At 45.9% G+C, this 144,179-nt stretch overlaps 4 protein-coding genes and 1 long non-coding RNA gene across 7 annotated transcripts; 4 read left to right on the top strand and 1 right to left on the bottom strand.

The window, feature by feature from the left end:
* Positions 1-87,366: 87,366 nt before the first annotated feature.
* Positions 87,367-89,911, top strand: LOC123086591 (syntaxin-61). The gene is made up of 7 exons (XM_044508356.1): positions 87,367-87,574; positions 88,116-88,229; positions 88,456-88,569; positions 88,689-88,846; positions 89,108-89,198; positions 89,356-89,421; positions 89,584-89,911. The coding sequence occupies exons 1-7, from the start codon at positions 87,521-87,523 to the stop codon at positions 89,692-89,694; spliced, it is 708 nt and encodes a 235-aa protein (XP_044364291.1). The 5' UTR covers positions 87,367-87,520; the 3' UTR covers positions 89,695-89,911.
* Positions 89,912-93,053: 3,142 nt separating this feature from the next.
* LOC543049 (60S ribosomal protein L3) lies at positions 93,054-95,743 on the top strand. The gene is made up of 6 exons (XM_044508355.1): positions 93,054-93,176; positions 93,364-93,463; positions 94,098-94,208; positions 94,394-94,698; positions 94,782-95,191; positions 95,290-95,743. Exons 2-6 carry the CDS (start codon positions 93,379-93,381, stop codon positions 95,546-95,548), a joined length of 1,170 nt encoding a protein of 389 aa, XP_044364290.1. The 5' UTR covers positions 93,054-93,176; positions 93,364-93,378; the 3' UTR covers positions 95,549-95,743.
* A 2,087-nt stretch (positions 95,744-97,830) lies between these two features.
* LOC123086589 (heterogeneous nuclear ribonucleoproteins A1 homolog) lies at positions 97,831-102,260 on the top strand. 3 transcript variants are annotated; one of them, XM_044508352.1, is made up of 11 exons: positions 97,832-98,008; positions 98,599-98,723; positions 99,916-99,996; positions 100,088-100,176; positions 100,253-100,327; positions 100,481-100,539; positions 100,626-100,694; positions 101,261-101,512; positions 101,602-101,682; positions 101,766-101,840; positions 101,921-102,260. In XM_044508352.1, the coding sequence occupies exons 2-11, from the start codon at positions 98,601-98,603 to the stop codon at positions 101,989-101,991; spliced, it is 975 nt and encodes a 324-aa protein (XP_044364287.1). In that variant the 5' UTR covers positions 97,832-98,008; positions 98,599-98,600; the 3' UTR covers positions 101,992-102,260. The 3 variants fall into 3 exon arrangements, with proteins under 3 accessions (XP_044364289.1, XP_044364288.1, XP_044364287.1); XM_044508354.1 differs by lacking the exon at positions 101,602-101,682 and having other exon boundaries at positions 97,831-98,008; XM_044508353.1 differs by lacking the exon at positions 101,766-101,840 and having other exon boundaries at positions 97,831-98,008.
* Positions 102,261-102,821: 561 nt separating this feature from the next.
* On the top strand, positions 102,822-105,126 carry LOC123086588 (leucine-rich repeat receptor protein kinase MSL1). The gene is made up of 2 exons (XM_044508351.1): positions 102,822-103,689; positions 104,550-105,126. The coding sequence occupies exons 1-2, from the start codon at positions 102,899-102,901 to the stop codon at positions 104,884-104,886; spliced, it is 1,128 nt and encodes a 375-aa protein (XP_044364286.1). The 5' UTR covers positions 102,822-102,898; the 3' UTR covers positions 104,887-105,126.
* Positions 105,127-135,164: 30,038 nt separating this feature from the next.
* LOC123086587 (uncharacterized) lies at positions 135,165-138,120 on the bottom strand. The gene is made up of 2 exons (XR_006440948.1): positions 137,832-138,120; positions 135,165-135,421 (listed from the first exon to the last, which is right to left on the bottom strand). It is a non-coding gene; the product is annotated as an uncharacterized lncRNA (long non-coding RNA).
* Between the last annotated feature and the right edge of the window lie 6,059 nt (positions 138,121-144,179).

Raw genomic sequence — 144,179 nt, 5'->3', positions numbered from 1 at the left:
ATGAGATTATTGGTCACCTGGGCCTCCTTGAGCTTCCAATCAAAGGCAGATCCTACACATGGTCCAATATGCGGGATACCCCACTTCTTGAGCAGCTGGACTGGTTCTTTACTTCTGTGGATTGGATTTCTGATTACCCCATGACTGAAGTTCTGCCCCTGGTTGGACTGCATCGGATCATGTGCCTTGTTTAGTCTCCATCAAGACTTCCATTCCAAAATCAAATCTCTTTAGGTTTGAAAACTATTGGCTTGAACTTGAGGGTTTCATGGACTGTGTTGAATCCTCTTGGAAGCAGCCCTCTCGGAAAACACACATAACTGCTAAAATTGCAGACAAATTTAAATGTTTGAGAATGTGTCTTAAGAGGTGGCAAATGAATGTTTCCAAATTGAGGCTATTGATCAGCAAATGCAATCATGTCATTTTCCTTCTGGATGAATTGGAGGAGTGGAGGCCTCTTTTTATTCAGGAGAACAACTTCAGAAGAATTGTCAAAACCCATTTGGAAAAGCTTCTGCACTTACAGTTTCTGTACTGGAAGAAGAGATGCTCTATCCGGTACTTTAAGGTGGGGGAGAAAACACCAAATTCTTCCATGCTATGGCCACTGAGAGGCATAGGAGGAACTCTATAGCTAGTTTAAGACTACCTGATGGATCTGTAGTCTCTGATCACTCCCAAATGGCTGGAATTATCTGGAGTTGTTTTAAGAATAGAATGGGCACCTCTAGAGGGATTGTGATGGGTTTTGATTTGTCTTCACTTATCTCACCTGTGTCTGGCCTTGAGGTGCTCACTAGGCCTTTTGAAAAGGAGGAAATGGACAATGTGGTCAAGCATATGCCTGTGGATAAAGCACCTGGTCCTGATGGATTTAATGGCTTGTTTTTTAAGAAATGCTGGCACCTAATTTCTGGGGAATTTTATGAGCTAGCACAAGCTTTTTATGATGGAACTGCTGTCTTGGAAAACATCAACAGTTCTTTTATTACTCTTGTTCCCAAAAAACTTTCACCTGAGGAAGTGGGAGACTACAGGCCTATCTCTCTCACTAGTATGGGGCTTAAATTTTTGTCCAAAATGGCTGCAAATAGATTCCAAGCAATGATTATGCAGTGCATCCATAAGAACCAATATGGTTTCATTAAGACCAGAACAATACAGACTGTCTGGGTTGGACATTTGAATACTTGCACCAATGTCACCAGTCAAAGAGACCTATAGTAATCCTCAAATTGGATTTTGAAAAGGCCTTTGACTCTATTGAGCATGAAGCTATCTTTCAAATTCTCAGATATAAGGGCTTTAATGATAAGTGGATTCTTTGGATGAAACAGCTCCTTGCCACTGGTACTTCTTCTGTTCTGCTCAATGGGGTCCCTGGGAGGAAGTTTGTTTGTAAGAAAGGAGTTAGACAGGGTGACCCTGTATCTCCCCTGCTATTTGTCATAGCTGCTGACCTGCTACAAACAGTGATTAATGATATGTTCAGGAAGGGAATTCTGCATTTACCTATACCTTGCCATGATGCAGACTACCCTGTGATCCAGTATGCTGATGATACTTTGATCATCGTCCCTATAGACGGGGTTCAACTTGTGGCTCTGAAGGATATGCTAAAGGTGTTCTCTCAGTCCACTGGTCTGGATGTCAACTATCATAAGTCCTTCATTATTCCAATCAATGTTGACTCTACTGTAATGGAGGATTTGGCCACTGCTTTTGGTTGCAAAATTGGTAAAATGCCATTTACTTATCTGGGATTACCTGTGGGGACCACAAGACCCAAAATGGTAGACTTCATGCCACTGGTTGACTGTATGGAGAGAAGAATGACTGTCAGTTCTTCTCTCCTTAGCCAAGGAGAAAGGCTGCAGTTCCTTAACTCTGCTCTATCCTCATTGCCAATATTCTTTATGGGTAGTCTTGCTCTCCCAGCTGGTATTCTCAAGCAGTTGGAAAGAATCCAAAGACAGTGCTTGTGGAGAAAGCATAGAGATGAGCCTGCTCCATCTCTTGCTGCTTGGGAACTCATATGTAGGCCAAAAAACAAAGGAGGTCTTGGTATTCTTAATCTGGGGGTTCAGAATGTGGCTCTCCTTCTCAAGCATGCCAGTAACTTCCTGAACAAACGAGAAATTCCTTGGGTATCCCTAGTTTGGGATTCATATTATTTTGAAAGAATGCCCCAGGGAACAAATGATTGTGGCTCCTTCTGGTGGAGGGATATTTGTAAAGTCATGCAGCATTTTAGGGACTGCTCCTGGGTGCAGATCAATGAAGGGGAGACTGCTCTCTTTTGGTCTGATAATTGGAACCTTGGCTCTGAAACATCTAGTTTGCAGGCAAGATTCCCAAGGCTTTTCTCTTTTGCCAAGGACCCCTGGGTCTCAGTTAAGGAAATTTTCAATACCCAGGATATGCACCAACTTTTCCACCTTCCCTTATCTGCTCAGGCTTTTGATGAGTTAAATCTGATAAAGGATTTAATGGACTCACACAGCAGAGACCCCAGCTCGAAGGATTTTTGGTTCTGGCAGGGCTCTTCCAAGTCTTTCAAGCCCAAGATGTTTTACTCACACACCTTTCAGTCTGAGTCCTTCAATCCTTTGCTCTGTTGGATTTGGAAATCCTCCTGTACTCTCAAGATCAAGGTCTTTGCTTGGATGCTTATTATGGACAGGTTGAACACCAAGGATATGGTTGAGAGAAGGCACTGGCACATGGAGGATGGAGTCCACTGTAGGCTCTGCCCCTTGCAGGCTAGAGAAACCAGGGATCACTTGTTCTTCAACTGCAATTTCAGTGTAAGGGTCTGGAATTATCTGCAGATTGATTGGTCTGCTGGCACCTCCATGATTGAGCTGGTTACTCAGGCAAGGAGAAGTTTTGATAGGACTTTCTTCTCTGAAGTGGTGTTCATTGCTTGCTGGAATATTTGGATCATCAGAAATGCCAAAGTGTTCAGAAATGAGAGGGCTAGTTTCAATAAATGGAGGTTTGCTTTTAGGCATGATATTAGCCTCATGCAGCACAGAATCAGATCTGCTTACAAGGATGACCTGCTCAAGTGGATCGCTTACCTCCCCCCTTAAGCTAGTTTTGTAAGACTCTCTTTTACCTTGTACTATGGTTACTCCTTGTAATCAACTTGTTGTATCTGTTATTTAATTCAATAAAGTTTTGATCTGCTATGGGGGTTTTGCCCCACAGTTCACAGTAAAAAAAACATATGGCTCCTGCCAGTTGCAGATAACTCTGTTACAAAACATGATCATCTCATACAATAAAATTTAGCATCATGTCTTGACCATATCACATCACAACATGCCCTGCAAAAACAAGTTAGACGTCCTCTACTTTGTTGTTGCTAGTTTTATGTGGCTGCTACGGGCTGAGCAAGAACCGTTCTTACCTACGCATCAAAAACCACAACGCGGTATAGTGATTGCTTTTTGATCTTCAGAAAGAACCCTGTTCGTTGAATTCGATTCAACTAAAGTTGGAGAAACTGACACCCACTAGCCATCTGTGTGCGAAGCACGTCGGTAGAACCAGTCTCACGTAAGCGTACGTGTAATGCCGGTCTGAGCCGCTTCATCCAACAATACCGTTGAATCAAGAACCAACTAGTGACGGCAAGCAATATGTATATACCCACGCCCACAACTCCTTTGTGTTCTACTCATGCATATAACATCTACGCATAGACCTGGCTCGGATGCCACTATTGGGGAATGCGGTAATTTCAAAAAAAAAATCCTACGCACACACAAGATCCATCTAGGTGATGCATAGCAATGAGAGGGGAAGAGTGTTGTCCACGTACCCTCGTAGACCGTAAGCGGGAGCATTATGACAATGCGATTGATGTAGTTGTACGTCTTCACGACCCGACCGATCCTAGCACCGAAGGTACGGCACCACCGCGATCTGCACACGTTCAGCTTGGTGCCGTCCCACGAACTCTAGATCCAACTGAGGTCGAGGGAGAGTTTCGTCATCACGACGGTGTGATGACGGTGATGATGAAGTTACCCACGCAGGGCTTTGCCTAAGCTCAACAACGATATGACCGAGGTGGAAATCTGTGGAGGGGGCGTCGCACACGGCTAAAAACAATCAACTTGTGTGTCTATGGGGTGCCCCCTCCCCCGTATATAAAGGAGGGGAGGAGGAGGCCGGCCGGCCCTAGAGGGCGCGCCAAGGGGGAGGAATCCTCCTCCTAGTAGGAGTAGGATTCCTCCTTTCCTAGTCCTAATAGGAGGGGGAAGGAAGGAGAGGGGAAGGGAGAGGGAAAGAGGGGCCACGCCCCCCTCCCCTAGTCAAATCCGTACCCCCTTGGTGGGGCGCCACCTCCTGGCTGCTTCCCTCTCTCTCCCATAAAGCCCACTAAGGGCCCAATAACTTCCCGGGGGGTTCGGTAACCCTCCGGCACTCCGGTTTTATTCGAAACCTCCCAGAACACTTCCGGTGTCCGAACATAGCTGTCCAATATAAATCTTTATGTCTCGACCATTTCGAGACTCCTCGTCATATCCATGATCACATCCGGGACTCCGAACTACCTTCGGTACATCAAAACACATAAAATTCATAATACCGATCATCACTGAACATTAAGCGTGCGAACCCTACGGGTTCGAGAACTATGTAGACATGACCGAGACTCGTCTCCGGTCAATAACCAATAGCGGAACCTGGATGCTCATATTGGTTCCTACATATTCTACGAAGATTGAGGGAGTCCTGGATTAGGGGGTCTCTGGATAGCCAGACTATATCCTTTGGCCGGACTGTTGGACTATTAAGATACAAGATTGAAGACTTTGTCCCGTGTCCGGATGGGACTCTACTTGGCGTGGAAGGCAAGCTAGGCAATACGGATATGTATATCTCCTCCTTTGTAACCGACCTTGTGTAACCCTAGCCCCCTCCGGTGTCTATATAAACCGGAGGGTTTTAGTCCATAGGACAACATACAATCATACCATAGGGTAGCTTCTAGGGTTTAGCCTCTCTAATCTCATGGTAGATCAACTCTTGTAATACTCATATCATCAAGAACAATCAAGCAGGACGTAGGGTTTTACCTCCATCAAGAGGGCCCGAACCTGGGTAAACATCGTGTCCCCTGCCTCCTGTTACCATCCACCTTAGACGCACAGTTCGGGACCCCCTACCCGAGATCCGCAATTTTTGACACCGAGATTGGTGCTTTCATTGGGAGTTCCACTGTGTCGTCACCATAAGGCTTGATGGCTTCTTCGATCATCGCTAGCGATGCGGTCCTGGGTAAGGCTTTCCTCGCCGGACAGATCTTCATATTTGGCGGCATTGCACTGCGGGCCAATTCGCTTGGCCATCTGGATCAGATTGAGAGCTACGCCATGGCCATCAGGTCAGATTTGGAAGCTTGAACTACACGGCCGACATCTGCGGAGACTTGATCTTCGACGGATTCGGGCCCATGTCGAACATGTCGTACAGTCTTGACGAGCATGACGTAACTCTGTCGTCGGACAGTGTTTGGGAGATCGCATCCGCAGCTACTCCGTCCATCAATCCGGAGCAAGTCGCGCCATCCGAGAGCGGAGGGATGGTCCCCGCCATGGAGGGCACACACTCAGTGGCGATAGAGCCGGATACTAACTTCACCCCGTACAAGAGCCATGTCGCCAAACCAATGGATTCATCTCCGGCCATGGACTCCGAGCCGCTCATATCCATGCCCGTCGAGTCCGACTGGGCGCCGATCATGGAGTTCACCTCCGCGGACACCTTTCAGCACTCACCCTTCAGGGATGTGCTAAATTCATTAAGGTCTCTCTCCCTGTCAGGAGAACCTTGGTCGAACTATGTCCGGCTAGAATGGGATGCGGCCAACGAAGAAATTCGTTGCCCACCCACCACCCACTTAGTAGCCACTATCAACGACTTAACCGACATGCTCGACTTCGGCTCCGAAGACTTCGACGGTATGGACGACTAGGCCGGAGACGAACAGGATCCACCGCCCTCGGGGCACTGGACCGCCACCTCTTCATATGATATATACATGGTGGACACCCCCAAAGAAGCCAATGGCGACGAGAAAGCGGAGGATGACCCCTCCAAGAAGCAACCCAAGTGCCTACGTCAGCAGCGCCGCTCTAAGTCCCGCCACAGCAAGAGCAGTGATACTGGCACTGGAAATAATAACACTCTGGATAGCGCCAAAGACAACAACAATCCCCTCCAGCACGGTGCAGAGCTAGAGGACGAACAAGCTAGCCCCCCAGAGCAGGCAGCATATGGAGAACCGGAGGAGGACAATTACGTGCCTCTCTCTGAAGACGAGGCGAGCCTCGGCGACGACGAGTTTATCGTGCCTGAGGACCCCGTCGAGCAAGAGCGCTTCAAGCGCCGGCTTATGGCCACGGCAAGTATCCTAAAGAAGAAACAGCAACAGCTTCAAGCTAGTCAAGACTTGCTAGCAGACAGATGGACCGAAGTCCTTGCGGCCAAGGAGCATGAACTCGAGTGCCCGTCCAAGAGTTACCCAAAATGCAGGTTGCTACCTCACCTCGAGGAGGAAGCATTGAAACATCATTCACCAGTGTACGATGCGGCTGACCGGCCACTACGCGGCCGAGCCAGAGAGGCATTTCAGCCTAAAGTTCAGACCGCACCCCGTCGCCACTCAGTCAAAAATACTAAGGCCTAGGGCAACACAGAGGACCTGCGAGACATCTTGGACAGAAAGCCAAAAATATCAAGGTCAATATACGGGACACGAGCATGTGTGCCCACACGGGATGATGATCGTCGCGTCGGATACACCAAGAGTAAATCCGGCCGGGCCAAATACAACAGACAAGACTCATACGAACTATGTCGGGATATAGCCCAGCACAGAGGCACCGCACACCCCCTATGCTTCACTGATAAAGTTATGAATCATGAATTCCTAGAGGGTTTCAAACCCGTAAATATCGAATCATACGATGGCACAACAGATCCCGCTGTATGGATTGAGGATTTCCTCCTTCACATCCACATGGCTCGCGGTGACGATCTACATGCCATCAAGTACCTCCCACTAAAACTCAAAGGACCAGCTAGGTATTGGCTGAATAGCTTGCCAGCAGATTCCGTTGGTAGTTGGGAGGATTTGGAAGATGCATTTCTTGACAACTTCCAGGGCACTTATGTGCGGCCACCGGATGCTGATGACTTGAGCCACATACCCCAGCAGCCAGGGGAATCGGCCAGACAATTCTGGACACGGTTCCTGACTAAGAAAAATCAAATTGTAGACTGTCCGGATGCAGAAGCCCTAGCGGCATTCAAGTATAACATCCGCGATGAGTGGCTCGCCCGCCACCTCGGCTAGGAGAAGCCGAAATCTATGGCAACCCTCACAACACTCATGACCCACTTTTGCGCAGGCGAGGACAGTTGGCTGGCTCGCAGCAACAACACATCAAGGAATCCGGATACCTCGGATACCAAAGACATTAACGGTAGGCAGTGTCGTAATAGACCAAAGCACCACAATAACGGCGATAACACCGAAGATACAATAGTCAATGTCGGATTCAGAGGCTCTAAATCCGGTCGGCGGAAAAAATCATTTAAAAGAAATACTCCGGCTCCGTCCAGTCTGGATCGCATACTGGACCGCTCGTGTCAAATCCATGGCACCCCTGACAAGCCAGCCAATCACACCAACGGAGAATGATGGGTGTTCAAGTAGGCCGGCAAGTTAAATGCCGAAAGCAAGGACAAGGGGATGCATAGCGATGACGAGGAGGAGCCCCGGCCGCCGAACCCAGGAGGACAGAAGGGGTTTCCCCCACAAGTGAAGACAGTCAACATGATATACGCAACCCACATTCCCAAGAGGGAGCGGAAGCATGCACTAAGGGACGTCTACGCGATGGAGCCCGTCGCCCCGAAGTTCAACCCATGGTCTTGTCCGATCACCTTCGATCGCAGGGACCACCCCACTAGCATCCGTCATGGCGGATCCGCCGCACTGGTCCTAGACCCCATCATTGACAGATTTCACCTCACTCGAGTCCTTATGGACGGCGGCAGCAACCTGAACCTGCTTTATCAGGATATAGTGCAAAAAATGGGTATCGATCCCACAAGGATCAAACCCAGCAAAACCACCTTTAAAGGTGTCATCCCAGGTGTAGAGGCTCATTGCATAGGCTCAATCACACTGGAAGTGGTCTTCGGATCACCGGATAACTTCCAAAGTGAAGAGTTAATCTTCGACATCATCTCGTTTCGTAGTGGCTATCATGCACTGCTCGGACGGACAGCATTTGCAAAATTGAACGCAGTGCCGCATTACGCATACCTCAAGCTCAATATGCCAGGACCCCGCGGGGTCATAATAGTAAATGGAAACACAGAACGCTCGCTCCGTACAGAAGAGCACACTGCGGCCCTTGCAACAGAGGCACAAAGCAGCCTGTTCAGGCAGACCACTCATTCGGTGTTACAGCCCCCGGACACCTTCAAGCGAGTCCGGAACAATCTGCAACAGGATCGCCTGGCGCGATCAACGCTCTCCTAGCAATCCGGCCCCCGTCCCAGTCCCAGTCCAGCGACAAAATTTGTGCTGCGCGTACATAACTACACATTGAAAATACCATGGACATAGGCAGGGGCACAATCAGGACACGCCCCGCATTGTGGCTTAACCACAGCAAGGGTTGTATACCTTTGACATTCCTTTTCTCTTTCAGGGCCTAACTCTTCGGAAGCCCTTTCCGGCAGTCCGATTGCCGGACACATTCCGGAAGCAACAACCAAGGCGGCAAGAAGCGAGGATGAACACGGGAACCGCCAGGTGGTCTCTAGTAATACTCGATATACCCGCTTTTCACTATTTATGCGTAGCTTGCCTTGGGATAGGACATTTTGAATTGTCCTACTTTATGCTTATTGCACTACTTGTACCAGTACGCTTCGACATATTATTCAAATAACAATGCATATTATTAATCTGTCATTGCATTATTTAAGTTTTTCTCTTTCTCTTATATGTCCATTTACGACATTCCGCACCTGCACGCTTGGGTGCAGTCAGTACGCCAGGGGCTCTCGTTTACCCCGTAATACGGCGCAAGAAGTCCAAACACTTTCGACAGTGTGGCACCCCGAACTTATAGCATTATATGCATCAGCTCCGAATCATGTTTTGGGTCAAATGTTGGGTTGTCCGGCTCCCATGCTTTGGTACCTTATGTTCCGCTATATCGGCTAAGGTAGCGGTGGGAGAACTACTGCGATTGTGTCCTGGTTCTTCCGGACGAGCACCTCAGTAGAGAAAGCCAAAAACTGACTGTCATGATAAGGCGAGAGACTGGTCGCTGTTCGAGAGGTCTCAAGTCCTTAAAGACTTTTTCCACTTCGGGCGAGGAGTCGGCCTTGTCCGGCTTAGGCGTGTATAGCGCCCCAAATTCGGCCCTCCAAATACCAGGGGCTTCGCCAAAAATTTAAAATCATAGACTTATATGGCTAAGTGAGAGTGATAAAGCATTATAGTCCAATTGCCTGGTTCGTTGCGCTGAGCACCTCCCTTGAAGGACCCAATATTGGGGTAAAGAGTGTTCAGATTTACCCCGAACACCCCAGTACTAGTTACATGGGGGCAGAAGCCGACAACTGGCCAACTCTCAGATTTTATAAACGGTCGCACAGAAGGTAATATTTTAAATTAAGAAAGCGTTGCATGGCGCACAAGAACTCATTTCATATTACAGGATCACATGTGCATGTTCATTCAAAGATTGCATCCTTGGCACACTCATCTGCCACTAAGCGGGAACCCTTCAGGATGCTCTCATAGTAATTCTCGGGGCAGCGATGCTCCTTGCCCTCTGGCGGCCCCTCCTTGAAGGAAATATGCCCTAGACGCAATAATAAAGTTATTATTTATTTCCTTATTTCATGATAGATGTTTATTATTCATGCTAGAATTGTATTAACCGGAAACATAATACTTGTGTGAATACATAGACAAACTAAATGTCACTAGTATGCCTCTACTTGACTAGCTCGTTAATCAAAGATGGTTATGTTTCCTAACCATAGACATGTGTTGTCATTTGATTAACAGGATCACATCATTAGGAGAATGATGTGATTGACATGACCCATTCCATTAGCTTAGCACCCGATCGTTTAGTATGTTGCTATTGCTTTCTTCATGACTTATACATGTTCCTATGACTATGAGATTATGCAACTCCCGTTTGCCGGAGGAACACTTTGTGTGCTACCAAACGTCACAAGTAACTGGGTGATTATAAAGGAGCTCTACAGGTGTCTCCAAAGGTACATGTTGGGTTGGCGTATTTCGAGATTAGGATTTGTCACTCCGATTGTCGGAGAGGTATCTCTGGGCCCTCTCGGTAATGCACATCACATAAGCCTTGCAAGCATTGCAACTAATGAGTTAGTTGCGAGATGATGTATTACGGAACGAGTAAAGATACTTGCCGGTAACGAGATTGAACTAGGTATTGAGATACTGACGATCAAATCTCGGGCAAGTAACATACTGATGACAAAGGAACAACGTATGTTGTTATGCGGTCTGACCGATAAAGATCTTTGTAGAATATGTAGGAGCCAATATGAGCATCCAGGTTCCGCTATTGGTTATTGACCGAAGACGTGTCTCGGTCATGTCTACATTTTTCTCGAACCCGTAGGGTCCGCACGCTTAAGGTTTCGATGACAGTTATATTATGAGTTTATGAGTTTTGATGTACCGAAGGAGTTCGGAGTCCCGGATGAGATCGGGGACATGATGAGGAGTCTCGAAATGGTCGAGATGTAAAGATCGATATATTGGACGACTATATTCGGACATCGGAAAGGTTCCGAGTGATTCGGGTATTTTCGGAGGTACCGGGGAGTTACGGGAATACGAGGAAGAAGCAATGGGCCTTAATGGGCCTTAGTGGGAAGGACCAGGAGGTGGCGCGCGCCCCTCCCAAGCCTAGTCCGAATTGGACAAGGGGTTTGGGGCGCGGCCCCTCTCTCCCTTCCTTCCCCTCTTCCCCCCTTTCCCCCCTTCTCCTAGTTGGACTAGGAAAGAAGAAAACCTACTCCAACTAGGAGTAGGAATCCTACTCCCCTGGCGCTCCCCTCCTAGGGCCGGCCTCCTCCCTTGCTCCTTTATATACGGAGGCAGGGGCACCCCATGGACACACAAGTTGATCTTCGTGATCGTTCTCTTAGCCATGTGCGGTGCCCCCCTCCACCATAATCCTCGATAATATTGTAGCGGTGCTTAGGCAAAGCCCTGCGACGGTAGAACATCAAGATCGTCACCACGCCGTCGTGCTGACGGAACTCTTCCCCGACACTTTGCTGGATCGGAGTCCGGGGATCGTCATCGAGCTGAACATGTGCTAGAACTCGGAGGTGCCGTAGTTTCGGTGCTTGATCGGTCGGGCCGTGAAGACGTATGACTATATCAACCGCGTTGTGCCAACGCTTCCGCTGTCGGTCTACGAGGGTACGTAGACAACACTCTCCCCTCTTGTTGCTATGCATCACCATGATCTTGCGTGTGCGTAGGAAATTTTTGAAATTACTACGTTCCCCAACAGTGGCATCCGAGCCTAGGTTTTATATGTTGATGTTGTGCACGAGTAGAACACAAGTGAGTTGTGGGTGATATAAGTCATACTGCTTACCAGCATGTCATACTTTGGTTCGGCGGTATTGTTGGATGAAGCGGCCTGGACCGACATTACGCGTACGCTTACGCGAGACTGGTTCTACCGATGTGCTTTGCACACAGGTGGCTGGTGGGTGTCAGTTTCTCCAACTTTAGTTGAACCGAGTGTGGCTACGCCCGGTCCTTGCGAAGGTTAAAACAGCACCAACTTGACAAACTATCATTGTGGTTTTGATGCGTAGGTAAGAACGGTTCTTGCTAAGCCCAGTAGCAGCCATGTAAAACTTGCAACAACAAAGTAGAGAACGTCTAACTTGTTTTTGCAGGGCATGTTGTGATGTGATATGGTCAAGACGTGATGAGATATAAGTTGTTGTTTGAGATGATCATGTTTTGTTGAAGTTATCGACAACTGGCTGAAGCCTTATGGTTGTCTCTTTATTGCATAAGATGCAAGCGCCAAATAATTGCTTTACTTTATCGCTGTGCGATAGCAATAATTGCGAGAGCAATAGTTGGCGAGACGACCATGTAACGACACATTGATATAGATCAAGATGATGGAGATCATGGTGTCATGCCGGTGACGATGGAGATCATGACGATGCTTTGAAGATGGAGATCAAAGCCACAAGATGATGATGGCCATATCATGTCACATATTATGATTACATGTGATGTTTATCTTTTATACATCTTATTTTGCTTAGTTCGGCGGTAGCTTTTTAAGATGATCTCTCACTAATTATCAAGAAGTGTTCTCCCTGAGTATGCACCGTTGCGAAAGTTCTTCGTGCTGAGACACCACGTGATGATCGGGTGTGATAGGCTCTACGTTCAAATACAACGGGTGCAAAACAGTTGCACACGCGGAATACTCAGGTTAAACTTGACGAGCCTAGCATATACAGATATGGCCTCGGAACACGGAGGCCGAAAGGTCGAATGTGAATCATATAGTAGATATGATCAACATAGTGATGTTCATCATTGAAAACTACTCCATCTCACGTGATGATCGGACATGGTTTAGTTGATTTGGATCACGTGATCACTTAGATGACTAGAGAGATGTCTGTCTAAGTGGGAGTTCTTAAGTAATATGATTAATTGAACTTTAATTTATCATGAACTTAGTCCTTGTAGTATTTTGCAAATCATGTTGTAGATCAATAGCTCGCGTTGTTGCTTCCCTGTGTTTATTTTGATATGTTCCTAGAGAAAATTGTGTTGAAAGATGTTAGTAGCAAAGATGCGGATTGGATCCGTGATCTGAGGTTTATCCTCATTGCTACACAGAGGAATTATGTCCTTGATGCACCGCTAGGTGACAGACCTATTGCAGGAGCAGATGCAGACATTATGAACGTTTGGCTAGCTAAATATGATGACTACTTGATAGTTTAGTGCACCATGCTTAACGGGTTAGAATCGGGACTTCAAAGATGTTTTGAACGTCATGGACCATATGAGATGTTCCAGGAGTTGAAGTTAATATTTCAAGCAAATACCCGAGTTGAGAGATATGAAGTCTCCAACAAGTTCTATAGCTAAAAGATGGAGGAGAATCGCTCAACTAGTGAGCATGTGCTCAGATTGTCTGGGTACTACAATCGCTTGAATCAAGTGGGAGTTAATCTTCCAGATAAGATAGTGATTGACAGAATTCTCTAGTCACCATCACCAAGTTAGTAGAACTTCGTGATGAACTATAGTATGCAAGGGATGACGAAAACGAATCCCGAGCTTTTCATGATGATGAAATCGATGAAGGTAGAAATCAAGAAAGAGCATCAAGTGTTGATGGTTGACAAGATCACTAGTTTCAAGAAAAGGGCAAAGGGAAAAAAGGGTGAACTTCAAGAAAAACAGCAAGCAAGTTGCTGCTCAAGTGAAGAAGCCCAAGTCTAGTCCTAAGCCTGAGACTAAGTGCTTCTACTGCAAAGGGACTGGTCATTGGAAGCGGAACTACCCCAAGTGATTGGCGGATAAGAAGGATGGCAAAGTGAACATAAGTATATTTGATATACATGTTATTGATTTGTACTTTACTAGTGTTTATAGCAACCCCTCAGTATTTGATACTAGTTCAGTTGCTAAGAGTAGTAACTCGAAACGGGAGTTGCAGAATGAACAGAGACTAGTTAAGGGTGAAGTGACGATGTGTGTTGGAAGTGGTTCCAAGATTGATATGATCATCATCGCACACTCCCTATACTTTCGGGATTAGTGTTGAACCTAAATAAGTGTTATTTGGTGTTTGCGTTGAGCATAAATATGATTTGATCATGTCTATTGCAATACGGTTATTCATTTAAGTAAGAGAATAAATTGTTGTTCTGTTTACATGAATAAAACCTTATATGGTTACACACCCAATGAAAATGGTCCGTTGGATCTCGATCGTAGTGATACACATATTCATAATATTGAAACCAAAAGATGCAAAGTTAATAATGATAGTGCAACTCATTTGTGGCACTGCCGTTTAGGTCATATTGGTGTAAAGCGCATGAAGAAACTCCATGTTGATGGACTTTTGGAATAACTTGATTATGAATCAGTTGATGCTTACGAACCATGCCTCATGGGCAAGATGACTAAGACTCCGTTCTTCGAAACAATGCAGCAAGCAACAGATTTGTTGGAAATCATGCATACTGATGTATGTGGACCGATGAATATTGAAGCTCGCAGCAGGTATCATTATTTCCTGATCTTCACAGATGATTTGAGCAGATATGAGTATATCTACTTGATGAAACACAAGTTTGTAATATTTGAAAAGTTCAAGGAATTTCAGAATGAAGTGGAGAATCATCGTAACAAAAATAAAAGTTTCTACGATATGATCGCAGAAGTAAAATATTTGAGTTACGAGTTTGGCCTTCAGTTAAAACAATGTGAAATAGTTTCACTACTCACGCCACCTGGAACACCACAGCATAATGGTGTGATCGAACGTCATAACCGTACTTTATTGGATATAGTACAATCTATGATGTTTCTTACCGATTTACCAATATCGTTTTGGGATTATGCATTAGAGATAGCTACATTCACGTTAAATAGGGCACCATCTAAATCCATTGAGACAACACCGTATGAACTATGGTTTGGCAAGAAACCTAAGCTATCGTTTCTTAAAGTTTGAGGTAGCAATGCTTATGTGAAAAAGTTTCAACCTGATAAGCTCTAACCCAAATCGGAGAAGTGCGTCTTCATAGGATACCCAAAAGAAAATGTTGGGTACACCTTCTATCACAGATCCGAAGGCAATATATTCGTTGCTGAGAATGGATCCTTTCTAGAGAAGGAGTTTCTCTCGAAAGAAGTGAGTGGGAGGAAAGTAGAACTTGATAAGGTAATTGTACCTTCTCCCTTATTGGAAAGTAGTTCATCACAGAAATTTGTTCCTGTGACTACTACACCAATTAGTGAGGAAGCTAATGATGATGATCATGTAACTTCAGATCAAGTTACTACCGAACCTCGTAGGTAAACCAGAATGAGATCTGCACCAGAGTAGTACAGTAATCCTGTTCTGGAGGTCATGTTACTTGACCATGACGAACCTATGAACTATGAGGAAGCGATGATGAGCCCAGATTCCGCGAGATGGTTTGAGGCCATGAAATCTGAGATGGGATCCATGTATGAGAACAAAGTGTGGACTTTGGTTGACTTGCCCGATGATCGGCAAGCAGTTGAGAATAAATGGATCTTCAAGAGGAAGACAGACGTTGATAGTAGTGTTACTATCTACAAAGCTAGACTTGTCGAAAAAGGTTTTTGACAAAGTTCAAGGTGTTGACTACGATGAATTTTTCTCACTCGTAGCGATGCTTAAGTCTGTCCAAATCATGTTAGCAATTGCCACATTTTTATGAAATCTGGCAAATGGATAAACAAAACTACATTCCTTAATGGATTTAAAGAAGAGTTGTATGTGATGCAACCAGAAGGTTTTGTCAATCCTAAAAGTGCTAACAAAATATGCAAGCTCCAGCGATCCATCTATGGACTGGTGCAAGCATCTCAGAGTTGGAATATACGCTTTGATAAGTTGATCAAAGCATATAGTTTTATACAAACTCGCGATGAAGCCTATATTTACAAGAAAGTGAGTGGGAGCACTACAACATTTCTGATAAATATATGTGAATGACATATTGTTGATTGGAAATAATGTATAATTTTCTGGAAAGCATAAAGGAGTATTTGAAAGGAGTTTTTCAAAAGAAAGACCTCGGTGAAGCTGCTTACATATTGAGCATCAAGATCTATAGAGATAGATCAAGACGCTTGATAAGTTTTTTCAATGAGTACATACCTTGACAAGATTTTGAAGTAGTTCAAAATGGAACAGTCAAAGAAAGAGTTCTTGCCTGTGTTGCAAGGTGTGAAATTGAGTAAGACTCAAAGCCCGACCACGGCAGAAGATAGAAAGAGAATGAAAGTCATTCCCTATGCCTCAGCCATAGATTCTATAAAGTATGCCATGCTGTGTACCAGATCTGTTGTATACCCTACTCTGTGTTAAGCAAAGGAATACAATAGTGATATAGGAAGTAGATCACTGGACAGCGGTCAAAATTATCCTTAGTGGAATAAGGATATGTTTCTCGATTATGGAGGTGACAAAAGGTTCGTCGTAAAGGGTTATGTCGAAGCAAACTTTGACACTGATCCAGATGATTCTAAGTCTCAATCTAGATGCATATTGAAAGTGGGAGCAATTATCTAGAGTAGCTCCGTACAGAGCATTGTTGACATAGATATTTGCAAAATACTTACGGATCTGAATATAACAGACCCGTCGACTAAAATTATCTCACAAGCAAAACATGATCACACCTTAGTACTCTTTGGGTGTTAATCACATAGCGATGTGAACTAGATTACTGACTCTAGTAAACCCTTTGGGTGTTGGTCACATATCGATGTGAACTATGGGTGTTAACCACATAAAGATGTGAACTATTGATGTTAGATCACATGGCGATGTGAACTAGATTATTGACTCTAGTGCAAGTGGGAGACTGAAGGAAATATGCCCTAGAGGCAATAATAAAGTTATTATTTATTTCCTTATTTCATGATAGATGTTTATTATTCATGCTAGAATTGTATTAACCGGAAACATAATACTTGTGTGAATACATAGACAAACTAAACGTCACTAGTATGCCTCTACTTGACTAGCTCGTTAATCAAAGATGGTTATGTTTCCTAACCATAGACATGTGTTGTCATTTGATTAACGGGATCACATCATTAGGAGAATGATGTGATTGACATGACCCATTCCATTAGCTTAGCACCCGATCGTTTAGTATGTTGCTATTGCTTTCTTCATGACTTATACATGTTCCTATGACTATGAGATTATGCAACTCCCGTTTGTTGGAGGAACACTTTGTGTGCTACCAAACGTCACAACATAACTGGGTGATTATAAAGGAGCTCTACAGGTGTCTCCAAAGGTACATGTTGGGTTGGCGTATTTCGAGATTAGGATTTGTCACTCCGATTGTCGGAGAGGTATCTCTGGGCCCTCTCGGTAATGCACATCACATAAGCCTTGCATGCATTGCAACTAATGAGTTAGTTGCAAGATGATGTATTACAGAACGAGTAAAGAGACTTGCCGGTAACGAGATTGAACTAGGTATTGAGATACCGACGATTAAATCTCGGGCAAGTAACATACCGATGACAAAAGGAACAACGTATATTGTTATGCGGTCTGACCGATAAATATCTTTATAGAATATGTAGGAGCCAATATGAGCATCCAGGTTCCGCTATTGGTTATTGACCAGAGACGTGTCTCGGTCATGTCTACATTGTTCTCGAACCCGTAGGGTCCGCACGCTTAAGGTTTCGATGACAGTTATATTATGAGTTTATGAGTTTTGATGTACCAAACGAGTTCGGAGTCCCGGATGAGATCGGGGACATGACGAGGAGTCTCGAAATGGTCGAGACGTAAAGATCGATATATTGGACGATTATATTCGGACATCGGAAAGGTTCCGAGTGATTCGGGTATTTTCGGAGGTACCGGGGAGTTACGGGAATACGAGGAAGAAGCAATGGGCCTTAATGGGCCTTAGTGGGAAGGACCAGGAGGTGGCGCGCGCCCCTCCCAAGCCCAGTCCAAATTGGACAAGGGGTTTGGGGCGAGGCCCCTCTCTCCCTTCCTTCCCCTCTTCCCCCCTTTCCCCCCTTCTCCTAGTTGGACTAGGAAAGAAGGAAACCTACTCCAGCTAGGAGTAGGAATCCTACTTCCCTGGCGCGCCCCTCCTAGGGCCGGCCTCCTCCCTTGCTCCTTTATATACGGGGGCAGGGGGCACCCCATGGACACACAAGTTGATCTTCGTGATCGTTCTCTTAGCCGTGTGCGGTGCCCCCCTCCACCATAATCCTCGATAATATTGTAGCGGTGCTTAGGTGAAGACCTGCGACGGTAGAATATCAAGATCATCACCACGCCGTCGTGCTGACAGAACTCTTCCCCGAGACTTTGCTGGATCGCAGTCCGGGGATCGTCATCGAGCTGAACGTGTGCTAGAACTCGGAGGTGCCGTAGTTTCGGTGCTTGATCGGTCGGGCCATGAAGATGTACGACTACATCAACCGCGTTGTGCCAACGCTTCCGCTGTCGGTCTACGAGGGTACGTAGACAACACTCTCCCCTCTCGTTGCTATGCACCACCATGATCTTGCGTGTGTGTAGGAAATTTTTGAAATTACTACGTTCCCCAACACTCCTTCACAAGCTTCACGGCGTCCAGTTTCGCCCAGTGCACCTTCGCCCGGGCAAAAGCCCTGCGTGCACCTTCGATGCAGATGGACCGCTTGATGACCTCAAGCTGTGGGCAGGCTTCCACCAGCCGCCTCACCAGACCGAAGTAGCTGCCGGACAGGGGCTCGCCAGGCCACATTCGGACTATAAGCCCCTCATGGCCTGTTCGGTTGCCTTGTGAAGTTCGACCAACTGCTTCAGCTGGTCGCTCAAGGACACGGGGTGTTCGGTCCCGGTATACTGAGACCAGAACAACTTCTCCGTTGATCTCCCCTCCTCAGCCTGGTAAAACTCCACGGCATCAAGCACATTGCGGGGAAGATCTGCAAACGCTCCTGGAGAGCTCCGGACTCGGGTAAGAAAAAGGAAAGTCTCCTTCACATGCTTGCTTTGCATATTGAATGCCTTACCCGCTGCTATCTTCTTTGTCGCATCAATCTCCTGGAGGGCCTTGTGGGCTTTGGCCTTGGCGCTCCGAATGCTTTCAAGCGACTGCGCGAGCTCGGACTCTCGCGTCTTGGAGTCAAGCTCCAAGGACTCGTGCTTTTTGGCGAGAGCCTCGAGCTCTTGCTGCACCTCGCCCACTCGGGCTTCTTGTTTCTCCCGTTCAATGCATTCTTTGGCCGCTTTGTCTTCGGCCGCGGACAACGCCTTCCTCAGGGTCTCCACCTCGGTCATGGCCCCTGACAAATTCACGATGATCTTATTACTTTACACCGAACTTCTTTTTAACTATATAAACTGGGGTGTATCTTACCTTTGCTCTCTTTGAGCTGCCCCTTGGTAAGGACGAGCTCGTCCCCGTACCGCTTCAGGGCCTGCTTCAGCGCAAAGACCTCTGCAGTACGTGCGGCAGCAGCCAGTAGGGAAGCCTGCACATACACATAGACATACTCTAATTAGACTCCTGAGTTATCATTTGATACTCTATTCGGCTTTTCTTCGTGAACGCCGAATAGAGCATCAGGGACTACTATCTATGCGGTAATATTTTTATATTATGAATGCTTACCTCAAAGCCTGTTAGGAGGCTGGCGCAAGCTTTGGTCAGTCCGTTTTTGGCGGACTGAACCTTCTTGACCACCGCACTCATGATAGTGCGGTGTTCTTCATTGATGGAAGCGATGTGAAGCGTTTCCAGCAAGTTATCCGGTGCCTCTGATTGGACAGAGGACACCGGCATAGATGGTTAGCCCCCCCTTAATGGGGGACCACATGCCGGAGTCCGGAACCATCGAAGGTTCCGGCGCAGCGTCAGGCTGGGGCCCGAACTCGAAGCCCGTAGGAGCCTCGCTCCCTTGGTACCCAGGGTCCGGGAAGTCGCCGCCAGGCGCCCCCAGGACCACCTCCCCTTGGCTCGGTGCCTTTTGAGACAACACCTCGGTGTTGTCCGTAGGGCGAGGGGTGGAAGCCGTCGGAGGAGAACCGTTGTTCATATCCGACGAGCCCAAAGAGCCGCTCGACGAGGGTACGTCGAGATGAGCTCAGGCCAGACTGCATAATCATGTTCGGCATGAGCAAAGGAAGTACAATAAAACATACCATGAAGTACTATGGTGTTCGGACACTTACGACTTTGCCAGGGGCTTGTCCCTGGGTAGCCACTCATCGCCGCTGTCGGCGGCCATCGTGACACAGTCCGGAGGGAGGGTCTTTCCCTTCTTGGACCCTTCGGCCTCCCCGGATGGGTCGGCCTTCCTTTTCTTGTCTCCCTCGACTAGGGGGAGAACTTTTCTCCTCCTCCTCATTTCCGTGGGAGGAGTGCCCGTCGGACTCATCGGACAATGAGTCCGATAGAACCACCTTGCGCCAGAGACCCTTTCGGGTCCCTACGGCCTTCTTCTTGGCCGTCTTTTCCGGCACCTCGTAAGGTGCCGGAGTCAGCATCTTCATTAGAAGAGCGTTTGCAGGATCTTCGGGCAGGGGGCTGGGCAATCAAGTTGCTCCGTTGTCTTTATCCAGTCATGTGAATGACATGAAAGCTTAGATCCAGCACATAACCAAACCAGGGCACATAAATACCCTAAGAGATATAAAAGCCTACCGGATGGGCGCGGCGCTTTGCGCTGAGTCAGCGGTCCTTGGTGAGGGAGGGAGGCATTTTGGCGCCCTTGAACAGCACCCTCCAGACGTCCTCGTGCGTCATGTCGTAGAGCTCTCGCAGCATCTGGTGCTGGGCGGAGTTGAACTCCCACAAAACAAATGCCCGTCATTGGCACGGAAGGATCCGGCGGAAGAGCATAACCTGGACCACATTGACGAGCTTGATTTTCTTGTTTTTCTTGTTCTCGATGCAGGTCTGGAGTCCGTCCAGCTCTACCGAAGAGCCCCAGGACAGGCCCTTCTTTTTCTAGGAGGTGAGCCACGTGGGGATTCCGGATCGAAATTTGGGGGCCGCCACCCAGTGGAGTCGCGCGGCTCGGTGATGTAGAACCACCCTGATTGCCACCCCTTTATGGTATCCACATAGGTACCCTCGAGCCAGGTGACATTAGGCATCTTGCCCACCATGGCGCCTCAACACTCTGCTTGCTGGCCACCCACCACCTTCGGTTTGACATTGAAGGTTTTCAGCCATAGGCCAAAGTGGGGCCTGATGCGGAGGAAGGCCTCGCACACGATGATAAACACCGAGATTTTGAGGATGAAGTTGGGGGCCAGATCATGAAAATCCAGCCTGTAGTAGAACATGAGCCCGCAGACAAACGGGTGGAGAGGAAATCCCAGTCCGTGGACGAAATGGGTAAGAAAAACTACCTTCTCATGGGGTTCGGGCGTGGGGACAATCTGCCCCGCATTCGGCACCCGATGCACGATATTTGCAGCTAGGTATCCAGCTCCCCGTAACTTTTTGATATTTTCCTCCGTGACGGAGGAAACCATCCACTTGCCTCCTTCTCCAGACATGCTTGGAGTGGTTTGAGAAGAAGAATGTGAGCTTGGGTGCTAGAGCTCGAGTGTGCGGGAATGGGTAAGCGAGAAGGAAGAAGGCGTGGGTGTAAAAAGTAAATCTTTGTCCCTTTATAAGGGCGGAGGAGGCGATGAGTCTCCCCACTAGCCTGGCAAAACTGCGTATTCCCCAGGCGCCGCAATTGATGGCGTGGTTGGGTTACCCACGTCCGTATTGATGAGAATCCCGTAATAAGGGGAACACGTTCTCTGCTTTGACAAGACGTATCAAGAAAACCGCCTCGCGATATGTTCGGAGCTGGTTGAGAAAAGGCGGTTCGAATAATAACCGGGCCATGAAGTGATGTCATACTATCAAAATGTGCCAGCAGATTAGATTTGTGGAAGTATTATTCTCTCTACGGTGGTATGTGGAACTTATTTTGCAGGGTCGGACACTATCCTTGCATTCAAACTCTTCCATGGTGTATTCGGAGGAGGAACCCGCCTTGCAATGCCGAAGACAACACTGCGCGCCAGACTCATCGTCATTGAAGCCTGGTTTAGGGGCTACTGAGGGAGTCCTGGATTAGGGGGTCTCCGGACAGCCGGACTGTTGGACTATTAAGATACAAGATTGAAGACTTCGTCTCGTGCCCGGATGGGACTCTACTTGGCGTGGAAGGCAAGCTAGGCAATACGGATATGTATATCTCCTCCTTTGTAACCGACCTTGTGTAACCCTAACCCCCTCCGGTGTCTATATAAACCGAAGGGTTTTAGTCCGTAGGACAACATACAATCATACCATAGGCTAGCTTCTAGGGTTTAGCCTCTCTGATCTCGTGGTAGATCAACTCTTGTAATACTCATATCATCAAGAACAATCAAGCAGGACGTAGGGTTTTACCTCCGTCAAGAGGGCCCGAACCTGGGTAAACATCGTGTCCCCTGCCTCCTGTTACCATCCGCCTTAGACGCACAGTTCGGGACCCCCTACCCGAGATCCGCCAGTTTTGACACCGACAAATATCTTTATCGGTCAAACCGTATAACAACATACGTTGTTCCCTTTGTCATCAGTATGTTACTTGCCCGAGATTCGATTGTCGATATCTCAATACCTAGTTCAATCTCGTTACTGGCAAGTCTCTTTACTCGTTCTGTAATGCAACATCCCATAACTAATTATTAGTCACATTGCTTGCAAGGCTTATAGTGATGTGCATTATCGAGAGGGCCCAGAGATACCTCTCTGATACACAGAGTGACAATCCTAATCTCAATCTATGCCAACTCAACAAACACCATCGGAGACACCTGTAGAGCATCTTTATAGTCACCCAGTTATGTTGTGACGTTTGATAGCACACTAAGTGTTCCTCCGGTATTCGGGAGCTCCATAATCTCATAGTCATAGGGACATGTATAAGTTATGAAGCAATAGCAACAAACTAAACGATCATCGTGCTAAGCTAATGGATGGGTCAAGTCAATCACATCATTCTCTAATGATGTGATCCCGTTCATTAAATGAAAACTCTTTGTCCATGGCTAGGAAACTTAACCATCTTTGATTAACGAGCTAGTCAAGTAGAGGCATACTAGTGACACTCTGTTTGTCTATGTAGTCACACGTGTACTAAGTTTCCGGTTAATACAATTCTAGCATGAATAATAAACATTTATCATGATATAAGGAAATATAAATAACGACTTTATTATTGCCTCTAGGGCATATTTCGTTCACTTTTCCCCTAAAAAACAAGGCCAGAATGGGTCCTTCGTTCTTCCAAAGTTTGCTAAAACATGGCTAACATTATTCTGCTCTCGAAATATGAGTACTCCATCAGCACGAAAAGCCTTTTAATCTCTGTCAACACCATTGCATATTGGAACGATTATGTCCCTTAGCATTGATCAATTGGAAAACTAGTATGCTAATTAAGAGAATTGAATTTTTTTTTGACACAGTACAAACGCAGATGCTTATCTACACGCATATACACTCAACCATATGAAAACATACGCACACGACACAATTTCTTGGGATTGACGAAGCCGTCATAGACGTCCTCATAGTCGATGGGAACATCTTCTTCCCACTGAAAGCACATCGCCAGATGGTCTGAAATAAAACCAAAACAATGTGACCACCAATGCTAAGTCTAGGACTTGAAAAACAGAGTCTAGACGTTCAAAGTTCGCTATGATCATAGCTCTGACAAAACCGTGCATGAAGATCGATGGAGACTCGAGAGGGACAAAACACTACTCCACGGGGTGCATCGTTAAGTATCCCATACATTTTATTTCAGGACCAACTTGATCCCCATGGGGAGCAAATAATTCAACCGTGTTTCTCGCTCCTTGTAAAATATGCAGAGGGGTGCTTGCCCCTTTGATATCGCTTTTTTATTCAGGACCAACCTATTTAGTCCAGGAAGAAAGTATATTTTTCACCTCTAATGTACCCCTAGCAGGTTATATGCTGAGTATGCTATGTGCCCACTGACTTATGGTTGCTATAGGTCGAATGGGTCATTGGACTCAAGCAGTCTGGCCACCGGCATTCAAAAGATGGTATCGACAAACAATGGCGGAGCTACAGGAAAAAGGCTGGGCTGGCCGGACTAAGGACTTACACATAGCACTGGTACTTAAGGCCCAAATTTCATCTGATCCTTCCCCATTTTCCGCTGGGCTGGGCGGGCCATGGCCCATTCGGCCTTGCCTAAGCTCCGGCAGTGTTGACAAACTTATGATGGTGAGAAAATAGGTTGGTTGTCGTCACTATGGTATCTCAACTCAACTCATACTCATCAGACTAGAGTGCTTCACACGCAGTGGAGAATGTGTCGTGGAATTGTCACGGCAGATGTCCTGGTAAAAGGACGTAGTTGTGGAGCCATAGCGACTAGGAAGCTTAAAGGGGTTAATCGGGACAAAGGACACGGGAGGTTTTTACACTGGTTCGGCCCCTTGCGATGAAGGTAAAGCCTAGTCCAGTTGATGTGGTATTGCTAGGTTTGGATGACCAAGGAGCGAAATATGCTAGCTTGGATCTCGATCTATTGTTTCTTGCCCTAAGACGTCGCCGGGTCGTCCCCTTATATACACGGGTTGACGTCCTGCGGCCTACAGAGTCTCGGCCGGCTCATACAACGTGTCCGGCTCGGTGACAACTCTTACATGCCTTATCTTACAAGTCTTATTCATACATGGCGGTTTACACTTACGGGCCTTAAGCGGCCTCTAGGCTTGGGCCTACTACAAGCTTTATCATAAACCGTCACCTTGTATACTCTTCGGGCTTCCTTTGAAGTAACCCGCCATTGGGATTGACCCGGCCCCTCCTGGGCGGGTCACACCTGGTAGTCATATCCCCAAAATTAGGCCCCAGGTTGATTTAAACTTTGTTCTTGTCAATCTCTAACACTTAGAAAAAATCCATCTATCACTGCTGCGAAAGCCTTGTAACCCGCCCTGACGTCATCTCCAAATTTTTCGGAAACCCGCCACCACGTCATCTTTTAACGAATCTTTATCTTTAATGCCTTTCCAAAAATTGAGGCACCTAGGTAGCTGGATAACCATGTTTCGGTCTCCTCATTTTTCGCGCTCATTTATCAATTCTTCCTTATAAATAGCCACGACTGATCTTCTTCTTATTCTTCTCCTTCTTCCTCTCGCAACCCCTCTGACGTTCGAGCTCCGCCGCCGCCGCAGCGCTCACCGTCGTCCTCAACCTCGGCCGCTACATTACCCTGAGCTTGTCCAGAGAACGGCGGCGCTCCTCCGTAGTAGATCTGTGTTTGTAAGCTCTTGCTTTCCCATACCTTAGATCCGCATTTAGGGTTTGCGAGTTCTTTCTGTGTTCGTCGTTGTTCATTGTGGATTCTTTGTAGTTTCTCCACCGCGTCCTCCTTTGATCTAGAAGAAGTATAGACCTCATGCGGTAGTTGTTTTGCGTCCATTTCAGATGCTAACAGATCCCTTTTTCACGTACAAAGGCCTCCTTAGAACTGATGAACTCGTCAGCGCTAGTTATTAGGTCTAGATTTATTTTCCTTTTTTCAAACAATCTTGATCCAAAATGGTAGCATCGGCCTGTGAAACTTGTTTATCTCAGTACTTAGCCAATTTTTTGTCATTTGGCCTCCTTAAAATATATTTAGTCATGGCGGATTACCATGCCGGCTCATTTTTCCTTCATATATCATTAGCCCTTTATTTAAGCCGTCATTACTTCATCTGTACTATAATCACCAATTAATTTGAACCGGCAAATTACTTTCTTTTCAGCTTGTCCTTTTTCAATACGCCGTCAAAAGCGCCAACAGTCTGCAACTGGGTCCCTTCCACAGTCACTGATGACATTTTGAAGGATTTTGTCACCATCGGATACTTGCCGAAGAAGAACATTATGTCCTATCGTGCTCCTGACCCGGCCGAAGAATGACCTCAGCCCAAAGATGGTGAAGTCATCCTTTTTACTGATCACATGAACCGGGGTTTTTCACCTCCCAGCTCAAAGTTCTTCAGAGATGTTCTGCATTTTTCAAGCTTCATCCACAAGATCTAGGACCCAACTCCATATCCAACATCTTCAATTTTCAAGTTCTCTATGAGGTTTATCTTCAAGAAGAACCTACCGTTGAACTCTTCAGAGAGTATTTCTATCTGAACCGTCAGAATGAATGCACCAATGGCCCTATCTTGGAACTTGGTGGAATTACAATTCAATCCCGACAGGGCGATGTCTTTCCTTTAGTAGTCTTACCAAGCCATCCCAAGGATTGGAACCAAACTTGGTTTTATTGCCAAGACACGTCTCCAACTGATGAAAAACCAATGCCGGGTTATGATGTCTACTACATAACCTTCTTCTTGTAGACGTTGTTGGGCCTCCAAGTGCAGAGGTTTGTAGGACAGTAGCAAATTTCCCTCAAGTGGATGACCTAAGGTTTATCAATCCGTAGGAGGCGTAGGATGAAGATGGTCTCTCTCAAACAACCCTACAACCAAATAACAAAGAGTCTCTTGTGTCCCCAACACACCCAATACAATGGTAAATTGTATAGGTGCACTAGTTCGGCAAAGAGCTGGTGATACAAGTGGTATATGGATGGTAGATAAAGGTTTTTTAATCTAAAAATATAAAAACAGCAAGGTAACTAATGATAAAAGTGAGCACAAATGGTATTGCAATGCGTTGAAACATGGCCTAGGGTTCATACTTTCACTAGTGCAAGTTCCCTCAACAATAATAACATAATTGGATCATATAACTATCCCTCAACATGCAACAAAGAGTCACTCCAAAGTCACTAATAGCAGAGAACAAACGAAGAGATTATGGTAGGGTACGAAACCACCTCAAAGTTATCCTTTCTGATTGATCTATTCAAGAGTCCATAGTAAAATAACATGAAGCTATTATTTCCGTTTGATCTATCATAGAGTTCATACTAGAATAACACCTTAAGACACAAATCAACCAAAATCCTAATGTCACCTAGATACTCCAATGTCACCTCAAGTATCCGTGGGTATGATTATACGATATGCATCACACAATCTCAGATTCATCTATTAAAACCAACACAAAGTACTTCAAAGAGTGCCCCAAAGTTTCTATCAGAGAGTCAAGACGAAAACGTGTGCCAACCCCTATGCATAGGTTCATGGGCGGAACCCGCAAGTTGATCACCAAAACATACATCAAGTGGATCAATAGAATACCCCATTGTCATCACGGGTATCCCACGCAAGACATGCACCAAGTGTTCTCAAATCCATAAAGACTCAATCCGATAAGATAACTTCAAAGGGAAAACTCAATCCATTACAAGAGAGTAGAGGAGGAGAAACATCATAAGATCCAACTATAATAGCAAAGCTCGCGATACATCAAGATCGTACCACCTCAAGAACACGAGAGATAGAGAGAGATCAAACACATAGCTACTGGTACATACCCTCAGCCCCGAGGGAGAACTACTCCCTCCTCGTCATGGAGAGCACCGGGATGATGAATATGGCCATCGGAGAGGGATTCCCCCTCCGGCAGGGTGCCTAAACGGGTCTAGATTTGTTTTCGGTGGCTACGGAGGCTTCTAGCGGCGGAACTCCCAATCTATTCTCGTCCTCGAAGTTTTTAGGGTATATGGATATATATATAGGAGGAAGAAGTACGTCGGTGGATCTCTGGGCTGTCCATGATGCAGGGGGCGCGCCCAGGGGGGTGGGCGCACCCCCCACCCTCGTGGGCAGCCCGGGACTCTCCTGGTCCATCTCCGATACTCCGTGGGCTTCTTCTGGTCCAAAAATAAGTTCCATGAGGTTTCAGGTCAATTGGACTCCGTTTGATTTTCCTTTTCTGCAATACTCTAAAACAAGGAAAAAACAAAAACTGGCACTGGGCTCTAGGTTAATAGGTTAGTCCCAAAAATCATATAAAATAACATATAAATGCATATAAAACATCCAAGGTTGATAATATAATAGCATGAAACAATCAAAAATTATAGATACGTTGGATACGTATCAGCATCCCCAAGCTTAATTCCTGCTCGTCCTCGAGTAGGTAAATGATAAAAACAGAATTTTTGATGTGGAATGCCACCTAACATATTTATCCATGTAGTTCTCTTTATTATGGCAAAGATATTCAGATCCATAAGATTCAAGACAAAAGTTTAATATTGATATAAAATAATAATACTTCAAGCATACTAACCAAGCAATTATGTCTTCTCAAAATAACATGGCCAAAGAAAGCTATCCCTACAAAATCATATAGTCTGGCTATGCTCTATCTTCACCACACAAAATATTTAAATCATGCACAACCCCGATGACAAGCCAAGCAATTGTTTCATACTTTTGATGTTCTCAAACTTTTTCAATCTTCACGCAATACATGAGCGTGAGCCATGGATATAGCACTATATGTGGAATAGAAGGGTGGTTGTGGAGAAGACAAACAAAAGGAGAAGATAGTCTCACATCAACTAGGCGTATCAACGGGCTATGGAGATGCCCATCAATAGATATCAATATGAGTGAGTAGGGATTGCTATGCAACGGATGCACTAGAGCTATGAGTGTATGAAAGCTCAAAAAGAAACTAAGTGGGTGTGCATCCAACTCGCTTGCTCACGAAGACCTAGGACATTTTGAGGAAGCCCATCATTGGAATATACAAGCCAAGTTCTATAATTAAAATTTCCCACTAGTATATTAAAGTAACAACATAAGAGACTCCATCGTGAAGATCATGGTGCTACTTTGAAGCACAAGTGTGGTAAAAGGATAGTAGCATTGTGCCTTCTCTCTTTTTCTCTCATTTTTTATTTGGGCCTTTTCTCTCTTTTTTGGCCTCTTTTTATTTATTTATTTATTTAGTCCGGAATCTCATCCCGACTTGTGGGGGAATCATAGTCTCCATCATCCTTTCCTCACTTGGGACAATGCTCTAATAATGATGACCATCACACTTTTATTTTCTTACAACTCAAGAATTACAACTCGATACTTAGAACAAAATATGACTCTATATGAATGCCTCCGGCGGTGTACCGGGATGTGCAATGACTCATGAGTGAAATGTATGAAAGAATTATGAACGGTGGCTTTGCCACAAATACGATGTCAACTACATGATCATGCAAAGCAATATGACAGTGATGAAGCGTGTCATAATAACAGAACGGTGGAAAGTTGCATGGCAATATATCTTGGAATGGCTATGGAAATGCCATAATAGGTAGGTATGGTGGCTGTTTTGAGGAAGGTATATGGTGGGTTTATGGTACCGGCGAAAGTTGCGCGGTACTAGAGAGGCTAGCAACGGTGGAAGGGTGAGAGTGCGTATAATCCATGGACTCAACATTAGTCATAAAGAACTCGCATACTTATTGCAAAACTCTATTAGTTATCGAAACAAAGTACTACACGCATGCTCCTAGGGGGATATATTGGTAGTAAAAGACCATCGCTCGTCCCGACCGCCACTCATAAGGAAGACAATTAATAAATAAATCATGCTCCGACTTCATCACATAACGGTTCACCATACGTGCATGCTACGGGAATCACAAACTTTAACACAAGTATTTCTCAAATTCACAACTACTCAACTAGCATGCTCTAATATCACCATCTTTATATCTCAAAACAATCATCAAGTATCAAACTTCTCATAGGATTCAATGCACTTTATATGAAAGTTTTTATTATATCCTTCTTGGATGCCCATCATATTAGGACTAAATTCATAACCAAAGCAAATTACCATGCTATTCTAAAGACTCTCAAAATAATATAAGTGAAGCATGAGAGTTCATCTATTTCTTCAAAATAAAACCACCGTCGTGCTCTAAAAGATATAAGTGAAGCACTAGAGCAAACGACAAACTACTCCGAAATATATAAGCGAAGATCAATGAGTAGTTGAATAATTATGTAAATATGTGAAGACTCTCTAACATTTAAGAATTTCAGATCTTGGTATTTTATTCAAACTGAAAGCAAAACTAAATAAAATAAAATGACGCTCCAAGCAAAACACATATCATGTGGTTAATAAAAATATAGCTCCAAGTAAAGTTACCGATGAACGAAGACGAAAGAGGGGATGCCTTCCGGGGCATCCCCAAGCTTTGGCTTTTGAGTGTCCTTGAATTTTACCTTGGGGTGCCATGGGAATCCCCAAGCTTAGGCTCTTGCCACTCCTTGTTCCATAATCCATCAAAACTTAACCCAAAACTTGAAAACTTCACAACACAAAACTCAAAATAGAAAATCTCGTGAGCTCCGTTAGCGAAAGAAAACAAAATACCACTTCAAGGTACTGTAATGAACTCATTCTTGATTTATATTGGTGTCAAACCTACTGTATTCCAACTTCTCTATGGTTTATAAACTATTTTACTAGCCATAGATTCATCAAAATAAACAAACAACGCACGAAAAACAGAATCTGTCAAAAACAGAACAGTCTGTAGTAATCTGTAGCTAACGCAAACTTCTGGAACCCCAAAAATTCTAAAATAAATTTCTGGACGTGAGGAATTTATCTATTAATAATTTTCAAAAAGAATTAACTAAATAGCACTATCCAAATAAAAATGGCAGAAATTCTCGTGAGTGCTAAAGTTTCTGTTTTTTACAGCAAGATCAAAAAGACTTTCCCCAAGTCTTCCCAACAGTTCTACTTGGCACAAACACTAATCAAAATATAAAAAACACAATCATAACAGAGGATAGATGATTAATTTATTACTAAACAGGAATAAAAATCAAGGAACAAAAATAAAGTTGGGTTGCCTCCCAACAAGCGCTATCGTTTAACACCCCTAGCTAGGCATGATGATTTCAATGATGCTCACATAAAAGATAAGAATTGTAACATAAAGAGAGCATCATGAAGAATATGACTAGCACATCTAAGTCTAACCCTCTTCCCATGCATAGGGATTTTGTGATCAAACAATTTATGGGGACGATAATCAACTAGCATAGGAAGGCCAAACAAGCATAACTTTGAAACTTTAAGCACATAGGGTGGAAACTTGATATTATTGCAATTCCTACAAGTATATATTACTCACTCATAATAATTTTCAATAGCATCATGAATGAATTCAACAATATAACCAGCACCTAAAGCATTCTTTTCATGATCTACAAGCATAGAAATTTTATTACTCTCCACACAAGCAAAATTCTTCTCATGAATAATAGTGAGAGTAAACTCAACAAAATAATTATCATGTGAGGCATAATACAATTGAAAACAAAAATAATGATGACAAGTTTCATTGATATCATTATTCTTTATAGCATACAAGTCATCACAATAATCATCATAGATAGCAACTTTGTTCTCATAATCAATTGGAACCTCTTCCAGAATAGTGGATTCATCACAAAATAAAGTCATGACCACTCCAAATCCACTTTCATCAATATAATCATCATAAATAGGAGGCATGCTTTTATCATAATAAATTTGCTCATCAAAACTTGGGGGACAAAAAATATCATCTTCATCAAACATAGCTTCCCCAAGCTTGTGGCTTTGCATATCATTAACATCATGGATATTCAAGGAATTAATACTAACAACATTGCAACATGCTCATCATTCAAATATTTAGTGCCAAACATTCTAATGCATTCTTACTCTAGCAATTGAGCACAATTATCAGAATCCTTATTCTCATGAAAGATATTAAAAAGATGAAGCATATGAGGTACCCTTAATTCCATTTTTTGTAGTTTTCTTTTATAAACTAGACTAGTGCTAAAACAAGAAACAAAAAGATTCGATTGCAAGATCTAAAGATATACCTTCAAGCGCTAACCTCACCGGCAACGGTGCCGGAAAAGAGCTTGATGTCTACTACACAACTTTCTTCTTGTAGACGTTGTTGGTCCTCCAAGTGCAGAGGTTTGTAGGACAGTAGAAAATTTCCCTCAAGTGGATGACCTAAGGTTTATCAATCCGTAGGAGGCGTAGGATGAAGATGGTCTCTCTCAAACAACCCTGCAACCAAATAACAAAGAGTCTCTTGTGTCCCCAACACACCCAATACAATGGTAAATTGTATAGGTGCACTAGTTCGGCGAAGAGATGGTGATACAAGTGGTATATGGATGGTAGATAAAGGTTTTTGTAATCTGAAAATATAAAACAGCAAGGTAACTAATGATAAAAGTGAGCACAAATGGTATTGCAATGCGTTGAAACAAGGCCTAGGGTTCATACTCTCACTAGTGCAAGTTCCCTCAACAATAATAACATAATTGGATCATATAACTATCCCTCAACATGCAACAAAGAGTCACTCCAAAGTCACTAATAGCGGAGAACAAACGAAGAGATTATGGTAGGGTACGAAACAACCTCAAAGTTATCCTTTCTGATCGATCTATTCAAGAGTCCATAGTAAAATAACATGAAGCTATTCTTTCTGTTCGACATATCATAGAGTTCGTACTAGAATAACACCTTAAGACACAAATCAACCAAAACTCTGATGTCACCTAGATACTCCAATGTCACTTTAAGTATCCGTGGGTATGATTATACGATATGCATCACACAATATCAGATTCATCTATTCAAACCAACACAAAGTACTTCAAAGAGTGCCCCCAAAGTTTCTACCGGAGAGTCAAGACAAAAATGTGTGCCAACCCCTATGCATAGGTTCATGGGCGGAACCCACAAGTTTTGATCACCAAAACATACATCAAGTGGATCAATAGAATACCCCATTGTCACCACGGGTATCCCACGCAAGACATAAATCAAGTGTTCTCAAATCCTTAAAGACTCAATCCGATAAGATAACTTCAAAGCGAAAACTCAATCCATTACAAGAGAGTAGAGGGGGAGAAACATCATAAGATCCAACTATAATAGCAAAGCTCGCGATACATCAAGATCGTACCACCTCAAGAACACGAGAGAGAGAGAGATCAAACACATAGCTACTGGTACATACCCTCAGCCCCGAGGGAGAACTACTCCCTCCTCGTCATGGAGAGCACCAGGATGATGAAGATGGCCACCGGAGAGGGATTCCCCCTCCGGCAGGGTGCCGGAACGGGTCTAGATTGGTTTTCGGTGGCTACGGAGGCTTCTGGCGGCGGAACTCCCGGTCTATTCTCGTCCTCGAAGTTTTTAGGGTATATGGATATATATAGGAGGAAGAAGTATGTCGGTGGATCGCCGGGCTATCCACGATGCAGGGGGGCGCGCCCAGGGGGGTGGGCACACCCCCCACCCTCGTGGGCAGCCCCGGACTCTCCTGGTCCATCTCCGATACTCCTTGGGCTTCTTTTGGTCCAAAAATAAGTTCCGTGAAGTTTCAGGTCAATTGGGCTCCGTTTGATTTTCCTTTTCTGTGATACTCTAAAACAAGGAAAAACAGAAACTGGCACTGGGCTCTAGGTTAATAGGTTAGTCCCAAAAATCATGTAAAATAGCATATAAATGCATATAAAACATCCAAGGTTGATAATATAGTAGCATGAAACAATAGAAAATTATAGATACGTTGGAGACGTATCAGGTTATCGCATGGAGTGTCTGGATTCTAAGTTTGTGCTCCCTGACAAGCTGACCGCCGCTGAACGTAAGAAGCTCATCCCGTCCATCAAAAGGATTCAATACTTGTTGGGAAACGGCCGGACTGGAGTTGACTTGATCCGTTGTTGGATCGCATGGTGGGTCATCCCTCTGAGCCGCTGAGCCAACTTGATGTATAAATATGGCGGAGGCCCAGATGATCCTCTGCGTCATAGTTCTGTACAACTGACTAAAGAGGCCATTGTCGAAATGTCAACCACCCTCGTAAATAGTAAATATGAGGATTGTAGTAAAGTTGGATTGAATCCTTTCTGCAAGCTTAACCCGGCACCAGAGGTAAGCCCCCTTGACTCCCTTTTTTCTTCAGTAGTTAAATACTTGCATGACCTTTAACCTGTTATTTGCCTATAGGCCAAGTCTGATTTTTGGAAGACAAAATACGATCATGAAGCTGCCAAGAAGGCTAGAGCCACCGTCATAGCTGCCGAGAAGACAACCCGAAAGTACAAGAAGAAAAGAACTACTTCTAATATGTTCAAGTTGGATGATGTTTCTGAGTCGAAGGTAGCCCTTGACTCTCTTGGCCTGTTTTTTAAAAACCTTATTGACACTGGCTATTGCCAGGATGACACGGGGGCCAGCCAGGCAGTAGAAGAAGAGGTAACTATTCCCTCCGACTCAGCCCCTTTGCCAAGACAGAAACCTTGACTGGTAACCCGGAAAGTAAGGTTTTCACACCCTTTGGCTTATTTGGATCCTCATTTTCTTTTGAAAAAGTAGCAACATGAGAGCCGCCGTTAGGCCCCGACCAGTGACAACAATGAACTGATCTCCGGCTTACCGAAGACTCCTCGGAAACGCCAGAATGAGGTTTTCTTTTCACCTTTATCTTTCACTTTTATCAATGAATCTTCTTCCTTGCTCTGTTAACTGTGATTTTAATATTGCAGGAGGTTTCTCGTTCGTCCGGCGATTCTTCACACACTCAATTTCCGGCTTTTAAGACTGCCCCCGGGTAAAGAAAATTATCTTTCTTCTTCATCTTTAGATCTATATCATTATACTGACTCGTGAAATTCCTCTTAGCGGTCAAGCAAAGCCCAAGAAAAAGAGGGTGGCTAAGCCGGCGGAAGACCCAAAAGACCCTGCTCCTGAACCGGCAATACCAACTGCTCCTGAACAATCTGAAGCACCAGAAGACCCTGCTGTCGACATTCAATCAGACCTTCCTAAGCCGTCAGCTGATGAGACCATTCTCAATCCATCCACTGTTGGGCCGTCCAGCTCAGCTAACCCGCCGACGCCTTCTAACAATGACGTCCAAATCACTGGTAGTAGATTCGTTGAGCCGGGCAATCCAACTGTACTGGCCAGGCACTCTGCCAAGCAAGAGGCTTTGGAAAGGCAGAAAGTGCAGTTTGACGTCTCTCACTATGCTCAGCTAAATGTTAGTGACTGATACGTCTCCAACGTATCTATAATTTTTGATTGTTCCATGCTATATTATATTCTGTTTTGGACATTATTGGGCTTTATTATACACTTTTATATTATTTTTGGGACTAACCTATTAACCAGAGGCCCAGCCCAGAATTGTAGTTTTTTTTGCCTATTTTAGGGTTTCGCAGAAAAAGAATATCAAACGGAGTCCAAACGGAATGAAACCTTCGGGAACATGATTTTCGGAACGAACATGATCCAGCGGACTTGGACCCTATGTCAAGACATCAACCAGGAGGCCACGAGGTAGGGGGCATGAGGGAGTCCTGTATTAGGGGGTCTCCGGACAGCCAGACTATACCTTTTGGCCGGACTGTTGGACTATGAAGATACGAGATTGAAGACTTCGTCCTGTGTCCGGATGGGACTCTACTTGGCGTGGAAAGCAAGCTAGGCAATACGGATATGTATATCTCCTCCTTTGTAACCGACCTTGTGTAACCCTAGTCCCCTCCGGTGTCTATATAAACCGGAGGGTTTTAGTCCATAGGACAACATACAATCATACCATAGGCTAGCTTCTAGGGTTTAGGCTCTCCAATCTCGTGGTAGATCCACTCTTGTAATACTCATATCATCAAGAACAATCAAGCAAGACCTAGGGTTTTACCTCCATCAAGAGGGCCCGAACCTGGGTAAACATCGTGTCCCCTGCCTCTTGTTACCATCCGCCTTAGACGCACAGTTAGGGACCCCCTACCCGAGATCCACCGGTTTTGACACGGACATTGGTGCTTTCATTGAGAGTTCCACTGTGCCGTCACCATAAGGCTCGATGGCTCCTTCGATCATCGGTAACGATGCGGTCCAGGGTGAGGTTTTTCCCCCCGGACAGATCTTCGTATTCGGCGGCTTCGCACTGCGGGCCAATTCGCTTGGCCGTCTGGAGCAGATCGAGAGCTACGCCCCTGGCCAGATTTGGAAACTTGAACTACACGGCCGACATCCGCGGAGACTTGATCTTCGACGGGTTCGAGCCCATGTCAAACGCGCCGCACAGTCGCGACGAGCATGACGTAACTCTACCGTCGGACAATGTTCGGGAGATCGCATCTGCAACCACTCTGGCCTTCAATCCGGAGCAAGTCGCGCCATCCGAGAGTGGAGGGATGGACCCCGCCATGGAGGCCACACTCTCAGTGGAGATAGAGCCGGATACTGACTTCACCTCTTACAAGAGCCGTGTCGCCGAACCACTGGATTCACCTCCGGCCACGGACTCCGAGCCGCTCACATCCGCGCCCATAAAGTCTGACTGGGCGTCGATCATGGAATTCACCTCCGCGGATATCTTTCAGCACTCACCTTTCGGAGATGTGCTAAATTCATTAAGGTCTCTCTCCCTGTCAGGAGAACCTTGGCCGAACTATGTCCGGCTAGAATGGGATGCGGACGACGAAGAAATTCGCTGCCCACCCACCACCCTCTTAGTAGCCACTGTCGACGACTTAACCGACATGCTCGACTTTGACTCCGAAGACTTCGACGGTATGGACGACGAAGCCGGAGACGAACAGGAACCACCGCCCTCAGGGCGCTGGACCGCCACCTCATCATATGATATATACATGGTGGACACCCCCAAGGAAGGCAATGGTGGCAAGACAGTGGAGGATGACCCCTCCAAGAAGCAACCCAAGCATCGACGTCAGCGGCGCCGCTCTAAGTCCTGCCACAACAAGAGCAGTGATACCGGCACAGGAGATAATAACACTTCAGATAGCGCCAAAGACAACAACAATCCCCTCCAGCACGATGTAGAGCTAGAGGACGAACAAGCTAGCCCTCCAGAGCAGGCAGCAGATGGAGAACCGGAGGAGGACAATTACATGCCTATCTCCGAAGGCGAGGCAAGCCTCGGTGACGACGAGTTTATCGTGCCTGAGGACCCCGTCGAGCAAGAGCACTTCAAGCGCCGGCTTATGGCCACGACAAATAGCCTGAAGAAAAAACAGCAACAGCTTCAAACTGATCAAGACTTGCTAGCAGACAGGTGGACCGAAATCCTTGCGGCCGAGGAGCATGAACTCGAACGCCCATCCAAGAGTTACCCAAAACGCAGGTTGCTACCTCACCTCGAGGAGGAAGCATTGAAACCTCATTCACCAGTGTACGATGCGGCTGACCGGCCACTACGCGGCCGAGCCAGAGAGGCGTTTCAGCTTAAAGTTCAGCCCGCACCATGTTGCCACTCAGTCAAAAATACTAAGGCCCTGGGTAACACAGAGGACCTGCGAGACATATTGGACAGTAAGGGAAAAATTGCAAGGTCAATATATGGGACACGGGCATGTGCGCCCACACGGGACGATGATCGTCGCGCCGGATACACCAAGAGTAAATCCGGCCGGGCCAAATACAACAGACAAGACTCATACGAACTACGTCGGGATATAGCCCGGCACAGAGGTGCCGCACACCCCCTATGCTTCACTGATGAAGTTATGAATCATGAATTCCCGAAGGGTTTCAAACCCATAAATAACGAATCATACGATGGCACAACAGATCCCGCTATATGGATTGAGGATTTCCTCCTTCACATCCACATGGCTCGCGGTGATGATCTACATGCCATCAAGTACCTCCCACTAAAACTCAAAGGACCAGCTCGGCATTGGATGAATAGCTTGCCAGCAGATTCCGTCGGCAGTTGGGAGGATCTGGAAGACACATTTCTGGACAACTTCCAGGGCACTTATGTGCGGCCACCGGATGCTGATGACTGATGCCACATAACCCAGCAGCCAGGGGAATCGGCCAGACAATTCTTGACATGGTTCCTGACTAAGAAAAATCAAATTGTAGACTGTCGGGATGCAGAGGCCCTAGCGGCATTCAAACATAACATCCGCGACGAGTGGCTCGCCCACCACCTCGGCAAAGAGAAGCTGAAATCTATGGCAGCCCTCACGACACTCATGACCCGCTTTTACGTGGGCGAGGACAGCTGGCTGGCTCACAGCAACAACACATCGAAGAATCTGGATACCTCGGATACCAAAGATGTTAACGGTAGGCAGCATCGTAATATACCAAAGCGCCGCAATAACGGCGATAACACCAAAGATACGGCAGTAAATGCCGGATTCAGAGGCTCTAGATCCGGTCAGGGGAAAAAGGCATTCAAAAGAAATACTCCGGCTCCGTCCAGTCTGGATCGCATACTGGATCGCTCGTGTCAAATCCACGGCACCCCCGACAAGCCAGCCAATCACACCAACAGAGAATGATGGGTGTTCAAGCAGGCCGGCAAGTTAAATGCTGAAAACAAAGACAAGGGGCTGCATAGCAATGACGAGGAGGAGCCCCAGCCGCCGAACACAGGAGGACAGAAGGGGTTTCCCCCACAAGTGAAGACGGTGAACATGATATACGCAACCACATTCCCAAGAGGGACCGGAAGCGTGCACTAAGGGACGTCTATGCGATGGAGCCCGTTGCCCCAAAGTTCAACCCATGGTCTACTTGCCCGATCACCTTGGATTGCAGGGATCACCCCACTAGCATCCGTCATGGCGGATCCGCCGCACTGGTCCTAGACCCCATCATTGACGGATTTCACCTCACTCAAGTCCTTATGGACGGCGTCAGCAGCCTGAACCTGCTTTATCAGGATACAGTGCGAAAAATGGGTATCGATCCCTCGAGGATCAAACCCAGCAAAACCACCTTTAAAGGCGTCATCCCAGGTGTAGAGGCCCATTGCACAGGCTCAATCACACTGGAAGTGGTCTTCGGATCACCGGATAACTTCCGAAGCGAAGAGCTAATCTTCGACATCGTCCCGTTTCGCAATGGCTATCATACACTGCTCGGACGGACAGCATTTGCAAAATTCAATGTAGTGCCGCATTACGCATACCTCAAGCTCAAGATGCTAGGACCTCGCAGGGTCATAACAGTAAATGGAAACACAGAACGCTCGCTCCGTACGGAAGAGCACACTGCGGCCCTTGCGGCAAAGGCACAAAGCAGCCTGTTCAGGCAGACCACTCATCCGGCGTCACGGCCCCCGGACACCTTCAAGCGAGTCCGGAACAAGCTGCAACAGGATCGCCTGGCACGATCAGAGCTCGCCTAGCAATTCGGCCCCCGTCCCAGTCCCAGTGAAGCGACGAAATCCATGCCACGCGTACGTAACTTTGCATTAAAAATACCATGGACATAGGCGGGGGCACGATCAGGACACGCCCCGCATTGTGGCTTAACCACACTAGGGGTTGTATACCTTTGACAATCCTTTTCTCTTTCAGGGTCTAACTCTTTGGAAGCCCTTTCCGGCAATATGATTGCCAGACACATTCCGGAAGCAACAACCAAGGCGGCAAGAAGCTAAGATGAACACGGGAACCGCCAGGTGGTCTCTAGTAATACTTGATATACCCGCTTTTCACTATTTATGCGTAGCTTGCCCTGGGATAGGACATTTCGATTGTCCTACTTCATGCTTATTGCACTACTTGTACCAGTACGCTTCAATGTATTATTCAAATAACAATGCATATCATTAATCTGTCATTGCATTATTTAAGTTTTTCGCTTTCTCTTATATGTCCATTTACGACAATCTACACCCGCACGTTCGGGTACGGTCAGTACGCCAGGGGCTCTCGTTTACCCCATAATACGGCCCAAGAAGTCCGAACACTTTTGACAGTGCGGCACCCCGAACTTATAACATTATATGCATCAGCTCCGAATCATATCTTTGGTCAAATGTTGGGTTGCCCGGCTCCCATGCTTTGGTAACTTACATTCCGCTATATCGGCTAAGGTAGAGGTGGGAGAACTACTGCGATTGTGTCCCGGTTCTTCCGGACGAGCACCTCAGTAGAGAAAGCCAAAAACTGACTGTCATGATAAGGCGAGAGACTGGTCGCTGTTCGAGAGGTCTCAAGTCCTTAAAGACATTTCCCGCTTCGGGCGAGGAGTCCGCCTTGTCCGGCTTAGGCGTGTATAGCGCCCCAAATTCGGCCCTCCGAATACCAGGGGCTTCGTTAAAAATTTAAAATCATAGACTTCTATGGCTAAGTGAGAGTGATAAAGCATTATAGTCCGATTGCCTGGTTCGTTGCGTTGAACACCTCCCTTGAAGGACCCAAAATTGGGGTAAAGAGTGTTCAGATTTATCCCGAACACCCCAGTACTAGTTACATGGGGGTAGAAGCCGACGACTGGCCAACTCTCAGATTTTATACACGGCCGCACAGAAGGTAATATTTTAAATTAAGAAAGCGTCGCATGGCGCAAACGAACTTGTTTCATATTACAGGATCACATGGGCATGTTCATTCAAAAATTACATCTGGCCCACTCATCTGCCACTAAGCGGGAACCCTTCAGGACACTCTCATAATAATTCTCGGGGTAGCGATGCATACTTGCCCTCCGGCGGCCCCTCCTTCACCAGCTTCACGACGTTCAGCTTCGCCCAGTTCACCTTCGCCCGGGCAAAAGCCCTGCGTGCACCCTCGATGCAGACGGACCGCTTGATGACTTCAAGCCGTGGGCAGGCTTCCACTAGCCGCCTCACCAGGCCGAAGTAGCTGCCGGACAGGGGCTCGCCAGGCCACATCCGGACTATAAGGCCCCTCATGGCCTATTCGGCCGCCTTGTGAAGCTCGACCAACTGCTTCAGCTGGTCGCTCAAGGGCACGGGGTGTTCGTCCCAATATACTGAGACCAGAATAACTTCTTCGTTGAGCTCCCCTCCTCAGCCCAGTAAAACTCCGCGGCATCCAGTACACTGCGGGGAAGATCTGCAAACGCTCCTGGAGAGCTCCGAACTCGGGTAAGAAAAAGGAAAGTCTCCTTCACGTGTTTGCTTTGCATAATGAATGCCTTACCCGCTGCTATCTTCTTCACCGCATCAATATCCTGGAGGGCCTTGTGGGCTTCAGCCTTGGCACTCCGGACGCTTTCAAGCGCCTGCGCGAGCTCGGACTCTCGTGTCTTAGAGTCAAGCTCCAAGGACTCGTGCTTTTTGGCGAGAGCCTCGAGTGCACCTTGCCTACTCGGGCTTCTTGTTTCTCCCGTTCAATGCGTTCTTTGGCCGCTTTGTCTTCAGCCTCGGACCTTCCTCAGGGTCTCCACCTCGGTCGTGGCCCCTGACAAATTCATGATGATCCTATTACTTTACACCCAAACTTCTTTTTAACTATATAGACAGGGGTATTTCTTACCTTGGCTCTCTTCGAGCTGCCTCTTGGTAAGGTCGAGCTCGTCCTCGGACTGCTTCAGGTCCTGCTTCAGCACAGAGACCTCCGCAGTATGTGCGGCAGTGGCCAGCAGTAAAGCCTGCACATACACATAGACATAATCTAATTAGACTCCTGAGTCATCATTCGATCCTCTATTCGGCTTTTCTTCGCGAACGCTGAACAGAGCATCAGGGGCTACTATCTATGCGGTAATATTTTCTTATATTTTGATTGCTTACCTCAAAGCCTGTTAGGAGGCTGGCGCAAGCTTTGGTCAGTCCATTTTTGGCAGACTGAACTTTCTCGACCACCGCACTCATGATAGTGCGGTGCTCTTCTTTGATGGAAACGCTATGAAGCGCTTCCAGCAGGTTGTCCGGTGCCTCTGGTTGGACAGAGGACACCGGCACGGATGGTTGGTCCCGCTTGACGGGGGACCGCCTGCCGGAGTCCGGAACCCTCGAAGGTTCCGGCGCAGTGTCCGGCTGGGGCCCGAACTTGAAGCCCGTAGGAGCCTCGCTCCCTTGGTACCCAGGGTCCGGGAAGTCACCGCCAGGCGCCCCCAGGACCACCTCCCCTTGGCTCGGTGCCTTTTGAGACAACACCTCGGCGTTGTCCGTAGGGCGAGGGGTGGAAGCGGTCGGAAGAGAACGGATGTTCATATCCGACGAGTCCAAAGAGCCGCTCGACGAGGGTACGTCGAGATGAGCTCGGGACGGACTGCATAATCATGTTTGGCATGAGGAGACGTAGTGCAATAAAACATACCATGAAGTACTATGGTGTCTGGACACTTACGATTTCGCCAGGGGCTTGACCCTAGGTAGCCACTCGTCGCCGCAGTCGGCGGCCGTCGTGGCGCAGTCCAGAGGGAGGGTCCTTCCCTTCTTGGACCCTTCGGCCTCCCTGGATGGGTCGGCCTTCCTTTTCTTGTCTCCCCCGGCTGGGGAGCTTTTCTCCTCCTCCTCGTTTCCGTGGGAGGAGTGCGCGTCGGAGTCATCGTCCGATGACTCCGATACAACCTTGCGTCAGAGACCCTTTCGGGTCCCCGCGGCCTTCTTCTTGGTCTTCTTTTCCGGCACCTCGTAGGGTGCCGGAGTCAGCATCTTCGTCAGAAGAGCGTCTGCAGGATCTTCGGGCAGCGGGGCTGGGCTATCAAGCTGCTCCGCCGTCTCTATCCAGTCCTGTTAATGACATGGAAGTTCAGATCCTACACACAACTAAACCGAGGCAAATAAATACCCTGAGAGATATAAAAACCTACCAGATTGGCGCGGCGCTTTGCGCTGAGTCCGCGGTCCTCGGTGAGGGAGGGAGGAATCTCAGCACTCTTGAACAGCACCCTCCAGACATCCTCGTGCGTCGTGTCATAGAGCTCTCGCAGCGTTTGGTGCTTGGCTGAGTCAAACTCCCACAAAACAAATGCCCGTCGTTGACACGGGAGGATCCAGCGGAAGAGCGTAACTTGGACCACGTTAACAAGCTTGATTTTCTTGTTCGTCATGTTCTGGATGCAGGTCTGGAGTCCGGTCAACTCTACCAAAGAACCCCAGGACAGGCCCTTCTTTTTCCAGGAGGTGAGCCGCGTGGGGATTCCGGATCAAAATTTGGGGGCCACTACCCAGTTGGAGTCGCGCGGCTCGGTGATGTAGAACCACACCGATTGCCACCCCTTTATGGTATCCACATAGGTGCCCTCGAGCTAGGTGACATTAGGCATCTTGCCCACCATGGCGCCTCCGCACTCTGCTTGCTGGCCTCCCACCACCTTCGGTTTGACATTGAAGGTTTTTAGCCATAGGCCGAAGTGGGGCCTGATGCGAAGGAAGGCCTCGCACACGACGATGAACGCCGAGATGTTGAGGATGAAATTGGGGGCCAGATCATGAAAATCCAGCCCATAGTAGAACATGAGCCCGCGGACAAATGGGTGGAGAGGAAATCTCAGTCCGCGGACGAAATGGGTAAGAAAAACTACCCTCTCATGGGGTTCGGGCGTTGGGACGATCTGCCCCACATTTGGCAGCCAGTGCGCGATATCCGCAGCTAGATATCCAGCTTCCCGTAACTTTTTGATGTTCTCCTCCTTGATGGAGGAAACCATCCACTTGCCTCCTGCTCCAGACATGCTTGGAGTGGTTTCAGAAGAAGAACGCGAGCTTGGGCGCTAGAGCTCGAGTGTGCAGGAATGGGTAAGCGAGGAAGAAGAAGGTGTGGGTGAAAAAAGTAAATCTTCGTCCCTTTATAAGGGCGGAAGAGGCGATGTGCCTCCCCACTTGCCTGGCAAAACCGCTTATTCCCCAGGCGTCGTAATTGACGGCGCGGTTGGGTTACCCACGTCCATATTGATGAGAATCCCGTGATAAGGGGAACACTATCTCTGCTTTGACAAGATGTGTCAAGAAAACCGCCTCGCGATATGTGCGGAGCTGGTTGAGAAAAGCGGTTCGGATAATAACCGGGCCATGGCATGATGTCATGTTGTCAAAACGTGTCAACAGATTAGATTTGTGGAAATATTATCCTCTCTACGATGGTATGTGGAACTTATTTTGCAGGATCAGACACTATCCTTGTATTCAAATTCTTTAATGGTGTATTCGGAGGAGGAACTCGCGTTGTAATGCCGAAGACAACACTGCACGTCGGACTCGTCGTCATTGAAGCCTGGTTCAGGGGCTACTGAGGGAGTCCTGGATTAGGGGGTCTCCGGACAGCCGGACTATACCTTTTGGCCGGACTGTTGGACTATGAAGATACAAGATTGAAGACTTCGTCCCGTGTCCGGATGGGACTCTACTTGGAGTGGAAAGCAAGCTAGGTAATACGGATATGTATATCTCCTCCTTTGTAACTGACCTTGTGTAACTCTAGTCCCCTCCGGTGTCTATATAAACTGGAGGGTTTTAGTCCATAGGACAACATACAATCATACCATAGGCTAGCTTCTAGGGTTTAGCCTCTTCGATCTCGTGGTAGATCAACTCTTGTAATACTCATATCATCAAGAACAATCAAGCAGGACGTAGGGTTTTACCTCCATCAAGAGGGCCCGAACCCGGGTAAACATCGTGTCCCCTGCCTCCTGTTACCATCCGCCTCAGACGCACAGTTCGGGACCACCTACCCGAGATCCGCCAGTTTTGACACCGACAGGGCGCGCCCTCCACCCTCGTGGGCCCCCTGTTGCTCCACCGACGTACTCCTTCCTCCTATATATACCTACGTACCCCCAAACTACCAGATGCGGAGCCAAAACCCTAATTCCACCGCCATAACTTTCTGTATCCACGAGATCCCATCTTGGGGCCTTTTCCGGAGCTCCATCGGAGGGGGCGTCGATCATAGAGGGCTTCTACATCAACACCATAGCCCTTCTGATGAAGTGTGAGTAGTTTACTTCAGACCTACGGGTCCATAGTTATTAGCTAGATGGCTTCTTCTCTCTTTTTGGATCTCAATGGAAAGTTCTCCCCCTCTCTTGTGGAGATCTGTTCGATGTAATCTTCTTTTTGCGATGTGTTTGTTGAGACCGATGAATTATGGGTTTATGATCAAGTTTATCTATGAACAATATTTGAATCTTCTCTGAATTCTTTTATGTATGATTGGTTATCTTTGCAAGTCTCTTCGAATAATCAGTTTGGTTTGGCCTACTAGATTGATCTTTCTTGTAATGGGAGAAGTGCTTAGCTTTGGGTTCAATCTTCCGGTGTCCTTTCCCAGTGACAGTAGGGGAAGCAAGGCACGTATTGTATTGTTGCCATCGAGGATAACAAGATGGGGTTTATTTCATATTGCATGAGTTTATCCCTCTACATCATGTCATCTTGCTTAAAGCGTTACTCTGTTCTCTTGAACTTAATACTCTAGATACATGCTGGATAGCGGTCGATGTGTGGAGTAATAGTAGTAGATGCAGGCAGGAGTCGGTCTACTTGTCTCGGACGTGATGCCTATATACATTATCATACCTAGATATTCTCATAACTATGCTCAATTCTGTCAATTGCTCAACAGTAATTTGTTTACCCACCGTGAATACTTATGCTCTTGAGAGAAGCCACTAGTGAAACCTATGGCCCCCGGGTCTATCTTCCATTATATTAATCTTCCAATACTTAGTTATTTTTATTGCCTTTTATTTTACTTTGCATCTTTATCATAAAAATACCAAAAATATTATCTTATCATATCTATCAGATCTCACTCTCGTAAGTGACCGTTTAGGGATTGACAACCCCTTATCGCGTTGGTTGTGAGGATTTATTTGTTTGTGTAGGTGCGAGGGACTCGTGCGTGGCCTCCTACTAGATTGATACCTTGGTTCTCAAAAACTGAGGGAAATACTTACGCTACTTTGCTGCATCACCCTTTCCTCTTCAAGGGAAAACCAACGCAAGTGCTCAAGAGGTAGCAAGAAGGATTTCTGGCGCCGTTGCCGGGGAGGTCTACGCAAAAGTCAACACACCAAGTACCCATCACAAACCCTTATCTCCCGCATTACATTATTTGCCATTTGCCTCTCGTTTTCCTCTCCCCCACTTCACCCTTGCCGTTTTATTCGCCCTCTCTTTCCCTTCTCCTCTTTCCCAATTTGCCTCTTTTCCCCTTTTCTTGTTTGCTCGTATGGTTGGAATAGTTGTTTATTTATTACTAAACAGAGACCTAAGACCTATGGATCCTCATCCACTTGCTAATCTTTTTAAGAGATCCAATTATGATGAACCAATTGCTAGTGAGTTTTGTGCACTAGATTATCTTTATGAGGTTTCGCTTGAAATTCGTGAATCTGAAAAGTGTGATGTACTTTATGAAGCGATTCACGATAGATATTTGATTAAAAAGCATGATTGCAATGATTTTATTATAAATTCTATTTATGTAAATTGTGCTAATAATATGCAAAACCCTAAGCTTGGGGATGCTAGTTTTGCTATGTCCTCTACTTGTTGCAATGATCATGATTGGGGTGATTCTTCTTATGATCTTGAAAATTTATTTAAACCCCATGATGAATATGAGATTGATTATAATGTTTTCAATAATATTAAAAGTGGGTTTGGAAAGGTCATGACTTTAGTTAATATTAATCCCACTATTTCGGAAGAGTGTCAACTTTGCATGCATGTGGATCATGTTGAGAATATTTTATGTGATAGCTATATTGTTGAATTTGCTTATGATCCTACATGTAATTATTATGATAGAGGAAAATATGGTTGTAGAAATTTTCATGTTACTAAATTACCTCTCGCTATGTTGAGATTGCTATTGTTTCTTTCCGCTTCCTTGCATATGCTAGTTTTTGCTTGCCTTGCTAATTTGTTTTCCTATAAGATCCCTATTAATAGGAAGTATGTTAGACTTAGATGTGTTTGTCACGTGTTTTATGATGCTCTCTTTGTGCTTCAATTCTTGTCTTTCATGTGAGCATCGTTGAAATCGTATGCCTAGCTATAAGGCTTTAAAGAAAAGCGATTGTTGGGAGACAACCCAATATTTTTCCTTGCTGTTATTCAATAAATAATTTGTTTAGACTCTGTTTTGGTTGTGTTTTTTGTGTTTACTTAGTGTCTGTGCCAAGTAGAACCGTTGGGAAGACTTGGGGAAAGTCTTTTTAGTCTTGCTGTAAAAAAACAGAAACTTTAGCGCTCACGAGAATTGCTGCCAGTTTTATTTGGAAAGTAATATTTAGTTAATTCTTTTTTGAGATGATTAATAGATAAATTCCTCACGTCCAGCAATTTATTTTAGAATTTTTGGGGTTCCAGATCTTGCGTTAGCTACAGATTACTACAGACTGTTCTGTTTTTGACAGATTCTGTTTTCCATGTGTTGTTTGCTTATTTTGATGAATCTATGGCTAGTAAAATAGTTTATAAACCATAGAGAAGTTGGAATACAGTGGGTTTAATACCAATATAAGTAAAGAATGAGTTCATTACAGTACCTTGAAGTGGTGTTTTGTTTTCTTTCGCTAACGGAGCTCACAAGATTTTCTACTTTAAGTTTTGTGTTGTGAAGTTTTCAAGTTTTGGGTGAAAGATTTGATGGATTATGGAACAAGGAGTGGCAAGAGCCTAAGCTTGGGGATGACCATGGAACCCCAAGATAATCTAAGGACACCTAAAAGCCAAAGCTTGGGGATGCCCCGGAAGGCATCCCCTCTTTCGTCTACTTCCATCGGTAACTTTACTTGGAGCTATATTTTTATTTACCACATGATATGTGTTTTGCTTGGAGCGTCTTGTATGATTTGAGTCTTTGCTTTTGAGTTTACCACGATCATCCTTGCTGTACACACCTTTTTAGAGATACACACATGATTCGGAAATTGTTAGAATACTCTATGTGCTTCACTTATATCTTTTGAGTTATATAGTTTTTGCTCTAGTGCTTCACTTATATCTTTTAGAGCACGTCGGTGGATTTTTTTTATAGAAACTATTGTTCTCTCATGCTTCACTTAGATTATTTTGAGAGTCCTACAAAACAGGATGGTAATTTGTTTTAATTATGTTAGGCATTCAAGATTAATAAAAAAATTCTTATGAGTGTGTTGAATACTACGAGAAGTTTGATACTTGATAATTGTTTTGAGATATGGAGATGGTGATATTAGAGTCATGCTAGTCGATTAGTTGTGAATTTGAGAAATACTTGTGTTAAAGTTTGTGATTCCGTAGCATGCACGTATGGTGAACCGTTATGTGATGAAGTCGGAGCATGATTTATTTATTGATTATCTTCCTTATGAGTGGCGGTCGGGGACGAGCGATGGTCTTTTCCTACCAATCTATCCCCCTAGGAGCATGCGCGTAATACTTTGCTTTGATAACTTGTAGATTTTTTCAATAAGTATATGAGTTCTTTATGACTAAGGTTGAGTCCATGGATCATACGCACTTTTCTTCCTTCCACCATTGCTAGCCTCTCTAATACCGTGCACCTTTCGCCGGTATCATACACCTACCATATACCTTCCTCAAAACAGCCACCATACCTACCTATCATGGCATTTCCATAGCCATTCCGAGATATATTGCCATGCAAATTTCCACCGTTCCATTTACTATGACACGCTCCATCATTGTCATATTGCTTTGCATGATCATGTAGTTGACATTGTATTTGTGGCAAAGCCACCGTTCATAATTCTTTCGTACATGTCACTCATGAGTCATTGCACATCCCGGTACACCGCCGGAGGCATTCACATAGAGTCATATTTTGTTCTAAGTATTGAGTTGTAATTGTTGAGTTGTAAGTAAATAAAAGTGTGATGATCATCATTTTTAGAGCATTGTCCCAGTGAGGAAAGGATGATGGAGACTATGATTCCCCCACAAGTCGGGATGAGACTCCTAATGAAAAAAAGAAAAAGAAAAGGCCCAAATAAAAAAATATAAGAGAAAGAGAGAAGGGACAATGCTACTATCCTTTTACCACACTTGTGCTTCAAAGTAGCACCATGATCTTCATAATAGAGAGTCTCCTATGTTATCACTTTCATATACTAGTGGGAATTTTTCATTGTAGAACTTGGCTTGTATATTCGAATGATGGGCTTCCTCAAAATGCCCTAGGTCTTCGTGAGCAAGCGAGTTGGATGCACACCCACTTAGTTCCTTTTGTTGAGCTTTCATATACTTATAGCTCTAGTGCATCCGTTGCATGGCAATCCCTACTCACTAACATTGATATCTATTCATGGGCATCTCCATAGCCCGTTGATACGCCTAGTTGATGTGAGACTATCTTCCCTTTTTTGTCTCCTGCACAACCACCATTCTATTCCACCTAAAGTGTTATGTCCATGGCTCACGCTCATGTATTGCGTGAAGATTGAAAAAGTTTGAGAACACCAAAAGTATGAAACAATTGCTTGGCTTGTCATCGGGGTTGTGCATGATTTAAATACTTTGTGTGGTGAAGATAGAGCATAGCCAGACTATATGATTTTGTAGGGATAACTTTCTGTGGCCATGTTATTTTGAAGAGACATAATTGCTTAGTTAGTATGCTTGAAGTATTGATTCTTTAGGATCTGAATATTCATACCACAATTAAGAAGAATTACATTGAAATTATGCCAAGTAGCAGTCCACATCAAAAATTCTGTTTTTATCATTTACCTACTCGAGGACGAGCAGGAATTAAGCTTGGGGATGCTTGATACGTCTCCAACGTATCTATAATTTTTGATTGTTCCATGCTATATTATATTCTATTTTGGACATTATTGGGATTTATTATACACTTTTATATTTTTTTTGGGACTAACCTATTAACCAGAGGCCCAACCCAGAATTGTTGGTTTTTGCCTATTTTAGGGTTTCGCAGAAAAAGAATATCAAACGGAGTCCAAATGGAATAAAACCTTCGGGAACGTGATTTTCGGAACGAACATGATCCAGAGGACTTGGACCCTACGTCAAGACATCAACCAGGAGGCCACGAGGTAGGGGGCGCGCCTACCCCCCTGGGCGCACCCTCCACCCTCGTGGATCCCCTGTTGCTCCACCGACGTACTCCTTCCTCCTATATATACCTACGTACCCCCAAACTACCAGATACGGAGCCAAAACCCTAATTCCACCGCCGAAACTTTCTGTATCCATGAGATCCCATCTTGGGGCCTTTTCCGGAGCTCCGCCGGAGGGGGCATCAATCATGGAGGGCTTCTACATCAACACCGTAGCCCTTTCGATGAAGTGTGAGTAGTTTACTTCAGACCTACAGGTCCATAGTTATTAGCTAGATGGCTTCTTCTCTCTTTTTGGATCTCAATACAAAGTTCTCCCCCTCTCTTGTGGAGATCTATTCGATGTAATCTTCTTTTGCGATGTGTTTGTTGAGACCGATGAATTGTGGATTTATGATCAAGTTTATCTATGAACAATATTTGAATCTTCTCTGAATTCTCTTATGTATGATTGGTTATCTTTGCAAGTCTCTTCGAATTATCAGTTTGGTTTGGCCTACTAGATTGATCTTTCTTGCAATGGGAGAAGTGCTTAGCTTTGGGTTCAATCTTGCGGTGTCCTTTCCCAGTGACAGTAGGGGCAGCAAGGCACGTATTGTATTGTTGCCATCGAGGATAACAAGATGAGGTTTATTTCATATTGCATGAGTTTATCCCTCTACATCATGTCATCTTGCTTAAAGCGTTACTCTGTTCTCTTGAACTTAATACTCTAGATGCATGCTGGATAGCGGTCGATGTGTGGAGTAATAGTAGTAGATGCAGGCAGGAGTCGGTCTACTTGTATCGGACGTGATGCCTATATACATGATCATACCTAGATATTCTCATAACTATGCTCAATTCTGTCAATTGCTCAACAGTAATTTGTTTACCCACCATGAATACTTATGCTCTTGAGAGAAGCCACTAGTGAAACCTATGGCCCCCGGGTCTATCTTCCATCATATTAATCTTCCAATACTTAGTTATTTTTATTGCCTTTTATTTTACTTTGCATCTTTATCATAAAAATACCAAAAATATTATCTTATCATATCTATCAGATCTCACTCTCGTAAGTTACCGTGTAGGGATTGACAACCCCTTATCGCGTTGGTTGCGAGGATTTATTTGTTTGTGTAGGTGCGAGGGACTCGTGCGTGGCCTCCTACTGGATTGATACCTTGGTTCTCAAAAACTGAGGGAGATACTTACGCTACTTTGCTGCATCACCCTTTCCTCTTCAACGGAAAACCAACGCAAGTGCTCAAGAGGTAGCAGTGACGTGCTGTCTAGATACCTTAGTCATGTGCATTCCAGGCATGACTCAGAGATTGAGATGGTCAAACAGCTGCAACTGAAATACGAGGTATGTTTGCCGGCTTTCATTAGTTTACATATACTCTGTCAGCCCCCAAGTCTCCGGATTATGATGAACCTAAATGATCTGTAGACTTCTGATATAGGTTGATGCTCTATCTTAGATTTTCCCTAAGTCCAGTGGATTAGCATAAATTTCACCTGTAGTCCCCAAGTCTTGAGCAGAGCAAAGTGATGATTTAAGACTTGCTTCAATATAAATTTTACCACCTTGAAGAAATCCATGTTGTTCATCTTAATCACTAGTCAAAACTGAGTATTCCTCATATGTAGCCCCCAAGTGCCGAGTTTTCATGCTTGCAGCAACCTGGGACTTGTAATTGCCTGATGCCCATAAAAGCTTCAACCAGTATAGCTCCCAAGGGCCGGGTCATTATGCAATAATGAGCAGGGACTTTGTAAATATGATCATGTAAACTTTAATGGCAATGTGTAGCCTCCAAGGGCCGGCTTCATTTATCATGGATGAGCCGGTACTTGACTTCATAACTGTCTTGAATTAGTCTAAACAAATAGTGTAATCCGGCTCAAAATTGCTTTGGCAGACATTAGCCCCCAAGTGTCGAGCGGTGTTGCGTTGCAAAGCACTTGGGACTTTAATCATTATTTCCTTTATTGAAATAAATTTTTAACACACCTATCCATGTCTGTAGACCCCCATAACTGAATTGGGTTCTCAATTAACTGATGCAAAGACCCGGCTGGCGGATCAAGAGACGGAGATAAAAAATGCTGACTCCAAACTCCAATTGAACCTCTCTGAAGCTAAAAAATTGAAGACCAGTTTTGATGCGGAGAGAAAATCATGGGCTAATGAGAAAACCTTGCTGATACAGCGTGCTGAAACAGCCGAGGCGGCTCTCAAGGAGGTTACCACGGAGCTTACCGGCTTAAAAACCGTGTGTCTCAAATGGTCTCCGCAATCTTTGGTGAGACATTTGTATTATTTACTTAAACTCTATTTGTACCAGAAATATAAGCCGCCTACTTAACCCTTTAAAATACTCATAGGTCCACGGAGTAGCAATTTGAGCCAAAACAGCATGACAAAACTCAAGGCGGTTTACACCCTGGTGGAGAAACTGTACACTGGGGCTCAACGGGCGCTTGCTATTATCTCCCCAGCCAACCAGGGACCAAATCTCTTGAGTGATGTTTTGAAGAAATTATCCATCTTACCCACCATATTCCAAGAGGTCAAGCGGTCTTGTGCAAGAGCCGGAGCCCTAACTGCTTTAAGCCGCTCCAAAGCTTGGGTGCCGGAACTAGACCCGGCTGACGGCCAAAGGGTATCCCCCCTTGAAGGAAGACGGGACTCCGTTTGATCAAGATGACTTTGTCGCTTGTGTGAGGGGAGTTCGTCCTCAGGCTACCATTCTTGGCGACGAGACCAACAATGATAAGTATCAGCCGGGTTTTGATGTTGATAATAAAAGGATGGCGACTCCTTCATATAAATTAACATATCTCATCCCGCCGGTTCGCCAACACACCTTTGCTCCAGAAATTGACCCGGCTGGTCTAATTGATGATGAAGTTGAATTCGTTGCTCTTCATGGGTTCGAGTGGTCTAAGCCTAGCTTCCAACCAGTGGAGGGAGATGAACCGGCGAGGGAGGAGACATAACCGTCCAAATAATCCGGCCAAGACTTGATGACCCGGCCTTCGCTTAACATCCATTGAAGAGAAAAACAATTTTAACCTTTTTGGGCTCCCAACGCCTTGTAATAGGCTAGCTTTAAAACCTGCATGTTCTGCCTATGCCATCATGTGAATACATGCTTTATATCTTTTATCCGTCATGTGACTATATGCTTTATATCTTTTATCATATCTGCAGTGTTTAAACCTTTTCCTGTATGTAAAAGATGAGAAACTGTCCTGGCGGTTTACCGCCGGACGGGTCAAAACACCCAATACATAACTATGAAATTACCATAGCGGAATAATCAGGACCAGATGTAAAGATAAACAAGACTGAAAATCCTTTGATTAAATAAAAACACAGATAAGTCTGTTTATGAATGACAATGTCATACTTGTGTTCTTTGACGCTGGACTGCCGGCTTATGTGACCCGGATAGTAAGGGTGACAACCCAATCGTTTTTAGAAGGAAATACTTCCATATGCCTGATGACTGTTATACCTTGGCAGATCATTGTCAAATAACCGAGCCGGTTTTAAATTGAAACCATGCTTACATTTAGATTCAAGAGAACAAAAAACCAGTAAAACAAACGAGTATCTTTCAAACAATGTAAATCAAGCTTTAAGAAAAATTCGGAGGCTTCCGATTCGAATATGATCAGTAAACCGGACCAAAGGGGTTAAGCTAGGATTCGAATACGATCATGTAGCCCCAGTGGCTTTGGCGTTGCGCCGATCAAGAGGGTACCGACAGCTATGTTCTCTTTGGTTCGAATACGACCTATGTTTGAATAGGAAGCCCCCAAATGACCTTGAGAGGCTTTTAACGACCCTGATTCGAATACGATCCAAGTCGGACCCAAAAGGGGTTGAGCTATGATTCGGATACGATCAAGAAGCCCCCTAGTGAGTTTGGCTTTGCGCCGATCAAGAGGGTTACGACAGCGATGTTCTCTTTGGTTCGAATATGACCTATGTTTGAACAGGAAGCCCCCTAGTGACCATGAGGTTTTAACGGCTAGATTCGAATACGATCATAAGCCGGACCGAGAGGGTTTAAGCTAGATTCGAATACGATCAACCCCCAACGGGTCATTTAATAATTAAAATAATAAAGATATGTGACCATTGAAAATGAAAAGGACAGAGGTCCTGCTTTATTACTTATCATGATATATACAACGTCAAAGTATGTACATTATGAGAGTCGGTGGCTCAAGTGTAGTAAGGCCGAAGATGGGAAATATTCCATGGCCGGTGGGTCTCTTCCTCTGATTTACGTGAGTCTTTGTGCTCTCGAACATCGATAAGGTAATATGACCCATTTTTAAAGTTCTTGCTGACCACAAAGGGTCCTTCCCAAGGTGGGGATAGCTTGTACGCATCAGACTGATCCTGGATGAGCCGGAGCACCAGGTCACCTTCTTGAAAGGTTCGTGAATTAACCCAGCGACTGTGGTAACGGCGCATGTCTTGTTGGTAAATTGCTGAGCAGGCTGCCGCTAAGTCACATTCTTCATCCAGTAAGTCAAACGCATCCTGACGGGCTTGTTCATTATCAGCCTCAACGTAAGCCGCCACGCGGGGCGAGTCATGACGGATGTCACTGGGCAGAACTGCCTCTTCTCCATAAACCATGAAGAAAGGCATATAACCCGTAGACCTGTTAGGGGTAGTATTGATGCTCCATATCACAGAGGGTAATTCTTCCACCCAACAACCCGGCATCCATTGTAAAGGGACCATAAGCCGGGGTTTTAGACCTTTCAGGATTTCCTGATTGGCTCTTTCAGCTTGACCATTGGATTGGGGGTGAGCTACTAATGAAACATCAAGGCGGATATGTTCCCGTTGACAGAACTCTTCCATATCTCCTTGGGACAGGTTAGTGCCACTATCAGTAATAATACTGTGTGGAAAACCAAAACGAAAAATCACCTTCTTCATGAATTGAACCGTCGTGGCCGCATCACACTTACTGACTGGCTCTGCCTCAACCCATTTTGTGAACTTGTCCACTGCAACCAAAAGGTGCGTCTTCTTATCTTTGGACCGTTTGAAAGGTCCAACCATGTCAAGCCCCTAGACTGCAAACGACCAAGTGATCAGAATCATCCGCAATTCTTGAGCCGGCACATGCGCTCGCCGTGCAAATTTTTGACACCCATCGCACCTACTGACCAGATCCTCAGCATCGGTGTGAGCCGTTAGCCAGTAAAAACCATTACGGAAAGCTTTGGCCACAAGATACTTTGAACCGGCATGATGGCCACAATCTCCTTCATGGATCTCACGAAGAATTTCTTGACCTTCTTCAGGAGATACACAATGTTGAAACGCTCCGGTGACACTGTGATGATACAACTCACCATTGGAAATTGTCATTGACTTAGACCGCCGGGTTATCTGTCTAGCCAAGGTCTCATCCTCCAGCAACTCGCTCCGGGTCATATAAGCCAAATACGGCACTGTCCAATCTGGAATGACATGAAGAGCCGCCACCAACTGTGCCTCTGGGTCAGGAACAGCCAAGTCTTCCTCTGTAGGCAACTTGACAGAAGGGTTATGCAAAACATCCAAAACAGTGTTAGGTGGCACTGGCTTATGCTGAGATCCCAACCGGCTTAAAGCATCAGCCGCTTCATTCTTTCCGCGGTCAATGTGCTCCACTTGATAACCCTTGAAATGTCCAGCTACAGCATCAACCTCACGGCGATAAGCCGCCATGAGAGGATCCTTGGAATCCCACTTGCATGATACTTGTTGCGCCACTAAATCCGAGTCACCAAGGCACTGTACCCGGCTCAAACTCATTTCTTTAGCCATTCGAAGACCATGGAGTAAAGCCGCATACTCAGTTGCGTTATTAGTACAAGGAAACATCAACCACAACACATAACAAAACTTGTCACCTCTAGGGGAAGTTAAAACAACTCCAGCCCCCGAGCCCTCCAATTGACTGGACCCATCAAAATGAATCGTCCAATATGTGTTGTCTGGCTTCTCTTCAGGTATTTGTAACTCCGTCCAATCATTAATGAAATACACCAATGCTTGAGATTTGATGGCTGTACGTGGCACGTATTTTAGACTGTGAGACCCAAGTTCAATGGCCCACTTGGCGAATCGTCCTATGGCTTCTCTGTTTTGAATGATATCTCCTAAAGGAGCAAAGCTAACCACAGTGATAGGATGACCCTGAAAGTAATGCTTAAGCTTCCTGCTTGCCATGAACACCCCATAAACAAGCTTATGCCAATGTGGATATCTCTGCTTGGACTCAATGAGCACCTCACTGACGTAATAAACCGGCCGTTGAACCGGGTATTCCTTGCCAGCCTCCTTGCGCTCTACAACAATGGCCACACTGACAGCACGTGTGTTAGCAGCCACATATAACAATAGTGGCTCCTTCTCAACGGGAGCAGCAAGAGCCGGCGGCTCGGCAAGCTGTCTTTTCAAATCTTCAAAGGCGGCGTTAGCAGCATCACTCCAGACAAAATTATCTATCTTCTTCATCATTTGATACAATGACATAGCCTTCTCACCAAACCGGCTTAAAGCTGCGACACGACCCGCCAGCCGCTGAACATCATTGATGCACGCCGGCTTAGCCAAAGACGTAATCGCCTTAATTTTCTCTAGGTTAGCCTCAATGCCTCTGTTAGACACCAGAAAACCCAAAAGCTTGCTAGCTGGGACTCCAAAAACGCACTTGGCCGGGTTAAGCATTATCTTGTAGACCCGAATGTTATCAAAGGTTTCCTTCAGATCATCTACCAGAGTTTCCTTCTCTCTGGATTTGACCACTATATCATCCACATAAGCATGAACATTACGCCCAATCTGATTATGAAGACAGTTCTGCACGCACCGTTGATAAGTCGCCTAGGCACTCTTAAGCCAAAAAGGCATAGACACATAGCAGAAGGCTCCAAACGGAGTAATAAAAGTCGTCTTCTCCTGGTCCTTAGATCTGATGATAGCTAGAATAAGCATCCAAAAAACTCAAACGCTCACAACCCGACGTAGCATCAATGATCTGATAAATACGAGGGAGAGCAAAAGGATCAGCTGGACAAGCCTTGTTTAAATCTGTGTAATCCACACACATACGCCAGGTGCCGTTCTTTTTAAGCACAAGCACAGGGTTAGCCAACCACTCTGGGTGAAAAACTTCAACAATAAATCCGGCCGCCAAGAGCCGGGCCACCTCTTCTCCAATAGCCTTGCGCCTTTCCTCATTGAACTGCCGAAGAAACTGCCTGACCGGCTTAATCTTGGGATCAATATTGAGAGTGTGCTCAGTGAGTTCTCTCGGTACACCCGGCACGTCAGAAGGCTTCTGATGTCTACCACACAACCTTCTTATTGTAGACATTGTTGGGCCTCCAAGTGCAGAGGTTTGTAGGACAGTAGAAAATTTCCCTCAAGTGGATGACCTAAGGTTTACCAATCCGTAGGAGGCGTAGGATGAAGATGGTGTCTCTCAAGAAACCCTGCAACCAAATAACAAAGAGTCTCTTGTGTCCCCAACACACCCAATACAATGGTAAATTGTATAGGTGCACTAGTTCGGCGAAGAGATGATGATTCAAGTGGTATATGGATGGTAGATAATAGTTTTTGTAATCTGAAATTATAAAAACAGCAAGGTAACTAATGATAAAAGTGAGCGTAAACGATATTGCAATGCGTTGAAACAAGGCCTAGGGTTCATACTTTCGCTAGTGCAAGTTCCCTCAACAATAATAGCATAATTGGATCACATAACTATCCCTCAACATGCAACAAAGAGTCACTCCAAAGTCACTAATAGCGGAGAACAAACGAAGAGATTATGGTAGGGTACGAAACCACCTCAAAGTTATTCTTTCCAATCAATCTGTTGGGCTATTCCTATAAGTGTCACAAACAGCCCTAGAGTTCATACTAGAATAAAACCTTAAGACACAAATCAACCAAAACCCTAATGTCACCTAGATACTCCAATGTCACCTCAAGTATCCGTGGGTATGATTATACGATATGCATCACACAATCTCAGATTCATCTATTCAACCAACACATAGAACCTCAAAGAGTGCCCCAAAGTTTCTACCGAAAAATCACGACGAAAACGTGTGCCAACCCCTATGCATAGGTTCATGGACGGAACCCACAAGTTGATCACCAAAACATACATCAAGTGAATCACGTGATATCCCATTGTCACCACAGATATGCACGGCAAGACATACATCAAGTGTTCTCAAATCGTTAAAGACTCAATCCGATAAGATAACTTCAAAGGGGAAACTCAATCCATTACAAGAGAGTAGAGGGGGAGGAGAAACATAAGATCCAACTATAATAGCAAAGCTCGCGATACATCAAGATCGTGCCAAATCAAGAACACGAGAGATAGAGAGAGATCAAACACATAGCTACTGGTACATACCCTCAGCCCCGAGGGAGAACTACTCCCTCCTCGTCATGGAGAGCACCGGGATGATGAAGATGGCCATCGGAGAGGGATTCCCCCCTCCGGCAGGGTGCCGGAACGGGTCTAGATTGGTTTTCGGTGGCTACAGAGGCTTCTGGCGGCGGAACTCCCGATCTATTGTGCTCCAAGGTGTTTTTTAGGGTATATGGAGATATATGGGCGGAAGAAGTACGTCAGGGGAGCCACAAGGGGCCCACGAGGGTGGAGGGCGCACCCAGGGGGTGGGCGCGCCCCCCTACCTCGTGGCCTCCTTGAAGCTTCCCTGACGTGCACTTCAAGTCTTCTGGGCTTCTTTCCTTCCAAAAATGGGTTCCGTGAAGTTTCAGGTCAATTGGACTCCGTTTGGTTTTCCTTTTCTTCGAAACCCTAAAACAAGGTAAAAACAGAAACTGGCACTGGGCTCGGGGTTAATAGGTTAGTCCCAAAAATGATATAAAAGTGTATAATAAAGCCCATAAACATCCAAAACGGTAGATAATATAGCATGGAGCAATCAAAAATTATAGATACGTTGGAGACGTATCAGCATCCCCAAGCTTAATTCCTGCTCGTCCTTGAGTAGGTAAATGATAAAAAAAGAATTTTGATGCGGAGTGCTACTTGGCATAATTTCAATGTAATTCTTCTTAATTGTGGCATGAATATTCAGATCCATAAGATTCAAGACAAAAGTTCATATTGACAAAAAAATAATAATACTTCAATCATACTAACAAAGCAATCATGTCTTCTCAAAATAACATGGCTAAAGAAAGCTATCCCTACAAAATCATATAGTCTAGCTGAAGGAAATATGCCCTAGAGGCAATAATAATGTTATTATTTTATTTCCTTATATCATGATAAATGTTTATTATTCATGCTAGAATTGTATTATCCGGAAACATAATACTTGTGTGAATACATAGAAAACTAAAACGTCACTAGTATGCCTCTACTTGACTAGCTTGTTAATCAAAGATGGTTATGTTTCCTAACCATAGACATGTGTTGTCATTTGATTAACGGGATCACATTATTAGGAGAATGATGTGATTGACATGACCCATTCCATTAGCTTAGCACCCGATCGTTTAGTATGTTGCTATTGCTTTCTTCATGACTTATACATGTTCCTATGACTATGAGATTATGCAACTTCCGTTTGCCGGAGGAACACTTTGTGTGCTACCAAACATCACAACGTAACTGGGTGATTATAAAGGAGCTCTACAGGTGTCTCCAAAGGTAAATGTTGGGTTGGCGTATTTCGAGATTAGGATTTGTCACTCCGACTGTCGGAGAGATATCTCTGGGCCCTCTCGGTAATGCACATCACATAAGCCTTGCAAGCATTGCAACTAATGAGTTAGTTGCGAGATGATGTATTACGAAACGAGTAAAGAGACTTGCCGGTAAAGAGATTGAACTAGGTATTGAGATACCGACAATCGAATCTCGGGCAAGTAACATACCGATGACAAAGGGAACAACGTATGTTGTTATGCGGTCTGACCGATAAAGATCTTCGTAGAATATGTGGGAGCCAATATGAGCATCCAGGTTCCGCTATTGGTTATTGACCGAAGACATGTCTCGGTCATGTCTACATTGTTCTCGAACCCGTAGGGTCCGCATGCTTAAGGTTTCGATGACAGTTATATTATGAGTTTATGAGTTTTGATGTACCGAAGTTAGCTCGGAGTCCCGGATGTGATCACGGACATGACGAGGAGTCTCGAAATGGTCGATACATAAAGATTGATATATTGGACGGCTATATTCGGACACCGGAAGAGTTCCGGGTGATTTTGGAGAAAACCGGAGTGCCGGAGGGTTACCGGAACCCCCCCCCCCAGGAGAAGTAATGGGCCGTATGGGCCTTAGTGGAGAGAGAGAGGAGCAGCCAGGGTGGGCCGCGCGCCTCCTCCCCCCTTGGTCCGAATTGGACTAGGAGAAGGGGGGCGGCGCCCCCCTTTCCTTCTCCCTCCCCCTTCCTTTCTCCCTCCTAGTAGGAGTAGGAAAGAGGGGAGTCCTACTCCTACTAGGAGGAGGACTCCTCCTCCTTGGCGCGCCATAGGGCCGGCCGGCCTCCTCCCCTTGCTCCTTTATATACGGGGGCAGGGGGCACCCCTAAATACACAAGTTGATCCACGTGATCATTTTCTTAGACTGAAGGAGCATCAAGTGTTGATGGTCAATAAGACCACCAGTTTCAAGAAAAAGGCCAAAGGGAAGAAGAAGGGGAACTTCAAAAAGAACAGCAAGCAAGTTGCTGCTCAGGAGAAGAAACCCAAGTCTGGACCTAAGCCTGAGACTGAGTGCTTCTACTGCAAGCAGACTGGTCACTGGAAGCGGAACTGCCCCAAATATTTGGCGGATAAGAAGGATGGCAAGGTGAACAAAGGTATATGTGATATACATGTTATTGATGTGTACCTTACTAATGCTCGCAGTAGCACCTGGGTATTTGATACTGGTTCTGTTGCTAACATTTGCAACTCGAAACAGGGACTACAGATTAAATGAAGATTGGCTAAGGACGAGGTGACGATGCGCGTGGGAAATGGTTCCAAAGTCGATGTGATCGCGGTCGGCACGCTACCTCTACATCTACCTTCGGGATTAGTATTAGACCTAAATAATTGTTATTTGGTGCCAGCGTTGAGCATGAACATTATATCTGGATCTTGTTTGATGCGAGACGGTTATTCATTTAAATCAGAGAATAATGGTTGTTCTATTTATATGAGTAATATCTTTTATGGTCATGCACACTTAAAGAGTGGTCTATTCTTATTAAATCTCGATAGTAGTGACACACATATTCATAATGTTAAAGCCAAAAGATGCAGAGTTGATAATGATAGTACAACTTATTTGTGGCACTACCGTTTGGGTCATATCGGTGTAAAGCGCATGAAGAAACTCCATACTGATGGACTTTTGGAACCACTTGATTATGAATCGCTTGGTACTTGCGAACCGTGCCTTATGGGTAAGATGACAAAAACACCGTTCTCCGGTACTATGGAGAGAGCAACAGATTTGTTGGAAATCATACATACAGATGTATGTGGTCCGATGAATGTTGAGGCTCGTGGCAGATATCGTTATTTTCTCACCTTCACAGATGACTTAAGCAGATATGGGTATATCTACTTAATGAAACATAAGTCTGAAACATTTGAAAAGTTCAAAGAATTTCAGAGTGAAGTTGAAAATCATCGTAACAAGAAAATAAAATTCCTACGATCTGATCGTGGAGGAGAATATTTGAGTTACGAGTTTGGTGTACATTTGAAACAATGCGGAATAGTTTCGCAACTCACGCCACCCGGAACACCACAGCGTAATGGTGTGTCCGAACGTCGTAATCGTACTTTACTTGATATGGTGTGATCTATGATGTCTCTTACTGATTTACCGCTATCATTTTGGGGTTATGCTCTAGAGACGGCCGCATTCATGTTAAATAGGGCACCATAAAAATCCGTTGAGACGACGCCTTATGAACTGTCGTTTGGCAAGAAACCAAAGTTGTCGTTTCTGAAAGTTTGGGGCTGCGATGCTTATGTGAAAAAGCTTCAACCTGATAAGCTCGAACCCAAATCGGAGAAATGTGTCTTCATAGGATATCCAAAGGAAACTATTGGATACACCTTCTATCACAGATCCGAAGGCAAGACTTTTGTTGCTAAATTCAGAAATTTTCTAGAGGAGTTTCTCTCGAAAAAAGTGAGTGGGAGGAAAGTAGAACTTGACGAGGTAACTGTACCTGCTCCCTTATTGGAAAGTAGCACATCACAGAAACCAGTTTCTGTGACACCTACACCAATTAGTGAGGAAGCTAATGATGATGATCATGAAACTTCAGAACAAGATACTACTGAACCTCGTAGATCAACCAGAGTAAGATCCGCATCATAGTGGTACGGTAATCCTGTTCTGGAAATCATGCTACTAGATCATGATGAACCTACGAACTATGGAGAAGCGATGGTGAGCCCAGATTCCGCAAAATGGCTTGAAGCCATGAAATCTGAGATGGGATCCATGTATGAGAACAAAGTATGGACTTTGGTTGACTTGCCCAAAGATCGGCAAGCAATTGAGAATAAATGGATCTTCAAGAAGAAGACTGACGCTGACGGTAATGTTACTGTCTACAAAGCTTGACTTGTCGCAAAAGGTTTTCGACAAGTTCAAGGGATTGACTACGATGAGACCTTCTCACCCATAGTGATGCTTAAGTCTGTCCGAATCATGTTAGCAATTGCCGCATTTTATAATTATGAATTTTGGCAGATGGATGTCAAAACTGCATTCCTAAATGGATTTCTGGAAGAAGAGTTGTATATGATGCAATCGGAAGGTTTTGTCGATCCAAAGGGAGCTAACAAAGTGTGCAAGCTCCAGTGATCTATTTATGGACGGGTGCAAGCTTCTCGGAGTTGGAATAAACGCTTTGATAGTGTGATCAAAGCATTTGTTTTTGTATAGACTTTTGGAGAAGCCTGTATTTACAAGAAAGTGAGTGGGAGCTCTGTAGCATTTCTGATATTATATGTAGATGACATATTACTAATCGAAAATGATATAGAATTTCTGGATAGCATAAAGGGATACTTGAATAAGAGTTTTTCAATGAAAGACCTTGGTGAAGTTGCTTACATATTGGGCATAAGATCTATAGAGATAGATCAAGATGCTTAATTGGACTTTCACAAATCACATACCTTGACAAAATTTTGAAGAAGTTCAAAATGGATCAAGCAAAGAAAGGATTCTTGCCTGTGTTATAAGGTGTGAAATTGAGTAAGACTCAATGCCCGACCAATGCAGAAGATAGAGAGAAAATGAAAGATGTTCCCTATGCTTCACCATAGGATCTATCATGTATGCAATGCTGTGTACCAGACCTGATGTGTGTCTTGCTATAAGTCTAGCTGGGAGGTACCAAAGTAATCCAGGAGTGGATCACTGGACGGTGGTCAAGAACATCCTGAAATACCTGAAAAGGACTAAGGATATGTTTCTCATATATGGAGGTGACAAAGAGCTCATCGTAAATGGTTACGTTGATGCAAGCTTTGACACTGATCCGGATGATTCTAAATCGCAAACTAGATACGTGTTTACATTAAACGGTGGAGCTGTCAGTTGGTGCAGTTCTAAACAAAGCGTTGTGGCGGGATCTACATGTGAAGCGGAGTACATAGCTGCTTCGGAAGTAGCAAACGAAGGAGTCTGGATGAAGGAGTTCATATCCGATCTAGGTGTCATACCTAGTGCATCGGGTCCAATGAAAATCTTTTGTGACAATACTGGTGCAATTGCCTTGGCAAAGGAATCCAGATTTCACAAGAGAACCAAGCACATCAAGAGACGCTTCAATTCCATCCGGGATCTAGTCCAGGTGGGAAACATAGAGATTTGCAAGATACATACGGATCTATTTGTTGCAGACCCGTTGACTAAGCCTCTTCCACGAGCAAAACATGATCAGCACCAAAGCTCCATGGGTGTTAGAATCATTACTGTGTAATCTAGATTATTGACTCTAGTGCAAGTGGGAGACTGAAGGAAATATGCCCTAGAGGCAATAATAATGTTATTATTTTATTTCCTTATATCATGATAAATGTTTATTATTCATGCTAGAATTGTATTATCCGGAAACATAATACTTGTGTGAATACATAGACAAACTAAAACGTCACTAGTATGCCTCTACTTGACTAGCTTGTTAATCGAAGGTGGTTATGTTTCCTAACCATAGATATGTGTTGTCATTTGATTAACGGGATCACATTATTAGGAGAATGATGTGATTGACATGACCCATTCCATTAGCTTAGCACCCGATCGTTTAGTATGTTGCTATTGCTTTCTTCATGACTTATACATGTTCCTATGACTATGAGATTATGCAACTCCCGTTTGCCGGAGGAACACTTTGTGTGCTACCAAACGTCACAACGTAACTGGGTGATTATAAAGGAGCTCTACAGGTGTCTCCAAAGGTAAATGTTGGGTTGGCGTATTTCGAGATTAGGATTTGTCACTCCAATTGTCGGAGAGGTATCTCTGGGCCCTCTCGGTAATGCACATCACATAAGCCTTGCAAGCATTGCAACTAATGAGTTAGTTGCGAGATGATGTATTACGAAACGAGTAAAGAGACTTGCCGGTAACGAGATTGAACTAGGTATTGAGATACCGACGATCGAATCTCGGGTAAGTAACATACCGATGACAAAGGGAACAACGTATGTTGTTATGCGGTCTGACCGATAAAGATCTTCGTAGAATATGTGGGAGCCAATATGAGCATCCAGGTTCCGCTATTGGTTATTGACCGGAGACATATCTCGGTCATGTCTACATTGTTCTCGAACCCGTAGGGTCCGCACGCTTAAGGTTTCGATGACAGTTATATTATGAGTTTATGAGTTTTGATGTACCGAAGTTAGTTCGGAGTCCCGGATGTGATCACGGACATGACGAGGAGTCTCGAAATGGTCGAGACATAAAGATTGATATATTGGACGGCTATATTCGGACACCGGAAGAGTTCCGGGTGATTTCGGAGAAAACCGGAGTGCCGGAGGGTTACCGGAACCCCCCCCCCCCCCAGGAGAAGTAATGGGCCGTATGGGCCTTAGTGGAGAGAGAGAGGAGCAGCCAGGGTGGGCCGCGCGCCTCCTCCCCCCTTGGTCCGAATTGGACTAGGAGAAGGGGGGCGGCGCCCCCCTTTCCTTCTCCCTCCCCCTTCCTTTCTCCCTCCTAGTAGGAGTAGGAAAGAGGGGAGTCCTACTCCTACTAGGAGGAGGACTCCTCCTCCTTGGCGCGCCATAGGGCCGGCCGGCCTCCTCCCCTTGCTCCTTTATATACGGGGGCAGGGGGCACCCCTAAATACACAAGTTGATCCACGTGATCATTTTCTTAGCCGTGTGCCGTGCCCCCTTCCACCATAATCCTCGATAATATTGTAGCGGTGCTTAGGCGAAGCCCTGCGACGATAGAACATCAAGATCGTCACCACGCCGTCATGCTGACGGAACTCTTCCCCGACACTTTGTTGGATCGGAGTCCGGGGATCGTCATTGAGCTGAATGTGTGCTAAAACTCGGAGGTGCCGTAGTTTCGGTGCTTGATCGGTCGGGCCGTGAAGACGTACGACTACATCAACCGCGTTGTCATAACGCTTCCGCTGTCAGTCTACAAGGGTACGTAGATCACACTCTCCCCTCTCGTTGCTATGCATCACCATGATCTTGCGTGTGCGTAGGAAATTTTTTAAAATTACTACGCTCCCCAACACTGGCTATGCTCCATCTTCACCACACAAAATATTTAAATCATGCACAACCCCGATGACAAGCCAAGCAATTGTTTCATATTTTTGATGTTCTCAAACTTTTTCAATCTTCACGCAATACATGAGCGTGAGCCATGGACATAGCACTATAGGTGGAATAGAATGGTGGTTGTGGAGAAGACAAAAAGGGAGAAGATAGTCTCACATCAACTAGGCGTATCAACGGGTTATGGAGATGCCCATCAATAGATATCAATGTGAGTGAGTAGGTGAGGGAGTCCTGGATTAGGGGGTGTCTGGGTAGCCGGACTATACCTTCAGCCGGACTCCAGGACTATGAAGATACAAGATTGAAGACTTCGTCCTGTGTCCGGATGGGACTTTCCTTGGCGTGGAAGGCAAGCTCGGCGATGCGGATATTTAGATATCCTACCATTGTAACCGACTTTGTGTAACCTTAACCCTCTCCTGTGTCTATATAAACCGGAGGGTTTTAGTCCGTAGGACAACTTCATCATACAACAATCATACCATAGGCTAGCTTTTAGGGTTTAGCCTCCTTGATCTCGTGGTAGATCTACTCTTGTACTATCCATATCATCAATATTAATCAAGCAGGACGTAGGGTTTTACCTCCATCAAGAGGGCCCGAACCTGGGTTAAACATCGTGTTCCTTGCCTCCTGTTACCATCCGGCCTAGACGGACAGTTCGGGACCCCCTACCTGAGATCCGCCGGTTTTGACACCGACATTGGTGCTTTCATTGAGAGTTCCTCTATGCCGTCGCAATCAGGAAGGATGCCTCTTCCCGTCTTTAAAGACGCGCCGTTACTAAGGGAGCCTTGGCTGTCGGCCAAACTCTCCGGCTAGGCGGGTTTCTCATGACCGCCTGTTCGGCCGTTGAGCTGACGGTGACCTCTCGGGTCATCAAAAGCAATCTTCACGTCAGCTCGGAACTCGTCGAGCAGTTAGATCCAATGGAGCTCTCTTTCGTAAACGAGCTCTTGAATCGCATCGCCGCCTTGGGGGTCACTATGGATTATGACCAGGTTGGGCTTAAACCCGATCTAATAGAAATTAATTCTCCCTAAGTCACCCATCACGTTGCCGTGGTAGAGGCACAGTGCGGCGACGCTTCATCTATCTTAAGGACTAGCTACGTCCGGATTCCCGATCCCTCCAAGCCAGATACCCGCGGAGGGGAGGATGTAACTCAAGACCTGAACTTAGAATCAGGCAACGGGCTAGATTCACTGGACAACATCCAAGAATCCAAACTTCAGAGTTCGGAAACTCCTTGGCCTCTAAGTCTTAGATTGGGTGAAGTTCCGGATTTAATTCCACCCACCCACCCGAACATAAGCGATCTATCCCAAATCAGGCAAAAGCCCGAAGAAACAATACATCATTACTGGGCAAGGTTCCTCCTGGTTATGAACAGGATAAAGGACTGCCGCGAGGAAGACGCAATCTCAATCTTTTGCAATAATTGCACGGACAAGGGAATCCTCAACGCCACAGGTCGTCGTGATATTACACGCTTCTCTGACTTGGCGTCCATAGTACAAAAGTACTGTGCGATGGAAAGCGCCCGGAAAACTGAAACTAAATTTTGGGACAATCCAGCCCTGAATAGAAACCTCGTCCGAAATAAAAGGGTGCATCATCATCAGACACCCGGGTTAAAAACCAAAACCCTCTACAGGGCATGGAACCGTACTGGATGGATAGCTTAATGGACCCTGTAAAATTCATAGTATAGAGGACGCCACACCAACTCATAGCCTTAGAGCATGTTGGATACTATGGCAGGTGGCCAAAAGGGGCGAAGATCTCCTAATTCCGGAGGCCGCAGAAAACCACCTCAGGGACTCCAGTACAGTCTTAACAGTCTTCGAGACTTTCACATCAAATAATATGCGAAAAAGAACACTCCGCAGCCTCGCCGAAGTCTATCAAGTAGCAACAATAAACCCATGGAGTGACACGGCCATTACTTTTAATGCCAGTGATGAACCTAAAATCCGAACAACTCGAGCACCAGCCGCATTGGTACTCAGTCCTATAGTGGACGGATTTCGCCTCACCAAGGTACTCATAGACGGAGGCAGCGGATTGAACCTCATTTATGAGGAAACCCTTCAAAAAATGGAAATAGACTGGAACCGCATTGAGCGAAGCGGCACAACATTTAGAGGAATAATCCCTAGTCGGGAAGCGCGCTGTGCAGGAAAAATCACACTAGATGTGGTGTTCGGCACGCCGGATAATTATAGGTCCGAAGAGGTCACATTCCAAGTGGCCCCATTCAGTAGCGGATACCACGCTCTGCTGGGGCGGGAAGCATTTACAATCTTCCAAGCAATACCCCATTACGGGTACATGAAGCTTAAGATGCCCGGGCCGAACGGAATCATCACTCTCGCTAGTGATCCGGACATAGCACTCCGCGCCGAAAACAAGACAGCTGCATTGGCCCTTGAGGCACTGTCCGAAGCCCTAGCGGCTGAGGAACTTACTATGCTGCGCTCCACGATAAATAGGGACGATGTGATACTCGATAAAAGATCCAAGTCCACCTCCTTTAAACCAGCGGATGAAATAGTCAAATTCCAGGTCCATCCAATGGACCCCAATAAAACAGCTTCCATCGGGGCACGATTAAACCCCGATGTAGACGTCGCACTGCGAGAATTCCTACGAGAGAACTGGGACATTTTTGCCTGGCACCCTTCAGACATGCCAGGAATCCCACGCAGGCTGGCCGAACACAGCTTAAATATCCTAAAAGGATGCAAACCTGTCAAACAAGCCCTTCGGCGTTTCTCTGAGCCCAAGAGACAGGCAATGGGAGAGGAGCTAGCCAAACTATTGGAAGCCGGATTCATCAGAGATATAAAACATCCGGACTGGCTAGCAAACTTGGTGATGGTACCAAAGAAGGACAAATCCTGGCGCATGTGCGTTGACTTCAAAGACCTTAACAAGGCTTGCCCAAAGGATCCCTTCCCCCTCCCCCGCATCGATCAAATTATCGATGCCACTGCAGGACACGATTCGTTGTGCTTCCTCGACACATACTCCGGTTACCATCAAATCAAGATGGCCGAGTCAGACCAAGCCGCAATGGCATTCATCACCCCATACGGCCCATTCTGCTTCAACACAATGCCTTTCGGGCTCAAAAACGCCGGCGCAACATATCAGCGCATGATTCAGACATGTCTGGCAAACCAGATCGGCAAAACAGTAGAGGCATACGTGGATGATGTGGTCGTAAAAACAAGACATGTCGAATCTCTAGTAGACGACTTGAGGCTTACATTTGACAACCTCCGAGCATATGACATCAAGCTAAATCCGGAAAAATGCGTTTTCGGCGTTCCAGCCGGAAAGCTCTTGGGCTTCATTGTATCCGGTAGAGGAATCGAAGCAAATCCAGCCAAGATCCAAGCTTTGTCACAATTGGATATCCCAAAGGACCTCAAACAAATACAAAAATTAACCGGATGCGTGGCGGCTCTAAGCCGCTTTATCTCCCGGTTGGGAGAAAAGGCGCTACCCCTCTATCGCCTCCTTCGGCGCACCGAACACTTCGAGTGGACGGATGCCGCCACGGCCGGACTCGAGGAAATAAAAGCCATATTGGCAACAAACCCCGTCCTGGCCGCGCCAAACATCGGCGAACCAATGCTATTGTACATTGCAGCAACCCATCAAGTTGTCAGCGCAGTACTCGTCGTCGAGCGGGAAACGGACGGACACAAATTCCCCCTTCAAAAGCCGGTTTACTATGTGTCCACTGTCCTCACCCCATGCAAATCACGGTACCCACATTATCAAAAGATTGCATATGCGGTATTCATGGCATCCCGGAAGCTACGACACTACTTTCAAGAGTGTTCAATCACAGTAGCATCGGAAGTACCACTCAACGATATTATAAACAACCGTGACGCAACGGGCCGGATTGCAAAATGGGCCATCGAGCTCCTCCCGTTCGACATAACTTATAGGCCACGGCGAGCTATCAAGTCGCAAGTTTTGGCCGACTTCGTCGCAGAATGGACGGAGGCCGAACTCCCTAAAGAGTACGGCACATATTCAAACTGGATCATGCACTTCGACGGTTCCAAAATGTTGGCCGGACTAGGGGCCGGCGTCGTTTTGACGTCCCCCACAGGAGACACAGTTCAATATGTACTCCAGATTATGTACACGGACTCCAACAATGCAGCCGAATATGAGGCCCTTTTACATGGTCTCCGGATGGCAGTATCCATGGGCATTCAACGCCTAGAGGTGCGCGGGGATTCGAACCTCGCGATATCCCAAATAAATGGAGACTTCGATGCCAAGGATCCAAAAATGGCAGCTTACCGCAACGCCGTCCTCAAAATGTCAGCTCGGTTTGAGGGGCTCGAATTTCACCATATAGCCCGAGAAAACAATCAGGCGGCAGACGTCCTGGCACGCATCGGCGCAAAACGCGATGCGGTCCCCCCCAACATCTTCCTGGAAAGGCTGTTCAAGCCATCCGTAGTATGGGAAGGGGAACATGGCAATATTAGCCCGGACCCAACCGCACTGTCCGACGCCGAACAATCTGACATAATCGGAGGCTCTGCCAATGAAATCACAACCTCAGCCCACGTACTAATGGCCGTTATCGCCCCGTGGACAGAACCATTCCTAGCCTACCTTACTAGGCAGGAACTCCCAGAGGACCAAAACGAGGCACGCTGTATAGTGCGGCGATCTAAAGCCTATAAAGTCCATGAGGGAGAACTTTATAAGAAAAGCACTACCGGAGTCCTTCAAAGGTGCATCTCCGAAGAGGAAGGGCGGAACCTGCTGGCTGAAATTCATGCCGGACTCGGTGGCCATCACGCCGCAGCTCGGTCCCTTGTAAGCAAGGCTTTCCGTACAGGCTTTTATTGGCCGACGGCCCGGGCGGACGCTCAGGACTTGGTCCAACGATGCGCCGGTTGCCAGCTTTTTGCAAACCAAAGCCATATGCCACCCACCGCCCTCCAAACTATCCCCATCACTTGGCCTTTCGCGGTCTGGGGGCTTGACATGGTGGGACCCCTTAAAGGCGGAACCCACAAGAAAAAATACTTACTGGTCATGGTGGATAAGTTCACCAAATGGATAGAAGCCAAGCCTGTTAAGACGGCCGAATCCGGACCTGTGATAGACTTTATATCCGGGGTCGTACACCGTTATGGCGTCCCCCACAGCATCATCACCGATAACGGCACGAACTTTACGGCCGATGAGGTAAAACTCTGGTGCAAAAACATGGGCATCAAGCTCGATTATGCTTCCGTCTATCACCCACAAACTAACGGTCAGGTCGAACGTGCAAATGGTCTCATCATGAGCGGCATCAAACCCAGATTAGTGCGGTCCCTCAAGGAATCTAACACGCACTGGGTAGAGGAGCTCGACTCCGTACTCTGGGGGCTGCGGACCACGCCGAATCGCACCACCGGATACACACCATTTTTTATGGTGTACGGCGCAGAGGCAGTCTTGCCCTGCGACATAATTCATGACTCACCTCGAGTGCGCATGTACGAAGAAAGGGAAGCCGAGCTCGATCGGCAGGACGGTTTGGACGCCTTAGAGGAGGAGCGCGACGTGGCAAAAGCCCGTTCCGCATTCTATCAACAGCAGGCTCGAAGATATCAAAGCAGAGAAGTGCGGGCCAAAAACTACAACGTTGGCGAATTAGTTCTACGCCTGCCGGACAAGAAAAAGGACAAGCTGAAGCCCAAGTGGGAAGGTCCCTTCATAATCGACCAAGTCCTGACTGGTGGAGCATACCGCCTGCGAGATGCGTCGGATAACCGACTCGAGCCGAACCCATGGAACGCAGCCCGTCTCCGAAGATTCTACGCCTAGCGCCGGACTCTGTGTTTGTCTCCTTCCTCTGTCCATTTTTTACATTTTCTGTCTTACATTTCTCTCCTTCCCCTCTTTTCTTTTATAGCCCTTAAAGGCTCCTCAAGTGACGTGCTACTCGCGCTCATTAAACCTGGGGGCTTCTTTAACAGAAGCTTATTTATACGGGCTTCACGCCCACCACATGTGTCAAACTTCCGCATGTACCTTTTCTTCACCATTATATGCATCGATATGACTTAAGTTTTGGCCAAGCTGGGTTGCCTGGCTCCTGTGCTTACCCCTACGTTCCCGATTGTTCGGCTAGGTGGTAAAGGGAGCACCTCTGCGATTGTTACTGCCGGATCAGCCGGATGTGTACCTCAGACTGGGTGAAGCCGAAAGCTAGCGTTCTTAAGGGAATATTCGGTCGGTGAACTAAAAGATGACCTTTTTTACTTATTTATATATATGCCCCCAGATGATTTTCCTGCGTTTGCAGTCCGGACATGCACTTTAGGGCATGCCTCCCAGAGAAAGGAACCCCTAACGGAACTATTCTCTCTGGAAGATGTTTCTTACTAACCATGTAATATAACATAACTAGTTGGGCACTTGTCTGATAAAGCACTAATGACCCCTACGCCTGGTCTCCATGCATACCCCGGTTCTTACATAACCGGTAGGGTATTCGGACACACTCCGGACCGTCAGGTCCTGAGGTTGAAGCGAAAAGGTCGGCAACGACAAACGATCTACAATCCGGCTAGAAGGCATTACACATGTCAATTAAAAATTACATAGTCACTCTGACTGATTGTATTCCTCTTCAATACCATCTAACAGGCTGTCTAACTTACAGTCCTGCTGGGAATACTTTGCGGCCAATTCTACTTGGCCGTACACTAAGCTTACAGGGATCTCCTTCCCGTCAGGCCCCACAGGTCCGACCTCGGCCATGTGGTTTGGGTCAGACTTCGTGTACCGCGTCTTCACCATGGCCCAGGCCTCCCTAGCGCCTTGTCGGCAGGCCGATATCTTCCACAACCGGAAGCGCCGCCGAGCTCCCTTAAGCTTCTCCGAAAGCTCTCCAAGGCCCTCGGGCATGGAGTGGGAAGGCCATAAGGCTTGGGCAACGCCTCGCATCGCCTGCCGAACTCGCTCGTGCAGTTGCGAGAGCTCGGGAAGAAGGTCACCCGTAGAACCGGGCATCTCCTCTGCAGGACGACCCGTTAGCATACCTACAGACATTACTCTGTTAGTCGACTTCCTCGCCGAACTCTTTTCTTTCAAAGATTCGCTTAAGCACTTACTAAATATGCCGCGTCGAAGCCGCTGATTCTCCTTAGTAGAGTCCGACAGCTGGCCACGAACATCTTTAAGTTCAACGTCCAGCTTGGTGTTGGCATCCTGAAGATCATTCTTCTCCCGCCTCACCCTTGTCAACATACTCTCACCGGCCTTTAGCCGGCGCAAGAGTTGTTGCCTCTCCGGATCTAGTCCGGCGCCATCTGCAATATGATTTGTCAGATTTACACCCACGCCGCACTTCGCAAGATACTAATCTTTCGAAGTGTATCTTACCAGAGGGGGTCTCTTTGGGCTCCCCTGCCGCGGCTAGTGCGGCCTCCAGTTGGGCTTTGCACTCTTCCAGCTCCTGGGACAGTACGGTATTCTTCTCTGTAAGAACCTGCATAACAAATGATCCTTAAATCAGTTACCCTAACTGTTTCAAGTCTCGTGGGCTACTGGTATATATATATATTTACCAAATTTTTCTTACCCGTATGTCTTTTACATATTGCTCCGTGGCTCTGGCTAAACCATTTTGAGCGGCACGGAGATACGCATCTCCCGAATTGAAGGCATCTAATGCCTCTTGGGAGAAACAAGCGTCGCGAAGAACTGTCCGGCGACGCCTGTGGTTCATGGCACTCTCCACCTCGGAATTGGTGGCAGACAGCCTGTCCGCATCCTCTGTCGGAGGAGCGTCCGGTGCGCGCCTTGTGTTCGCTTCCGCTTCCGGGCCAGGCGTTGGAGCCTGGCTGGTGGAGGCGCGATTGGCAACCTCTCCGGATGTAGTCCGGCGAGGTCTCTTCGTCCTGAAGACAGCACGAACGTTAATATGCCCTGAAGGAATAACACCAGGGAAAAAGAGGGTGCGCTATACCTTTGCGCCGGCGTCTCAGTCCGGACTACATTCCTTTTTACCCCACGGGGCCCTGCGGCCCCTCGTTGGCTAGCCGCCGCAGGTTCGGCCTCCCGCCTCGGAAACCTCCCCTGCAAAACACGGTCGTTGTCAGGAAAACTGAAATGCGTGAGAATGGATTCCTTCTCAAGGGGATGAGACTCCGCTCTCTGTTACCTGGGAGGCCGGGATTAACCCTGGGTAATCAGCCGTAATGGCCACCAAGGTATTGTCCTTGCTTAGCTGATGAAACACCCCGTCAATCAGCTCCACCGATATGTCCGGATCCTCTTCGGAGTCCGGATCGAGGGACCGTTCTGGATCCTCGGGCTGTGGGGGACGGCTGTTTATATCCTTTACTTCCTGACGCAGTTCCTGCGTTGAAATCGGAAGACTACATATTTAATCATGGGAATATAAAACGGATGGGCAAGCACAATTGTCCACTTACCCAACTCGGAGGGTTGTACATAGAAAATCCGCCCTGCGGGTTGACGCGGAGGAATTCCTCCTCTTCTCCCTTGTACAAAGAGGATAAGATCTTTACTAGAGCGGCAGCTGAGGCTGGCCCCTTACGACCGTAACGGGTGGCGTCATCCTCCCCGTTAAAATCCCACATGGGGTGGCCTCTATATTGAAGCGGCTGCACCCCCCGCATAATGCATGCGGCCATGACTTCAATCATGGTTAGTCCGGAATGAGCCAATAGTCTTATCCGACCCATCAGGTGAAGGACGTCCCTGTCGCCTTCTCTCTGAGAGCTCCGCGGACGCCAGCTTAGGCGTTTCTTTAAGGGAGCACTGTTGAATTCGGGGAGACCGGCCCGGATAGGATCCGGCAGCGGGACATCATCTATATAAAACCATTCCGAAGGCCAGTCCTCGGACGCCTTCTTTGGGGTTCCGGATAGATATCCGGTCCCGGCGATACGCCACACTTCGGCTCCGCCCACTTGATATATAGACCCCTCTTGAGAGCGGGGCACCAGGCAGAATAACCTCTTCCACAGCGCGAAATGAGCCTCAACACCCAAGAATAGCTCGCAAAGGGCGACGAAGCCCGCGATATGCAATATAGAGGCGGGCGTGAGATTGTGCAGCTGGAGGCCGTAGAACTCCAGAAGCCCACGGAGAAATGGATGAATTGGAAATCCAAGTCCTCTTACTAGATAAGGGACGAGGCACACCCGCTCTCCTTTGGAGGGATTGGGGGTGCTCTCCGCTTGCTCTCCGCCATTATAGGTGGCGAGTCCGGCTCGGACCGGGACCATATAGGCCTGAGGGAGAAATCCCTTGGCCTGAAGCGACACTAGCTCGCTGTGCGGGATGGAGCACCTCTCCCAGTCTCCAGGTTTAGGACTGGAAGGGCGAGAGGAGGAGCTGCGACGGCTGGCCATGTTGGAATGGACCTTTGCTGGAGGCGCTCTGATGATTACTCGCGGAGAGGAGAAGGTGTGGTTTGGATCTGAATCCCCATCCCATTAAATAGGCGGCTCGTTTATGCGGCTAGGGGTGTGAATGTAAAAACACCCCGACTTTTCGCATTCGTTTAACACGTGGAAGACGGCCATTATTGGGCGTGGAAGCCAAGGTGCGCTACATTACGAAAATCGGACATTATTCAGCAGGTACACGGAATTTGGAGAAGAACCCGCCTTGCAATGCCGAAGACAATCTGCGCGCCGGACTCGTCGTCATTGAAGCCTGTTTCGGGGGCTACTGAGGGAGTCCTGGATTAGGGGGTGTCCGGGTAGCCGGACTATACCTTCAGCCGGACTCCAGGACTATGAAGATACAAGATGGAAGACTTCGTCCTGTGTCCGGATGGGACTTTCCTTGGCGTGGAAGGAAAGGTCGGCGATGCGGATATTTAGATCTCCTACCATTGTAACCGACTTTGTGTAACCCTAACCCTCTCTGGTGTCTATATAAACCGGAGGGTTTTAGTCCGTAGGACAACTTCATCATACAACAATCATACCATAGGCTAGCTTTTAGGGTTTAGCCTCCTTGATCTCGTGGTGGATCTACTCTTGTACTATCCATATCATCAATATTAATCAAGCAGGACATAGGGTTTTACCTCCATCAAGAGGGCCTGAACCTGGGTAAAACATCGTGTTCCTTGCCTCCTGTTACCATCCGGCCTAGACGCACAGTTCGGGACCCCCTACCCAAGATCCGCCGGTTTTGACACCGACAGTAGGGATTGCCATGCAATGGATGCGCTAGAGCTATAAGTGTATGAAAGCTCAAAAAGAAACTAAGTGGGTGTGCATCCAACTTGCTTGCTTACGAAGAACTAGGGCATTTTGAGGAAGCCCATCATTGGAATATACAAGCCAAGTTCTATAATGAAAGATTCCCATTAGTATGAAAGTGACAACATAGGAGACTCTCTATCATGAAGATCATGGTGCTACTTTGAAGCACAAGTATGGTAAAAGGATAGTAGCATTGCCCCTTCTCTCTTTTTCTCTCATTTTTTTAATTTTTTTATTTGGGCCTTCTCTTTTTTTATGGCCTCTTTTCTTTCTTTTATTTGGGCTTCTTTGGCCTCTTTTATTTATTTATTTTCATCCGGAGTCTCATCCCGACTTGTGGGGGAATCATAGTCTCCATCATCCTTTCCTCACCGGGACAATGCTCTAATAATGATGATCATCAGACTTTTATTTACTTACAACTCAAGAATTACAACTCGATACTTAGAAAAAAATATGACTCTATATGAATGCCTCCGGCGGTGTACCGGGATGTGCAATGACTCATGAGTGACATGTACGAAAGAATTATGAACGGTGGCTTTTCCACAAATACGATGGCAACTACATGATCATGCATAGCAATATGACAATGATGGAGCGTGTCATAATAAATGGAACGGTGGAAAGTTGCATGTCAATATATCTCGGAATGGCTATGGAAATGCCATAATAGGTAGGTATGGTGGCTGTTTTGAGGAAGGTGTATGGTGGGTTTATGATACCGGCGAAAGGTGCGCGGTATTAGAGAGGCTAGCAATGGTGGAAGGGTGAGAGTGCGTATAATCCATGGACTCAACATTAGTCATAAAGAACTCACATACTTATTGCAAAAATCTATAAGTTATCAAAACAAAGTACTACGCGCATGCTCCTAGGGGGATAGATTGGTAGGAAAACACCATTGCTCGTCCCCGACCGCCACTTATAAGGAAGACAATCAATAAATAAATCATGCTCTGACTTCATCACATAACGGTTCACCATACATGCATGCTACGGGAATCACAAACTTCAACACAAGTATTTCTCAAATTCACAACTACTCAACTAGCATGACTCTAATATCACCATCTCCACATCTCAAAACAATCATCAAGCATCAAACTTCTCTTAGTATTCAATACTCTATATGAAACTTTTTACTATTCTTGGATGCCTGGCATATTAGGATTATTTAAGCAAATTACCATGCTATTTAAAATTCTCAAAATGATATAAGTGAAGCATGAGAGTTCATCTATTTCTATTATACCACCACCATGCTCTAAAAAGATATAAGTGAAGCACTAGAGCAAACGACAAACTACTCCGAAAGATATAAGTGAAGATCAATGAGTAGTCGAATAATTATGCAACTATGTGAAGACTCTCTAACATTTAAGATTTTTCAGATCTTGGTATTTTATTCAAACAGCAAGCAAAACATAATGAAATAAAATGACGCTCCAAGCAAAACACATATCATGTGGCGAATAAAAATATAGCTCCAAGTAAAGTTACCGATGAATGAAGACGAATGAGAGGATGCCTTCCGGGGCATCCCCAAGCTTAGGCTTTTGGTTGTCCTTGAATATTACCTTGGGGTGCCTTGGGCATCCCCAAGCTTAGGCTCTTTCCACTTCTTATTTCATAGTCCATCAAATCTTTACCCAAAACTTGAAAACTTCACAACACAAAACTTATCAGAAAACTCGTCAGCTCCATTAGTATAAGAAAGTAAATCACCACTTCAAGGTACTGTAATGAACTCATTCTTTATTTATATTGGTGTTAAACCTACTGTATTCCAACTTCTATATGGTTTATAAACTATTTTACTAGCCATAGATTCATCAAAATAAGTAAACAACACATGAAAAACAGAATCTGTCAAACACAGAACAGTCTGTAGTAATATGAATCAAACGTATACTTCTGGAAGTAATACGTCTTCAAAAATAATTCTCAAATAAATTTCTGGACCTGAGGAATTTATCTATTAATCATCTTCAAAAATAATTAACTAAATAGCACTCTCCAAATAAAAATGGCAACAATTCTCGTGGGCGCTAAAGTTTCTGTTTTTGACAGCATGATCAACAAGACTTTCCCCAAGTCTTCCCAAAGGTTCTACTTGGCACAAACACTAATTAAAAGCATAAACCACATCTAAACAGAGGCTAGATGAATTATTTGTTACTAAACAGGAACAAAAAGCGAGGAACTAAAATAAAATTGGGTTGCCTCCCAACAAGCGCTATCGTTTAACGCCCCTAGCTAGGCATGATGATTTCAATGATGCTCACATAAAAGATAAGAATTGAAACATAAAGAGAGCATCATGAAGAATATTACTAGCACATTTAAGTCTAACATGCTTCCTATGCATAGGGATTTTGTGAGCAAACAACTTGTGGGGACAATAATCAACTAGCATAGGAAGGTAGAACAAGCATAACTGTAAAACTTTAAGCACATTGAGAGGAGACTTGGTATTATTGCAATTCCTACAAGCATATATTCCTCCCTCATAATAATTTTCAGTATCATCATGAATGAATTCAACAATATAACCAGCACCTAAAGCATTTTTTCATGATCTACAAGCATAGAAAATTTACTACTCTCCACATAAGCAAAATTCTTCTCATTCGGAATAGTGGGAGTATCATAAGAGACTCGAATACTATAAATTATTTCCATATTAAAAGAGTAATGTTAAGAAAATGGGTAACCATAATCATGACAAGTTTTATAAATATAATCACTACTTTTTATAGTATAAGTATCATCACAATAATCATCATAGGTAGGAGGCATACTATCATCATTATAAATTTGCATATCAAAACTTGGGAGACTAAAAATATCATCTTCATTAAACGTAGCATCCCCAAGCTTGGGGAAAACATTAATTGCAGCAAATATATTCTCAAAAACATCATCTTCATCAAACGTATCATCCCCAAGCTTAGGCCTTTTCATATCATAAGCATAATCACTCTCATCATTAATAGTATGGATAGCACCAATAGTATAGCAATTATCATATTCTTCCAAGCAAGTACCAAAAAGATTTTCAAGATCATAAGAAGTATCATTATCTTCCACAATTATATTTTCATGAGGCACAATAGTAATGGGAGCACCATTATTTGGGAGGGGTACCTTTTTACCTCTCTTCCTTTTTCTTTTCTTCTTCTTCACCACATCATGTGTGGGTTCAATCCTCTTTTTGGAGCTCCTTATTAATGAGATTGGTTGAATAGGAGGCTCCTCCTCGTTACCTGATTCATCATAAGAAATAATAGGAGGATATTGGGAAGTCTCTTCCCTTTCATTAGTACTCTCTTCATCTTCTATTTGTTTTCTTTTCTTTATGTAGTTGGCAATATAAGGATTTTCAATACAATTCACCGCACAATACATATAAATTTCCTCTAGATCAAAATGAAGAACTCTATCAAGGGAAAATTTTGGAATATCCTTAGTTATACGTTTCATTTCTTCATAACCCAAGAGTAAACTAAGTTCATTATGATGTGCAAGGGAAATCAAGTCATCACAATTTTTGGACAAGATACGATCATGAAACAATTTGCATTGGGTATTGAAATGATCATGCTCACTGCAAAGTTCACAAGTACGGCTAAGAAAATATAAATTTTCAGCACAATCATCTAGCCTTTCTTGCAACCATTTAGTTTCTAAATGCTTATGCCTCTTGCAATATCTATATTCCCTATTTGGTGTGTTCGTACAAACCCAATGTACTCCACAAAAATTGACATGTTTATAGGAGACATCATAACTAGTGCAATCATCATTAGTATCATGGGTATTCAAAGAATTCGTACTAACAACATCGCAATCATGCTCATCATTCAAAGATTTAGTGCCAAACATTTTATAGATTTCTTCTTCTAGCACTTGAGCACAATTTTCCTTGCCATCATACTTACGAAAGATATTAAAAAGGTGAAGCGTATGAGACAAACTCAATTCCATTTTTTTATAGTTTTCTTTTATAAACTAAACTAGTGATAAAACAAGAAACTAAAAGACTCGATTGCAAGATCTAAAGATATACCTTCAAGCGCTAACCTCCCCGACAACGACGCCAGAAAAGAGCTTGATGTCTACTACACAACCTTCTTCTTGTAGACGTTGTTGGGCCTCCAAGTGCAGAGGTTTGTAGGACAGTAGCAAATTTCCCTCAAGTGGATGACCTAAGGTTTATCAATCCGTAGGAGGCGTAGGATGAAGATGGTCTCTCTCAAGCAACCCTGCAACCAAATAACAAAGAGTCTCTTGTGTCCCCAACACACCCAATACAATGGTAAATTGTATAGGTGCACTAGTTCGGTGAAGAGATGATGATACAAGTGGTATATGGATGGTAGATAATAGTTTTTGTAATCTGAAATTATAAAAACAGCAAGGTAACTAATGATAAAAGTGAGCGTAAACGGTATTGCAATGCGTTGAAACAAGGCCTAGGGTTCATACTTTCGCTAGTGCAAGTTCCCTCAACAATAATAGCATAATTGGATCACATAACTATCCCTCAACATGCAACAAAGAGTCACTCCAAAGTCACTAATAGCGGAGAACAAACGAAGAGATTATGGTAGGGTACGAAACCACCTCAAAGTTATTCTTTCCAATCAGTCCGTTGGGCTATTCCTATAAGTGTCACAAACAGCCCTAGAGTTCGTACTAGAATAACACCTTAAGACACAAATCAACCAAAACCCTAATGTCACCTAGATACTCCAATGTCACCTCAAGTTTCCGTGGGTATGATTGTACGATATGCATCACACAATCTTAGATTCATCTATTCAACCAACACATAGAACCTCAAAGAGTGCCCCAAAGTTTCTACCGGAGAATCACGACGAAAATGTGTGCCAAACCCTATGCATAGGTTCATGGGCGGAACCTGCAAGTTGATCACCAAAACATACATCAAGTGAATCACGTGATATCCCATTGTCACCACAGATATGCATGGCAAGACATACATCAAGTGTTCTCAAATCTTTAAAGACTCAATCCGATAAGATAACTTCAAAGGGGAAACTCAATCCATTACAAGAGAGTAGAGGGGGAGGAGAAACATAAGATCCAACTATAATAGCAAAGCTCGCGATACATCAAGATCGTGCCAAATCAAGAACGCGCGCGCGAGAGAGAGATCAAACACATAGCTACTGGTACATACCCTCAGCCTCGAGGGAGAACTACTCCCTCCTCGTCATGGAGAGCACCGGGATGGTGAAGATGGCCACTGGAGAGGGATTCCCCCCTCTGGCAGGGTGCCGGAACGGGTCTAGATTGATTTTCGGTGGCTATAGAGGCTTCTGGCGGCGGAACTCCGGATCTATTGTGCTCCCAGGTGTTTTTAGGGTATATGGAGATATATGGGCGGAAGAAGTACGTCAAGGGAGCCACGAGGGGCCCACGAGGGAGGAGGGCGCGCCCGGGGGGGGTGCCCCCTACCTTGTGGCCTCCTCGAAGCTTCCCTTACGTGCACTTCAAGTCTTCTGGGCTTCTTTCCTTCCAAAAATGGGTCCCGTGAAGTTTCAGGTCAATTGGACTCCGTTTGGTTTTCCTTTTCTTCGAAACCCTAAAACAAGGTAAAAACAGAAAGTGGCACTGGGCTCTGGGTTAATAGGTTAGTCCCAAAAATGATATAAAAGTGTATAATGAAGCCCATAAACATCCAAAACAGTAGATAATATAGCATGGAGCAATAAAAAATTATAGATATGTTGGAGATGTATCAGCTTCCATGCAAAGATGTCCCGGTTCTCACGGATGAACTCGATGAGCGCGCTTTCCTATTTGGGATCCAAGTTAGCACTGATAATGAATTGTTTGGATAGTCGCCAGGCACAAAATCAATCATCTTGGTATCGTCAGCTGTCTTGAACTTCAGCGCCAGCTCATGCTCCCTGGTCGGCTTTTTCAAAGATGTCATGTCTGCCGGGTCAATATTATCCTTGTAAAACTTCAACTCCTCTGTCGCACAAACAGATTCGGCGTAAGCAGCATCACCTTCTTCACATTCCAAAGCTATCTTCCGACTTCTATGCACTGTGATCGTGCCCTTATAACCCGACATCTTGAGTTGCAGATAAACATAACACGGTCGTGCCATGAATTTTGCATAAGCCGGCCGTCCAAACAGGGCGTGATATGGGATTTTGATATTGACCACTTCAAAGGTTAACTTCTCCGCCCTAGAATCATGCTCATCTCCAAAGGCTACTTCCAGCTCATTCTTACCAACTGGATATGCCGACTTGCCACGCACTACTCCATGGAAAAAGGTGTTAGATGTCTTAAGACTTTTGTAGGTCAACCCCATGCGACAGAACGTCTCATAATAGAGGATGTTGATGCTACTGCCTCCGTCCATGAGTACTTTAGTGAATTTATACCCACCAACCTGAGGGGCCACCACCAAGGCCAGGTGACCCGGATTATCAACCCGGGGAGGGTGATCTTCCCTACTCCACAAAATAGGCTGCTCAGACCACCTCAAGTAATGTGGAACCGCCGGCTCAACAGCGTTCACAGCTCTCTTATGAAGTTTCTGGTCCCTTTTGCATAAACTGGTGGTGAATACATGATACTACACACTGCTCAACTGCTTTGGGTTACTCTGTTACCTGGATTGCTGCTGTTGCTGACTACCTTGGCCAGATTGCTGATTATAGCCGCCTTGATTGCCTTGAGGGCCCTGGCCATGAAAACGCCACCGCCTGAGCCGCCGCCCAGGCCCTGAAAACCGCCACCGCCTGAACCATTGTCAGGTCCATGATTACCATCGAGCATGTTAGAATTCTTGAACGCCTTCATGATCGTACAATCTTTCCATAGATGGGTGGCCGGCTTCTCCCAGGTGTCGTGTCTTGGACATCGTTCATTTAGCAACTGCTCAAGGGTGGGACCTGACCCGCCTGACCGAGGAGGCGGCCTCCCCTTACGTCGTTGATTGTTGCCTTGTGCGTTGGTGTTAGCCACAAACTCTAGACAACCGTCAGCCTTACGTTTATTATTACCTCCTTGATTTGCCAAGTTATGCTGATGACCTTTGCTGTTGCCGCTCTTCTTTTCCTTCCCTTTCTTCTCTTCGTCAGACGCGGGATCCTTGGTACTGTCAGAATCGGCGTCTTTGACCAGAGCCGCCATCAGCTGGCTGATACGTCTCCAACGTATCTATAATTTTTTATTGTTCCATGCTATATTATATCCTGTTTTGGACATTATTGGGCTTTATTATACACTTTTATATTATTTTTAGGACTAACCTATTAACCAGAGGCCCAGCCCAGAATTGCTGCTTTTGCCTATTTCAGAGTTTCGCAGAAAAAGAATATCAAACGGAGTCCAAACGGAATGAAACCTTCGGGAACGTGATTTTCAGAACAAACATGATCCAGAGGACTTGGACCCTACGTCAAGAAAGCAACAAGGAGGGCACGAGGTAGGGGGCGCGCCTACCCCCCCCCCCCCCAAACGCGCCCTCCACCCTCATGGGGCCTACGTTGCTCCACCGACGTACTTCTTCCTCCTATATATACCTACGTACCCCCAAACTATCAGATACGGAGCCAAAACCCTAATTCCACCGCTGTAACTTTTTGTACCCGTGAGATCCCATCTTGGGCCTTTTCCGGAGCTCCGCTAGAGGGGGCATCGATCACGGAGGGCTTCTATATCAACACCATAGCCTCTCCGATGAAGTGTGAGTAGTTTACTTCAGACCTTCGGGTCCATAGTTATTAGCTAGATGGCTTCTTCTCTCTTTTTGGATCTCAATACAAAGTCCCCCCTCTCTTGTGGAGATCTATTCGATATAATCTTCTTTTGAAGTGTGTTTGTTGAGACCAATGAATTGTGGGTTTATGATCAAGTTTATCTATGAACAATATTTGAATCTTCTCTGAATTCTTTTATGTATGATTGGTTGTCTTTGCAAGTCTCTTCGAATTATCAATTTGGTTTGGCCTACTAGATTGATTTTTCTTGCAATGGGAGAAGTGCTTAGTTTTGGGTTCAATCTTGCGGTGTCCTTTCCCAGTGACAGTAGGGGCAGCAAGGCACGTATTGTATTGTTGCCATCGAGGATAACAAGATGGGGTTTATTTCATATTGCATGAGTTTATCCCTCTACATCATGTCATCTTGCTTAAAGCGTTACTCTGTTCATTTTAACTTAATACTCTAGATGCATACTGGATAGCGGTCGATGTGTGGAGTAATAGTAGCAGATGCGGGCAGGAGTCGGTCTACTTGTCTCGGACGTGATGCCTATATACATGATCATACCTAGATATTCTCATAACTATGCTCAATTCTGTCAATTGCTCAACAGTAATTTGTTTACCCACCGTAATACTTATGCTCTCGAGAGAAGCCACTAGTGAAACCTATGACCCCCGGGTCTATTTTCCATCATATTAATCTTCCGTCAACAAGCTATTTCCTTTTTCGTTTATTTTGCTTTCTTTACTTTGCATCTTTATCATAAAAATACCAAAAATATTATCTTATCATATCTATCAGATCTCACTTTTGCAAGTGATCGTGAAGGGATTGACAACCCCTTTATTGCGTTGGTTGCGAGGATTTTATTTGTTTGTGTAGGTGTGAGGGACTCGTGCGTGGCCTCCTACTGGATTGACACATTGGTTCTCAAAAACTGAGGGAAATACTTACGCTACTTTGCTGCATCACTCTTTCCTCTTCAAGGGAAAACCAACGCAGTGCTCAAGAGGTAGCACTGGCCCATGTCATTGCAATCACGCTTGAGCTGCCCCAGCTTCTGTTTTAGAGGTTCAAAATGGCTATTTTTCTTCAACATTAAGACCGCGGAGCCGGCATCCATCTTATCAGATGAATGTATTATCTCCTTTACCCAGTGCACCCAATGGGTCGTGGATTCACCTTCCTCTTGCTTGCAATTAGTCAAGTCCACAATCGACATGGGTTGCTTGCATGTATCTTTGAAGTTCTTAATAAACCGGGCCTTTAACTCTGCCCATGAGCCGATGGAGTTGGGTGGCAACCCCTTCAACCAAGTGCGAGCTGTCCCATCCAACATCATGGTAAAGTACTTGGCCATCTCTGCGTCACTGACCTTCAACAATTCCATGGCCATCTCATAACTTTCGATCCATGCCTCGGGTTGTAAGTCAGTCGTATAATTAGGCACCTTCCGAGGCCCCTTGAAATCCTTTGGTAAACACTCATTACGTAGAGCCGGCACCAAGCAATGGACACCTCCTGTCCTTGTGGCCACACTTGCTTCAACAGAGGTCGTCGGATAAACCGGAAAAGCTTGGTGAGCCGCCTGCTCAGCTGCCTATTGAACCGCCCGCTCAGCCTCTTGGCGAATCCTCTCCTGGTCAGCCAAGTTAAGAGCTCCATCACGCGCCGGGTCATGCTTGCGCGGCTGGTTATAGCGTTGGGCGTTGCTTGACACGGCCGTTGAATTCATATGCCTGCTATAGCTTGGGCTCCGGCTTGGGCGAGGGGTTGAATAAATTCTGTCTCGACTATAAGAGTATGATTCCTGCTATGCCAGAGCCGTCTGAAGAAGTTCTCTAACCCTTCGCGTTTCGATCACCGTCGGAGAGTCGCCTTCCATGGGGAGAGCCGCCAAACGCGCCGATGCAGCGATCAGATTATCTAGAGGGCTAGGGAAGTGACCCGGTGGTATCGGTGTATAACGAGGCAGAGCAGTATTCACACCAGGGGGTTCCATAGCCCGCGGCTGACCCGGCGCCCCAGCCTCGGGTGTTGCAATCCGGTTTGCCTCCAGCGGGTTACTAGGACCGGCTCCGGGTGTGTGGAAGAGGTTCCTAGGATCGTAAGTCAGGGGCAGACGTGATTGAGTCTTCTGGTGCCTCCTTCTCATGACCTTGTTTGATTCATTCAGATTCATTGAGAGCTGAAAAGCCTCTGATTGAAGCTGCTGAGCCCAAGCGTCCAAAGCCGCCCGCTCTGTAGCCATCCTAACGTCCTCCGCCGCCAAGTTTTTCTTGGCTTGAGCTACCTCCCCACGTAACCGTGCCACCTCCGCATCATGCTGAGCCTTATCCGCCGGTTCAACCATGGCAGTTAATAGGGCCGCCATTCTATCCATGAGATCCATCAACACTTGAGCCGGTGGGCGCGCGGGGTCTCCTGACCCGGCCGCTGCCGTCCCGGTGGTTATTGTTGTCGCAGTCGTAGAGTTTTGACCGGTCTGCGTACCAGTCATGAAGATCCCCGCTTTGTTCGGCGGCTCAAAGGGGTCCGGAATACTGCTGCCATCGGAACAGTCCCCAAGCCCGCCATCTTGTAGTTGATACAATGAATCCGTCTCATCTGTGGACGACTCACCGTCAGAATAGATGGCCGTCTCACCGCCATCCACAGATCCTTCAGAGAACTCCCCTCCATGGATGCAACCCACGAAGGCATGCTTCACGGCGGGTCTCGCACACTGAGCCGTCTCGATGAGGTCGGTGCAGATGTCCGGCTTAGGGCCCGGCTCGCCGGTCCGGCCGATGAAGACGTGGATTCCGTCGAAGGGGACCCGGTATTCGTACTCAATTGAGATGGCGTCGGGGCCCCAGCCTGCGTCGTCGATGTAGAGTTTGCCGCGACGACTCTTGGTCATCCAGCCCACAGCGTATCCCTTGAGCCCTTCGAAACTACCCTTCAAGAACTCAAATCCACCGTGCGCTGGCCCCATGATGGACGCCAACTGTCGTGGAATTGTCACGGCAGATGTCCTGCTGAAAGGACTTAGTCGTGGAGCCATCGCAACTACGAAGTTTAAAGGGGTTAATTGGGACAAAGGACACGAGAGGTTTTTATACTGGTTCGGCCCCTTGCGGTGAAGGTAAAGCCTAGTCCAGTTGATGTGGTATTGCTAGGTTTCGATGACCAAGGAGTGAAATACGCCAGCTTGGCTCTCGATCTGTTGTTTCTTGCCCTAAGCCGCCGCCGGATCGTCCTCTTATATACACGGGTTAACGTCCTGCGGCCTACAGAGTCCCGGCCGGCTCATACAACGTGTCCGGCTCGGTGACAACTCTTACATGCCTTATCTTACAAGTCTTATTCATACATGGCGGTTTACGCTTACGGGCCTTAAGTCGCCTCTGGGCTTTGAGCCTACTACAAGCTTTATCATAAACCGTCACCTTGTATACTCTTTAGGCTTTCTTTGAAGTAACCCGCCATTGAGATTGACCCAACCCCTCCTGGGCAGGTCACACCTGGTAGTCATATCCCAACAGAATGGGAGGCCGTCGTCGACATTTCCTCCTCCACTGGCACACAATGCATTCAGTCTCGACGTTTGGTCTTTGTCGGCTGAAGCCACGATGACAATTTTTTCCGTGAAAAGAAAAGAAAAGATTGTCAATAAACGTCAAAACCGATTTAGGTAGCCCATACATACTTTTAGGCCCAGCCTGCGAAGCCTGTAAGCTCACTCGGCCCATTAATGTGGGCCACCAACTTATTGGTCCAGAAATAACTTGTTTGCCCCGGTCGTCTTCTCCCTCGGCGGTGCCACCAAACCGGGCGAGCGAGCGAGCGGAGGAGGGGGGTTCAGATCAGCTCATCGCTCCCTCCCTTTCTTCCCCCGATCCAGCTGCTCCCGATCGAGATCTGCCCGGCGGGCGATGAGAGCATGACCCCCGCGCAGGACCCCTTCTACATCGTCAAGGACGAGATCCAGGATTCCGTGAGTGACCTTCCTCCCCATTTCCCCGCTCCTACACCCACCTGATTTCATATTTAATTTGTTTCTAGTTTCTACATTTCGCTATTCACGAATCTGAGATGTTACGCTCTAGCCATGATCTGCGATTCTTCTGGCTCCTACGAGGTCCGGTAATGTGGGCTACCTGTATTGGGGCTTTGTGTGTTCGGATCCCAGGTGCATGCGTTTATAGCTTGGATCCATTGCAGGACTTAATGAATAATATTGACGGTGTAAATCTGAGATGGGGAACCAAACATTTTGGGTGTGTGCTACCTGCTGCTTAGTTTACGTGCATCTTGTGCATGTTTGGTGTCCTGCAGAGAAGCTTGCCTATGATGTCCGATTGCTGCATATATGCATACATCCAGAGTTGTTTGTCCATTGGGTTTTGAATTTTTGTTGACAATAATGTTTCCGTTCCCTTCATGTAAAATGATTCTCAAGAATTCCTAGAACCAGTCCCTTTCTTTTATTCGATGATGTCTATAACAACTTGTTTCCTTGCCCCATTGTCGTACAGATTGACAAAGTACAAGATACTTTTAATCAATGGAAGCAAGCACCTGAAAATACAGGAGAGTATGTTCATCTTACCAGAGAACTGCTAACCACCTGTGAGAGCGTCCAATGGCAGGTACACTAGCTTACAGCCATATCTATGGCAAGATTCTAATCCTCTGTCCGGGATGCACTGAATCCCATGTTAGGAATATTCTTATTGTATTTGTCGTATTTTGGGCAATGATATCGTATCGATAAGGTTAAGAGGTGGTCGTTATACAAATCATGTGCTCTTCCTTTTGTCGTATTTACCGTGTTCCATTTCTGAGCTGTTTTCTGCTTTTAATGTTGCAATTAAGGTGGATGAGTTAGAGAAGGCAATTTCTGTCGCTGAGAGAGATCCAGCTTACTATGGACTTAACGAGGTTGAAATTGGGAAACGGAGGAACTGGACTAGCACCGCCCGCAACCAGGTATGTTATTACATAATATTTGCTAATGTTACTGCTAACATGAATGATTAAGCTACAACCCGAAGTTCAGTAGCAAATTTAGTATGATATAGTATGTAACAAACTTGAAATTGTTCTAGGTGGTAGCCATACGGAGGAATGTTGAAGCTGGAAAGCACAAGACTGCCTTTGGACGTTCAGTCAATCCTTCCGAACTAGGCAGATCCAAGCAGCACATTGCTCAGGATAACGATGACTTCATTGCTTCAGAATCTGATCAACAGATGCTCCTGATGAAGTAACTTCTATACAAACTTAGCTTGTCTCGTAAGATTTATGTTTGCCCGTATATCTATTGAGAACGAAGAAATTAAGATTTAAAGATAAGAACCTAAGACTTAAAGATGAATTGAATTTCTTCCTCACAGAATCATGATGTTGTAAGTAGAAGCTCTGCATTTTATGTAATGCTACCTTCCAGAGGATAATTCTAGTTTTTTTGTACTTATATGAGCTGCTCTTAAACTACCATTGATAAATGGTTGTACTTCTGCAATAGGCGTCAGGATGATGAGTTGGATGCGCTTAGTGCTAGTGTCCAGCGAATTGGAGGTGTAGGTCTCACAATACACGAAGAGCTTGTTGGACAGGTATTCACTAACATTAAGAAATATGGGATGATTTAGATTTCCTTTGTTGGTTGCTTTCTTTTCCTATATTCATGAAGAGCCCGGTTAACTATATTGTGCCATAAGATGTCATGTCTTTCTCGCTTCGGTACTTATCTCCTTTTTTTACATTCATCAGGAAAAACTTCTAGGTGAACTAAGCCTCGACATGGAAACTACCTCCAACCGGCTCGATTTTGTGCAGGTATGCCTTATATCTTTTAGTGTAGCCCAGGACACGTTGTTTGGAACTCCGTGCATGTTTTTGCAACATATTACTGCAGCAAGCACAAATAATATATATCACCTAGTTTCTTTCTTCTGGATTCCAACGGACTGAAACTTCTCCACCGTTTTTGATTCGCAGAAAAGAGTGGCTATGGTTCTGAAGAAGGCCAGCTTGAAAGGGCAGATCATGATGATAGCTTTCTTGGTGGTTCTTTTCATCATCCTTTTCGTTTTGGTATTCTTGACTTGAGAGATGGAGTTTAAGTTGCATGAGTGTTTGCCATCAGGTGTAGAGTGCATAGCACATAAGTATAATTGATTCATGTAATTGTGTCTGGCCGTTATAGTTTTGTTCTTTGGGGATCTGCCTCTGCCAAGTAATATCAAAGTCATTTTTCGTGTAATATGGCGAATTTCAGTTGCATCTATAACAATCTCTACTCCTAATGGAGCAGTTGGTAGCCTCATACGGTTTATTTTCGTCCCACCTTCCATGGTTTTTTGGTACCTCCTCTCACCTTCGCTGGTTTTTTTGTCCCCTCTCTCCACCTTATTGGTTTATTTTCGCGTCACTCTCTAACACAACGAAAAAATCTGAGCAGATCAGAACTTTCCATAGTGGCGCAAGTTATTTAGTAATGTAGAATCAATCACGAACAATCTTTAAAAATAAAATCTAAATTAATTAACCTTACCTTAAATCACTCAATCACATTTATTAGAAAGCAAATATTTGATTTTTAGAAAAATTGTTCAATCACATTAACCTTATCTTAACTCACAGATGATGATCAATCTCCAAACAAAGAAAACAATACATAGAGGGAGCAGTAAATAAACTTCCTTTTTTATGACATGTATATGATCTTTTCTTTCCTTTCCGTTGTCGAGTGTTCTTGATTCTTGAGACCGATACTTGGGCTGCGTCACTGGGTCGCGACGGTGCCGGAGGACGAGGACGGCGAGGCCAGGTGCCGCGGTACCGCGTTGGTCTGGCCGGTGAAGGGGGCGAAGAAGGGCGGCTTCCCACCTTTCATGGTTTTTTTGGTACCTTCTCCCACCTTCGTTGGTTTTTTTCGTAGATTTTTTTGTCCCCTCCCTCCATCTCATTGGTTTATTTTCACGTCACCCTCTCACACAACGAAAGAAATCTGAACAGATCAGAACTTTCCATACTGGCGCAAGTTATTTAGTAATGTAGAATCAATCACGAACAATCTCTAAAAATAAAATCTAAATTAATTAACCTTACCTTAAATCACTCAATCACGTTAATTAGAAAGCAAATATTTGATTTTTAGAAAAATCGCTCAATCACATTAATCTTAACTCACGGATGGTAATCAATCTTCAAACAAAGGAAACAATACATAGAGGGGGCAGTAAATAAACTCCCTTTCTTATGACATGTATATGATCTTCCTTCCCTCTCCATTGTCGAGCGTTCTTGATTCTCGAGACCGATGCTTGGGCTGCGTGACTGGGTCGCGACGGTGCCGGAGGACGAGGACGGCGAGGCCGGGTGCCGCGGCACCGTGTTGGCCGCGGCCGGTGAAGGGGCGAAGAAGGGCGACTTTCTTGGCCGTGGCCCTCGGAGTTGGTGCGGTGGAAGCGGCACTTGAAGGACCCGGCGTGAGTGGCCGGCGTGCAGACGCACTTGGAAGCAGGCCCGTGGCCCGCGCTGGACGGCGCCGATGCCGACCCGGTCCACCTCCTTCGCGTATTCTTGGAGCTGTGGCTGGCCGATTTACATGAAATTAATTCCCTCAGTTGTGGTGGCAAATATAATACATATAATCCATATTGTTATGCACTAGTGTGTGTGTGAAATAGATGGATTATGGTCCTGTATCCAATAAGCTGGATATGTGTGTGTGTTAGAGAAAGAGAGAGGGAGAGGGGGAGAGAGTGAGGAAGAGTGTGTGTGTGAGGATTTGATGGTAAAAAAGGTCGCCAATGTAACTTGATATGTATGAGAATATTAATATTGAACTCTTTAAGTTAATTGGCCCCGTTGCAATGCACGGGTATTTTATGTGTTGTTCTCTACTATATTCAATACAGAAACTCGCCGAAACAGAACAGATAGATAAAGGAATGGAGGTACCGCCCATCCGACACTTCATGTTCAATCCCGATACAATTGAAAATCCGACGGATGTGCTGCACTATATGCTATGCATGGATGGCTGGAGTATAGCGTCATATGAAAATCACACACATACAAAGGCTTTTTCGTGTTGGGTTTGTGCTAATCTTTCCCACATCTGTTAATTCCTTCCTCTTCCTCCCCTTGCCGTGTCACCATATTTGGCATATCTTCTCTCGTGGACCTCGTTAACCCCTCATCCATCGTTATTGATTGTGCCATCCCCACCTTTGTCGTCGTCAACTTCACCTCCTTGATATTCACCTCTCCTTTGTCATCCTCCTTCACGCCTTCTCCTTCCCTGGTTGACCTACTTTCGTCCCATCTGCTATCCGTAGCAATTGGGGAGCATGTTCTAATGCCCTCGAACATGATTTTTTGAAGAGAAAAATGAAATCACCACGGATGCCCATAGGAGACACACAATTTAAGAGTAGCTGTAGAGCCGTAACCAAGAATGAAAACTCTCATTTGAGAATAGAATACATTGCTTTTTCATCTTGTGTTAGTACTGCATATAACTTACAGACGTGAAGAAGTTCTCAACATAAAGAAAGGGAAGATGATTTTGGAAGCTATTACTCTGTTAGTGCTTTACAACTGCAAAATATTGAAAGGTACAATGGAGATGTTCGGTGACTAAAGCAGCCAAATGTGATGCTTAACCATAACATGGGATTCTATGTTGCACTTCATTTTTTTAAGGTAGACTTGATCTCCCATAAGAATCGTGTTATACCCATATCGAATGCCCTCTAAATGTATTTGACTCTGGCTAACAGGTTGACATCGTAACCAACTTGCGACCATTGATCTCCTATGCTAGGGATAAAGGTTACGAGATCAATCATACTACTGGTGACGGTCATCGAAGCATCATTGTGATACGCCTCACATGTTTGACAAACCCCTCAAAAACTCCTCGGTAGCCTTCTTAACGCTTCATCTACATGGAATTTCAAGAAGGACACTTATGGAGCGCTCTAGTGTGGGGTGGGGTGGGGGGGGATTGAGAATTTAAAACTACAAGGTGTACTGACGTAGTCTTCTTCTTGCACACCTCTTGCAACTTACGCGGATAAAGAAGAACAAAACAACAAAATATCGATGAACTTTGAAATATACATTCATAGACCCCCTCCCTTCTTTTCACCAAGAAGGCATTTTATGGGAAGTGACTCTTCAAAGCCCCCATATTCAGAGGTTTTTTCATAATAAAAGAAAAACTTCAATGATATATCTGATATTTTTAAAGGCAAATTCAGACTATCTGACGCGGCTTGGGTCGACATACGCCATCCACCCTCCCAGCTTGAGCCAGGCCTTAAAAAATTTTTTGGGAGAGAAAGCAGAGTAACCTTTTTTTTTCTAGGGAACGCACATTGGGCCGGAACCCACACGTAGAGCAGAGAAACGGGCCAGGCCTCATTAGCCCTAGCAAGATCCGCAAGGGGCATTTCCGTCCGACCGAACAAAACCCTCACCCCGGGGTCCCTCTTTATATAAGCTCTCCTAGGGTTTACGTGCCCTCCTCCTCCACACACACCACCCTCCCCCATCCGCCGCCGCCTCCACCTCTACAGGTAAACTGCGCCGCCTCCTCCCTTTCCCTCGTCTCTGCTCCCTTCTCACCGTCGACGGCGGCGGGCATTTCGTTGCCGCCAGGCTCTGCCGCCGCCGTTTCCAAGTCGTGAACTCGTGGTCGTTTCGTTGCGCTCTTGCGCTCTTGCGCTGCCTGGATCTGATGGGTTCCTGATTTGTTATCCACAGGGGAAGGAAGGGAAGATGTCGCACCGTAAGTTCGAGCACCCGAGGCACGGATCCCTCGGTTTCCTCCCCAGGAAGCGGTGCTCGCGCCACCGCGGAAAGGGTATGCCTGCTTGCTCTAGTTACTCTCCACCTGCAGATGATAGCCGTGATATGCTCTGTTTGTATGTTTAGTCGATCAAGTGAGGCGAGCCGGCTTGTGAGTATATACTGTTTGGGTGCGTCGCTTTTTGTTGAAACCTGCTTGGGTTAGTGACCTTTTCGTGTGCAGTAGTAGACTCGTAACTAGGAATCCACGCCATAATTTGGCTTCCTTAGATTGCCTCCTGACCTAGTCCTCAGTTGGAGTTTTCAATTAGTTCCTGTGCAACCTGTAATCCTTGATTTGCACGTCTCAATGGTTGTTTTGTTGTTACTGTGATGCTGTTTTTCATGTCTATGTAAGGAACACTTGATAACATTTATAATAGATTACACTTGCATGTGTGCACCAGTTTTCAGTCAATTTTTGCTAGTCTTGAGAGATGCCAAACACTTGATGCACTTTCAGCAAATGTATACTTTAGTAAATTGCTTACTTTCAAATTCGTAGTGTTTTTAGCTTTTCCTGTGATTACATCAGTGGCATGTGGAACACTGCCTGTTTGATATTTTAATGCTGCTTCCAGTCATTGCGAAAATTTGACATTCCATTGATCTTGGTATGTCAATCTAATATTTGCCTGTCTTAATTGCAGTGAAGGCCTTCCCCAGAGATGACCAATCCAAGAAATGCCACCTCACTGCCTTCCTTGGCTACAAATCTGGGATGACTCACATTGTGCGTGAGGTCGAGAAGCCTGGTTCCAGTATGTTTACTAACTCTCTGTCTATGTTCATATTCTTGTTTTACTCAATTGATTCCTTCCCACCATTATTGCTGTTGCAATGCCCTCTATCGTTACAGAAGTTGAATCATGAATCTGTTGACTCTATTTGAATTTGTAAATGGCTGTTGCATATGTGTGATAACACTCCATTTGATATTCCACAGAGCTGCACAAGAAGGAGACATGTGAGGCTGTCACCATTGTTGAGACACCCCCGATTGTTATTGTTGGACTTGTTGCCTATGTGAAGACTCCTCGTGGCCTTCGTACTCTCAACTCAGTCTGGGCACAGCATCTCAGCGAAGATGTCAGGAGGAGGTTCTACAAGAACTGGTGCAAGAGCAAGAAGAAGGCCTTCACCAAGTATGCTCTGAAGTATGACAGTGATGCTGGCAAAAAAGAAATCCATATGCAGCTTGAGAAGATGAAGAAGTATGCTACTGTTGTCCGTGTTATCGCCCATACCCAGGTCAGAAATTGTCTTGGTACTTTCTATCTTTTGCCCTTGTTGTTCACAGTAATGTTACTCATGTTGCTTTTCATGTGATTCAGATCAGGAAGATGAAGGGATTGAAGCAGAAGAAGGCTCACCTCATGGAGATCCAGATCAATGGTGGCACCATCGCCGATAAGGTTGACTATGGTTACAGCTTCTTTGAGAAGGAAGTCCCTATTGATGCTGTGTTTCAAAAGGATGAGATGATTGACATCATTGGAGTTACCAAGGGTAAGGGTTACGAAGGTGTTGTGACACGTTGGGGTGTCACCCGTCTTCCCCGCAAGACCCACAGAGGTCTTCGCAAGGTTGCCTGTATTGGTGCCTGGCATCCTGCTAGGGTGTCCTACACTGTTGCTCGTGCTGGTCAGAATGGTTACCACCACCGAACTGAGATGAACAAGAAGGTCTACAAGATTGGCAAGGTTGGACAGGAAACTCATGATGCCTCTACCGAGTTCGACAGGTGTGTTTTTGTTTTGTTAGTGTTAGTTTGTCATCTATGTACTTTCTGGTCTGAATTGTATCTGGTGATGATCCATTTGCACTGGTTTGATCTTACAGGACTGAGAAGGACATCACTCCCATGGGTGGCTTCCCTCACTATGGTGTGGTGAAGGCTGACTACCTGATGATCAAGGGATGCTGTGTCGGCCCCAAGAAGCGGGTGGTGACCCTCCGCCAGTCCCTGCTGAAGCAGACCTCTCGTCTGGCCCTGGAGGAGATCAAGCTCAAGTTCGTCGACACCTCTTCCAAGTTTGGGCACGGTCGCTTCCAGACCACGGACGAGAAGCAGAGGTTCTACGGCAAGCTCAAGGCTTGAGCTGCTGCCCCGCATCATCAGTTGTATCATTTTGTCAAAACGAACATGTGATACTTGGTTACTTCCCCTGCCTAAGTTTTGTACTAGGTGATGTTTTCAGAATCTGGCTCATCTATGAATTCTTCGTGTCATGTGCTACTGTTATTGTGATTTAGCTGTTGAAACCTATTTAGAGTCGTACCTGGTTGCAAATTATCTGAAATGAGTCTGCTTGCCTAAAAGGTTGTTATCTTGTTTTCTGCGAGCTTTGAAGGAATGTGTACAAGCCATTTTCATTGTTACCGTACCGACTGTTAAAATTAGGTCAGCTTGTTCGAGTGACCACATGAAGGAAAACGATTCACATCGGTCGATTGTAGCGCCGGTCGCTTGCTCGTCCTCATCTCTTGGTCGCACGCTCGTCGCCATCCTCACTCAGCTCCTCTGCTTGGATGCTTGTTTCTTGGCGAGCTCCCTACTGGCCACCTCCAACCCATCCTCTCTTGGCTTGTCTCGTTTCTTGGCGAGCTCCTCCCCTGTCCCCCTTTGCTAACTCACGCTTGCTTCGCCATCCTCTCTGGCTCGTCTCGTTTCTTGGCGAGCCCTGCCCCTATTTTTGAACTCACGTTTGTCACCATTCTCTCTCGGCTCCTCACCGTTGATCTCTGCCACGAGTGCCTCCATGCCTGCTGAAGTGTGCATACTCACCGTTGATCTCCGCCATGAGTGCCTCCATGCCGGCCGGGGTGTGCACTTGCACCATGCTAAGCTACGGTCCACCATTGCTAGAACCAGCAAGTGGCGGAGCTTGTCACCAAAAGATGGGCAGGCCAAAGAGAAGAAAGCAGCCTACAGACTAGCCAGTGGAACCAGCGATGGCGAAAGTTGCAACCGGCGCCTGCATAAGCTATGATAGTGCCTGGTGAGGAGGAAGGGAAAACTGCAATCAACTCTCGTGGTAGCTACAATGTGCATCCTCACTGCTGATCTCCGCCACGAGTGCCTCCATGCCCGCCGGGGTGTGCAGCTGCACCATCCTAAGCTACTGTCCACCACTGCTGAAACCAGCGATGAAGAAAGCTGCAACCGGCGCCTGCATAAGCTACGATAGTGCCCAGTGAGGAGGAAGGGAAAGCTGCAATTAACTCCCGTGGAAGCTACAATGGGCATCTCACCGTTGATCTCCGCCGCGAGTGCCTCCATGCCCGCCGGGGTGTGCAGCCGCACCATGCTAAGCTACTGTCCACCACCGTTGAAACCAACGATGGCGAAAGCTGCAACCGGCGCTTGCATAAGCTACGTCAGTGCCCAGTGAGGAGGAAGGGAAAGTTGCAATCGGCTCCCATGGAAGCTACAATCATTTTGCTTCGATTTTTTTGCTAGAACCGACGAGATGGCAGGCTGCGATGAGGGAGTCGAAGTTACGACTAGCGTCCGTGGATGCCACGATGTTGATGTCGAGATGCTGCAATGGGTCACCGCGATGCTACGATGGGAATCACTAGGAGCTGCAACTAGACGGTGACACCCGATTGTTGAACCAGAGAGCATCGTTGTTGTAACCAGCGATGGTGAACATGGGTGTTGCGATAGGGGGATGGGGGGCGAGCTAGAACCACAAACAACCAGAGATGCGTTGGTGCTCCGACGACAACGATGGCCGAGCAACATCAATACCACCCGCAGGAAAGGGGCAACAAAGTTGCAATCGAGCTGTGGCCAGGCACGACGTGGTGCTACCGACCAACGCGCAACCGTCCATCCTCCAACTCGCACAGGGGTAGAGGGTTGACCACACGCGTCTCTCGTTTTGCAAGAGGGTCGCGGCTAAGAGGAACACATCAAGCGGTTTGGATGTGGCTGGTCCGGAGCTCGCGTGAGTTGACCAGCACGGAGCATCGCCCTATGAAGTACTTCATCCATTTTCATAATGTAGTGCGTACAGATTTTTTGCAAAGTCAAATATTGCAAACTTTGATCAAGTTGTAAAGAAAACTATTTTTCCTATAATATCAAATATATATAGAATACGAAGCTGCAACTCATTATGAATCTAAAGGTATATATTTGGCATTCTAGATGTAAATATTATTTTCCAGAAACAAACTTGATCAATTTGTGAAGTTTGACTTAAAAAAAATCTAGTGCACCGCTTGAGGGAGTATCGTTATCACAGGTGTCGCACGTGTCAGCAGGCAGGCCCTGTAGTGACGCGGAGCCCCTCCCGCAGTCCCACTTGTCGGCTGGCCTCAACTGACAGTGGCACGCAGTCCCTCCTTATCCTCGAACCGGTCCATCGAGGCCACACGCCCACGCAATCGCCCGAACGAACGTCCGGAGCGCCTCCACGTCACCCGTAGGGACGACCGTAATGCGTCCATGAACCCCAACACGCCACGGTAGGTTCCCCCTCCACCCCCGTCGACCTCGAGGACCCCTCCTCACTCTCTCCGCAGGCAGAGCGGAGCAGCGAGCCCGAAGGTGCGATCGATTCCTTCCCCCTCTCCTCGTCCCCCGTCGATTCTTCATTCGATTCGTGCGGCGGCGGCGGCGGCGGCGGCCAGGAGCCGATTCGACCCCTCGCCTCCGCCGGGGAGCGCGCGTAGGCGGCAGAGGCGACGTTGCCGGCGGGCCCCCTGTTCGCGCCATTCCGCGACGCGGAGCGGAATCGGTGTCACCGCCGTCACTCCGGCAGCTTCCTGGGGTCTGCGCCGCGGGCTGCTTTCCTGGATCAGGAATTCAGGGTATCGCGGGGCCATCTGCTCCTTCGTGTTCCCTTCTCTTCCTTTCGAAGAAACTCGCACCCTGCCGTCATGGCGTGTCTTCCTAGGCTTCTCATTCCGTTTCGCGTGGGTTTAGCTTCTCATCTCGTGCACCGTTTGCTGCAACCGACTGCTGGGGTTAGGGTTCTTGGGGGGTGTATGAGTCGCGGCCGGCGGTTATCCGATTTATCATGTCGCCTCTTACGTTTTTATCCTTGCGTCTCATCTCCTTTCATGTCTACTACCTTATTTCCGTGCACTTTATTCATGCTGCTGCTCTTGCCATGCTAAAACCTATCTTATTCATAGCCATGGATAGATACCAAAGGGTGGAGAAGCCTCGGAATGAGACACCGATTCGCGAGAATGAGATCAGAATCACTGCGCTCGGGAGGATGAGGAACTATATCGGCTATGGAATGTCGTTGCTTGAGGTGACTCCCCTTGCTATGCTTTGTCATTTCGTTTTGTCCTTATCTGGTGTTCAATAAGCAACAATTTCTTTGTATGCTATTTTTAACAATCTGGTAAATGCCTCGATAGTGGAGATATGTTCAGGAATACTGCTCAACATCCTATGCCTGCGCTCACATGTATTTAATTTATCATTAAGTGTTTCTATTTGCCACCGAGTATGATGTTAGATTTTTTATTTATAATTCTACTAGGTATGTGTCTCTGTGGTGCCACGGGGGAACACAGTAAGAGAATCACATGGGACAAATCTTGATGCAAAGCAAATAGACAAAATAACATTACATTTTGGTTACAAAGTATAGATTTCCAGCTATTTCTTAAACTGATAAAATAGATATGTGCCCATGATTAATCTGCTTTATTGGGTTACCAAATACTATATGAGTTCGATTGATATTTATTTACCTCTGGGCCGTGAATTTTATTGTTATTTATTGGATTACCAAAGATGACTGATCAGGACCAGGTTTTACCAGAAAAAACAATTTATTTATGGACCGTGGATTTATTGCTAATTTCATATACATAGATTTGGGTTACCAAAGATTGGTTTGATGAAATCAGAAGAGGTGAAAAACCAAAAAAATCGGTGGAGGGTGGGAGGTTGGACGAAGGATGGACAAAACTGAGTGAGAGATGGAACATTAGGTTCTTTTTAAGTAAAAAATAAATAAACCGTAAGCACGTTTTACAAACATTATTTATGCGTGAAATCGACTTTGAGGTTTATTGGGTAAGATTGGTTAATACTTGTAAGATGAATGCTTCTTTAAGATCTAACATACTTACTTGTTCTGTATTTCGATGCTCCTGACATTATCGGGAACGATTTGTGAAGCCTTTCAATTTGTCTTTGTTTCACTTACTTACCATTCGATCTTGATGCCTGAAGTATCTGCAGGTTATCAGCTTATAATAAAATGATATGAACTCGTGTGCAGTTCACATGAATGTCGAAAAGCTACCTTCATATTTGCATATACCGCTTCAGTCATTATTTTATGAAAACCTGTTGGTGGTCAGTGGTCAACAGAATTTTTCAGAATCCCTAAATGGTGTTAATCTTGACTTCATTTTGGTTGAATTCATAACTGAACCACTTTTTTTTTCTTCCTCCTACTGTATATTTATTTGTATGCATTTTTTCAGGAAAATGGGCATGATGAGATCACTATCAAAGCCATGGGACGAGCCATAAATAAGACGGTCATGGTTGCTGAATTGATCAAGGTTAATAGTAACTTCTTCTGCCTTAAAATATCTGTTATTAATGTGGTTATTTGTTATTTGTTTTGCTAATTTGACACATAATGTTCCTCAGAGAAGGGTTGCTGGTCTCCATCAGAATACGTCTATTGAATCTGTTGGCATCACCTACACATGGGAGCCTCTGGAAGAAGGCCTTGTCCCGTATGGATGTACATATATTCTTTTCTTCAGAAAAAGAAGAAAGATTTATTGCCACACTAATGCACTTTTACCACAGGCTAGAGACAACTCGTCATGTATCAATGATTACCCTAACATTGTCCAAGGAACCATTGGATACGTCATCTCCAGGGTAAGGCAAACCCTGTCCTTTCACTCATTTTTGTACAACCAGATATTGAATCAGTTCAGATTCAGCCGCTTTGAGTTCCCTTAGCTGTCTATTGTTGTTCAATATTGGAAACTGGCCGTAATTTGTCTGCGTATTGTGGGTATATACCCTTAGGTACCAGCCACCCATACCAGCTGAAGAGGTGAAACCTGCTTTTGATTATGAACATGAAGGTGTTGCTCTGAGTTGATCCGCTCCACCGATTTTTATTTTTCACATGTATCACCATTTGATCACAACGTCCTTCATGGTAATTTAGGATCCTTTCCCTCTGCTCGTGGGAGAGGTCGTGGTGGACCTGGTGGCGGCCGAAGGGGCAGGGGCAGAGGTATCTTCTTTTCTCATGTCTTTCTGAGCACACAACTTTCAGACAGTAACTCATATGGCCCTCAGATACGACCGTATCTTTATAACATTAACATTCCATGTTGCCAAGTTACAGTATCTTATTACGTACTCCCTCCGTCCGGAAAAGCTTGTCCCTCAAATGGATGTATCTAGCACAAAATTTGGTGCTAGATACATCCATTCGAAGGACAAGCTTGGGACAAGCTTTTACGGACGGAGGGAGTAATACATAATACAGTTTACTCCTTTACACATGCATAGTGGATTTTAAATGTCACCACATCTAATTTATGACACGCTCAACCTTTCATACTATTTCTTGCCTTTTTGTTTCTACATTGAATAGTTTAAATCTTGAGGGTGAATTCATTGGGCACCATCTAGTTTTCTTGCATTCTAAGTTCGCAGTGCTTCAATCGGCTCCATTTTCTGGACTTGTTTTTCAGTCTACATTTATAAGTTTGTCCAGAGTACATGCGTTAGTTTCTTGCAACAAATCATATGGACAAGAAACTATGTTAATTCTGTGATGATAAACAAGTACAGCTATTAGCAATGGACCCCCTCCTTATGACTGGGGTGAAGAATGGGAGGAGGATGGAGACTATTACTACAATGGTAGAGGCAGAGGGAGAGGCCGGCTAAGAGGAAGGGGAAGAGCCCGTGGCTACCACGGAGGTGGTCGACGTGGTGGCTATGGCTATGATTACGGTTATGGTGGCAGGGGTGGCTACTATGAAGAGCGGGGTGGATACTTTGATGGCGAAGCAGATGAGTATCAACCCCCTCCAGGCCGTGGTAAGCTCAGTCTGATGTATCATTGTTTCTGTTTTTCATTTTTTGCATGCCCCTATCTCACATGGCTTATGTTCCTCATGGTTTCTCAGGGCGTGGCAGGGGAAGAAGAATGGAGCAGAGTGAGTACTACAATGGCGAACCAGATGAGTATCGCCCTCCTCCAGGCCGTGGTAAGCTCGGTCTCACATACCATCTTCCTGTGGCTTTTGCATGCCCTTTCCTCTCATGGCTCCTATTCTCCATGGCTTCGCAGGGCGTGGCAGGGGAAGATGGATGGAGCAGAATGAATACTTCGACGAACCTTATGAATACCCTCCTCCAGGCCGTGGTAAGCTCGGTGTGACCTATAATGTCGCCGTGCTTCTTGCAAGCCCCTACCTCTCATCACTAACATTCGTCGCTTTGCAGGTCGTGGCATGGGAAGAAGGGGAGGGCCATGGCGCGCCCGAGGCCGCGGGCGTGGCCCGATGCTAGATTGAACTGGGACATGCCAAGTGCAGCAAACCATGAAGCTAGCACTGCTGTGCTTAATTACCTGATGGTTTTTGCTTACCCTGTTGCTCCATGTGGGGCTCTCTGACGTGAATCTTTATGCGGTCTGATGCTGTACGACTTGCCGCCGGGCAAATTTTGTGTGGCTTACCTGTGGTTTGTTTAGCTAGGCCAGCCAGCAAAGTACCTCAACACCTAGTAGAACGTGTGAAATATGTTTCGGCCTCCCGTTTAGTTATCTCGGGTTTTACCTCTCTGTGGATGTGAATGCCAAGCAGGCTTGTTTGCTTCGAAGTCTGCCGTATCTCTTTCGCTTGTTGGAGCTAGACAGAGAGATTAGAGAAGGGAGATTAAGGTGAGAGTTTGGTAATGCGGGGGATCACACAATAATCTCATCTCGTGAACCTGTTTTACTGTTTGGTTAGCCGTTCTCCGTGTGAAATATGTCCTGATCTCTTACAAAGTTTAGGATCAAGAAGCAGTAAGTTCAACAGATTGCAGCCGTCGCAAACTAAGCACAAAATAGACGCATGTTCGCCTTGAATCTGAGGCGGAAGCCCGTCGAACACAAAGTATAATGTGACATCATATCAGGTTCTCCTTCAGTACTGAGTGTATTTTTTACTATCAAGTGCATCAAATGTACTCCAGAATATACCTGTGCGGACGCTCAAAAAAAAGAGAATATACCTGTGCGTAAATATACACGGCCTGCAGAAGAGAGCGAGGAGACTGGCTAGTCAGCAGTCAAAGTCTTCCTCGCAGGAGAAATAGTCAACCGCAATCCGCCGAACGTTCTTGACCCCACGGGCGACTCTTCCTCTTCCTCCCACTCTCACGAATCAATAGGCCACATCTTCCTCCCCACTTCCGTGGTTACCCGGCCCTGCAGCCATGGACGGCGTGTACCAAGCGCTGGTCGTGACCGTGGCTGCCTCCGTAGGCATCTCCTTCCCCTGCCTCCTCGTCGCCTTCCTCTGCCGCCACCGCAAGAACCGCCTCCTCGAGCCGGACCACCGCTGCCCGTCGTCGTCGTCCCTCCCAGTCTCCGCCCCGATCGGGATATCGTCGGAGCTCTCCTCGTCGTGGTCTCTGTACGGATCGGCCGTCGACTCCTCGCTCAAGAAGCTCTCGCTGGACGACCTCGCTAGGGCCACCGGCGAATTCTCCCCGGACAACATCATCGGCGACGGCAGCTTCGGGTTCGTGTACCGCGCCGTGCTCCCGGACGGCGGGCCCGCGGTGGCCGTGAAGCGCCTCTCCGCGGACCACGCCGCCGGCGCCGGCAACCGCGAGTTCCGCGCCGAGCTGGAGGTGCTCGGCAGCCTCAGCCACCGCAACCTCGCGCGCCTGCTCGGCTACTGCGCCGCCGGGCGCGACCGCCTCCTCGTCTACGAGCTCCTCGAGCGAGGCAGCCTCGACGCCTGGCTGCACGGCGACGCCGCCTCGGCCGGTGGCCTGCTCCCGTGGCCCGCGCGCCTCCGCGTCACCCGCGGCGCAGCGGCCGCGCTCGCCTTCCTGCACCACGACCGCCACCCGCCCGTGCTCCACCGCGACGTCAAGTCCAGCAACGTGCTACTCGACGAGGGGTTCGAGGCCAAGCTCGCCGATTTCGGCCATGCGAGGGTCGTCACCGGCGGCCCTGCCGCGTCGCAGCTCAGCACGCAGGCCGCCGGCACAGCGGGGTAATGCACTGGCCTTCTTGCAAATCACTTCACTTCAGAGTTCACATTTTGCGCATGTTTTCAGTGTTGAAAGTAAATACCAAATCAAGTTTCAAACAGACCCGTAAACCTTTTAGAGCACGAATGCATCAGACGACATGAAATTCGACTGAATATAGTGAAAAGTTGGATGAGGCATAGTTTAAACTGACTTTTCAGTAGACCCACCTCGTCCTGCCGTCCTTTTATATGGAAAACAAATATAAAAATACGAGACTATCTAGGACTAGCCCTTGGAGGTATATTTCTATTGAAGAAACTCTAAGCACAACAAGTCGCCCCGTGACTCCGTGAAGCGTATACGGTGACTGTTGCTGCGCACCGATGTGATCTCAGTATCATACGATAAATCGGTATTCTTGATTATGACCAACAAGTGAATTTTTAGAACAAGTTCAATGACCACTAATGAGTTTTACTCAGATTTAAGTAGCCCAACATCGTTTCTATGGAGGCAGGAGTGGTACCACCTGCCAAGCTATGTTTTTCTAGGAGGACCAAAATTATTATCTAACTACTTTGTGGTTGCATGTTTTGCATTTTTGTTCACATATGAATACAAGGAGTGGTTTAAAGTTATGCATAGAAGACAAGCTCAGTGCAGCGAAGTTGAGTATGTTGTAGTTACGGTAGTACGGTTTACGATTTTTAGGCAACAAAATACTAGTTAGATTAAAACATAAATGGACACATAGTTCGGTATTACAATGCCTTTCTTTGCAATAGCAAACACCACATTTCTCATATTTTAGACCATCGATAGGATTACTGTGCTTCAAAAAGGATATATGTGATCTTATGTTTATGCAACTGTCACAAAGGTACATGGCACCAGAGATACGTGAAGGCGTGGGAGCAAGCGTGAAAGCAGATGTGTACAGTTTTGGCATGCTAATGATGGAGACAGTGACCGGTCGACGACCAAGCTGGCCAATGAAGAACATTAGAGGTAAGGAAGTAGAACTATTGAAATGGGCAAGGGAAAAGGTTGAGGCCGGCATATCCTCGGAGATTGCGGATCATCGAATGGGTTTAGAAGGGGAAAAGGAAACAAAGGAGGTGAAAGCTTTCTTGGACATCGCACAAAGTTGCACAGAGGAGTCTCCTAAGTATCGACCGACAATGAAAGAGGTGGTAGAGAGGCTCAATAGGCTGTGAAAGTTTCAAATCAAATGTTCTCTCTAATTAAGATTGAATGACAACAAGAAAAGCTCAGCGGATTGACTATGCCATGATCAATTTGAGTTCCCCTACTGTAACATATAGGTCTTATGCTAGTACTTAGTTTGTTTTACAAATTGTGCGTATTTTGTGTATGAGGAGCTGATGACATGTGTGAAAAACACATATGTATTTCGAGTTGTACAAGGAAAATGGGCGACCAATATGTCTTACACCCTTCTAGGCACCCCCCTCACCCCCGCTGTATACACACCACTACTCGATTCTAGCACCTCCAGTAGGCATCTTTCTTCATTACTAACCAATTCAAGTAGTCAATAATGATAACTTTAAGGTCTAGAGCATCATCCAGATTCCCATATCCATGCTCTAGCTATCAAGCAATAGAGGCGGAACAAGTCACAAGCTAGGTAAAACTGTTGAAACCATGTCGCTCATACACATAATATGAAAGATTTAGCAAGGTGGGAATGTTTTTCGAGCTATCTATTATGCTTGTTTGATTAAAGACGAAACCCATGTATGAAACTATTTACAAAGACTCTCAAACTGAACTATCTCTGTGCAATTCTAGTGTTGAGAGGGCATTTTCTTCAAACACTTGCGCATACAATACAGAATGCATTCTCAGAAGATGAGGGAGAGCATTACTTGAACGATTACCTAGTTACTCTTCCTATAAGAGCGTTCTTTATAAAGTATTGCATAATTCCATCCAATGGCGACATCAGGCCCTAGGTAGCCTGGGCTGCCACCTTGGGCATGGCCGAGAAATCCTTCATGGACTGTAGCTACAAGGCCGGTTTGGGCTGATCTTGACTTTGCCATTGTTTCCACCCTTTTCCTTCTAAGCATGAAAAATAGAGTTACGGTGTAATTTTATCTTTTGTTATGTATTTTATGCTATTGGTTTGGAAAGCTGTGCAAAATTGCCCCCTCTATCATTAAGAACCCGGATACAACTGTAAGGTTGGTTTCAAAGATGCAACACAACAGGAGTCATGTGGATGCCAAATTATTGCTAGAAAACAACTGAACAATTTCAAGTGAAAATTATAAAACATGAGAGTTATTCCAAACCATATATGAATTAATTTTCAAGTAAAATTATATGCTCAAAATTACAAGTGGATTATGTTGCTCACGCAACAATTTCCCCCGTTGAATGATTTTCTCCATTCTCTTTTGTTAGACTCTTTCCCTCTGTTATGGAATAGATTTCTCCAAATTATTTTTTGGTAGCAGTGTGCTATGAGGTTTTGCTTGATTCTAAGAGGGGAAAAAATCTACGATAGTAAAATACCCAAGGGGATCCCCTCTTTCCATTGGGACATCTTCTCCACCAGGACATTATCTGGCAGTTAACGAAGGAGGTGAAACCCTAGGCGCAAAGTCCAAGTTTCCGAATAGCTTAGGCCTAACCTCATACTGGGTTAGCATATGACTCAAACTCACTTGTGGCTTTGTCCTCACCTTGGGCAAAAAGGTAATACGAAGTTGCTACCACATGGACTATTGAGTTTATATGTTGGTGTGCACTCACTTTTATAAGTTAGCGAAGCTTATCGCAACCATACTCACACACATGGGCCATCATGAGAAATGGCCAGGATGTCACTATGGGCAAAAATAATGATATTTAGAATGCCAATAGCATCTATATAGCCATTGATAGATTAGAAAAAGCAGAAAATAGATCCTAAAAACAATATAGAAATCCATAATAAATCTAGACATTTTAGATAAATCACAACTAGTATAACAAAAACCATAATTTTAACAGAAATAAATACAAATATGTGAATAATACTAGGAAAACATCAAATTTTATTAGTAGGGCAAGTAAGTTTCCAATTCATGTGCATGGGATTATGAAGACATGCGGCACACTAGTCAAACAAAGAACAAAGCAACACAACTCATCTCATCTCAAATAATGGTTTGAACATCATCTCTAGTCCTACTTACCAATTGACCTTTTCCTTTCCCTTTTCATGTAAAAAACTGCTAACTTTATTTTATTTTACCATAGAACAATTTTCCATGGTCTTTGCATCAAAATATGAGACATGCAAAGATCATAGGATTGGAGATGAATCCATCATTTCATATATGAGAACAATATGAAATAGACAATCTCATTGACACATATACAAACATACCTGGAGACATGGATGAATATAGAAACACAAGGGAAATCATGGCATGTCCCATCCATGGAAAAGAAGGTCAAAAGATATAGGAAATGAACTAGGGGTGTAGGAGGACATCTATCAACGCGTAGGCATGTGTTTCTTTTCATACCGGGAATCATTCAACCACAAAGGACTAAATTTAAGATCCACCCTAAAATTGATTTTAGGCTCGCTCCGATTCCCTCCATGATGTGATACACATAGGCTAGTTTACATGATTTTGATTCTTGTTTGAACTTGCAACAAAAAAGATCTCTAGGTGGACATGGTGCTCCCGATCTCTCTGCCTCTTTGGATAGAAGCACCACACAAATTACCTCTGCTTGCTGAATACATGACCGTGCATTACACACATTGTTCCATCTTTTCCCTTGTGCGTCGTATGGTGTCGCGTGACAATATTCTCACGAATAACTTTACAACTATCCACTTTTGTTTCTCTTTCACGACTCCCATTTCATGACAACATAACCAGACTTAGAAATTTAGTCGGTTCTCACCTCCTCAGATGCTTCGGTTCGAATAGCTGTAAGAAGATAGTGTGCAATATTACAAAGATAAACCCATGGTGAAAAAATGCATAAGTTAGATTTTTGAGGAGCACAAGGGATCCCCTCGATGGAGAGATCATCTCCATCGGTACCCTGTGTCACACCCTGAAAATTGCATGAATTAACTAAAGCAGACACCAACCATTAATTGAGCCATCATTTTTAAAATGATATTGCCTTGACTGATTTCAAGTGTTTATCTTCATTTTTTATTGGATGTTTCAAAGTTTATCTTAGTTGTTTTATTTGGTGTTTCCATAGGATTATATTTCATAGAAAATCCTATAACTATCCTCTTCCAATCATATGGCCTAAACTATTCCCACTGATCATGGCATGTGGTTAAACCCCCATTTTTTGGCCAAAAAGCAATTAAGCCCATCTTCTTTTCCAACACTCCAAAGTAGAGCTTTGAACTATCTATATTTTTTTCCATAACATAAATTTATTAAATTCATTTATGAGGTCTATTATATATAAGATTACCATTCCCTTCAAAAAATATTAGTTCCAAAGATATTAAGTATTTTTTGGATTCTTTTGAAAGGCCAGAAATGGCACCCCCAAATTTTTGTGGAGATACTTGTTTGATCTTTCTGGTCAACATATGTGAGTCTCACCACATGGTCGTGTGTACTCCCTGCGTCCATGAATAAGTGTCTATCTACCTTTTGTCCTAGGTCAAAGTTTTATAATTTTGACCAACTTCATACAAAAGAGCAGTGATATATATGACATCAAGTTGATATATTATGAAAGTACATTTCAAAATGGATCTAATGATACTAATTTAGTGCCATAAATGCTACCACTTTTTTCGATAAAGTTGGTCAAAATTTTAAAACTTTGACTTAAGACAAAAGTTGGAAGTACACTTATTGGCAGACAGAGGGAGTATCATGTTGCCCAAACATCAATCAAACGTCCTTGTGGTCAAACCTAGGGTTTGATGTTTTGCTCATTCCTCTTGTTGGTAAAATCCCTAGAAAATTACTAGAGACTCTCCTCATTACCCATGGCACGATGGTGTTTAACTAATGATGGGTGAATACTAGTTCCATGCTCGTTTGTGGTTAATTTTCTATGAAAATTGAGAAAAGTACATGAATGTATGAGAAGACCAATAAACTACCCTGGAGAAGATCTTGCTAATTGTACGACAATATGAAATTCACCCTAGAAAATATATTATATCCGAAGAGCTTCCTAGGCGATTCTTGGAGATAAGCTATTTTTCTTGCTCATGGGTTCTTCCCCTTTACCTCCTATTCAGATGATACCACATAAATGATCCAACTCTTTCGCATTGCTTCATCTTTTTCTGTATGCTAGCTCCTAAGTTTGGATATTCCGCACTGAAAAGAAAACATGATATGAGAAGCCATATCGACGCTTGAGGTTGACGCCCCCGATTCAATCGTACACTAATCATACACGCAAACGTGTACGATCAAGATCAGGGACTCACGGGAAGATATCACAACACAACTCTACCATTAAAATAAGTCATACAAGCATCATATTACAAGCCAGGGGCCTCGAAGGCTCGAATACAAGAGCTCGATCATAGACGAGTCAGCGGAAGCAACAATATCTGAGTACAGACATAAGTTAAACAAATTTGCCTTAAGAAGGCTAGCAAAAACTGGGATACAGATCAAAAGAGGCACAAGCCTCCTGCCTGGGATCCTCCTAAACTACTCCTGGTCATCGTCAGCGGGCTGCACGTAGTAGTAGGCACCTCCCGAGTAGTAGTAGTCATCGTCGACGGTGGCGTCTGGCTCCTGGGCTCCAACGTCTGGTCGCAGCAATCGAGTATAGAAAGGGGGAAAAGAGGGAGCAAAGAAACCGTGAGTACTCATCCAAAGTACTCGCAAGCAAGGAGCTACACTACATATGTATGCATTGGTATCAAATGGATTAATGGTATCATATGTGGACTGAACTGCAGAATGCCGGAATAAGAGGGGGATAGCTAGTCCTTTCGAAGACTACGCTTCTGGTAACCTCCATCTTGCAGCAGGAGAAGAGAGTAGATGGTAAGTTCACCAAGTAGCATGGCATAGCATAATCCTAACTGATGATCCTCCCTTCGTCGCCCTGTGAGAGAGCGATCACCGGTTGTATCTGGCACTTGGAAGGGTATGTTTTATTAAGTATCCGGTTCTAGTTGTCATAAGGTCAAGGCACAACTCCAAGTCGTCTTGTTACTGAAGATCACGGCTATTTGAATAGATTAACTTCCCTGCAGGGGTGCACCACATAACCCAACATGCTCGATCCCATTTGGCCGGACACACTTTCCTGGGTCATGCCCGGCCTCGAAAGATCAACATGTCGCAGCCCTACCTAGGCACAACAGAGAGGTCTGCACGCCGGTCTAAATCCTATGGCGCAGGGGTCTGGGCCCATCGCCCATTGCACACCTGCACGTTGCGAGGGTGGCCGGAAGCAGACCTAGCCTAGCAGGCATTCCAGTCCAATCCGGCGCGCGCTGCTCAGTCGCTGACGTCATGAAGGCTTCAGCTGATACCACGACGTCGAGTGCCCATAACTGTCCCCGCGTAGATGGTTAGTGAGTATAGGCCAGTGGCCAGACTCAGATCAAATACCAAGATCCCGTTAAACGTGTTATCTTGAAATAACTGCGAACGCCGACCAGGGCCAGGCCCACCTCTCTCGCAGGTGGTCTCAACCTACCCCGTCGCTCCGCCACAAAGATCCACTTAGAGGGCCGTCTGGACAAACGTTCTTTCGGACCCAATCCGTGAATCACTCGCGGGTACTCCTACGAGCCGACCCGTCTTTAGTCACCACAAGTATCATATATTATGTATATAAGTATATACCCATGACCACCTCCCGAGTGATCACGACCCGATAGTATAGCATGGCAGACGGACAAGAATGTAAGGCCACTGATGGCAAACTAGCATCCTATACCAAGCATTAGGATTGCAGGTAAGGTATCAACAGTTGTAGCAACAATGACATGCTATGCATCAGAATAGGATTAACGGGAAGCAGTAACATGCTACACTACTCTAATGCAAGCAGTATAGAGAAGAGTAGGCGATATCTGGTGATCAAGGGGGGGAGGGGTCTTGCCTGGTTGCTCTGGCAAGAGAGAGGCGTCGTCAACACCGTAGTCGTACTGGGTAGCAGCGGCGTCGGTCTCGGTGTCTAACGAGAGAAGAGGGGGAAGAAACAGTAAATATAATGCAAACAAAAGCATGACGATGCATAACATGACAAAGCGTGATGCTAGGTGTGCCCTAACGCGGTACAAGGTGGTACCAGTGAAGGGGGAAAACATCCGGGAAAGTATTCCCGGTGTTTCGCGTTTTTGGACAGATTAACCAGAGGGGGAAAGTTGCGTGTTCGCTATGCTAGGGATGCGTGGTAGACGAACGGGCTACATATTCGGGTTCGTCTCCTCGTTCTGAGCAACTTTCATGTTGAAAATAATTTAATCCGAGTTACGAATTAAAAGGTATGAATTTCTAAAGTTTTTATTAATTTCTGGAATTTAATTAATTATTTAATTTAATTCGAAATTGGGTTTATGGCATCAGCATGATGTCATGCTAACGTCAGCAGTCAACATGAGTTGACTGGGTCAAACTGACGCGTGGGTCCAGTGGGACCCACCTATCATACACCGTTAGGTTAATTAGGGTTTAGTTAATTGATTAGGTTAATCTAATCAGGATTAATTAGTTTAATTAATTCTTTAATCAATTAATTAAGATTAATTAATTAATTTTATTTATTATTATTTTTAATCCTTTTTTTAAACCGTTCTAGGGGATGGACCCCACTAGTCAGTGGCACGAAGGCCTTAGCGGGGCGGGCACACGGGTTACAGGCACGGGCGCCCGATGGGGCGAGCCCGGGCGACGAGCGCCAGCCGCCTGACAGGGGAGGCAACCGGGGCAGTGGCGAGGCGCCGCAGCCGCCGACGAGTGGAGGCGGGCAGCAGCAGCCACCGACGAGTGGAGGTGGGCAGCAGTGGCAGCTAGCAGCAGGTTGCGGGCGCGCGTGGCGCACGGGCGCAAGCAGCAGCAACAAGGAGCGGGCCGTGGCAGCGCAGCATCAGGCACACGGGGATGCAGGGGCGCGCGGGGAGCGGACGAGGGGCGCAGTGAGCAGCTAGGTTGTGACGCCCCGAGACCGATGCTCGAGAAGACTTCCATATATTCCGGGTTTCGCCGTGTGTTTCATTTGTGCCTGCCCTTTTATTTTTGCATTGCATCATGTCATCATGCCATCATCTCATAAATTTTTTGCAACTCAACTAAATAAATGGCATGGATCTTTGATCCATTTAAACCGAGGGAATTCACATGGTGATTCTCTTTACAACATATCCTCTCGATATTTAGAGAGCTATAGTAAATATTCTAATTTTTTGGATTTACCACAAACACGCTTGCAAAATATCCCAACGCCTTTGTTATCTTAAGTCTCGGACTCCAACCTTGTCATATATTCGTTCATCTTATTCCGGTGCTCCACCAAAAATCCGAACATTTTTGGACCTTCCTTACCCTCACTTCCTATTCAAACCATTTGATTTTAAATCAAATGAGTTTGAATTTAAAACTTTCAAAAATGCCCACTCCATTTTTCTTGGAACATGCGCATTTTTACAAGTCCGTGAAAATTATCCCCATGCCCAGATTCCATCCCTAACTTCTCTTTCTTTTCTTTCTCTTTTTCTGTTTTGTTTTTAAATGGAAAAAGATAATTTAAAGAAAGGAAAGAGAGGAGAGAGCCCAGCAGGCCGGCCTCTAGGGCCCATCCCTAGGCCCAGCCACGCCCCTGCCTATCCCCGCGGCCCATCTGCACCGGCCTTTAGGCCCAGCCTTTTCCCACCTAACCCTAAGCCTAGCCGACACCTCTTCTCTACCCTAGCCTCGCTCGACCCCCCTCTCCCTCGTTTCCCTGCACGCGCCGCCACCACGTAACACACCAGGAGGATCCCCGAGCCCGATTCCCCAGCTCCTCATGCCCGAGGGCCTCGCGTGGGAGTTCGACCCTGAGCGCCGGAGATGCTCTTCCTCCCGCTGACTTCCTCCCAGCGCCACCCCTGTCCCGCACTATACCTCCTCCCTCTTCTCCATGTCCGCTGCGCCGCCCTGGGTCTCCTTCGGCGTCGGCCTCCCGCGTCGCCGGTCTGCCTCCCCATCCTTGCCGGAGCAAGCTCGTCGTCCGCCACCTCGCGCCCAAGGACGCACCATCCTCGACCTCCTCCTAGCGTCCGCCGACCACCTTTGCTCCATTCCCTCCACTGCACGGCGACCAGCCCTGCCTCCTTGTCGAGATGCCGGAGCGGTAGTCGCCCGAGCTCTCCCTCGAGCGTGCCTCGCTCCATCGATTCTTCTGCCTGAGCCCCTTTGCCTGCGGTCACGGGATCGTCAAGATGCAGGTCAACCCCGTCCAGATCCTGCTGGCCTCCGCTGCCCTTGCCCGTTCCCGGCCGATTCTGACCCCGATGGCCCATCCCCGTCGGAGTTGACCTCCACCACAGGCCACCCGCCAAGCCGCAGAAGCAGTGCCGCTGCTACCTTGCTTCTGCATTGTCCACCAAGACCCGAGGCCTTTTTGTGTTGTTCTGGATCTCGCCAAGGCCTTCTTGTTTTTGGATTTCGGCAAGCAGCATGAGGACCGAGGACTCAGAGCAACCGGTCCTTCAAGTTTCTCGGAGACCACGCGGATTCGCCAAGTACCACGACATCCGGAGCCCCATGGAAACGTCAAGTTCGACTACCGTAGCGCCGAAGACCCTGGATGCACCAAGTTCCTCTTCGGACATGTACAACTACCATCCCGTGCAGGACACCAAGTACCACGACGACCATCGACATGTACCCCCTACACCGCACCGAAACGCCGAGTTCCTCGCCGTGACCCCGAATGTCTACAGAAACTTGTGCATCGATAAACATGTACCCCTACCGTCGCCGAGATCGCGAGAACCTCTACCGTTGATCCTAGAGCGTGCGAGAACGACTACTTCCACTACCACCATCGCGAGAACATCTACTTCCTCTACTTTGCACCGAACGAGAACTGTCCCACTTGCACGCTTCGAAGGTATAACCTCGAGACGACGTTCGTGAACGAATGCTTGCGATGTTTGAGATGCTCGTGTTTGCACCATGTCCAAATTGTCACTCGTTTCCTTGTCGTCGACTCATGGGACACCCGATATCCGGGAGTGCCCCACCATCTTTTGCACGCATCCGCACACTTCTCCTTTGCATCGGTATCTCAATCGAGTTACCGAAACCAGAACGTTGCCGTGGCACCCTTTTCGTTATCGTTGCCGTGGCACCCCTTTTCTTTCCACCACGGTTACAAATGCTTCATAATGCTGTTGTCAAACTTTTAATAAAAATTGCATAAACTTGTTCATGTCATCCGCATCATGATAACAACAATTAAAATGTTTAAAATTGTTGTTGCTTTAAACTGCTAAATGCATATGGGGATTTACCGGATTTGTTGTTGGTTATATCCGGCCTCATTTAAACTTGTCTAGATAGGTAGTTTTTGATATGTTTCACCTCTTGCCATGCTAATAACATTTAATATTGTTGAGTACATAAACGAGATTGAACTAAATAAGTCATGTGGTGTTTCGTCAATATGCAACGGAGTTGCATATTGAGCTCCACTTAATTTGTAGGATTGTTTTTGCACTTTGCCATGCCATGCTTCATTAAACCGGACATGCATCATTCTTGATTGTGCATCATGCCAAGTCTATGTGATGGTTGTTTACTATGTTGTTTGCTTCTTTCCGGTGTTGCTTCTTCGAGTTAGTTCCGATAATGTCGCGTTTGTGAGGATCCGTTCGACTACGTCCGTTTATCTTCTTCATGGACTCGTTCTTCTTCCTTGCGGGATCTCAGGCAAGATGACCATACCCTCGAAATCACTTCTATCTTTGCTTGATAGTTGCTCGCTCTTTTGCTATGCCTATGCTACGATACCTACCACTTGCTTATCATGCCTCCCATATTGCCATGTCAAGCCTCTAACCCACCTTGTCCTAGCAAACCGTTGTTTGGCTATGTTACTGCCTTGCTCGGCCCCTCTTATAGCGTTGTTAGTTGCAGGTGAAGATGAAGTTTGTTCCATGTTGGAACATGGATTATTGTTGGGATATCACAATATCTTTTAATTAATTAATGCATCTATATACTTGGTAAAGGGTGGAAGGCTCGACCTTATGCCTGGTGTTTTGTTCCACTCTTGCCGCCCTAGTTTCCGTCATATCGGTGTTATGTTCCCGTATTTTGCGTTCCTTACACGGTTGGGTTATAATGGGAACCCCTTGACAGTTCAATTTGAATAAAACTCCTCCAGCAAGGCCCAAGCTTGGTTTTACCATTTGCCTCACCACCACCTACATTTCCCTTGGGAGTCGTGCTCCCGAGGGTCATCTTATTTTAATCCCCCCGGGCCAGTGCTCCTCTGAGTGTTGGTCCGAACCGAGTAGACTGCGGGGCCACCTCGGGGCAACTTGAGGGTTGGTTTTACTCGTAGGATGTCTCATCTGAGTGTGCCCTGAGAACGAGATATGTGCAGCTCCTATCAGGATTTGTCGGCACATTCGGGCGGCTTTGCTGGACTTGTTTTACCATTGTCGAGGATGTCTTGTAACAGGGATGCCGAGTCTGATCGGATTGTCTTGGGAGAAGGAATATCCTTCGTTGACCGTGAGAGCTTGTGATGGGCTAAGTTGGGACACCCCTGCAGGGATTGAACTTTCGAAAGCCGTGCCCGCGGTTATGGGCAGATGGGAATTTGTTAATGTCCGGTTGTAGAAAACCTGAAGTTTATCTTAATTAAAATACATCAACCGCGTGCGTAGCCGTGATGGTCTCTTCTCGGTGGGGTTCAGGAAGTGAACACGGTGTTGGAGTAATGTTTGACGTAGGTTGTTCTAGGATCACTTATTGATCATAGTTTATAGATCGTGCTTTGCCTTCTCTTCTCGCTCTCTTTTGCGTAAGTTAGCCACCATATATGCTAGTCGCTTGCTGCAGTTCCACCTCATACCTTTTACCCTTCCTATAAGCTTAAATACTCTTGATCGCGAGGGTGTGAGATTGCTGAGTCCCCGTGAATCACAGATACTTCCAAAACCAGTTTGTAGGTGCCGATGAAATCGTGCACGTGACGCAGCCGAGCTCAAGGAGGAGCTAGTTGAAGACCTTATTCGTTTTGATGTTTCGCTTCCTTTTGATCAGCAGTGGAGCCCAGTTGGGATGATCGGGGATCTGTGTAGCTTTTGGGGTAGTCTTCTTTTATTTTGGTTCCGTAGTTGGACCTTAATTGTATCTATATGATGTAATGCTTTATTCATGTATTGTGTGAAGTGGCGATTGTAAGCCAACTATGTATCTCTTTCCTTTATGTACTACATGGGTTGTGTGAAGATTACCTCACTTGCGACATTGCTTTCAATGCGGTTATGCCTCTAAGTGATGCTTCGACACTGTGACGCCCCCGATTCAATCGTACACTAATCATACATGCAAACGTGTATGATCAAGATCAGAGACTCACGGGAAGATATCACAACACAACCCTACAAAGAAAATAAGTCATACAAGCATCATATTACAAGCCAGGGGCCTTGTAGGATCGAAAGTATGTCTAGAGGGGGGTGATTAGACTACTTGACCAAATAAAAACTTAACCTTTTCCCAATTTTAGTTCTTGGCAGATTTTAGCTATTGTAGGACAAGTCAAGCAATCATCACACAATTCAAGCAAGCATGCAAAGAGTATATTGGCAACGGAAAGTAAAGCATGCAACTTGCAAGAATGTAAAGGGAAGGGTTTGGAGAATTCAAACGCAATTGGAGACACGGATGTTTTTCCCGTGGTTCGGATAGGTGGTGCTATCCTACATCCACGTTGATGGAGACTTCAACCCACGAAGGGTAACGGTTGCGCGAGTCCACGGAGGGCTCCACCCACGAAGGGTAATGGTTGCGCGAGTCCATGGAGGGCTCCACCCACGAAGGGTCCACGAAGAAGCAACCACCCACGAAGGGTCCACGAAAAAGCAACCTTGTCTATCCCACCATGGCCATCGCCCACGAAGGACTTGCCTCACTAGCGGTAGATCTTCACGAAGTAGGCGATCTCCTTGCCCTTACAAACTCCTTGGTTCAACTCCACAATCTTGTCGGAGGCTCCCAAGTGACACCTAGCCAATCTAGGAGACACCACTCTCCAAGAAGTAACAAATGGTGTGTTGATGATGAACTCCTTGCTCTTGTGCTTCAAATGATAGTCTCCCCAACACTCAACTCTCTCTCATAGGATTTGGATTTTGTGGAAAGAAGATTTGAGTGGAAAGCAACTTGGGTAAGGCTAGAGATCAAGATTCATATGGTAGGAATGGAATATCTTGGTCTCAACACATGAGTAGGTGGTTCTCTCTCAGAACATATGAGTTGGAATTGTGTGTGTGTTCTGATGGCTCTCTCCATGAATGAAGAGGAGGTGGAGGGGTATATATAGCCTCCACACAAAATCCAACCGTTACACACAGTTTTCCAATCTCGGTGGGACCGAATTAACAAACTCGGTCGGACCGAAAAGGTAAACCTAGTGACCATTAGAGATTTTCGGTGGGACTGACATGCAACTCGGTAGGATCGATATGGTTAGGGTTTGGGCATAACGTAATCTCGGTGAGACCGATTACACAAACTCGGTGAGACCGAATTTGGTAATAAGCTAACCAGAGAGTTGGTCAGGTAAACTCGGTGGGACCGATTTGCTCTTTTGATGAGACCGAAAAGTTACAAAAAGGAAAGAGAGAGTTTACACTGCAATCTCGGTGGGACCGATTCGCTCTTTCGGTGAGACCGAAAAGTTACGAAAGGGAAACAGAGAGTTTGTAATCCCATCTCGGTGAGACCGAGATCCCTATCGGTAGAACCGAATTGCTAGGGTTTGGCAGTGGCTTATGACAAGTGAAACTCGGTGGCGCCGGATAGAAAGAATCGGTAGGACCGAGTTTGGCTTAGGGTTTAGGTCATATGTGGATATGGGAAAGTAGTTGAGGGTTTTGGAGCATATCACTAAGCACATGAAGCAAGAGGCTCATTAAGCAACACCTCATCCCTCCTTGATAGTATTGGCTTTTCCTAAAGACTCAATGTGATCTTGGATCACTAAAATATAAAATGAAGAGTCTTGAGCTTTTGAGCTTGAGCCAATCCTTTGTCCTTAGCATTTTGAGGGTTCCACTTTCACATTCATGCCATGCCAATCATTGAGCTTTCCTGAAATAGTCATCTTGGAATAGCATTAGCTCAATGAGCTATATGTTGTTATGAATTACCAAAACCACCTAGGGATAGTTGCACTTTCAATCTCCCCTTTTTTTGTAATTGATGACAACATATAGATCAAAGCTTCGACAAATGATAATAAGTATGAAATATATCGTCGCTTTGAGAAGTATGTGACAAGTAAGAGCTCCCCCTAAATTTGTGCATATTTAAAATTTGCTTTGGACTGCAAATGCACAAAGAGTTAGAGTCATGGGTTACTCTTCCATGTCACATACATCTTGGTGGAGCGCTTAAAATGATAAGAATGAAATACGTGCACTCATCACCAAGAATAGTGAATGATCACATAAGATAGATAAGATTGTAATATTAAGCAAACATTAAGTGTATCTTATGATCAAACACATGATCATCAATGTCTCACGAGCAATGACATAGTATCTCACACAAAAGCAAACAAAGTTCGAAAAACCACCAAATAAAACAAGAGAGAATAAAAGCAACACTCTCTCTCGAAGCCTATGATCTATACATTTTTCTCCCCCTTTGGCAACAAGTTACCAAAAAGTTCCTAGAAAATGCATAGTGCTAGATCGACTCTCAGGCTTGATCTTCTGGTGGTGGTGGAGTCCGGATCACTCCAAGGATGAAGCCTTCTGTAGACATGGTTGGAGTTGAGGCTGAAGTAGATGCTGGAGCTGGTGGAACTGAAGCTGTAGCTGGTGCAGAAGTGGTGGCTCTGGTGTCAGCAACTAGCACTGCATGTGATCTCTGAGCTCTTGGCACTCTGGCAAATGCATCAGTTGTAGTCTTGCCTCTCCTCTCCCGCATGTCATCCTGAAGTTGTTCCACTGCAGACTGAATCTCTGTTACTTTGACATCCAAGTCATATAACTTTTGTTCCATGATCCTCTCTAAGCTCTGCTGATTCTGAGTGAGGGTGGCCAGTCCTTGCTCAATCCTCAGTGTGGATGCAATCAAGTAACCAAGATGCTCTTGTTTGGTTTTCAAGAAATACTCAGATGCCTCCTCTTGAGTTGGCATCTTGGCAGCTTTCTCCTTCCTCGCCTGCTCCTTCTTTGCTTGTGCTTGAACTGATGATGGTTCATTCTCATTCATCACAACTTGGTTGTCCTCAAAGTCTGGATGAATAGGCAAGTGTTCCTTGTCCAACAAGTATATGCCTGTGCCCATCTTCGATTTGATTAACTCCTGAATCTGAGGGGCATAACCACAGCTCCTCTTCTGATCTGCTGCAGTCCTCTTGATAGTTTCAATCATAAGGCTCATGACTTTGAATTTCTGTGGCACGTCAAAGATATGAAGCAAGTTGATCGCGTGGCCCCTGATCATCTTGTGATCTCCAGACTTGGGCAATAGGGTGTGCCTAAGAATCCAGTTGATGGTTGGCAGCCCTGACAGAAGATAGTGTACTGAGCCAAACTTGAACGTATCAAGTGCTTCATTTGGAATCTCCTTGTACATGTTTGACATTGAGTTGTGGTCCATCTTCTTCTTGGCATAAATGTCCAAGTCATCGTCATGCTCTTCTGGGGCATTAATCAGCTGAGCCCATTCAGCAAGTTGTAGACTGGTACCTCGTACCCTCTGACATCCATACAATCCTGTCATCTGGATAGAAATGGGCTGTGGAGTAGAACTGCATGATGAGTTCCTCGTTCCACTTTGTGAGCTTCTGCCCAACAAAGTCCTCTACTCCACATGCCTTGAAGCTGTCCTGCACTCCAGGGTAGTACTCTTCGTTGTCCTTGATGTATTGCCAATCAACCCATCTCATATCACAGACAATTGGCTTCTTGTCTAGCAGCACTGTCTCATAAAAGTCTTGCTGCTCCTTGGTGTGAAACCTGTAGTCAACTGCAGTCCTTCTCCTTGAAGCATACGGATCTGCTTCTCTCCACTTCTTCAGCCCTGAGTCTCTTCTGAGCTTCATGTCCTCAGCCACAGGATGAGCATCATTGTGGCCTGGGATCTTGGGCTTGAGCTTTCTCAGAACGTGCTCTTCATCATCTTCTTCAGCAGCTTCAGGCACTGGGGCCTTGTTCTTCTTAGTTGCAGGTATGCTCCTCGTATTTCTCTTTGGGGCAGACTTGGGCTTGGAGGCAGCTTTGGGTGCTTCTTTGGGCTTGGATGCAGCAGCCCATGTCCTGATAGCATCACCCATAAGCTTAGGTGCCTTAGGTGCTGGTGCAGCAACCTCTTCTTCTTTCTCTTCTTCCATGATGGAAGCCTTTCCAAGCACTCTGGCTACGGTCTTCTTGACCCTTTCCTTCCTTTTCTTTTCTTCAGCAGCAACTGGCTCTATGGTTGCAGGCTTTTCAGGAATCTGAGTTGAAGCTCTGGCCTTTGGCATAGGCTGCCTACCTGCTGGCCTTTTGATTTTTAAGCCTGGCTTTGTGCCTTGAGCTGGCTCAACTCTCTTGGAAGTTGCTTCCTCTTCTGCCACATAATCCTCATCTTCTGAGTCTGAGGTTCTCTTCTTTCTCTGTCTTGTGGCAGCTTTAGGCAGATTGCTAGGGGTGCTCCTGCTGCCATCATCTGAGGAACTTGAGGGACTAGTGCCCTCACTCATCTGCACTTGCTGCTCTGACAAGTTCTGGCTATCACTTTGGTCTGACATGATGCAAACTCTGACTGCTGACCCTGTGAATAGGTTATAGATGAGATAGAGTGGATAAGCATCACAAAATGCAGAGATTTTTGCAAAAGAATAATTCAAAAACTTAGTTTTAGTTTCCCACTGAAAGCATCTCGGATCTACCGATTTCTAAACTCGGTGATACCGAAGCAGTTTTGGCACCTAAACTAGTGAACTCGGTCAGACCGAGTCACAGTTCAGTGGCACGAGACTGCTAGGGTTTCATAGAGTTCCAAAATCGGTCACACCGATAAGTAATTCTCGGTCAGACCGAGTCTCACTTGTGCAATGGCATAAGCCAAATCGGTGGGACCAAGTTTTTCAACTCGGTGGGTCCGAGATGGTTTCGGCGGAAACCTAACCCTAAAATTTTCGAATTAAACCTAATCTACGAGTTCATTGACTGGATAGAAGTTTAACAAACGTGGCAAGAATCATGATGATCACAATGTGCTAAGAATCGGATTGGGGAATAGCACAAAGATCGAGTCCATACCCTAATTCGGCGGAGACTCGCTATGGCGGCAACGGCGGGGTTGAATTTCTGTTGACGACGACGGAGACCAGCGACTGGAGGCGGCTGGCGGCGAGGAGACGATCCGGAGACCAAGTTGGCAGAGCAGGCTATCACGCGGGCGAAGGGGTTCGGAGAAATTTCCAAATTTTTGCCCGTGACTATATATAGCCCGACCCTGTCGGTGTGACCGAGTGGAACAACTCGGTGGCACCGAGATGCAAAACTGTATACAGTTGTTGCAACTCGGTGTGACCGAATGGTTCAAATCGGTTGCACCGAGATCGAAAACCTAGATCAACTTAATGATCTCGGTAGGACCGAAAGTAGGGTATCGGTCAGACCGAGAATCATAAAGAGGTTTTGGAAGTTTAAGTCTATGACGAATCGGGGACTCCGAGCGCTCCTCACACAGAGTGGTTCGAATCTGACTTGATCAAATTTTGTGATGTAGCATGAATAGAGTTTGAGACGAGAAAAGCATAGATAGCTAGAGGAGGTTCTTAGGCATTCTTGTCCATCCACTTGGCAAAAGGAAATAAAACCAAACAATCAAAACAACAAATGGATGTCCTCGAATGAGTAAAATATGCAACCAGCATGCTCACACAATAAGATGGCAAATGAAACATGTGACAAGGCATGCACAACCAATTCTAGCATCTATCAAGCAATTTGCGATGATAAGGTCATCTATATATGAGTATATTGACTTAGGAGTCAAGTGAGAACACTTGATCATAGGTCATACTCATCGTTTAAGCTCAAGTGGGGTTACCACTTTTACATAAAGCATTGTTGTGTTCACATCTTTAGAGTTGCTTTAGCTCAAGTCTTAGAGTAAAGCTCCCCCTAGATGTGATATCCCCCCTTAGAGGGATGAACTAACCTCGGGTTTTGTCGATGATGACTTCATGTAGATGTTGAAGATGTGGATGCTCAATGTTGATGTAGATCACTTGGAGCTATCCATTTGAGTGAATTGCACTTTCAATACCTACATGGGTTAGTCCCACAAGGAACAAACAAGGATATCCATAGACATAGAGTGATGCACACACAAGATGATGTCCATGAAAACTTTTAGGTTACCTTGTCCCTTGTCTTACCAACAAGAGGGTTTGTGACTCCTTGAACTAGTGCAAGATGTGGAAGTTGATTGCACTTGTTCTTGCCAAAATGATAAGAGTGAAGTATGTTGGCGGAGTCACCCTCAAGAACTCTCTAGTTCTTCTTCTTTTGGATCCACACCATCTTGATGGGAATCCTTGGAGTTGTAGTCATACTTGATGAAGTGGAACTTGAAGTAGTCTTGGGAATCCAGTTGACTAAGGTCTTAGGAGCTTCTTCAAATGCATCAATCTCCTCTTGAAGCTTGTCCTTGCCTTTTTGCTTGTAGTCTTGTGGTGGAAGATCATCTTGAGCTTGTGTCCCCTTGAAAGAAGTATCATACTTCTCTTGTTGAGGAACAAACTTTGTCTTGGGGTATTGATCTTCTTCCCACTCAACTCCATTGGCATTGAACTTTCGTTCAAAACCAACACCTTGATTCTTCCGGTGCATTCCTTGCTTGCGCACAATTTCCTCGAATTGCTTACTCCCGGCAAGGCTTTTGTACACTCCTTTCTCTATAATTCCCTTCAATAAGCTATTTTCTTGCTCAAGTGTAACTTGGCTAAGAGAATCATTAGTGGAATCAAGAGAACTACTAGAAGCAACAATATTGGATTTAGCATGATCATTGTTACTGCCAGAGGAAGAATCTTTCTTGTTCTTGTTACTAGACTTGACTTGAGGCATGTAAGTGGATAAGAGTAAACGCTTGACAATGTAAGAAGAAATTTTCTTGCGGAGATCATCATTGATTGCTTTTAAGAACTTATGCTCTTGCTCAAGATTGAGCTTTTCAAAGCGTAATTTCTCATGAGCTCTTAAAAGTTCTCGATGATCTTCGAAGATAGTTTCATGAGCTAACTTAAGAGTGTTTAGTTCTTTAGTTAGAGCCTCAATCTTCTCCTTATCATTGCCATTCGTTTTATCTTGATTAGCATGATTAATTGACGTTTCATCATAGTATTCATCACTAGAGTTGTCAACAAGCAAATCATCACCTAACAAGTCATCTTCATCACTATTGAAATCAACATACTCGGGGTGTGTTACCTTAGGACCTTTGGCCATGAAGCATCTTCCAATTCCTTCATTTGGTGAGTCAAATATGTCGTAGGAGTTGGTTGACACAAGTGCTAGACCGGCAACACCTTCATCTTGAGTATCTTCGGAGTCGGAGTGATAACTTCTTTCGGAGTGGCTGTCGGAGTCGGAACCGGATACCCATTCACCAACATGAGCTTGATGTCTTCGTTTTGTGTAGCTCCTTGATGATTTTTCCTTCCTTTCCGAATCCTTGCTTCTCCGTGAGTATCTTCGTTCATAACGATCATCTCTACTCCTTCTCTCTCTTGGTGGTGATTCTTTGCTTCTTCTTTTTGGAGAATCTTCTCTTCTCTTGTAGGGAGCCGTACACTCATTGGAATAGTGTTCGGGTCTTCCACAACTGTAGCAATTTCGCTCTCGACTAGAAGATCTTTTGTCATTGTAGGACCTTGACTTGAAGCTTCTATCTTTGCTTCTACTCTTGTAGAACTTGTTGAAGTTCTTCACCATTAAGCTCAATTCTTCATTGAAGTTTTGTTTCTCACTTGATGATGTAGGGGCTTCACATGAGACTTTGTAGGCACCACTTGATTTGTTGTGAAGTTCCTCTTTATCCTTAAGTGACATCTCATGAGCAACAATTCTTCCAATCACCTCCGTTGGCTTGAGATCTTTGTAATTGGGCATCATTTGGATCAATGTGCACACGGTATCATATTTTCCATCCAAGGCTCTTAGAATCTTCTTGATGATGAATCTATCGGTCATCTCTTCACTTCCTAAGCCGGCAATCTCATTTGTGATGAGAGCAAGCCTAGAGTACATTTCAGCGACACCTTCACCATCCTTCATTTTGAACTTGTCAAGTTGACTTTGAAGCACATCCAACTTGGATTCCTTGACGGAGTCGGTACCTTCGTGCATATCAATCAAAGTGTCCCAAATTTCCTTTGCATTCTCAAGACGGCTAATTTTGTTGAATTCTTCGGGGCATAATCCGTTGAAGAGAATATCACAAGCTTGAGCATTGTATTGCAACATCTTCAACTCATCCGCGGTAGCTTCACGGTTTGGTTCTTTCCCATCAAAGAAGTCACCTTGCAAACCAACACACACAATAGCCCAAACGGCAGGGTTATGTCCAAGAATATGCATTTTCATTTTATGCTTCCAACTAGCAAAATTACTACCATCAAAGTAAGGACCTCTACGGTGATAATTTCCCTCGCTAGACGCCATACTCTCCTAGGTTGTGAAACCAAGGCTATGACCACCAAAAGCTATGGAGATCAAAGCAAATGGAGACCAAAGCTCTGATACCATTTATAGGATCGAAAGTATGTCTAGAGGGGAGGTGATTAGACTACTTAACCAAATAAAAACTTAACCTTTTCCCAATTTTAGTTCTTGGCAGATTTTAGCTATTGTAGGACAAGTCAAGCAATCATCACACAATTCAAGCAAGCATGCAAATAGTATATTGGCAGCGGAAAGTAAAGCATGCAACTTGCAAGAATATAAAGGGAAGGGTTTGGAGAATTCAAACGCAATTGGAGACACGGATGTTTTTCCCGTGGTTCGGATAGGTGGTGCTATCCTACATCCACGTTGATGGAGACTTCAACCCACGAAGGGTAACGGTTGAGCGAGTCCACGGAGGGCTCCACCCACGAAGGGTAATGGTTGCGCGAGTCCATGGAGGGCTCCACCCACGAAGGGTCCACGAAGAAGCAACCACCCACGAAGGGTCCATGAAAAAGCAACCTTGTCTATCCCACCATGGCCATCGCCCACGAAGGACTTGCTGTTGGGGAACGTTGCAGAAAATTAAAATTTTTCCTACGGTTTCACCAAGATCCATCTATGAGTTCATCTAAGCAACGAGTCAAGGGAGAGAGTTTGCATCTACATACCACTTGTAGATCGCGTGCGGAAGCTTGCAAGGTGATGATGTAGTCGTACTCGACGTGATCCAAATCACCGATGACCAGCGCCGAACGGACGGCACCTCCGCGTTCAACACACGTACGGGACGGGAGACGTCTCCTCCTTCTTGATCCAGCAAGGGGGAAGGAGAGGTTGATGAAGATCCAGCAGCACGACGGCGTGGTGGTGGATGCAGGGCGTCACAGCAGCAGGGCTTCGCCGAGACTACGAGGGAGAGACGTAACGGGGGGAGATGGAGGCGCCAGGGGCTGGTGTATGAAGTCCCTCCTTTCCCCCACTATATATAGGGGTGCCAAGGGGGGGCGCCGGCCCTAGTAGATGAGATCTACTAGGGGGGGCGGCGGCCTAGGGGAGGTTTCCCTCCCCCCCCAAGGCACCTAGGGGTGCCTTCCACCACTAGGACTCCTCCTAGGGGGAAACCCTAGGCGCATGGGCCTATAGGGGCTGGTGCCCTTGGCCCATGAAGGCCAAGGCGCACCCCCTACAGCCCATGTGGCCCCCCGGGACAGGTGGCCCCACCCGGTGGACCCCCGGGACCCTTCCGGTGGTCCCGGTACAATACCGATAACCCCGAAACTTGTCCCGATGCCCGAAATAGCACTTCCTATATATAATTCTTTACCTCCGGACCATTCCGGAACTCCTTGTGACATCCGGGATCTCATCCGGGACTCCGAACAACATTCGGGTTTCTGCATATACATATCTTCATAACCCTAGCGTCACCGAACCTTAAGTGTGTAGACCCTACGGGTTCGGGAGGCAAGCAGACATGACCGAGACGACTCTCCGTCAATAACCATCAGCGGGATCTGGATACCCATGATGGCTCCCACATGCTCCTCGATGTTGTCATCGGATGAACCACGATGTCGAGGATTCGATCAAACCCTGTATGCAATTCCCTTTGTCAATCGGTACGTTACTTGCCCGAGACTCGATCGTCGGTATCCCAATACCTTGTTCAGTCTCGTTACTGGCAAGTCACTTTACTCGTACCGTAATGCATGATCCCGTGTCCAACACCTTGGTCACATTGAGCTCAATATGATGATGCATTACCGAGTGGGCCCAGAGATACCTCTCCGTCATACGGAGTGACAAATCTCAGTCTCGATCCGTGTCAACCCAACAGCTACTTTCGGAGATACCTGTAATGCACCTTTATAGTCACCCAGTTACGTTGTGACGTTTGATACACCCAATGCACTCCTACGGTATCCGGGAGTTACACGATCTCATGGTCTAAGGAAGAGATATTCGACATTGGCAAAGCTCTAGCAAAACAAACTACACGATCTTTTATGCTATGCTTAGGATTGGGTCTTGTCCATCACATCATTCTCCTAATGATGTGATCCCGTTATCAACGACATCCAATGTCCATAGTCAGGAAACCATGACTATCTGTTCATCACAACGAGCTGGTCAACTAGAGGCTCACCAGGGACATATTGTGGTCTAAGTATTCACACGTGTATTACGATTTCCGGATAATACAGTTATAGCATGAATAAAAGACAATTATCATGAACAATGAAATATAATAATACTTTTATTATTGCCTCTAGGGCATATTTCCAACAGTCTCCCACTTGCACTAGAGTCACCAATCTAGTTACATTGTGATGAATCGAACACCCATAGAGTTCTGGTGTTGATCATGTTTTGCACGCGAGAGAGGTTTAGTCAGCGGATCTGCGACATTCAGATCCGTGTGCACTTTGCAAATCTCTATGTCTCCATCTTGAACATTTTCACGGATGGAGTTGAAACGACGCTTGATGTGCCTGGTCTTCTTGTGAAACCTGGGCTCCTTGGCGAGGGCAATAGCTCCAGTGTTGTCACAGAAGAGTTTGATCGGCCCCGACGCATTGGGTATGACTCCTAGGTCGGTGATGAACTCCTTCACCCAAATCGCTTCATGTGCTGCCTTCGAGGCTGCCATGTACTCCGCTTCACACGTAGATCCCGCCACGACGCTCTGCTTGCAGCTGCACCAGCTTACTGCTCCACCATTCAACATATACACGTATCCGGTTTGTGACTTAGAGTCATCCAGATCTGAGTCGAAGCTAGCATCGACGTAACCTTTTACGATGAGCTCTTCGTCTCCTCCATAAACGAGAAACATGTCCTTCGTCCTTTTCAGGTACTTCAGGATATTCTTGACCGCTGTCCAGTGTTCCTTGCCGGGATTACTTTGGTATCTTGCTACCAAACTTACGGCAAGGTTTACATCGGGTCTGGTACACAGCATGGCATACATAATAGATCCTATGGCTGAAGCATAGGGGATGACATTCATCTCTTCTTTATCTTTTGCCGTGGTCGGTGACTGAGCTGAGCTCAGTCTCATACCTTGTAACATAGGCAAGAACCCCTTCTTGGACTGATCCATTCTGAATCTCTTCAAAATCTTATCAAGGTATGTGCTTTGTGAAAGACCTATGAGGCGTCTCGATCTATCTCTATAGATCTTGATGCCTAATATATAAGCAGCTTCTCCAAGGTCCTTCATTGAAAAACACTTATTCAAGTAGGCCTTAATGCTGTCCAGAAATTCTATATTATTTCCCATCAGGAGTATGTCATCTACATATAATATGAGAAATGCTACAGAGCTCCCACTCACTTTCTTGTAAACGCAGGCTTCTCCATAAGTCTGCATAAACCCAAACGCTTTGATCATCTCATCAAAGCGAATGTTCCAACTCCGAGATGCTTGCACCAATCCATAAATGGATCGCTGGAGCTTGCATACTTTGTTAGCGTTCCGAGGATCGACAAAACCTTCCGGCTGCATCATATACAGTTCTTCCTTAAGATGCCCGTTAAGGAATGCTGTTTTGACGTCCATCTGCCATATCTCATAATCATAGTATGCGGCAATTGCTAACATGATTCGGACGGACTTTAGCTTCGCTACGGGAGAGAATGTCTCGTCGTAGTCAATCCCTTGAACCTGTCGATAACCCTTAGCGACAAGTCGAGCTTTATAGATGGTAATATTACCATCCGCGTCCGTCTTCTTCTTAAAGATCCATTTGTTTTCTATCGCTCGCCGATCATCGGGCAAGTCTGTCAAAGTCCATACTTTGTTTTCATACATGGGTTCTATCTCGGATTTCATGGCTTCAAGCCATTTGTTGGAATCCGGGCCCGCCATTGCTTCTTCATAGTTCGAAGGTTCATTGTTGTCTAACAACATGATTTCCAGGACAGGGTTGCCGTACCACTCTGGTGCGGAACGTGTCCTTGTGGACCTACGAAGTTCAGCAGTAACTTGATCCGAAGTACCTTGATTATCATCATGGTTTTCCTCTTCAGTTGGTGTGGGCATCACAGGAACGATTTCCTGCGCTGCGCCACTTTCCCGCTCAAGAGGTAGTACTTCATCGAGTTCTACTTTCCTCCCACTTACTTCTTTCGAGAGAAACTCTTTTTCCAGAAAGCATCCGTTCTTGGCAACAAAGATCTTGCCTTCGGATCTTAAGTAGAAGGTATACCCTACAGTTTCCTTAGGGTATCCTATGAATACGCATTTTTCCGACTTGGGTTCGAGCTTTTCAGGTTGAAGTTTCTTGACATAAGCTTCGCATCCCCAAACTTTTAGAAACGACAGCTTAGGTTTCTTTCCAAACCATAATTCATACGGTGTCGTCTCAACGGATTTAGACGGTGCCCTATTTAAAGTGAATGTAGCTGTCTCTAGAGCGTATCCCCAAAATGATAGCGGTAAATCGGTAAGAGACATCATAGACCGCACCATATCCAATAGGGTGCGATTACGACGTTCGGACACACCGTTTCGCTGAGGTGTTCCAGGCGGCGTGAGTTGTGAAACGATTCCACATTTCCTTAAGTGTGTACCAAATTCGTGACTTAAGTATTCTCCTCCACGATCTGATCGTAAGAATTTTATCTTTCGGTCACGTTGATTCTCTACCTCATTCTGAAATTCCTTGAACTTTTCAAAGGTCTCAGACTTGTGTTTCATTAAGTAGACATACCCATATCTACTCAAGTCATCAGTGAGAGTGAGAACATAACGATATCCTCCGCGAGCCTCAACGCTCATTGGACCGCACACATCGGTATGTATGATTTCCAACAAGTTGGTTGCTCGCTCCATTGTTCCGGAGAACGGAGTCTTGGTCATTTTGCCCAAAAGGCATGGTTCGCACGTGTCAAACGATTCATAATCAAGAGACTCTAAAAGTCCATCGGCATGGAGCTTCTTCATGCGCTTGACACCAATGTGACCAAGGCGGCAGTGCCACAAGTATGTGGGACTATCGTTATCAACTTTAAATCTTTTGGCATCTACACTATGAACATGTGTAATATTACGTTCGAGATTCATTAAGAATAAACCATTGACCATCGGAGCATGACCATAAAACATATCTCTCATATAAATCGAACAACCATTATTCTCAGACTTAAATGAGTAGCCATCTCGTATTAAACGAGATCCAGATACAATGTTCATGCTCAAACTTGGCACTAAATAACAATTATTGAGGTTCTAAACTAATCCCGTAGGTAAATGTAGAGGCAGCGTGCCGACGGCGATCACATCGACTCTGGAACCATTCCCGACGCGCATCGTCACCTCGTCCTTCGCGAGTCTCCGTTTATTCCGCAGCTCCTGCTGTGAGTTACAAATATGAGCAACGACACCGATATCAAATACCCAGGAGTTACTACGAGTACTGGTAAGGTACACATCAATCACATGTATATCAAATATACCTTTGGTGTTGCCGGCCTTCTTATCCGCTAAGTATTTGGGGCAGTTCCGCTTCCAGTGACCCTTCCCCTTGCAATAAAAGCACTCAGTCTCAGGCTTGGGTCCATTCTTTGACTTCTTCCCGGTAACTGGCTTACCAGGCGCGGTAACATCTTTGCCGTCTTTCTTGAAGTTCTTCTTACCCTTGCCCTTCTTGAACTTAGTGGTCTTATTGACCATCAACACTTGATGTTCTTTCTTGATTTCAGCCTCTGCTGACTTCAGCATCGAGAACACTTCAGGAATGGTCTTTTCCATTCCCTGCATGTTGTAGTTCATCACAAAGCTCTTGTAGCTTGGTGGGAGCGACTGGAGGATTCTGTCAATGACCGCCTCATCTGGGAGGTTAATGTTCAGCTGGGTCATACGGTTGTGCAACCCAGGCATCTTTAGGATGTGCTCACTGACAGAACTGTTTTCCTCCATCTTACAACTGTAGAACTTTTCGGAGACATCATATCTCTCGACCCGGGCATGAGCTTGAAAAACTAGTTTCAGCTCTTCGAACATCTCATATGCTTCGTGGTGCTCAAAACGCTTTTGGAGCCCCGGTTCTAAGCTGTAAAGCATGCCGCACTGAACGAGGGAGTAATCATCAGCGCGAGTTTGCCAAGCATTCATAATGTCTTGGTTCTCTGGGACGGGAGCGTCACCTAGCGGTCCTTCTAGGACATATTGTTTCCTGGCAGCTATGAGGATGATCCTCAGGTTCCGGACCCAGTCCGTATAGTTGCTGCCATCGTCTTTCAGCTTGGTTTTCTCTAGGAACGCGTTGAAGTTCATGTTGACATGAGCGTTGGCCATTTGATCTACAAGACATATTTGCAAAGGTTTTAGACTAAGTTCATGATAATGAAGTTCTAATCAAATTATGAACTCCCACTTAGATTAGACATCCCTTTAGTCATCTAAGTGTTACACGATCCGAGTCGACTAGCCCGTGTCCGATCATCACGTGAGACGGACTAGTCATCGTCGGTGAACATTCTCATGTTGATTGTATCTTCTATACGATTCGTGTTCGACCTTTCGGTCTCCGTGTTCCGAGGCCATGTCTGCACATGCTAGGCTCGTCAAGTTAACCCTAAGTGTTTTCGCTGTGTAAAACTGTCTTACACCCGTTGTATGTGAACGTAAGAATCCATCACACCCGATCATCACGTGGTGCTTAGAAGCGACGAACTGTAGCAACGGTGCACAGTTAGGGGAGAACACTTCTTGAAATTTTATAAGGGATCATCTTATTTACTACCGTCGTCCTAAGTAAACAAGATGCATAATACATAATAAACATCACATGCAATTATATAGTTGTGACATGATATGGCCAATATCATATAGCTCCATTGATCTTCATCTTCGGGGCTCCATGATCATCTTGTCACCGGCTTGACACCATGATCTCCATCATCATGATCTCCATCATCGTGTCTTCATGAAGTTGTCACGCCAACGACTACTTCTACTTCTATGACTAACGTTTAGCAATAAAGTAAAGTAGTTTACATGACGTTATTCAATGACACGCAGGTCATACAAAAAAAATAAAGACAACTCCTATGGCTCCTGCCGGTTGTCATACTCATCGACATGCAAGTCGTGAATCCTATTACAAAGAACATGATCTCATACATCACAATTCATCATTCATCACAACTTCTGGCCATATCACATCACATGATCAATCGTTGCAAAAACAAGTTAGACGTCCTCTAATTGTTGTTGCATCTTTTACGTGGCTGCAATTGGGTTCTAGCAAGAACGTTTTCTTACCTATGAATCACCACAACGTGATTTTGTCAACTTCTATTTACCCTTCATAAGGGCCCTGTTCATCGATTCCGCTCCAACTAAGGTGAGAGAGACAGACACCCGCCAGCCACCTTATGCAACTTGTGCATGTCAGTCGGTGGAACCGGTCTCACGTAAGCGTACGTGTAAGGTTGGTCCGGGCCGCTTCATCCCACAATACCGTTGAGCAAGAAAAGACTAGTAGAGGCAAGTAAGATGACAAAATCCACGCCCACAACAAAATTGTGTTCTACTCGTGCAAAGAGAACTACGCATAGACCTAGCTCATGATGCCACTGTTGGGGAACGTTGCAGAAAATTAAAATTTTTCCTACGGTTTCACCAAGATCCATCTATGAGTTCATCTAAGCAACGAGTCAAGGGAGAGAGTTTGCATCTACATACCACTTGTAGATCGCGTGCGGAAGCTTGCAAGGTGATGATGTAGTCGTACTCGACGTGATCCAAATCACCGATGACCAGCGCCGAACGGACGGCACCTCCGCGTTCAACACACGTACGGGACGGGAGACGTCTCCTCCTTCTTGATCCAGCAAGGGGGAAGGAGAGGTTGATGAAGATCCAGCAGCACGACGGCGTGGTGGTGGATGCAGGGCGTCACAGCAGCAGGGCTTCGCCGAGACTACGAGGGAGAGACGTAACGGGGGGAGATGGAGGCGCCAGGGGCTGGTGTATGAAGTCCCTCCTTTCCCCCACTATATATAGGGGTGCCAAGGGGGGGGGGCGCCGGCCCTAGTAGATGAGATCTACTAGGGGGGGCGGCGGCCTAGGGAAGGTTTCCCTCCCCCCCAAGGCACCTAGGGGTGCCTTCCACCACTAGGACTCCTCCTAGGGGGAAACCCTAGGCGCATGGGCCTATAGGGGCTGGTGCCCTTGGCCCATGAAGGCCAAGGCGCACCCCCTACAGCCCATGTGCCCCCCCCGGGACAGGTGGCCCCACCCGGTGGACCCCCGGGACCCTTCCGGTGGTCCCGGTACAATACCGATAACCCCGAAACTTGTCCCGATGCCCGAAATAGCACTTCATATATATAATTCTTTACCTCCGGACCATTCCGGAACTCCTTGTGACGTCCGGGATCTCATCCGGGACTCCGAACAACATTCGGGTTTTTGCATATACATATCTTCATAACCCTAGCGTCACCGAACCTTAAGTGTGTAGACCCTACGGGTTCGGGAGACAAGCAGACATGACCGAGACGACTCTCCGTCAATAACCATCAGCGGGATCTGGATACCCATGATGGCTCCCACATGCTCCTCGATGTTGTCATCGGATGAACCACGATGTCGAGGATTCGATCAAACCCTGTATGCAATTCCCTTTGTCAATCGGTACGTTACTTGCCCGAGACTCGATCGTCGGTATCCCAATACCTTGTTCAGTCTCGTTACCGGCAAGTCACTTTACTCGTACCGTAATGCATGATCCCGTGTCCAACACCTTGGTCACATTGAGCTCAATATGATGATGCATTACCGAGTGGGCCCAGAGATACCTCTCCGTCATACGGAGTGACAAATCTCAGTCTCGATCCGTGTCAACCCAACAGCTACTTTCGGAGATACCTGTAATGCACCTTTATAGTCACCCAGTTACGTTGTGACGTTTGATACACCCAATGCACTCCTACGGTATCCGGGAGTTACACGATCTCATGGTCTAAGGAAGAGATATTCGACATTGGCAAAGCTCTAGCAAAACAAACTACACGATCTTTTATGCTATGCTTAGGATTGGGTCTTGTCCATCACATCATTCTCCTAATGATGTGATCCCGTTATCAACGACATCCAATGTCCATAGTCAGGAAACCATGACTATCTGTTGATCACAACGAGCTGGTCAACTAGAGGCTCACCAGGGACATATTGTGGTCTAAGTATTCACACGTGTATTACGATTTCCGGATAATACAGTTATAGCATGAATAAAAGACAATTATCATGAACAATGAAATATAATAATACTTTTATTATTGCCTCTAGGGCATATTTCCAACACTTGCCTCACTAGCGATAGATCTTCACGAAGTAGGCGATCTCCTTGCCCTTACAAACTCCTTGGTTCAACTCCACAATCTTGTCGGAGGCTCCCAAGTGACACCTAGCCAATCTAGGAGACACCACTCTCCAAGAAGTAACAAATGGTGTGTTGATGATGAACTCCTTGCTCTTGTGCTTCAAATGATAGTCTCCCCAACACTCAACTCTCTCTCATAGGATTTGGATTTTGTGGAAAGAAGATTTGAGTGGAAAGCAACTTGGGGAAGGCTAGAGATCAAGATTCATATGGTAGGAATGGAATATCTTGGTCTCAACACATGAGTAGGTGGTTCTCTCTCAGAACATATGAGTTGGAATTGTGTATGTGTTCTGATGACTCTCTCCACGAATGAAGAGGAGGTGGAGGGGTATATATAGCCTCCACACAAAATCCAACCGTTACACACAGTTTTCCAATCTCGGTGGGACCGAATCAACAAACTCGGTCGGACCGAAAAGGTAAACCTAGTGACCGTTAGAGATTTTCGGTGGGACTGACATGCAACTCGGTAGGACCGATATGGTTAGGGTTTGGGCATAACGTAATCTCGGTGAGACCGATTACACAAACTCGGTGAGACCGAGTTTGGTAATAAGCTAACCAGAGAGTTGGTCAGGTAAACTCGGCGGGACCGATTTGCTCTTTCGGTGAGACCGAAAAGTTACAAAAAGGAAAGAGAGAGTTTACACTGCAATCTTGGTGGGACCGATTCGCTCTTTCGGTGAGACCGAAAAGTTACGAAAGGGAAACAAAGAGTTTGCAATCCCATCTCGGTGAGACCGAGATCCCTATCGGTAGAACCGAATTGCTAGGGTTTGGCAGTGGCTTATGAAAAGTGAAACTCGGTGGCGCCGGATAGAAAGAATCGGTAGGACCGAGTTTGGCTTAGGGTTTAGGTCATATGTGGATATGGGAAAGTAGTTGAGGGTTTTGGAGCATATCACTAAGCACATGAAGCAAGAGGCTCATTAAGCAACACCTCATCCCTCCTTGATAGTATTGGCTTTTCCTAAAGACTCAATGTGATCTTGGATCACTAAAATATAAAATGAAGAGTCTTGAGCTTTTGAGCTTGAGCCAATCCTTTGTCCTTAGCATTTTGAGGGTTCCACTTTCACATCCATGCCATGCCAATCATTGAGCTTTCCTGAAATAGTCATCTTGGAATAGCATTAGCTCAATGAGCTATATGTTGTTATGAATTACCAAAACCACCTAGGGATAGTTGCACTTTCAGGCCTCGAAGGCTCGAATACAAGAGCTCGATCATAGACGAGTCAGCGGAAGCAACAATATCTGAGTACAGACATAAGTTAAACAAGTTTGCCTTAAGAAGGCTAGCACAAACTGGAATACAGATCGAAAGAGACGCAGGCCTCCTGCCTGGGATCCTCCTAAATTACTCTTGGTCATCGTCAATGGCCTGCACGTAGTAGTAGGCACCTCCAGTGTAGTAGGAGTCGTCGTCGACGATGGCGTCTGCCTCCTGGACTCTATCTTCTGGTCGCAACAATCGGGTATAGAAAGGGGGAAAAAGGGGGAGCCAAGAAACCGTAAGTACTCATCCAAAGTACTCGCAAGCAAGGAGCTACAGTACATATGTATGCATTGGTATCAAATGAAAAAGGGTAGCATATGTGGATGGTAAGTTCACCAAGTAGCATCGCATAGCATAATCCTACCCGGTGATCCTCTCATCGTCACCCTGTTAGAGAGCGACCACCGGGTTGTATCTGGCACTTGGAAGGGTGTGTTTTATTAAGTATCTGGTTCTAGTTGTCATAAGATCAAGGTACAACTCGAAGTCGTCCTGTTACCGAAGATCACATCTATTCGAATAGATTAACTTCCCTGCAGGGGTGCACCACATTTCCCAACACGCTCGATCCCTTTTGTTCGGACACACTTTCCTGGGTCATGCCCGGCCTCGGAAGATCAACACGTCGTAGCCCTACCTAGGCACAACAGAGAGGTCAGCACGCCGGTCTAAATCCTATGGCGCAGGGGTCTGGGCCCATCGCCCATTGCACACCTGCACGTTGCGAACGCGGCCGGCGAGCAGACCTAGCCTCCCTTATACAAGAGCAGGCGTTCCAGTCCAACCCGCCGCGCGCCGCTCAGTCGCTGACGTCAAGAAGGCTTTGGCTGAGACCATGACGTCGAGTGCCCATAACTGTTCCCGCGTAGTTGGTTAGTGCGTATAGACTAGTAGCCAGACTCAGATCAAATACCAAGATCTCGTTAAGCGTGTTATTTTGAAATAACCACGAACGCCGACCAGGGCCAGGCCCACCTCTCTCCTAAGTGGTCTCAACCTACCCTGTCGCTCCTCCACAAAGATCCACTCAGAGGGCCATCGGGACAAACGTCCTTTCGGACCCAATCCTGAATCACTCGCGGGTACTCCTACGAGCCGACCCGTCTTTAGTCACCACAAGTATTATATAATATGCATATAAGTATATACCCGTGATCATCTCCCGCATGATCACGGCCCGATAGTATAGCATGGCAGACGAACAAGAATGTAGGGCCACTGATGGTAAACTAGCATCCTATACTGAATGAGGGAGTCCTGGATTAGGGAGTCTTTGAACAGCCGGACTATCTCCATTGGCCGGACTGTTAGACTATGAAGATACAAGATTGAAGACTTCGTCTCGTGTCCGGATGGGACTCTACTTGGCGTGGAAGGCAAGCTAGGCAATACGGATATTGATATCGGCGAAGTGGGAAAATATCCGGGAAAGTATCACCGATGTTTCGCATTTTCGGACAGATGAACCGAAGGAGGAAAGTTGTGTGTTCGCTATGCTAAGAATGTGTGGCGGACGAACGGGCTACGTATCCGGATTCGTCTCGTCGTTCTGAGCAACTTTCATGTACAAAACATTTTCTTCGAGTTACGAAATATTTTATATGATTTTCAAAGTTTAAAGGAGTTTTCTAGATTTACCATAATTCGAAAATAATAGCAAAAATGCTAAGTGTACTGAGAGAAGTGTACTCAGCAGTGCAACAGAGAGGCTGACTCATGGGGTCCATGGGATGAGTCATCTGGTACAGTCAACGGTTGAGCAGTCAATGTTGACTAATCAACATGGTCAAAGGGGTCCACATGTCATTGTCACATGTGTCAATAAACCATCTAACTAATTTAATGGAGGGGTCCCACCTGCCATAGACTACAAGCTAAACTAACACTAAGTACCCCTAACTATCTTTTAATTAGGCCTTACTTAATTAGGCCGCATGTACAGAAAGCCAACCAGCCTCACACACGACCGTGCACATAGCATTGACTAGCCACGCCCATGGCTCGAGGGTGCACATGTGCAACCGGAGATGTGCGTGGGCTGGGCGTCTACGACGCGAGCAGCAGCAGTGAGCATCCTTGACAAGCAGCAGGGCCACAATGCACGGGCGGTTGCGGGCGCGCGCGGCCAGGCGAAGGCGGACGCGGCCGCGGGTGGGGCAACCGCAAAGGCGGACGCCGGCGGCAGCGACGCAACAAGATGCAGCGGCAGCAAGCAAGGCAAGCGGGGACAGGGGCAGCCGTGGCAAGAGTAGCAGAAGCAGGCAAGCAATAGCATTAGCAGCAGGAGGTAAGCAGCAGCAGCCAAGCAAGCAGCGCCGTACAGGAAGCAGCAGCGCAGCAGCGGTAGTAGCAGGGGAGCGGCGGCGCGGGGCACGAGCCGCGGCAAGCACGGGACGGCCATGGGGCAGCAGCGGCGCATAGAGGTAGTTGGGGCGTGGCCAGGGACGCCTAGCGAGCGAGGCAGGGCATGGCCCGAGGCTAGGTGGGGCGCGGTCAGGGGCACGACGGGCGGAGCTCCGGCCACAGCGGTGGAACGACGGCCTACGGCGACGAATCGAGGGGCAATTAGGGGGAACGGGGAGAGGAGTTCACCACGGTTTCGGGGACGAGCTCGAGGAGGCCGGGGGTGCAGTGAAGATGACGAATCCGTCGATGGCGTCGCGGTGGCCGGAGGTAGAGGACGAGGTGGTCGATGGTGACGTTGCGGCGGCTCCTCAGCCTTGACCCAGGGACGATGACGATGAAGAGGACCACGCCGGAGCTGCTGGACACATTGGCGGGGCGCGGGGACGGCGGTGGCCGCGGGACCGAGCGGTGCATGGCAACGCCGGCGGCGGGCGGAATACAGAGCGAGAGAACGAGCGAGGGAGAGGGAGTGAGTGGGCACTAGGGTTCGCTAGGGGGTCAACGAGGCTCTTATCCCCTCGGGGCACCAGTGGATGGCCGACGCGTGGAGGATCCGCGGCGTGGACGATGTGCGTGCGGCCACACATCTCTCTGTGAGCAGTAGGAAGAAGAGGGAAGGTGGGATGGGCTGTGCCTGGTCAATTTGCTAGATGGGCCATGTGCCCAGTAGATTAGCTCTTTGTTTTTCTCTTTCTTTCCTTTTTCTTTTTTTTCTTTTTTTTCTACTGTTTTGTATTTAGTTTGGGTACTAAATGATTTTAGTTAACATTGAAGCTCCTCACATAATTTCCTACTAATATTTTGGATGTTGTCCAAAAAGTTCGGGTTATTTGGAAATGTTTGAATATAAGTTCATATTTTAATGGGCATAATAGGTGATGCTTGACCACTTTAGTTATTTCTAGAGAAAATTTAAAAATCCATTTAATGTTGGTTCTTACATGTTAATTACCTAGTGAATATTTGCAACCCAACGAACATTTTTATTTGACAGTTTGAATAAATAAGAATTTGACTTGTTATTTGAAATTTGAATTGAAACGTTTTTGAACCATCTCAAGATCGACAACAGTAATCGTGATGACGTGGCATCGTTATCATGGTATTACTGTAGCATAACTATTTGGGCGTTACAGACACATGGGAGATATAGCCATATCGAGGGCGTTACAAGTTGGTAATCAGAGCCTTCCCCGACTTTAGGAGCCCCCTGCTTGATCGAATCGTTGGCGTTGTTGAGTCTAGAAAAATGTTTTGAGTCTTATAGGATTATATATATCAGAGAATAGGATTCTTTTTACTCCTCAGTCCCTTCGTCGCTCTGGTGAGGCATCCTGGCGTAGAGTTTTGACTCTTCTCTCCTCAAATTTCACTGATTTTTTTAGGATCACGCGGGTATCTTGGAATCATTCTGATGGTTTTGTGACGAGAACATTGTTCTTGGTGCCTCCTGACATTTAGGGGTTGTGCCAGTGTCCCGGGGAGTTGAGCTCCGAGGTGTTGTCGTCACAATTTTATCGTTGCAGTTCTGGAATACCTGAGTTTCGCCGACATCGAAAATCTTTTTTATGCAGTTGTTAGTGAGATAACCTCGACGCCACCCAGTACTGGGGCGGGAGTTCGGGAGTATTGCCATAACTCGTATAACGGATGCTTTTCGAAGGTTGAGGTAAACGATTTCCGAAGGTTTTTTGTTATGTGTTGAAGGATGGATACAGGTGGATGTAGGATTTGCTAGTTTTGGGTGAGATATTATGCTTCCCCTATATCCCCAACACCTGATTGCATAACCGGAAAGTTTCGGAAGTTTATAAGTGGGAATTCAAGTAGCTCTTAGGAAATCTTTCCGACAGATGTATGACATGAAATTGGGGTTCGACGTCTAGTGGTCCGCCTATCCACGGTTGGTTTTACAGTGGTCTCGTTGTGTCTTAAAAAGTCCTTGGCTATGCTGACTCGGGGACGCTTCGTATGTCATGTGCACTGCCTTGTACATGATGGTGCTGTACGATCGAGCCCGTGTAGGCCCCACCATGAAAACTTCGGACTAAATCTCTATCATATGTTTGTTCTGGCTTATTCTACAAGCCAATCCTTGTTTTGTTTTGAGTTGTGGTATTCGAGTTGCTTCGAAGTCAAATATTGATTCCATACCTTTATTTTTAAGTGGTGTTCTCATACTCCTATGTGAATACCAATCCTTCATGATAATCGAGATTGTCATGTCAATCCTTTTCAACCGGCGTGTCTCTCTTCAAGTGGATCCGTTCATTTTCAACATTCCGCAAGATCAACTCAAGTCTTCCCAGCGTTGTTTGTTTCATTAGTCCCAAGTTGCCTTTGTTTTCCCCACCCTCCCAACCCTTTTTCCTTCAAGGATTCAGATTTCTTATTCAACTATCATGTTATTGATGCGAAGCCTCTCCATCCTTTTCCGTCAATATTCTTATCCGGTGATTATCAGGAAGATAGTAGCGGAGTTTCAAGTTCATCATTATTCGTTCTTTTTCTTCTCCGGTGGATTGAAGTCAAGCCTTGTCGATCATATCTTTTCCTCGTTCCAAATGTTTTCTCTTGCCGTTGCACCTCTTTATTATTTACTTCTCACTATTCATTTGTCCCGGAGTGTTGAAGATATCTCAGAAGATTCAAGTTTCCATTCTCAATTCGTCCAAGCTTATGCGAGGATGTTACCTCATTCAAAGCCATTTAATTCAATCGGTGCAATCTCTCTTTTCAAGTAATCATTTCAACGGTGTATCTTTTGAGTGGGCCCTAACCCACATGTCTTTTCCAGGATCTTACCTGACTCTTCTTATTTTCCCGGAGTTATTCTCAATTCTTTTTCGAAGTTTGACATAAGAATGAATTATCATCAGTCAAATGCCTTTCTCCAAGATCTTTCAAATTCTTTTCATCGTTGGCTCAACCTTTCCATTCTTCATTCCGGAGTGCCTCAACAATTCATGGTGGTGTTTCTCATCGTCTTTTTCAACATTTGAAGACCGAAGAAGATTTTTCCTCTAAATCTTGCCCCTTTCTCTTCAAGATTCATGGTTCTAGCTTATTGCCATTCACTCATCATTGTATTCGATTGTGACAATTCTTTTCACCCATCCGGAGCAATTCAGGAGTCTTTTCAGTTTGATCATCCGGAGCCCATCATCTTAGATTTATTCATTCCAGCTTTCAGCTCTCGTTCTCCAAATCTTACCCGTGCATCGATCAAATATCCTCTAATCAGTTCTTGATCTCTTCGTTTCGCTTGTATCTAAAAAATTCTCTCAAGTATCTTCATTCATTTTCAAATTCTTCCCGGTGAATTGTGCTTTTGCTGCTTTTCTTGTTCAATTCTTATGGTGGTTGTTCAAGAATTCTCTTTCGTTGCTATTCTATTTATTTATTCGTTGTTTCAATCCTACCGGTGGTTCATTGAAGACCTTCTCAAGTTTGCGCTATATCTATCTTAATCCTTTTTACTAGAATAAGTAGTATGCCAAATCCGTTGCTTGTCATCAATTTAATTGGTGAAGGATAAGCATAGTATAATTCTTATTCTTGTTTCATCGAGTAAATTCAATTCTTTATTCCGGAGGCTCATCAAATTCTCGGTTTCACTTGATTCATCTTTCCTTTTCCCGGAATTCCAAGCTCTCTCAATTTTTTTCTCGTCACGAAGATTCATCTAAATCATTGCAAGTCTTCACCTTGTGTTTTCAACTTCTCTTTCATTTCGATTGATCATTTCTTTTATTATTGGAGTTCTCACGAAGTTTCTACATGATGGTTCATCAAGGATTCAATTCCTTCTCGAAGTGTTCATCAACATTTCTTTTCAGAGGAGCTCAAGCATTTTTCATCTTGCAATCCGGAGTGCAATTCTTTCTTCCGTATCATTGGAGGTGGTATTACGTCATTCTTGATAACTTGAGTTCATGCTTCATGATTCACATGTTGTAAGAATGAGGTATTTTAAATCCATCAACCTCTTCGTTGGAGTTATCTTGTGACATGTTACACCTAAAGCCTTCCCTAAGGGTTGTTGCTATTTATGGTGCTCGTAAATGACCCAAGTTCTTCATTTATCCTCCCGGTGAGATCAGTTTTCTCGTCTCCTTGTTGATATCAATCCAATCTATTGGTTCCGTTAGTGGCAGAATTTCACCTCATAGTTTTGAGATGTTTTCCATAAGCCCACTACAAACTTATTCATTTCGTTGTTGGTTTCCAACAACTCCATTTTAACCTTCTTGGAAGGGTGCTTTCCAAACTCATTTAGGGTAGAAGTTTTCATTTTCTTCTCCATTTTGTTATTCCAATGGTTTATCTTCTATTCTTCCTTCCGGAGGCTTTGTGATGTTGTTCTATTCAACTCATCATCTCGTTTTTGTCAAGATCATGTTCTTTCCTTTTCTTTATCCATTCAACTGGAGTGGCGTGCCCTCTTTTCAAGTTCTTCCATCTTATCAAGTTTTACCTCCATTCTCAACCGGAGTGCTATCTGAAATCGTTCTTACCCCTTGTGCCATTTTTTTCAATAGTTCCGAAGGCAGTGTGTTGTTGATCTCTTCATGTATCCTCTCATCTTGTCAAGTTCTTGTTCAATTCCTTCCATTTTCAGTCGGAGTGCTGCCCAAATTGTATCAATTTTATTCCTTCTTCATCTCATTTTTACCGGAGTGCTTGCATGTGCTTCTCGTCCATTGCAACCCTTTTCTTATGTCTTTCAACGTACAAGGTTCTAGTAATGTTCCTTGTTCCTCTTTCCTAACGGAGTGTTTTCAACTTCGCTCATCTCCGTTGTATTCTTTTCTCGAAATGGTTTAACCTTTCTAGGTTCTTTGGTTTCACTCATTTGTCAAAGAAGCAACTTAGTTTAACCTCTTCTCTTTCTCTTCCATTTTCCCTCCGGTGCCATCCTAGATCTCGGGACGAGATCCTCTCGTAGTGGTGGAGTGTTGTGACGCCCCGAGACCGATGCTCGAGAAGACTTCCATATGTTCCGGGTTTCGCCATGTGTTTCATTTGTGCTTGCCCTTTTATTTTTTCATTGCATCATTGCATCATGCCATCATCTCATAAATCTTTTGCAACTCAACTAAATAAATGGCATGGATCTTTGATCCATTTAAACCGAGGGAATTCACATGGTGATTCTCTTTACAACATATCCTCTCGATATTTAGAGAGCTATAGTAAATATTCCAATTTTTTGGATTTACCGCAAACACACTTGCAAAATATCCCAATGCCTTTGTTATCTTAAGTCTTGGACTCCAACCTTGTCATATATTCGTTCATCTTATTCCGGTGCTCCACCAAAAATCCGAACATTTTTGGACCTTCCTAACCCTCACTTCCTATTCAAACCATTTGATTTTAAATCAAATGAGTTTGAATTTAGAACTTTCAAAAATGCCCACTCCATTTTTCTTGGAACATGCGCATTTTTGCGAGTCTGTGAAAATTATCCCCATGCCCAGATTCCATCCCTAACTTCTCTTTCTTTTCTTTCTCTTTTTCTGTTTTGTTTTTAAATGGAAAAAGAGAATTTAAAGAAAGGAAAGAGAGGAGAGAGCCCAGCAGGCCGGCCTCTAGGGCCCATCCCTAGGCCCAGCCACGCCCCTGCCTATCCCCACGGCCCATCTGCACCGGCCTTTAGGCCCAGCCTTTTCCCACCTAACCCTAAGCCCAGCCGGCACCTCTTCTCTACCCTAGCCTCGCTTGACCCCCCCTCTCCCTCGTTTCCCTGCACGCGCCGCCACCACGTAACACACCAGGAGGATCCCCGCGCCCGATTCCCCAGCTCCTCGTGCCCGAGGGCCTCGCGTGGGAGTTCGACCCTGAGCGTCGGAGATGCTCTTCCTCCCGCTGACTTCCTCCCAGCGCCACCCCTGTACCGCACTATACCTCCTCCCTCTTCTCCTCGTCCGCTGCGCCGCCCTGGGTCTCCTTCGGCGTCGGCCTCCTGCGTCGCCAGTCTGCCTCCCCATCCTTGCCGGAGCAAGCTCGCCGTCCGCCACCTCGCGCCCAAGGACGCACCATCCCCGACCTCCTCCTAGCGTCCGCCGACCACCTCTGCTCCATTCCCTCCACTGCACCGCGACCGGCCCTGCCTCCTTGTCGAGATGCCGGAGCGGTAGTCGCCCGAGCTCTCCCTCGAGCGTGCCTCGCTCCATCGATTCTTCTGCCTGAGCCCCTTTGCCTGCAGTCACAGGATCGTCAAGATACAGGTCAACCCCGTCCAGATCCGGCTGGTCTCCGCTGCCCTTGCCCGTTCCCGGCCGATTCTGACCCCGATGGCCCATCCCCGTCGGAGATGACATCCACCACAGGCCACCCGCCAAGCCGCAGAAGCAGTGCCGCTGCTACCTTGCTTCTGCATTGTCCACCAAGACCCGAGGCCTTTTTGTGTTGTTCTGGATCTCGCCAAGGCCTTCTTGTTTTTGGATTTCGGCAAGCAGCATGAGGACCGAGGACTCGGAGCAACCGGTCCTTCAAGTTTCTCAGAGACCACGCGGATTCGCCAAGTAC

Source organism: Triticum aestivum, chromosome 4A, assembly GCF_018294505.1.
Source record: "Triticum aestivum cultivar Chinese Spring chromosome 4A, IWGSC CS RefSeq v2.1, whole genome shotgun sequence".
Lineage (NCBI taxonomy): Eukaryota > Viridiplantae > Streptophyta > Magnoliopsida > Poales > Poaceae > Triticum > Triticum aestivum.
The sequence above is the reverse complement of the archived record's forward strand: the minus strand, read 5'-3'. Positions and strand labels throughout refer to the sequence as shown.

Coding starts and splice junctions, on each gene's coding strand:
- LOC123086591 (XM_044508356.1), top strand. CDS start 87,521: ATGACCCCCGCGCAGGACCCCTTCTACATCGTCAAGGACGAGATCCAG. Junction 88,230..88,455: donor GTGAGAGCGTCCAATGGCAG/GTACACTAGCTT, acceptor GTTGCAATTAAG/GTGGATGAGTTAGAGAAGGC. Junction 88,570..88,688: donor CTAGCACCGCCCGCAACCAG/GTATGTTATTAC, acceptor AAATTGTTCTAG/GTGGTAGCCATACGGAGGAA.
- LOC123086588 (XM_044508351.1), top strand. CDS start 102,899: ATGGACGGCGTGTACCAAGCGCTGGTCGTGACCGTGGCTGCCTCCGTA. Junction 103,690..104,549: donor CAGGCCGCCGGCACAGCGGG/GTAATGCACTGG, acceptor ACTGTCACAAAG/GTACATGGCACCAGAGATAC.
- LOC123086589 (XM_044508352.1), top strand. CDS start 98,601: ATGGATAGATACCAAAGGGTGGAGAAGCCTCGGAATGAGACACCGATT. Junction 100,177..100,252: donor CTGGAAGAAGGCCTTGTCCC/GTATGGATGTAC, acceptor CTTTTACCACAG/GCTAGAGACAACTCGTCATG. Junction 101,683..101,765: donor TCGCCCTCCTCCAGGCCGTG/GTAAGCTCGGTC, acceptor ATGGCTTCGCAG/GGCGTGGCAGGGGAAGATGG.
- LOC543049 (XM_044508355.1), top strand. CDS start 93,379: ATGTCGCACCGTAAGTTCGAGCACCCGAGGCACGGATCCCTCGGTTTC. Junction 93,464..94,097: donor CTCGCGCCACCGCGGAAAGG/GTATGCCTGCTT, acceptor TCTTAATTGCAG/TGAAGGCCTTCCCCAGAGAT. Junction 95,192..95,289: donor GCCTCTACCGAGTTCGACAG/GTGTGTTTTTGT, acceptor TTGATCTTACAG/GACTGAGAAGGACATCACTC.